Consider the following 143,868-nt stretch of genomic DNA (forward strand, 5'->3'; position numbering starts at 1 on the left):
GGCAGTCAGAGGCACACTTGTAATCAGATGCTGGAGGCCTGAATTCGGGATTGTCAATAAATTGACGAGGGCTCTTCAGTCAGTGGAAAAGGGGCTGGGGAGAGGGTTGGGGAGGGCTTCAGAAATAGCCTGTCCTCTGCAAGGATCACCTCCCCTGGGCCAGGGCTGGCCTTTGGCCGGAGGGACACAGGGTGGCCTGAAGCACACATGACAGAAATGAAGGAGGGAATAGGAAAATCTTGGGGAGTAGGGCTGGCTCTGGGTCTAGGAAAACAAACTTGGATATGGATGCAGGAAAGGGAGAATAACAATTAAGGATGATGGAAGGTATTACTGGAGTTCACCGGTTTCCAGTTCTTTTCTCCATCCTGGGTACATGGGAGACACATTCTAACCCATGATGGCAGTTAGGTAGAATCTAGTTCTGGTTGTTCTAGTCTAGGAAATGTGAGAGGACTTAGTACATGTCACTTCTAGGCTGAGGCAGTAAAAAGCACTCATACGATGCTTCAGTCCATTTATTTCTTTGCCGAGGTGATTACAGAGAAGGTCTCATGTTGAGATGCTGGAGCCTCACGATGGAAGCAGCCTGGACCACAATTTTCACAATGAAGGACAGTCATCCCAGATGGTTGCCAGCCACGGAGAAATAAATGTACATGAGAAATAAACAGAATTGTGTTAAGCCATCAAGACATGGGGCTGTTTGTTGTTGTAGCTTAACCTAGCCTAGCCTGACTAATTGCAGGTTTTTGTTCGCCTACTGTGTGCCAAGGATTGTGGTAAGTGCTTTACATCATCTCACAAAATCCTTGCAACCCCACTTCCAGGAAGGACCTATTATTAACTACATTTCACAGATGAGGAAACTGAGGCTTAGAGGGATTTAGTAACTTCCACAAGTTATCACACAGCTAGTAGGTAGCAGAGTTGGAAGGCAAGCCCAGATCTGTCTGATTCCAGAGCTGGAATTCTTAACACACAAATTCCAGAGAGGCCACCTTAGTTTTTGTACCCTTATTGGGATCTAGGCACCAGGGCTTGGTAGGACCCAGGGGAGCATTTGAAAGCTGTCTCCAGAGAGTCCCAGATATGGGTGGAGTCCCTAAATGGTCAGTCAAGGGCCACAGGCACACTGTGTTCCCATGGAGCTCACAGTCTGGTGGGAACAAGCCAAGCAAAAGTGTGGAGGTTAGAATGAGTGGTGTGTGTGTGTGTGTGTGTGTGTGCATGTGTGTGCATGCATGAGGGAGGGATGGGATGGGTTCAGTGAGGAGGCTGGACTGGCTAGGGGGACAGTGTGCTGATGGGGAGGGAGGAGATCGCATGGAATCCCCCTGGCTCCTACTGGGGTGGTGCTGGGTTTACTGGGGGCTATGAGTCTGCCCTCTACCCATCAATCCTTCCCAAGGGGACCCTGGTCTCCCTGACCTGTTGAGGAGACAGGGGACTGTATCAGTATACCTCTTCCTACTTCTCAGGTTATAGAGTGGGGCTAATGACCCCAGGAAGCAGAGAGATGAACCCATTTGTGGGTTGTGGTCCTATCTACACTCCCAGAAGGCAGTGATCAGTGATATTTGGCTCAGTTCTGGCTTTTGTAGGGTCATGAATTGAGTCCTGAGCTGGGGATAGGATGGTAGGTAGAATAGAAAGAGGCTGACAGATGTGGGTTCAAATCCAGCTTTTACCACTTGTTCCGGAGTGACCTGAACACGTCTCTTTATTTCCAAATGCCAGTATCTTCATCTGATAAATAAGAACCGTCACATTTCCCTTGAAGGCCACTTGTGAGGGCTAAACAGCACGCAGTACGTTTCTTTCCCTCCTTTCCCTCCCACCCTTTCAGAAGTGCTTCCTCCAGCAGTCCCTGGATGACAGAGGCCAGGCCACAGGTCCCCTCTGGCTGGGGAGCTCTCCTCGGACCCTTCTCTGGACCCACAGAGGAGGCCTGCCTGAGAGGGCCACCTGAGACCCACCTGTGGGTGGCCCTGCCTTCATCCAGAAAGGAAAGATCAGCTTGAACCAAAAACTCCCCAACTGCTCCCAGCAGCACGTCCCCGGAGGGAGTTTGCAGGCAGAGTAATGTATGGCTCCATTTTTAGATGTTGCCGAATTCCATTTGCCGGAGATCTGTGTTTTATTGCCATATCAGTGTTTCTAAATTGCACTATATTTTCTTAGCTTGATGGGAATTTACAGCATCTGGATTGGAGCGAAATTGGGCTCTTCCCGCAGCTTGGAAATCACGGGGTCGATTGCTATGGCTGTTGCCTCCCCCTCGGACTGTTTCTGCTAATTATTCATATTAAGAAGAATCCGAATCTGAGAAAGGACACCCAGGAGGCCCACTTGGCGAGATGTTCGCGAAGGCTGGGAGGTCTGTGGCCGCTCCCTATGGAGACCCAGGCCGCCCAGGACAAGGCGGGAGGGCTGTGGCGTGGGGCGCTGAGGCAGAGATGAATTCCAGGCTGGGGAGCACTAGACATTAGGTTGACAACCGGAGTAACGGGAGCAATAATGTTGCACTTTTGAATACCCCTTTAGTGGCCTCAAAGTACTTCCATGTCTTCCTAATTCTCCTGTGAGGAAAAGAGAACAGGGACCGTCAACCTCATTTTACAGGTGAGAAAACTGAGGACGTAGGGGACCAAAGCACAAGGTAGAGCTGAGATTAGAACCCAGGACTGTCTGGCTCCAACCTAGTGTTTCCTCCCCTCCCCCACACACTTTGTAGGGTTTGGTTCCCTCTCCATTTTCACACTGGCGACCTGGAAGGGGTGCTCTCGTTTACAGAGGCCTCGCTGTGTGACAGTCACCGAGTTGAAGATTCCCGGCATCGTCTCATTTAACCCTCCTAGAGGTGGGTATGACGTAATCCATTTTACAGAGTAGCTTCAGGATGTTAAGCCACTTTTGCAAGGTCACACCGGGACTCCTAAGTGGCAAAGCTGAGATTCAGCCCCAGGAATATCTAATTCCAAAGCCCGTTCTCAGCCACCTTGCTCCACTGTTCCCGGGGACACCAGCAAATCCAACTTCTGCTGATGCAGGAATGAGCGGCCCCAACCATGGGGTGGGAATCCTGGTGCATTCTGGGAGTCAGATGGTGCCAGTCTGGTGCTGCCATTCAGCAGGCTGCGCCTTACACAGGGAAAGCCAGGGTGCTCAGACTGCACCCTGCATTTGAAATGCACTATTTCCCCAGCTCCAGCCCCCCAGGAGGCTACAGTCCCACCCAGGGTGCTGGGCAGGGAGAGGAGGCAGTCACGAGGACCCAGCTGGGGACCGCAGGAAGTTCTGGCCTGTCCCTCTGGCAGGTCCTGGCAGTTTATCTCACTTGGCAGTGATCCTCTGTCTAAAAGCACGTCTGACGTTTTTGCAATAAAGTTAATGGACTTCTTCATCTTAGAGCAGCTGAATTCTCTTGGAGCAGATGCTGAGGGTTATGGATGTTCTAATTAGGAAGCTGCCTTTGGCACTGAGGGAAGGAGGGGAGTCTTTGTGACGTTGCCTGCCCCGTGAAGACCCCCTGCCAAACTGCTTTCCCGTAGCTTGCCAGAGCAGACCTGCTGCAGCAGAGAAGAGAGATGTTCCTCTCCGCCCCCACCTCCCACTTGCCTTCCAGCACCAACCTCACTTCCAGAAGGGACCGTGGGCTCCCAAGGTTGGGCCATGGACTCCGAAGTCTGAGCCACCACCAACAGGGTTTAGTGTTGCAATCAAATAAAACTTACACCCAAGTTAATCTGACACATTTATCGATGTGCGTAATTGTTATTGGACTGCACTGCAATTAGGCATAAATGGTAGGTCGTTCCTGTGAGTGGCTGTAATTAGTAATTTTCGTTTTTGGCCCAATCAAGTTTGGAATTTTGTTTTTTTCTATAAGCATGGAAGTTCCCCAGTGTCTGTAAACAACATTGACTATTGACTGTTTTCTGATTCACTCATTCATTTAGTCATTCACTCATTTATCAAATCTATGACATGGAGGTCCCAGCTGGAATAATTCATTCTCATGCTGATGCTGGGTAATTGTGGGTGAGTTATTCTACTTCTCTTAGCCTCAGTTTCCACATCTGTGAAATGGGGACGATAGCCCCTAGCTCACAGGGTTATGGTGAGAATTCTGTGAGATGAGGTATGCAAAGTGCTAAGCACTGTCCTAGGTCTAGAGTTGTTGCTCAAGGAGCTAGAATGTATTATTATTATTGTTATTATTATTTTATTATTAATGAGAACTTCTCCTGGAAAAGAAAGAGCACAGCACCAAGAGCTCTTAACCTTTGGTCCTCAGATGAAAGGGTGATTCTGAGTGCAGAGGGGACCTGTCCATTGGACTTTGCAGGGGACTGGAGGTCAGGGTGATGCAAGAGGTCACGGAGCCGGTGACATTTGGGTTATGGCAACTGCTGTGACCTTATTCCCTCCACACCCCCTTCAGGTGCGTAGGGCTGGGAAACTTCTGATTTTTCACATCTTTCATCTCATCACTGCCCAGCTCTGAGGAAACACGGGGGTGAGTTAGACCACCTCATAGAAGGAAGTGCCCACATAGGGCAGAGGCTCTTATTAAATGCTTGACCTGCTCCTGTCCCTGAAGATGCCTATCAGACTTGAGAGAGTTCCAGAGGCTGAATTAGGGAGAAGGAGGGGAAGCTGGCTCTCATAGTATACTAAAAGTAAAGGCTTTAGGCCAGAGGGACTGGACAGAGGACAGACATTCTCAGAGGAAAATCTCTCCACATCTAGGAGCCTTTGGACTCACTGGGGAAGACATGAGCTTCGCCAACACACCTCACTGGGAGAAAATGTGTGAGGGAGGCTCAAAGGGCCAGGAGATAGTGAGGCACGGGTGGCTCCTTGAGCCGGGGAGGCAGATAGCCCTGGAGCGTGGGCAAGTAATTTGGCTTCTCTGAGCCTCAGGCTGTTCATCTCTAAAATGGGGTCATAGCAGATGCTGTCCGTGTCTTACACGTATCTCCTGCCCTTAGCACTTCTGCACAAACCCCCCTATTTCCTACTGCCACCACCTGCATTGCTTTCCCTGAGGCTTTATCCTACCCCAGAACCCACCTTGCACCTGTGGCATGCCAGAAGCACGTGGGATTGCCATCTCCCCCTTGAATGGGAAACTGAGTTGCTTATTATATGCTGTTCCCAGAAGTCCCTGGGGGGATGGAGTCCCAGTTGCTTCCCATCTTTTCCCTTGTATCCTGCTGGATACTGGCAACTCTGTCTTCAAGGAGCTCCAGCTATTGAGGAACTGGGGACAGAGGCCTGGGCCAGGCTGAGCTGACACTTAGGTCTTTGGAAATAAAGGACCAGGGCCCTCCTATGACAGAAGCAGGACCTGGGGGCTTTGTCTGGCCGGAAGTCGTGTGTTCCAGGGCGGGGCAGCTGCTCCGGAAGCATCTCCACAGGGCCTCCTCTTCCCAGGTCCTGTCTGGAGGCTGAGGCAGACACTAAATCCCCTAGGTGGAGCTGGTCCCAGCGTAGGCCACCCTGCAGAAAGGCTTCATCAGCGGCCTCATTTGCATAAGATAATGAAACTGCAGTAAAAATAGTAAAAGAAAAAATGGCCTGGCAACTTTGTTTCCATAATGACAGATGCTTCTTAAACACTCAGCTTCTGTTTCCCAAGGAAGTGCCATCAGGGCCCCAGGGGAGCCGCGTGCCCTGGCCCAGCCTGATTCTTGGAATGGCAACCTGCAGCTCCAGGCGTGCCCCGGCCCTGACCTCCTCCTGCTCCAAGCTCACTCCAGATAGACTTGGGGTTGGGGGGAGATGAGGGAGAAGGGGAAACTGACAGAAGGGCAGAGAAGGACCCTCACAAATAGTAGTAAGCCTGATGTCTCACACTTAACTTGTGCTTTCATAGGAAGATTTTTCTTTTATTCTCACATGAGCTCCCTGAGGCAGTCAAAATGGGCATCCCCACAGCACAGGTGAGAAGCTAAGTCTTGTGAATGGTCCAAGGTCACCTGCTTAAATTAAGGGGGCAGAAGGGCCTTGAAGCTTGTCCCTGATTCTTCTTTTTTTTTTTGGAATTACTCCTTTATTTAGTGCCCTGGAGGTTTTTATACTCTGGGACTTTGCACATATTAAGATTCAGAAGAGGTGAAAAGTATACGTTTCTTTAGTAAAGATGGGGAAGGGCCCATAGTTGAAGGAGACTTCTTTTTCAGATTCTTTCTCAGGCAGTTCAGATTTAGGAAAGAATACAGATGGAAGTTTAAGATCTTCCGATGGATTCCCTTGAAACAATCATGGCTTCCTTATTCACTGAAAAATCTTCATGATTCAGGCCAGAGTTTTAAGAACATTGCTCTCTAGCATTTAGCACATTCCTGTGTTTGCTAAATACTCCAAAAGGAGTAAATGAGTGCCTATATTAATTAGAACCATGGAATGGAAGTGTTACTACTAGAATCCTTGGGTTGGTGAGTCATCGTCATCAGGGGGGGTTGGCTTAACTCAAGCGGTTACTCCGTCCCATCGGACTTCTGTTCTTGATTCTGACATGAATGATCAGAGGCCCTTGCCACAGGAGATGGCAGGAGAGAGGGCACGTCCCTGACCTGGAGGCTCGTGGGGACCTGTGGGAGGTCAAAGCCAGCTCCACGGGTCTCAGACCTCTGTGCTCTGGAAAGGGTGAGACAACCAAGGTCAAAGGGAAGGGAGCCCTTGACATTGAGGGTGTAGTTATCGGGGATGGGACTTCCCCAGACCTAGAAGCCAAAAAGGAGCCTAATCAGAATCTGCTCCAGAACCATCCTGGCCTATCAGCTCCAAGCCACCAGGGCTTCATGACTGCCTGGGGAGCAGAAATGACAACCACCACAATAATGATGATGGTGATGAATAAAACAATGGAGAAGGGGCTTGTTCCACAGCTCAGAGGGAAATCTCTAGTCTAGTCCCACTTGGTTGGAGGTGGGGAGGTGCCTTGACACACCATCACCTTCCCTCTAAGTGTTCAGGACCGAGCCCTGATTTCCTGATTCAATAAAAGAGGGCTTGGCCACGTGGGCTCTGAGCAAATTCTCAGGCTACAGATGGCTCTTCACTCTTGCAAGATGGCCAGTGGGCATCACCTGGCTGCTAAGGAAGCTGTCCTTATGGAGTCGCTGAGAAGGATGTCTAGCGGGGCGCATGTCCCCAGGTCTGTACTGGCCTCATGCAGGTAGAGAATGGGGTCCACTCCCTGGAATCGTCTGGGGCTGGTAACCTGGGGGTCCCTCCATGTCTGACTCCGTTTCTGTCTGGCAATCCCTCCCCAGTTTCCTTCCTCCAGCCTGTGGAATCTTGGGCCTAATTTGGGAAGTGGTGGAAGGAGAATGGGATCCTATGTCCTCCCAGATGTTTTGGGTCTTACACCAGAACCCAGATCTTTGAACTTAAAAACTGAGTATTCGGCCATCTTTGATTTCTCTGTGCCTTTGCCACTCTAACTCTTGGAATACTGGGGAGGGGTCCAGTTATCTGTTACTTTCCCTCCACGATAAAAGCTGCCATTGGTTGAGCTACACAGGTGCAAGGCAGCTACAATGTCATTGAATCCCTACAACAACCCTCTGAGATGGGTCTTAGCCTCTCTTTTCTGCAGGCAAGGAAACTGAAGCTTGAAGAAGACGCAGCAAGGGGCAGAGCCTAGCAAGTTCAACTCCTGCGTCCCTGATTGTACTGCTTGGCGGGGCTTGTCATCAGGCCTAGAGAGGGGCCCTGAGTGATCTGGTGTCCCCTCCAGCCTAGATATTCTAGCGCTTGATGAGAGGGAGGAAGAGGGCAGTGCAGTGGTAGGACTGAATTAATAAGCATTTCCGATGAGGCGAGTGAAGGGTTAAAAGGGGGCGGGTCCAGCTCTGTGCTGCTGTTGAATGGGGTGTATGGGCCTGGGTCTTCAGAGCTTGGAGCAGGAGGGTCCCCTGAGGCCATGCTGCACACTGCTCCCCTCTAGGGCTTGGCTACTCACTGTGCGGGCGACGGACCAGCAGCCCAGGCATCACCTGGGAGCTTGTCAGCAATGCAGACTCTCAGGCCTGTCCCAGACCCACTGAGCCAGAGCCTTAGGTTTAACAAGATCCCCGGGGCATGTGTATGCTTAAGTGTGAGAAGTGCAGGTCTAGAGCCAGTTCTCAGATACACCCCTTTGCTGAGAATGTCCCCATCCAGTGCCCTCTGCTGAAGGGGTGGCAGGTGATTTGGAATTGGGACATTTTCATACTAGGTCATTGCTGTTGGGCCCTGGAGCAGTGGGGACTTGAAACCAGATCTGGGATGGCTATTTACTGCCATGAACAAGGAAAAGGGTTGGGGGGGGGGGCAGGGAGAAAGAGAGAGAGAGAGAGAGAGGGAGAGAGAGAGAGAGAGGAGCTTGGTTGTGCTTCCACTAGACCCCATATAATGAAGTCTCTTCTTGCTCCAGTTGGAGAAGGTCTCTGTTCTTGCCACAATGATCTCTGACTGAGGAACCTTCCTGAAGGTTCTTCTCCTGGGGGCTCAGTGCATTGGAACTAGGAGCCAGTGTCCTGGTGCCTGGAGATGGAAGGAGCACGAAGGGCATTGATCAAGGAGAGGCAGAGACAGAAATAGCCCTGCTAACAGCAGCTGGGGACTGAGCCACACTAGCCACCTGGCTGCCCCCCCCCAACCCCCCGCCCCAAGGCCTGGCCTCCTGATTGCCTTCCCTTCCCTTCTTTGCCATCCCTCCTTCAGGAGGTAGCAGAGAAGGGAGGAGCTTCACATCTTGAGGGGGAATGTCCTGGGAGGAGCAGAATGGAGAGTGGAGAGGGTCAAATCGCCCCTTTTTGTATTCCAGCTCTGCATGTGGAAAGCCACACTGACTAGCTGTGTGACCTTGGGCAACTCCATGCACTTCTCTGATCCTTTGCTTCCTTAATTGTAAAATGGGATATAACAGTGTCTCCTTCAGAGGGTCGTTGTTCAGTCCGTGGGAAGTGCGTATAAAGTGCTGGCAGCGATGCTTGGCTGGTACTGAGTGCCTGGTGAAGTGGGCTCCATTTCCTTCCTTGGGGCAGGAGCAGGGAGCGCCCCCTCTGTGGGCAGAGAGGCAGCACACCCTGCTCCTCGGGGTGGGAGAGAGGCAAGGCCCAGCATCACTTCCTTATCTCCTACAGACAGAGCCGTGGAGAGAGAGAGCTCAGTGCCAGCCAAGTGGAGATGGGCCGAGAGGTAGAGGCGGGGGCTTCCCAGAGAGGCTGCCCGATCCAGAGACAGAGCAGCCCCGCTATCCCAAGAGGCCTGGCTCACCCTGGTCCAGAGCCTAGAGTGTCACAGACAGGCTTCTGGGCCAGGCTCTGTGTCCCCCGAGGAAGGAGTCTTGCCTCACTGCTCACCACTCTACCCCCAGGGAGGGCTCAGCACATAGTAGGTGCTACTTCTCCTTCTCCTCCTCCTTTTTCTTAATAAAAATTGCTGTCACTTGTTGGCTTATGATACGCGCAGTCCTATACTAAGTACTTAACTTGCTTTTTCTCATTTAACCCTTACAACCACCCCACGGGCAGGTGGTTTTCATGATCATGCATTTTATAGATGAGGAAACTGAGGCTCAGGGATGTGAAGCTGCTTGTTCAAGGTTATACACCTAGTAGGTGGTAGAGCTGGGACTCGGACACAAGTGATTTAAGTCCTCAGATGATGGAGGGTGCGTATTTTAGGAGGCCTGCCCAATCCATAGAGCTGTATTTTGGAATTTTCCAGTCTTCTCAACTCTCTTAAAGCAAAGACCCTGAGTACCATGATTGTATTATGTGACCCCCCACTCCCCCTGGCCACAGCTGATTAGACTATGATTATGATGATGTCGTACATAGGGAAGCATGGAAGTTTCTGGATGCAAATTAGTCTCTGCCAATGAAATCTGTTTGCATGAGATTTGGAAGGCAGAAGTGAGGCACAGCCCCTCTTCCTGCCCCCTTACGGGCTGTTTCAGACATGGGAACATGAGGTTTTTCCAGCGGCATCACTACCGTTTCCTGGGTGATGACAAGCAATTGTGATAGGGATAGTGGTGGCCTCAACTTCTTGATCCAGGCTTTCTGAACCCTGGATTGTAGCTCTGGTGTGTTTTGCCTCCCGGTTCTAGTACCAGCCTCAGAGGGGGCTGCTCCCCTGGTGGGTCACTTCTGTATTGTTCTGGGAGCCACTGGAGGCCCAGCATGGCCTTGCTCCCTCATCTTTCATTGGTTTTGTAAATATCCGTATCTAATCCCTTCCTGCTTAAAATGCCCTGCCCTGAACCCTTTACTATGTGTACAGTTTCCTTCTCCTGAGAGTAACTGACAGAGCGCTTTCTCATTTCCAGTTTGAAAAAGCTCAGGCAAGATCTCTGATTGGCCAAGTTTGGATAAGAGGCTCACCCAGCCTCCCCAACTGTCGCCAAAGGGACAGAGTCACATCAGGACCTGGCAGCTTCCAAGGTAGCTATGTGGATGGAGATGAGTTGGAGAGGAATGTGCCCAAAAGAAGGGAAGACAGAGGTCAGATGATGTCAATATTGATGTCCCATGTCAATATCTGAAATGGGAACCAGGAGTCTGGGCTGGAGTCACCCACCTGCTCGTCACCAGGGTCCCTTGCCCAGGACACAGTCAGCCCCGGGTGAATGGCACAACTCAACTGCCAGCACCCTCTGGTTCTAAAGAGAGAAGAGAAGCAGAAAACACATCTCAAGGGATCCCTGTTTTCTAGAAACATTTCTTTATTTAAAATTTAAAACCATATTACTTCATACAGCAAACTGTGCACTTTGATATATCACAGTGTCTTAAAAAGGAAAATAATCGGATTTGTTTGGAAATTTATTTACATCAGCCTAGAATGATTGGCAAGTAACACAGTTACTATGAAACCCAAATTATTACAAAATGTTTACAAAAAACTATATTCATAGAAATTCTGCGTGTCCACAAAGGGCATCCCCTGAATGGCCCAGAGACCAGTGTGTGGGAACCATGTTGAGTGGTATTGGGGGGGCGTCCAGGCACTCTGGTCTGGGTGGTGGGACAGTGGTCTCACACGGTGCTGTCTGGGGGCTCAGCTGAGGGGCTGGGAACCCAAGTCCCCATCGTGGGAGGCCCAGCCAGGAAGCTGGCCCAGGCAGAGGTGGGCTGGGGGCTTGGAGCACAGTGGCATGGGGGCCCCTGGAGCCTCTGATTCCTGTCCTGGAGCCAGGACAGACCCTTGCTCAGGGCGCTGGGTTCAGATGTGCTCTGGCCAGGGCCCCAGAGGCAGACCCAGAGTTAAGTGCAGACCGGTCTGATGCACGGGGCCGAAGCAGAGGGCAGGCTGCTGACCACACGCAAGCCCACTCCAGACCTTTTCTCTCTTCGTGCTCCAGAGATGCTCTGACCTGTGATGCAACAGGACCACTAGCTAAAGGATTGGAATGGGAAGAACAGACGGATCCGAGCGGGGCAGGGGTGGAGGTCTGCGGGTACTGCGGGGGTGGGAGGGGGGCGCAAGCTCCCTGCCAACTGCCCTGCAGGGGGAGGTGCAGCAGGGGAGAGAAGGCAGGCAGACGGCACTGGGCTGTGCTCGGACAGGAGTGCCTTCTTGGCTTCGCCTCTTTCACCCCATGTCACTGTTCTGCTCACATCTCTGGCTCCCCGGTCACTCCCTGACAGCTGACCTTGGGGTCAAATGGGGCTGGGGAGGTTGTCTGAGGTGGGACAAACTCTTGGCTGGAATTGCTGGATCTATAGCTGCTGGAGGCCTCAGAGTTTTGATCTGTAAAACAGAGACACACTGTGGGGTGACTTGAGGTCTGTTCTAGAAGACAGGGGAGGGGGATAAGGTCAATACCTAAGGGCACAGGGACATCAGACTGGCACGCTGGCAATGCCCAGGGGGCCATTCTCTTTAAAAAGTGTTTTCCTTAGTTGTGAGCTGTGCCTTTGCATGTGGTTGAGAACGTGAGGCAGAGGCCTTTGTCACCTAGAATACTCCAGCCTTCTAGGGTATACCAGGCAGAGCCTGACGCCTCCCTGGCGGCTGGGCAGGCAGGTATTGAGAGCTGGTCTAGGCAGTGGGCCCCTCTTTCCCAGCCCTTCAGCTCCCTGCTAACTGCCCTGGGACCAGAGCTGTCATATAGACTCAGGGGCCAAGTACTGGTGTGACGTTGCTCCCCAGACCCAGGTCCAGCTGTTCTGCCTCAGACCCTCTCAGGTGCAGCCAAGGCCCCTGGGCCACTCCTGCCCATCCCCAGGAGGCACTAGCTGTACATGGGCCATCCGCCAGCCCCTCTTCCTCAGGGTCTGCAGCTCTGGTGTACGCAGGCCCTTCCCTTCCCCCACGGGGCTCTCCGCAGCCCCTGCCCCAGGTGGCGTCCATCCCAGGCTCCGCAGCTGCATCCCCCATCTCTCACCTGGTCCCCACCCATACTGGCTGGGTTATGTACACTCTGTGTGTAGACGTGCGGGGAAGGGTGCGTATACACATGGGCTACGGGTCATATATACACTGTGCATATATATATACATACAGCATATATATATATATATATCTTTTTACATTCATATATATAATGTACAGAACATTAACCTTCTATCAAAAACAGTTTTGTGACTTTCATGTATGGCCTCAGCGCTGAACTTCTAACTCCAGGGTAAAGCCAGGACTGAAATGAAGGCTCGACTCAAACTGGCCTGGGGACAGAGGGCAGGGCCCTTCTACCGTGGCAAGCAGCTGGGCCCGCTCCAGATGTGTCCACCCGGGCTGGGGCTGTTCCAGATGTGTCTATTCCAGAGGCCCGTCTACAGAGCTGGGCTCACTCCCTGCGTCTGTCCATGGGGCCGGGCCCATCTCAGATGTTAAGTCCATATAGCTGTTTGTCCAGACCGCAAGGCCCTTCCCAGCTGGCTATCCACACAGGACCACGGACGTGGGCCAGAGTGGGTCCTATTTCCAGGTGTTTGCACAGAGAGCTGGGAAGGGCTCGGGGAGGGGTGGGCTTCACACTGAGTGATGAGGCAGCGGCGTCCAGCCCACACGCAGCAGGCCAGCAAGAAGATGGGGGGAGGGGGCTTCCCACCGTTCTGGGTGGGCGTGTGCCTGCGTCTGACTTCTGACTTCCTGGAGTTTAAGGAGGGGAGTGACTTCCAACCATTTGGAGCCTTCCCCCCCCCCCCACCCCCGCCACCCTCCTCCATCCTGGCCCAGACCTGCCCTCCGCCGGTGCCCGGGGCCTTGCGGGGAGCCCATGTGCTCAGCTCGCAGAGGCGGAGTCCTGGCTGCGGGGCGGTGGCTCCCACATTTCAGAGACTGAGTCAGCTCCTCAGCCAAGGGGGCCTTACCCCTCTTGAGAGACACTCGAAGCCACCTGAATGGTGACAAAGCTCTCAGGGTTTTCTTAACTGTCCATAGAAGAGAGACCAATACAGGTCAAGGGGAGAGAGATAAGGAGCCCTCATGGCCCCAGACCCTATGGTCTTAGCGGGGTGTGTGTGTCTTCACTGCTGCCCCTCAATGTGGCCAGTTTTTGATCAGGCTGAGGGGAGGCACTGGCATTTGGGGGTAGGGGATGGGGGTAGAAGGTAGGGGAGTCTTTTCTTCGGGGCCGGCATGCGGGGCCAGACAGGGACGGTCCAGCACCTGCTCGGGCCGGTCTCATCTCTGCTCCATCCAAACCAGTGTTGATGCCTCCTCACTCCCAGCCACTGACCTCAGTGCCTCCGTGTGCTCCCCCGGCCCACGTGCACCTGCTGCGGCTCAGATCCTCGTCCGCGGGCAGGTGGGCCTGAACTTTAACTCCACATGACCCGCCTTGCTGGGAATAGCTCCCTGGCCCCCATCCCCAAGATGCAGTGGCACCTTCAGTACCCCGGGGAGAGAGAGAGCTCACATGTGGGCAGAAACAGCCTCCGCTGCACTCTGAACGCTGGGCTGGTCTCAGAGACAAACAGGTCATCAGGCAGAGCTTGGACATTATCCACACACACGGACATAAGGCTTGAATGGGAGGCGAGATCAGGCCGCGTGTCCTCCCGTCTCTGTGTAGGACTCGAGAAATCATGTCAGTCCCTTTAGGGGGATTTCCCAATTGAATTGTGCCTCTGATTTCCAGCATTCTCTCCTCCTTTGATGAAGCCCTTCCTACCCGCTCCACCTCCTTGTCGCCCTTCCCATCGCAGTCTACATATGTGCATAGCCTCAGAAGAAATGACACATCCATGGCATGTCACACACAAAAGCACACACACGTGTGTGTGATACGAACATGGATGTGGGCACATGCTATGAAATTAGACCGGATAAAGAGAGTGGTTCATGTCTGTGGTTGGTGAGAAAAAATCGGCAAATACCTTCATCAGAATCTGGTTATCTGGCAATTGCCAAAAAAATGTCATTTTCCCTTCAAACGGGCCACTCTACCGAGAGCAAAGAAGTCACTGGCCGTGAGCCCCAGCAGTGTTTCGCCTCCGCTTGGCCAGTCTCCCCGTGCCCATGCCTATGCAATCTCGGCAAATCTTTGTGACAATGATCTCTCCACGAGAGAAGTGTTTGCAGACTCTGGTTCCCTGCCTTCCTGATTGTCTGTCTCTGCTCCTGCTGTGAGCTGGAACATATGCGTGCATTTGAAAACACATACGTGAGCCCACTCACACACACACGAACGCCAGTCCCATGTGGCTTCTCACATACAACATGCATTGCCCTGTGCTACGTGTCTGTCTGGTTCCGCCCTCCACTGCACACACACATGCACACGCACGCTCACACATGGACCCCTTGATGACATGGCTTCTCCGTTTAAACATATTTGGCAATGTTTGCAGGTGTTATTCTGTTCTCCACCCTCTGCCATTTGGTGCACAAACGCACACACACACAAGCGTACACAGTCGTTCACGCATGCATACATATGTATACTCACCAGAACCCCATTATGACATGGCTTCTCCTGTTTTTACATGTATGGGGTCCTGCTGCTGGTCCAGATATTTGTCTCCCTCACCCCCAGTTCACACACATGCACTCACACACTTCAGAACCCAAAGGACTCTCCTATTATTGCATGCCTGGACTCTGTTACCTGCCCTAGTTTGCCCTTCATGTCCAGCCCCCAAAGATGAGACAGACAAAGATACACATATATGCGCACGCACACACACAGACACACACACACTCCTACACCCAGGAGCTCACACAGCATGGCTTTTCCTATCACGACGTGTGTTGGCTACGTGGTGTGTCCAGCCCTCTTCTCCCACCTCCAGTGCACACAGCCTGTTGGAGCCACTGTGATTCTGGGAACCAGTCGGTTTGGCCCTGCAGCTCAGTTTGGAGGAGGGACGGTATTTATCACAGGAGTCCACTGTGCTCTCCTGCTTGGGGAGTCCTGAGGGGAGTCAGAGATTACCCTTCACCCCAGCTGAGAAGGTTCTTGAGACCTAAATGTAGCTCTTCCCTAACCAGGGTCCCCAAGCAGAAACAGGAGAGTGGTGGAGGGGTGTGGCTGGTATCTCCTGGGTCCCTGTCCAGAGTCTCCAGGCCCCTTTCCCTTGCTCAAAGCCTGCCCTCTGCCCTTGGCCATGGGCAGCCCTGCTGGCCCCATCGTGTTCTCTTTAAGGACACTTTGCTCCTAATCCCTCCATGTCTCATTCTTCTCCCAGAATCTTAGAGTCACAGACCTCTAGGGTATCTGTCACAGCTAGCTGGAACCCACAGATCACCTGGTCAACCCCTCACTGTACCTCATCTGCTACTACTTCTCTGCTGAATCCCCAAACCCCACAAGGTCCCAACTGCTCTGGACAACAGACCAGGGGCCATAACGGCCTTGTGTCTCTGTGTGGGGTCTTTTTGGTTAATTCTCCAGGAGGCAGCTTCTCCCTGCCCACCATGGGGGCCTCTATCAGGGAGGCTATTTTGCTCCTGAACACTTTCTTTTCCTGGGGAGTATCTTTAGGTTTGGCAAGTCCAGGAGGCCAGGTGCTCTTAAGGGCCCTTCTGGCTTTCCCCATCTACCCCAAAGTTAGCCTGTGCCATAGGACATGATCCTCTTTAGAGGAGGGGTGATGACGTTCACTTCAATCTAGGCTACTTTCCTCCTTCCACGATGACAGAAGAAGGTCAAGGTCAACTGGCCAGGAATGGGGAGCTGCTGAAGAGTAGATGGCAAGGAGCTCAAGCTCCCTAATGCCACCAGGGTTTAGAAAACAGCTTGGTCACCAGCAAAGTAAAATCTGCAGGCTCGAGGGCCTGAGGGATTTCCACATGGAATCCACTGTTCCTCCGGGCTTCAAATACTGTCTGAGTCTCTGGGCATCCTTTGCGAGAGATTCAGGGGGTCTTCTTTCCTCTGGCCGGAATGTGGGGAAGAATTTGCTCTGAGCACTCCTCCATTCCTAGAGACCTCCTAGAGGAGTAGGACCCATTGGGACATTGTCCAGAAGAATTCAAAATGGCGGTCTCTGTGTATCCTCCTCTCCCCCAGACTCCAAACTCCTCTTTTCCCCCATGGTGCTCTCTGCCTTCAACTTTACCCAAACAGGGGCTGCCATGGGTGGTGTCAAGTCCAGGAGATCAGGACCACATAAGCAGCTCCTGGGGGATGAAGTCTTCCTTCTGCCCAGGCATGTGGAGTGGCCATCTCCATCTTCAGCTCCCATTGGCAGCCAAACTATAAGATCCTTAAGGTACCCAAGGTTTGTGTCTCTGGTCTCACAGTCAAGTTCCAGGAGGCCTGGGCTCATGGGGAAGGAATGGCAATATAAGAGCTGTTTCCCATTTTCTTTGGCCCCTGCAGGGCCATGGTAGAAACTTCTGACTGTAGAAGAGAGTCGAGGGGCAGGTGAGTTTGGCCTGAGAGAGGCATGTGCTTCCTTTGGCCTTGGCTGTCTTGGCTGGCAGCTTTAGAAACCCATAGAAGAAACAAGACGAGGGTGAAGCCCAAGCAGCTGGCCTGCGGGCCTGCTGGTTTCCTGGTAGGTAAGGGCAGAGGACTCCTGGCCCAATAGGCAGGCATCAGCTCTGGTCCCCAAGCCCAGTATGGGGACTGGGGATGTTCCTTCCAGTCTCCTTTGCTTTCCTCCGCCCTGCCTGCAGGCCTGTGGTCCCCGCCCCCCCTGTGCCTAGGGGAACACGGGGGCCAACGATGTGCTGCAGGTCATGCTGTCCTTGCCCGGAAGCCGGCGATCATTGAACGTGTGCATGTTGATGACGGCGTCAGTCTTGACCATCATGGGAGGCTGTGGCTTGTGCTTGACCCGACGCTGGCAGGTAAGGGAGAAGCGGATCTCGTCGGCCATGGTACTGCAGAAGGAACGCTGGGGTGGGGGTACGGGGTGGGAGGGCAAGGGGCACATGGGTGAGGCCCAACCCTGCAACTCCAGCCACCTCCTCCCCTTCCTCCCAGAGCCTGTGCTAAGCTACCGGCCCTCCCTCACACGTTTACCCCACCTGCCTCCTGCCCCCTGTAAGGTGATTATTTTGAATAGCAGCCTACAAAACATCACGTCCTTGTTTGGAGTCTAAGGTGGTATCATCTTAGCCCCATTTTACTGATGAGCCAACTGTGGCTCTGATTGGCATGCACATTCATGTCTGAGGAATTTACCCGCCTGACTTTTCTCCACTAGCTTCTGAAGGCAGGAACCAGCCAGTTTCATCCCTATGAGCCCAGCCCCCAGCTTTAGGCCTGGCTCAGAGTCAGTGCTTAAGAAACATTTGATGAATATATGGATAACCTTGCTGGAAGGGCTTCCAACTGAGGGGAGGGGTCACCGCGCTTCCACTCAGGGAAGTTCAGTACATATTTCTCAACTGGGAGGCAGGTCCCTGTAGGGCTGTGGGTGGCAGTGGCCTCTTCTGGCCTGGGTCCCTGTGGATATCCAAGAGGGACAGCTCAAGTGCAGCACTGCCCACAGGTATCTGATGACAGTGACTCCTATGAGACCAGCTGCCAGAGGTTGTCCTGCAGCTTGTCGAGAAGGCAGTGGGGCTGTCAATGCCTCAACTTGCCCAGGGAGGCCCGGGCGTCAGCACTCAGACAGTTTGTAGGTAGGCTGTGTGGTGAAGGGGAAGGGGGACATGGCTTTGAATTCTGTCCCTGCCTCTTACCAGCTGTGTGACCTTGCCAAGTGTCCCCTTGCTTCCCCACTAAATGCAGACATCATCCCTCCTCGCCTCCCTTTCTTCATTCTGTGACTATTTACTGAGACCCACTCTGTGCCAAGCACTGTTCCAGGTATTAGACACACAGCAGTGAAAAAGACAGATAAGGTCCTAGCCCATGGTCTAGGAGCCCACGGTCTAATGATGGGACAGAAATACATAACAAACATGTGAACAAATAATTTCAGAGAGGGATAACTATTATTAAGAGAATAAAGCAGTGAAATGGGATAGAGTGGGGTGGGGAGGGGGGATAGGTGGGGAAGACTACTTGAGCTTCAGCTGAATGACCAAAAGACTCTAAGATATGGAGCTCTGGGGGAAGAGCATTTCAGGTAGATGAAACAGCATATGCAAAGGCCCTGAGGCAGAAATGTGCTTGGTTAAGGACTAAAAATGTGGCCAGTGTGTATGGAGCAGAGTAAGCGAGGGGGGACGGTGGGAAGGAGGAGGTTGGAGACGTGGGCAAGGACCAGATCTCATAGGCTTTTCGGTGGAATTTGGAGCTCATTCCAATTGTAATGTAATTCTAATGTAACCCAAAGAGTTTGATTGTTATTTTTAGATGTATCATAATTTTTTAAACCATTCCCTATTATTGGACATTTAGGTTTTTTCACATTATAGTTAACACTTCAACAAACAACCTTGTCAATAAAATTGCACATGTCCTTGGCCACTTCCATTGGGTGCATTTCTAAAAGGAGAAATTGGTCAAAATGCATGGCCACTTTTAAAGACTCTGACCATACTGCAAAGTTACCTTCCAGAAACTTACCCTCTTGGACTCCCCCCAGCAATATGGGAACATGTCCCTTTTCTTATACCCATGTGAACTTGAACACCCAGAACTATCTTTGCCCCTCCTCTTTGCTAACTCAAGCTTCCTGATTATAAAGGACTCCATTTAATTTTGGATGGATGTGTAAGTGCATCTTTTACATATGACTTAACTGCAATCTCCTTCCACAGTTGCCCTGAATCCCTTTGAACTTCGTTGTGAGAGGAGCTTCCCCGCAGCCCAGTAGCCCTCAACTCAAGCTGCACATTTGAATCACCCTGTACACTTTCTTAAGAAGCCAATTCCAGGCTCTACCACAGGCCAATTAAAACACAGTCTCTGGTAGTAAGGCCAGGGTATTAGCACTTAAAACACTTTCTCCCTGTGATTCCAATTTGCTACTGGGACCTAGAACCACTACCTAACCACACTTGATGAATTAATCAGACAGGTTGAACCTAGCAAGCTTGGGCCGGCCCTCCTAACTCTTTTTTTTTTTTTTTTTTTGGTTAAACTTTTGATTATGGAAATTTCCAAATATATGCAGAAGTGGAGAGAAGAGTATAATGAACCCCTATGTAAGCATCACAAAGCTTCCACAATTACCCTGGAGGGGTTTATGGGAGGGAATGACAGGGTTTGAGTTAAGTTTTAAGCAGGGCACTGGGTGCTGTATGGAGAGCAGCTGGTCGAGAGGAAAAGTGGAGGCAGGAAGGCCAGACTGGAGGCTGGTGCATGGTCCAGCTGGAGAGGATGGGTGTGGCCTGGTGTGGAGCTACAGTGAGAGGAAAACATGCTTGGAGTCAGTGCAGAGGTGGGGCTGGCAGGGCTTCCTGGTGGACTGGATTCAGAGTGGGCTACGGTGGGGATGGGATCAGACACCACCTTGCACCTGGCACGTAGGGGGTTTGAAACCAGCGCAGACCCCGTTCTGTCTCCTTCCCTTCCCCGCGCAGGCCCCAGCTCCTGGGGGCTTACCTGCTCTCGCTCTGCTGTCTTGCGGAGCTTGTATACAAACTCGCCCACAGCCACCAGCACAGACAGGACCAGCCCGGCGGCCAGGACGATGAAGATGCCCCCAATCTTCTGGATGCCCAGGGCGCTGGCCTCTTTGTTTTCCTCCTCGGGACACCCGCTGCCCCGCCACCACTTCTCCTTCATGATGTGCAGCTTGTCCTCCTCCTGCAGCTGCAGGATGGCGATGGTGATCTTGTCCCGGTATGGGGAGCCTGAGTGGGGGAGAGAGGAACCTGGCTGTCAGCAGCCTTTAGTCCATCTGTGTGCCCCTGTCAGTACCCTGGTGGGTGCCAGACACCATCGCTGGGCCTCTCAGTATGCTCATCCAAAGGGGGACCCTAGTGCCAGGAGGCCCCTCTTGAAATCCACCTATGGTGTCTGGGTGGAAGGGTCCCGATTTGGGGTGGAGAGTCTTTCCTACGAATCCCTGTCTCCATAGTCCTGCAGCACATCTGGGCGGCATCAGCAGGGGTGAGGTCAGGGAGAGGAGGCATGACCTCTGAATTGACCCCCCACCTTTGTGCCTGCCCAGGTCTCCTCTGCTCAGGCCAGGGCTGACCTCGCAAGGCTTGTGGCTCTACCTTTTTGTTTCTGGGCTGAGGATATGCTGCCTTTTAAGGCTCAGTGGGGTGACGTGGGAGAGGGAGCAGGAGGCCATGTGTGCGCATGAGCGGATGTGGTGGTTTCGCTCAGCCTTTGTCACCCGCCACCCTCCCTCCTGCAGCCCCGTGCTCACCCATGGGCGTGCCAATGCCGTAGCCCTTGGAGTCGATGAGGCCCCCGATCTGGGTGAGGTTGCAGTTCCTCTGGGTGACGTACTCGATGGTGGTGGACTCCATGAGCAGCGCATAGTCGGCCGTCAGCGTCCGCTGGATGCCCTCCTCATTGTTCTTCACCAGTGCCGAGGGCTTGCTGCTCATGAAGGCCCACATCTTCTCGAAAGTGGAGATCTTGGATTTCTGGGCCGCGGGGAGGGATGAGGGGCGGTGATGCACACACGGTTACTGAGCCCACAGGGATCAAGCCCAGCTCACCCCTTAGCAGGGCCCGGGCCACTGAGCTCTGTGCACAGTCCTCAGAGCGAGGGGGGGCCACCCATTGCTCAGATGTGGAAACTGAGGGCCTGGGAGGATAGGTCCCCAAACACACAGCTGCTGAGTGATAAAGCTGAGAGTCAAGCCAACCTACCCGAAAACCCTTGGCTCTTTGCCATGGCACAAGTGTTTTTCAGGCTGTTCTTTTCAAAATTAATTTTCTCTCTCTAAGATTTATTAAACAATTAAACATGTGCAGGTCCTGTTCTAAGTGCTTTGCCTGTAGTAACTCACTGATTCTTCCCAGCAATCATAGGGGGCAGGTACTGTCATTAGCCCCATTTTACAGATGAGAAAACTGAGTTTAGCTGTGCCTCAATTTGCCTAATTTACTCAGACACAAAGTGGCAAAACCAGGCTTCTAACCCAGGCCATCTGGCTCCAGAGTCCACGCTCCTAACCATAGAGCTGCACTGCCTCGCAGAAACCACTGTGAGGGTGGGGGGAGGGGCAGGGGCTGATGAGGGCAAAGCTCGGTGGATTCTGGGCCCCCCACTCCCACTGCAAGCAGGTCGCTCTATATACCATGCTCCAGGGGAAGATTTGTCTGAGGCAAGTGTTCCTGTCTGTTCTCCTTCAAAACAGTAAAAGAGAAGCAGGGTGAGAATTGCAGAGAGGGGAGGAGAGTGGGGGCAGTCAGAGCAGGTGGTCCACAGGCCCCCTCAGCCTCTTGTTCCAGAGCGCCCTGGGCAGGATGCTGCTCCAAGAATACGGAACCAGCATCGCTAAGATCAGGCCTGGTGGGTGGGCTGCTGTGCTTGCCCCGCCTGGCTGGGGAGACTCAGAGAGGGCCTGGGGCCGGGAGAGGGGGCCAAAGTTCCATGTTTCTTGCTGCCTGAGGAGACTGGGCAGACCTGGGTGCATGCACTCATGAGATTTCTTGGGAACTTAGTGCCTGCTGGCAGCAGGGATCAGCCTTGCCTCCACTGATCCCAGGGGAGCAGGCGCCTCTGCAGGCCTCCTTGTCCCTGGCTGTTTCCAAGTCTGGCTGTGCCTGTTTGTGATGTCAGCCTGTCTGACTGGCACCCGGCCCAGCTCCAGTGTGCGTGATGGCATGGGTGTGCTCACGCAGGCTGGCGCGGGGCTGCGGGCGGGGGGAGAAGCTGTGACTGCCAGGAGTGGTGGCGGGGAGGGGGCTGGGAGGAACGTGCACCTTCTACTCTCCAGGTGTTTCCTAGCTCTAAGGGCTGTCCCCTCCAAGACTGGCTCCTGGAGACCCAAGCACGCCTGCGTGGGGGAGGAGGGAGCCCCGGAGCAGCAGGCAGCACCCCACTCGAGATTCCACCTGAGCCCCGAATCTCTTGAGTGCCAGGGATGCCTCCTTTGGGCACGGGGCCTGAGGGCGCCTTCATAGACGAGCAGCCACTCCCCTCCTGTAAATTCATCTGCCCCGAAGCTGAAGGCCTGGAAGGGCTCAGATGCCCAGAGCCCTCAGTGGGTTCCATCGGAGCAGCAAGCTGTCTGCCGCCCGCTCCTGCCGTCCTCAGCCTGTCCCACTATCAGCTATTCCTGCTCCCCAGCTACTCCATCCTCCCATGGCTCCCAGATGCTCCCCGCCTCCCCACTTAGCTACTCTTGCCCTTAAGAACATTCCTGATGTCCAGCTCTTCTGACTCTCCAGACATTTCTTATTTTTCTAGATAATTTCTGATATCCAGACTGCCTTCTCCAGCTTCTCCCTTGGGTCCATTCTCACTCTGCTACTTTTCCCGCCCTGATTCTCTACAGTCGGAAGCTTTGAACTGGCTCCAGTGATCCCCATCCCTGGGATTCATGCCCTGGTGTGATCCCTTACCCTTGAGTGTGGGCTGGGCTCAGTGACCTGCTTTTAACCCCTGCCCCCAGGAGTGATGGGATGTCATGCCTGAGATTAGGTTACAAGAGACCGTGACTTCTGTCTTGCTTCTGCTCTCTCTGGCTCCTCTGGCTTGCTGCTCTGATGGAAGCTGGCTGCCATGCTGTGAGCTGCCCCATAGAGAGGCCCACGTAGCAAGGAACAGAGGGCAGCCTCCAGCCGACAGTCAGTGGAGGCGGACACCTTCTGCCCAATAGCCCAGGGGGAACTGAATACTGCCAACCACCATGTGAGTGAGCTTAGAAGCGGAGCCTGGAGATGACCACAGTGTTAGCCAGCACCCTGATCCCAGCCTGTGAGAGGCCCTGCACAGAGGACCCAGTTATGCCAAGCTGATTCCTGACCCACAGACTGTGAGGTCATAATGTTGTTGTTTTAAGACACTAAGTTTGGGGTAATTTGTTATGCAGCTATAGGTAACTGATACACTCTCTTACACACATACTGACGCAAGCTACTTTTATTCCCAAGATCATTGCTTTTTCAGATAATCAGTTCCAACTCTTCTTCTAATCAGGTTATCCAAGTCCAATCATCACTGCTTGGCAGGGACACATGGCCTCTGCTGCCTTGGTTATTGTAACTAAATACTATTCTCCAATCAGTGATTTCAGCACCTCAGCTCCTTTTCCATCCCAGTCTCTCCTGCTTTCCAAATTCTCCTTTTTCTACTAGAGGTGGGAATTAGGAGTGTATGAGGCCATCAGAGCTCCTTTTACATCTCCTAATGCATGCATGCATCCGTCCATCTATCCAGCCATCATCTACCTATCCATCCACCCACCCATCCTCTCATTCATCATGTTCATGTTCTCACCCATTCACTCACACACTATCTACACACTAATTCATTCAACTAACTATCCAACTATCCACCCAGCCTTTTACTTATCCATCCATCCATCCATCCATCCTTGCACCTCACCCATCTCACCCACTCATTCTCCGACACAACCAGCCAACAGTAACTTGAAAATGAACCACACAGGGAGCCCTGGCCCACTCCTTCTGTCTCAGAAGAGGATGAGAACTTCTCCTCTTTCTGCAAACGCCTCCCTGCATCCTCTCCCCAACACCCCGTTCCTCCTATACATAGGCCTGCCTGACATCAAAATAATATGCTCTTCCCAGTAACACCCCATCATAAATGGAGATAGAAATTTCCATTGGAGGCTGGCGAGGGAGAGGCTGGTATTGAAGCTGATGGGCTTTGAGGAGAGACACGTGAAAGCTTGAAGCAGGTGAAGGAATGGAATGGGGAAGATGGGTAAAGAAGACACCAGAGAGCTTGGGTCAGTTAAGATGAGAAGTGAAGATAAGGCAGGAAGCTGGCTGTGATGCTGATTTCAAGAGGTTCTGCTCTCCCAGCTCTAGTGTCAACTAATTCATTACCTTCATCACCTTTAGACAGATGGGTCTGAAATCTTCTTCCCTAGAAAGGCCACCCCCTGTGTTTGTCTCATATCTTGGGATCCCTATTTTCAACAAAACCCACTGATGGTTTCTGATTCCCCTTAGGTTCTGTCCTTGAGTGATTCTGTGATTCTGAGAACATCCCTGAAAAGCTTCCCTGTGGCACCTCTGAGGCAGGGAGGGATACAGCCAGGGACCCTCCTGGAATCTCAGTCCCCTCTCCTATCTTCCTGGGCCTGGTCACAAGATGCCTGAGTTCCGTCACTGGCCTGAGTTAGTTACCACCCCAGGGAATGGAGTCTCACATACCTACGGTTCCAGTGCCATCCTCCCTGTCCCAGCTCCAGTGGGAACCTTAATAAGCGTTGCTTCAGGGCCAGTCACTCAAATCAATTAATGGAATTGTTTGGAGCAGCCGATACAGGGCGACATGCCAGGACAGAGAGGATTTTTTTATCAGTGAATTTGGCAAGAAAGTAAGTTTCAGACTCACGACTTTCAATTCTAGCCTCCTCAAAGAAGTAAATTGATTTTCCCCAACTGAAGATATTTAATCTTGAGAATTTAACATTTCTGTACAAGAAAATGTATATAGGTATATATATATATGTATAAAAATATATATCAATTCCAAAGAGAGCTGAATCTCAGGGAATGTGTGTGGGGAGGCAATGTGATTCCATGTGAGACCTTGGGTATTTTCCATACTGGGAAAGAGACCTTTTTCCAGATTAACTGGTTTTCTTATCCCTGGATGTGGAGTCTTTGGCCTTATCGGATCCACGTACCCGAGCAGTTAATCATGTCTCTTGGGTTATTTTCATGGGGACCAGGAGGCTCCCTGAATCCCCTGCCTCTGCCCACCTCGCCAGGGCAGACTTGCTGATCCTCTGGCCCAGCAGCTGCCTCTGCTGTCTGCACGTGCCCCTGAGGCTTGCCTGTGCGGGGGCTGCAGGCTGGCCCCTGAAGGGAGAGTTAGGAGGTGAGGGCTGCAGGCTGACCCTGGCAGGGGGGAGTCAGGAGGCGAGGGCTACAGGCTGGCCCTGCAGGGGAGAGTGAGGAGGTGAGAGCTGCAGGCTGGGGATGGAGGTGGTGGGAGGGGTTGGCTCCACTGCATGGACTCTGGTGTCACACCTAGCTGGGTTCAAATGCCAGCTCCTTCTGTGACCACAGGCAAGTGATGTCACGTCTCTGAGCCTCACTTTCCACATGTGTAAAATGGGAATCAGCTTAGCACAGAGCCAGGGTCCTAGGAAGTGCTTGCTAAGTGGCTAGCGTCATTCTCTGTCTTTAAGCCTCCTTTATTCTCTTTAAGGCTCAGTTTTCTCATCTAGAAATTGGGGATAATAATTTCTAGAGTGCAGAGTTTCTATAGAAACTAAATGACATAGTACTCAGTGGCAGAAAATTCCAGTGCTGAGACGGGCCAGGCAGAGAACTGTAAATAAGTAAAGACCGCTGAGTGGAGTTCTGATAAGCTGGAGAGGGCCGTCGCCTCTTGGCACCTGACAGTCTCTCTTCAGGAGAGCCAGCTCAACGATGCTCCTCCATCTTTCACATTTTCGAGAAGCTGGATATGTGAATTTTTTAAATGCAAAAATCTCCCCATTTTAAAATGCTGGCCACTAATTACAAATATATAAGAAATGTGCGTCCCCTAAAATCCTATCTGTGGGCTGAACAGGGCTGTGTATCACCAAGAATAAACAATAAAAATAGTTAACATTTATTGTATGCATACTCTGTGTCAGGTATGGTTCTAAGTTTTTTATATAAATTATCCCATTTAATCATCTCAATAATCACCTCTACAAGGGGGGGGGGGGCTGTACTATTATTATACCCATTTCATAGGTGAGAAAACTGAGGCACAGAGAGGTCATCAGTAACTGAGTCGTTTTCAATAACTTCCCATCATCCCCGGGCCTCCCCTGCCCCTTCTGCTGCCTTTCTGCCTGCCTGTTCTGGGTCTCTTCTATTCTGAGGACCTCTGGGCTCCCCCTGAAGTGTTTAGCTCTGTGCAGAGGTAGACAGCCATCCTGTGATAGAGGCACCAATGTCCTCCACAAAGCCCCCAGGCCCAATCTGGAGGGACCTGGAAGAAGAGAGGTTCTCCAGGTGTCCACTGGCTGGAGCTTCTCCATGGGACTCCAGTTAAACCCTTGCCTCAGGAGGGGACTACACGGCAAAAGGAGAAAAGGGGCCAGCCGGCTTGCCCATCTTCTGGGTCAGCCAAAGAGAGGGGCATCCAGAGGAGAGTGTCTTTGCCTTAAATGTACTGTGTGCCTAGCACTGGCCTAATCACTGTATATACAGTAGCTCATTGAATCTCCTTGCTAATTGCTGCATGGTGGGAATCAGTATCCATGTCATCCAGGTGAGCAAATTGAGGCTCAGAGAAGTGAAGTGACTTATCCAAGGTCACCCAGCACAGACAACAGCCAAGACCCAAGTCCTGGTCTGTCTGACTCTGAGACTGATGCGACTTGACTGCGCCAGGCTGCACCACAATGAATTCTGCCTGGTCACTGCATTTCTGTCCTCCTATCCTGCTTCTGCTTGAAAGCAGGGCTAAGGCTCTATCAGAGAGGCCAGCAGACAGGTCAGGAGAAACTGGGAGCTGAGCTTGAGAGCACCTCCTGAGCCTTCCAGCCCAGGGAAGAGTCTGCTGAGCAGCTGGAAGGTAGGGAGATGGACTGAATGACCTCTCCAGGCACCTTCCAGGCTCAGTTGCTAGGATGGGGCAAAGCTGTGCAAGGGGTGGGGCTTGCCGGTGCCAGGGACCTGGGGAGCCTGGAACTTTGGTCCCCAGCTCTATCTCTTTCCTAAGCGGCTGTCGCTCACACACAGTCCCTCCCACGTGTGATGTGTCTCTCCCACCGCAACACCAAAGAGGGCTAAATCCTTGGAGAAGCTGTCTTCTGACATCCTCTGCCTTCAAAGCTGCCCAGCCCTCCCCGCCAAGAACACGCTTTCCCAACGTCCTCCCTTACATTTTGCCTACGTATTTTTACAGCCAAACAACACTTTCAGAGGCCTCCTTTTTCTTCTCCTAATTAATTTTTATCTTCCAAGACGGAGGGAGGACAACACAGGAGACGTTGTTTGTGATGTTTGCTTCTCCCTGACAACTCTTCAAATGAAATTTCCTTTGGAATGATGGGCTGCCACTAGCCACGCGTCTCCCCGGATACAGGGTGCGGGGGGGGGGCGAGGGATCTGGAGCCCCCCTGAGAGACCAGTGTCTCGCTTCCTGCTGTTGTCATCTTTGGATGGGAATGGGCTCTCTCCCTTGAGTGCCACTCTCAGCCAGGGGGGCTTTTTAAGACAGTTTGCAGCTTAACCAGGAAACATGCTAACTGCAGAAATGAAGTTCATTTGCCCTGTGCTCTGGAACCTTCAGGGGTGCTATCTGCTGGGTTCCTGTCCTCAGCATGGTCTCCTGTATTTGCTTTACTTGGCCTCTGCTATCTTTTAATTCCATCCTTTAATTCAACAACGGCATCCACTCAACGTGAATTATTTAAGCAACTACGATGTGCCAGGATGGTTCTAGGCTGGGGATACGGCTTCACTCTTCCCCAAGGAACTCCTGGACTGTGGCTGGCTCCTTAGAGAAACAATATGGACACGGGGACAAAGAGCACAGGCATTAGAGCCAGACTACTTGGATTCGAATCCCAGCGCTGCATTTCACCAGCTGTGTGACGTTAGGCAAGACGTAAGAACTCAGGTGACTTTCTGAGCCTTCCTTTCATCACGTGTTAAATGGAGGTGATAATAATAGTCTCAACCTTCTAGGGATGTTATGAGGATGATAGGAGTGAATACAGGTAAAGTACTTGGAACATTGCCTGGCACACAGTAAGTGCTCAATAAATGTTACTATTATTTTGACTTTGCCAATGTCTCCTAGACATCCAATGGCAACCTCTGGAGCTGATTCCTGTTCAACCCTAGTGCCAGTCTTGCCGTATACACTCACGGGCGGGAGAGAGGACCACCCCTCCAGGAGAAGACCCTGGAGCGGCTGCGGGAGAGGGCAGCGTGTGTGCAGACAAAGTATCTGACCGTACATCCGGCTCCATTGATCCTTGAGCTGCTGTTTGATCACCTGCAACTCACCCAGCCCCTCTGGACCTCTGTTTCTCTAGGTTAAACTCAGGTTTCCTTCCAGCTCTAACTTGAAAGTGACCATAAGGAGGCTACCCCCAGGCCCAGTGCAGGGGTGGGGGAGGGGACGGGCTTGGGGAGGGAGGTATGACTAAGGAGGGCGGGCTGGGGGTGGGGCAGGGAGGAAGTAAGTTTGTCCAGGGACCTTCTGGGAGGGTCTTTTCTTCTAGCTCATCATCCGAGGTGGGGTTAATGCATCCACACTCAGGTTCCTCTCTGCCTACATTACAGTCCCACCGCTGCTGCTGATGGAAGGGAGCCTAGGCAACAGGGCTTTCGTTTGAATTAAAGCAGGAGACAAGGTGGCCAGAGAGCAAGCGGAATTCATTGGTGATCAGGAGGGCAAGGAAGGGGAGTTGGTTCTGCAGGGGGATGTGGAGTTGCTGTTTCTGGCCAAAGGCCCTTGTGAGCCTGGGCCCTTAAGCCCCAGCATCCCAGCTGGGTGGCAGCATCTGTGTCCCTCCCCTGCCCTCCTCACTGCACCATTCGCAGGGAAGGTGGGTGAGGGTGGAACGGGCTGCGGGAGGTGCTGCTTGATGCCGAGGACAGAAGCTCGGTGGGGAGCAGGGACCGGGCTCTTGGAAGCCAATCTGAGCATCTTAGCATGGAGGGAGGCAAGGGCATCCAATCAGTGGCAATGAGGCTGCACTGGGCTTATTTATGCTGCTTCCCTTTGATCGGGAGCCCTGCTTAGAGACGGGCTCATCTGTAATGCATGAGGGATGCTCTGGCACAGTCAAAGGGCTGGGCCATAGCCTGCGGATAGGCGGGACCAGGCGCACGCGCGTGCACACACACACACACACACACACCCATCCCTCCACTCACACTTATCTAAGCACACCTGTTGGGACATTTAAGCAGACAGACACGCGTGCACTCTCCACCTACATATCCATGTAGACACTAGCACACACCTGTAAACAATCATAGGCACATATCCACATGCCCAGATCACAGAGACACACGCACACATATGCTGGTCAGTACATATATGCAGACACTCATGTCCAAGCATAAAGACACACAAGCACCCAGACAGGCTGACTCTTGTGCATGGGCACACGTGTGCACACATGCATACGCAAATGTGCATTCACACGTTATATACTGCTACACACGCACGTGAATGCATTCACACGCTCACACACTTGCTCGCCCTCATGAATACATACACCGGGTCCCAGAGAGCCCCTAGTGTGCTTATGACAATGGTTTACCTTCCCCACACTCTAAATACACAGTGGTCGCCTTGTAAGAAGACCGAGTTTGCCAGAAGCAACATCCCAGAGGGGAGTCCGTTTCCTCTCCCTCTGCTCTTCACTAAGCAGCTGCTTCTACCCTTAAGAAGAGGCACAGGGGAGGCCAGGGCCCGGGGGAGTGCTACTGGGGCTCCATGCCCAGGAGGCAGAAGGCTTTCCCACCCAACCCCTTCTTTCTGTCCTTACTCAGGCCCCACTAGAGGCTCAATCTATCACTCAGAGGCTTAGCCTGGAAGGAGGCAAGGGCTGGGGGATGGGGAACCAGGGCCCGGAGGAAAGCAAAACACCCCAGGCTTTCAGACTGATTGACGGCAATTGACTACTAAACAAATACATGAATGAATGGACCCATAGCCACAGAATTCCCAGATCCTGACCATTTCTGAGAAATCATGAGAGTAGTGGTTCCCAAAGGGTGGTCCCTGGTCCAGCAGTCTCAGCCTCACCCGGGAACTCATTAGAAATGTACATTCTCAGGCCCCCCAGGAGCTACTGAATCAGTAACTTCAGGGGTGGGGCCCAGCAATCTGGGGGCTCCCCAAGCCTTCCAGGTGATTTGGACACACACTCAAGTCTGAGAACCATGGCTCAGAACATGCGCTTTGGAGAAAGGCAGACCTGGGCCAGCCTTGGGCTCCTTTAGCTGTGAGTCCTTGGACAACCCGCTTAATGCACCAAGCCTTAGTTTCCACACATGTAAAGTGGAAATAATTGCAGTCCCTACTTCACGGGATTTGTCGCGAAGATTAAATGAGACCAAGCATGGAGCACCTGGCCCACTGTGAGCTCTCAGTGGTGGTCGCTATAGTTATTATTACTTTAATTTCCAGAAGAACATTTACAGCTATAGGTGGTCAGGGTCACTCAGTTTCCTAAACCCTCAGCTACTCTAGTAGAAGGTGAAAAAACATTAAGGAACTAAGCTAACGCTTTACAAAACAGGAGGGTGCAGCAAAATCATGGCCAGATCCCCATGAGAGCAGTAACCCGAGCAGCTGACAGGGGCTTTACATGGACACCAGCATTCCACGAGTGTAATAGGCTAAGGAATGCTTGTAAATGCTGGTTCAAGTTTTAAGCCTCCTTCCTTCCCTGGAGAATGTTCCCCCTGCTGCTCTCTCACTGGTGGAGAGCTCACCCCAAGCCCAGGCCAGCCTCTTGGGAGTGGAGGCTGCTGAAACGCAAAGCCAAGGGCAGGGAGCCCACTGGCCCCAGGGCCTGTTTGTGTGCCTGGGCCATGCTTCTCCTTTGCCCTTTTCCAGCCTCTTCTCTCCACCTGTCCTCCTCTGATGATTTAAGGAAACACAGCATATTCATGCTGCTTGTCCCAGGTATGGAAACTTCTAGGATTTGTGCTGGGACCCATCCAGATGGCCACATCACTACAGCTCCCCAAAGTCAACTGGTCCCACACAGGCATGGGCGGAGCCCTGGGGATTTCTGGTCCTTTGGCTCTGTGTGGTTAGGGAAGGACAGTGAAGGGAGGGAGAAGGTCTCACCTTGAAGAAGGTCATGGTGGCCCCGTCCTTGACAGCCCCATACTCGATTTTGGTTTGCTTGGCCAGGTCATCGGCAGAGTCGATGGGCGATTCCATGCGCTCCACGGTCAGAAAGGCAGCCAGGTTGGCCGTATAGGAGGAGATGATGATCAGCGTGAAGAACCACCAGATGCCACCAATGATGCGCGTGGACAGGGCTTTGGGCATCAGTTCAGACCCTGGGAGGAGGGAGGAGGAGACTGGTGGTCCCTGACAATGCTCAGACCAGGGTTGCTCTGGTCCTCTGGGGCACGGACTCCACTGACAATCTAGGAACAGCTGAGATCGCTTCCCTAGACCAGTGGTTCTCAAAGTGTAGTTCCTGGACCATCAGCATCACCTGGGAACTTGTTAGAAATGCACATTCTCAGGCCCCACCCCAGGACCTAATGAATCAGTAACTTAGTGGTGGGGCCCAGCAATCTGGGCTTTGATAAGCCCTCCAGGTGATCCTGATGCAGGCTAAAATTTAAGAACCACTGCTCGAGAAACACACACACATGCACAGCATTTCACAGGCTTGTCAGACCCTCTGATGCCTATCTGTGAACCACCTGTGTGGTCCCAGGGTCTGAACACCTGGAAGTCTTGAGTGACTCCTGCCCTTAGCCCTTAGTTCTCTGTGTGATCATGTGTCAGACAATTTCCCTCTCTGGGACTCTGTAAAGCGTCGTCTTTCCTCTGTCCCAGCCTCACGCAAATACCACAATGCTGCTGTAATGATATAATTTGAGGAGGAACTGTGTTGGAAATACAAGTGGTATACAAATATAAGATTGCTATAGGGTGCTTTGCAGGAGGAGAAGAATCAGCATTTTTTGAAGCTCTTTGCCGAAATAGATCGCTCCTCCTCCCCGACCTTGGGTGGAAGCACAATTTAGCTGAAACCTTCTAACTGAAGTAATTAACTAGGTGGCTTTCAAGAGATTTAAATAGCAAGTGACTCCTGAACTTTCCAGAATATTTGGATCTGCCGTCTGAAAAGCGTCTGCTTTGATATGGATGAATTTTTTTCTCAAAGAAATCACTCAAGGGAGAGTTTTTCAAATACATAACTATTTTTCTCCCTCCTAATCAAAACCTTGTGGGGAATACATCAGGGGCCAGTGCTTTGAATAGCAGCAGGAGGTGAAAGGGAAGCTATTACCGCATTGAGGGGCCTCCAGGTCCTTCCCAACTGTCACTGAGCAAAGATGATGAATGAAGAAGCAAGGTGAGGCTTTAGGACACTCATTAATGGTGGGGATAGAAAGAGGCACTTCCCTCTAAAGCTGCCTGTCACTTCCCAGCTGCTGGATACCACGCCCCCGCCTCCACCCCCAGCTTCATCTGCCTGGCCCTCCCCCAAGAAAGGGGGCTAGAGTTGCCCCCAAAGGGAGAATGACTTATTTTAGTTGTTTGCTTGGTGAGCTCTGCCAGGCTCTGTTGGGCCCCTGATCTGGCCTCTGTCGTGGTTGGGAGTTCGCTCAGGTCAGGGTCCTTCATTCAAGTGCCCAGCACAGGGCTTGGCATGTAGTGGGGACTCAGGAGACACTGAGATAACATCAGTCATTCATTCCTTTGGCATTTGCTGGTATATATCTACTGAGGACCAGGGTTTGTGCTGGGCCTTGAGGATACACACAGATGAGTGAGGGACAGAGACATTCTTTGCCCCTTGGATCTCCTTCCCTCCCTGGCGTGTTTGTTGCCCACTGTCCCTCCGTGGGACCCTAACTCAGGCAGAGGTAATGAGCAGAGGCAATGAGCACTTGGGTCCTGGCCATCAGGGCTTGGGGGTGGGGTTCTTCTGGGGGTCTTTCCTGGCTGGGGTTCCCTCCCCCTGTGCTTGCCCTCTAGCCCCTGGTGTTTCTGCGCTATGCTCCTTGCAGGTGCTCTGCTTTCTGAGATATTTGAGCAAGTGCAAATCTTTCCAAAAGGTGGGCTACCAGCCGGGGGTAGGTGCAGTATCCCAACCCTCCGTCAAGAGGATGTAAGAAAAAATGGCGTCCTTCTGTGTTTACCAGCTCTGATGCACTGAGGCTAATGTCCCCACCTCAGACACGCCCTTTTCGACTACCAGGCTCTCCAGAGTCCAGTTCCCGCTACATTCTGAAGTTTTCATAGTCCATCTCTGTCCTCCACCCCCATGGCCACTACCCCGGCTCAGGTGTCATCATCTCATTCCTGCAATGGCCTCCCACCCAGCCTCCCTGCCTCCAGTCTCCCCTCATCCTCAGCCCAACTTTGCTCAGCCAGATTCTGCAGTGGTGAGGCCATCGGTGGGGTTGGCCCCAGCAAACAAGATGCTGTATGTCCATCGCAGCTGGAGCAGGAGGGGCTGGGGATGAACCCTGCATGCCATGGGTGGGCGTGGCTTATATGCTTCCGCCTCAGACCGTGAGCCGGTCTGGCCGCAGTAGTGGTGGAGCTTGGGGACCTGGGAAAGGGCACAGACCTGAGCATCCAGGTGTCGCCAACCTTCTGAGGGCTTGGCAGGTCTGAGGCTGCCCTGGAGGGTGGGGCTGGCTCTGCTGACTCTGGAGAGGAGGCTGCCTGGGGAGGGCACACATACCTTGCTGCATCAAGGACCCCATTCCAAACCAGAAGCTGTTGAGCAGAGTGAAGTTATTTTCTACCACCTCGGAGCCAGGGTTGCAGGGGTGAGCATCATACCACTCATAAGGGCTGAACCTGCAGCAGAAAGAGGGGGGCAATGAGGCGAGGCTACGGGGAGACGGGAGGGAAGGAGTGTCGAAGCCACACAAGCCAGCGGTTTAGCAATCAGTGATATGCCGACAACTTTAGCATCAGTTCCCTCATTGTTCTCCTGGGAAGGCAGGGAATGGGAAACCAGGGCCATTTTGCTTCTCTTTCTTTATTGTTAGTGCCCTTTTCTGGTGATAAAAGTAATTCAGCAGTATCTCTTAAAATTAAAAGTGCACATGCCCTTCAACCTAGCAATTCTGCAACTCATTATCCATCCTAGAGAAAACACTCCCTCAGGAGCACAAAGAGAAGTGTGCGAGGGTGTTTATCAAAGCATTGTTTGTAATAGTGAAAAACTGGAAACAACCTAAATGTCCTTCAATAGAGGAAAGATTAAATAAACTACGCCACAATCATACTTTGAAATATCACGCAGCTGTTAGAAGAGATGTACCAACAGAGAAAGATCTTCAACACATATTGTTTGGTTTTCTTAAAAAAGTGATAAAAATAAGAACAATATGATCACATTTATATAAATAGATTCCTGAAGACATAGTTGCATACCTATTTATGTACGTTTGTATATAAATGCATATAGAGTCTGGAAGGATCCACATCTAAAAAAATATCACTGTTTACCTCCGGGGGGGGGTTGTTAGAATGGCAGAAGAAATTTCATGGAAGCCTGTTGCTTTGTATGTATTACATGAATTTTTGAAAAATGGGAACAGGCTTTTGAATTACTTGTATACTTTAAAAAACCTTAAAATGGAAAAATAGTAAACTACACTCTTCCTAAAATAGTCAAACAGTACAGAATACAATGAGAAAGCGAAAGTACACCATGATCCCACCCCCTGGGAGAAACAATGTGTTATATATTTTTTTCAGATTTTTCTCTCTGAATATGCAAATACATGCATGACAGGAAAAAATGTTATTGAAAACTCCCCACTGCCTTCTAAGGAAGAGAAGTCCCGACAGCTGGAGGGATCTTTGTTTACTGTGTGAATTCCAGTTGAGGAAATGTAAGCTGGAGGAAGCTGGAACACTCTGGAGAGATTGAGAGCAAGTCCCCACCAGGCTGGAGTGGCTGCAGTGACTGGGGTGACTGGAGTGGCTGGTGTGGGGTGAGATGCTGAGATGAGGGACCCGGAAGGAGAGACATGTCTGATAGAATTTTGTTTTGTTTTTTAAAGTATGATGAGCTTTAAGTGTGATGTTGTGACTTTCCATCCCCCTTCTAAAAGCTTTAGTAAATTAAACATTGAGCACCAATGCTCACACGAGAAGAATTTCGTTTTCACAAAGCAGGAAGATCCTCCAGATAGGAAATTGCAAAGTGAGGCTTCAAACCAAGATGGGGATTTTCAAAGTGAGTGACCACGAACTGGTTAGAGGCTCTAAAAATCCACAAGGAAGAGACAGAGGATGAAGAGAGTAGAGAGTAGAGAGACCGTTGTGAGAAGGGTGTTAGAGAAAGCCTTTGGAGAGCTGTGTGTTCAGGGGCCCCTGCATTGAAGTCTAGGGAGAGCAGCTTCCACAGGGCGGCTGCGGGAGCTCGGGGGTGGCTCTGGAAGGAGCGGATGTGGTGGACACCACCTGGGAAGTCTGGAGGGCAGGGGCCGGGTTGATGCGTGCTTCTTAGGTGAGGCAGGAGGGTGAGTCCTTGCTGCACGGCACTGGCCTGCAGGCCCAGACATGGCCAGGGCTAAGGACGTTTCCCTGGACCAGACGGGCCCATGGTGAAGAGAGATCCAGCCCAGATCCACCTTGACTCCTATCTGAGAAGGGCGATGGGACTCCAACAGGGAGAAGCCATGCGGCAGGGGCTGCTAGAGGACGAGGAGATGAGCGGGGGAGTGGGCCGACCAAGGAGGCACTGCCAAAGGGGGCCTACATGGGGGCGAGGGGAGAAGTCTGATCTGTGAATGAGGGTAGAAATGTTGAGGACTATACCGGACTCAGCCTTCTAACTTTTGAGTTGAAACAGTGTGTTTGTGCTTTAGAGAGAGACCTAGGGTTTCTGAGCTCTGGAAGCAAGCCAAAAGTGACAGGTCCTGGCAGAGCTTTCACTGGGGCAAAGAAATTCACCTCTGAACGCACTGGAAGGTGGGTGAGAGACAAAGTAAAGATGATTTCTGATGAGCTCTCATGAGCCCTGCTTTTTTAATGTACACACACGTATACAAAGTATATATATGATATATGTGATAATCTTTTAACACACAAAAAAATCATATCATATATCATAATACTGTCTTAGATCTTGGCTTTTCACTTAATAAGTCACCAGCCTCTTTCCAGATCAGTCCTTCCTGATCCCCTTTATTCTCTATAACTAATTAATAGGTGTTTTTTTTTAATACATTTTTTAAAATTGAAGTATAGTTAATTTACAATGTTGTGTTAGTTTCAGGTGTATAGCATAGTGATTCAATTCCATATATATTCTTTGTCAGATTCTTTTCTAAGTTATGACAAGCTACTGAGTACAGTTCCCTGTACTCTGCAGTAGGTCCTTGTTGTTTACCTATTTTATATACAGTCGTGTGTATGTGTTAACCCAAAACTCCTAATTTATCTCTCCCCCCCAGCTCCCCACCATCCCCTTTGGTAACCCTAAGTTTGTTTTCTATGTCTGTAAGTCTATTTATGTTTTGTAAATAAGGTCATTTGTATCATTTTTTTAGTCAGTAGGTGTTTTTAACCATTCCTCTTTGATGGCACGTAGGCTGGCCCTATTTTCCACTGTGGTACACTCTGCTGAAACAAACATCCTTGGTCACACTTCTGTGGGTACCTAGGCCAAAGGGCAGCCTTGTCTAGGGCTTTGCTGAGAAGGCTTTCTAGATTTGGGGGAACTGTAAAGTGGGGCTCAGTGGTGACTTTCAACAGGATAAATTCCCAGAGGTGGAATTGCTTACCATGATAAAAATAACTGGTCTCGAATGGGCCTCTTGGTTAGCAAGTACTGTTATAGACCTGGGTCCTCACTACCCCTCGAGAGGCCGACAATGCAGCAGGCGCCCACTCTACAGGTGGGGAGGTGGCTTGGAGCAGTCTAGGTGACTGCAATCTTGCGGTCAGTGGGTGGAAAGGCCCAGATTCGAACTCCAAGGCCACAGGAGGGAAGAGGAGTGGGATGGGCGCTGGAAGGTGCCACCAAAGTGAATGATGGATCTCGGATTTATGGCTTGTGGCTACAACGGGTTCTCTCAGTCTTGCAAGTAAGTTGGAGCTGGTAGAGGCTGACCTGGAGATACTCTGTGTCCCCTCAGGGGAGAAGGCTAAACTCCGGCTCCTGGGTAGAAGGGTAGACAGAGCACTGACTGTCCGGGACCATCTCTTCCCTGGGACTCTCATCTGCGCTGGATTTGGCCGGAATGTGACTCCTGGGGGCTGGACTGGCGGCTCGCCCTCGGCCCTGCCTCTGGGGTCAGGCACTTAGGATTATCTCCTCGTCATGAGTGCCAACTGTCCTTCTCACTGTGGTGAGAACCATCCTCCCTCCCTTCCTTTTTTCTCACTGAGCAGGAAGCAGAATATCTTGGTGGCAGAGAAAGGCCTTGGTCAATGCCTGGACCCCTGATGCTAGACAGGCGCAGGCCAGGCCAGTTTTTAGGATGGACAGCCCTGTGCCCTGCTGGAGCTGCCCGGAGGGGGCCTGGACACCTGCCCACACTTCGCAGACCCCATCTCTTGGGCAGCTCTGTCCAGCTCTCCGGCAGCCAGCATGGAGTGGTCCAAAGGACACAGGCCACATGGAGGGGAGGGGACAGAGGGCCACATCCACACTACAGATGTGCTGTGCTCGACCTCAACAGCATTGTAAAAAATCAAATTAGTGGCTACTTATAAAAGCCATGAGGCTTCACATGAAAATCTGAACCTCTCTCTAAAATCATGAACCCCGCAGCACTGGTCTGTATTCCTGTTTAGCACAGTCTGCTGGAGCTGAGTGGTAGTCACCCTTTTCTCCACGTGTGTGCTCAGGTTTGCCTCAGTCCCCACTACTCCCTGCCGCCTACCATCCAGCCTGCTTCACTCCCTCATGCTTCCTGTGTGTGACACCCCTGATTTAAAGTCGGGCAAGTCTTGGTTTGAAGCCTAACACTGCGAGGAAAGGCTTTCTGACTTTGGGCAAAGACTTAACCCCTGTGAGCCTCAGTTTCTGCTTCTATAGAGTGGAGATAATTGTACCGACCTCACAGGACTGCTGTAAGGATTTGACAGGATGGGTGTGAGTTGTGTTGTCATAGTGTTGCACTCTGTGACAATTGTCCCACAGTGCTATTCATGGCTCTGTGGCCAAGACCCTTGTCCCTCTCCTCTCTCTCCGGCATCCTGTGCCATTCCAGCAGCTCCAGAAATCCCATCTCTTCCAGAAAGTCTTCCCAGCCTAACCTTGGGAGGGGGGCTCCTACCTGCCTGGCCAGGAGGTAGGGGGTGGGAAGGAGGTTTGGCTGCCAGCAGCTGATGAAAGGCCAGGAATTAGAGGGGGATGGGAGGCACATCAAATGAGCAAAGCTGATGCTGGAAAAGCTCCAGCTGTTTTCAAGGGGGTGGGGAGCCAAGAGGCCGACTGGAGCTGCTAAAATTACGGTGAGAGCTCTGGAGAATGGCTCCTGGCTTTCAAAGGCTTGTTAGACCATTAGAGACAAGAGGCATAATGAAGGTCTCTCTGTGGCAGGCTGGGCTGCCGGCTGGGCGAGAAGGCAGGCAGCACCAGGCCTGCCGGTAGCAAAGAGCTTCGGAGGCAGGACAATTTCCTCTCTCACATCCTTCCCTTTGGTCTGTCTCTGTGTGGGAGGAGGGAATGAAAAGAAGCAGGGTTGGGGGAAGGCTTTCAAAGAAGACTCAGGAGAGAAAAAGGCCGAAACAGCAAGTCCTTGGATCTCAAACTGCTTCTCCGGAGAAGTCTCGCTTCACACCTTGTTAGAATTTAGAGAAAAAAGAACCAGGGCAGGGGCAGGGGCTGGGGCTGGAGCCTGGAGGCAGGAGGCAGAGGGCCCAGGGCCCAGGAGCCACCAACTTGGGGCGGGAACAGAACACAGATGTCCAGGTGGCCAGAGATGTGGGTTGCAGATAAAAACACTTGGTGACCTGAGTTCACTTGCCGGATGTGTCCCTTATGGCTAGGATGGCCCTGGCGAGTACTGAGCCTTTCTGAGTCCAGATGTCTCCCCTTCATGGGAGGCTGTGAGAATTAAATAAGATAATTGGCTGTAAAGGACAGAGCATGGTGCTTGGCACACAGACAGCGCTCAGTAAACACTGAGCTAAACCTGTTTCCTAGTGTCCTCTCCCTACCACCCACCAGTAAGGATGTGCTGTGTCTACTTCATGTGAACAACTAAATATGCAAGGGTATTGCTAGTACATGTTAGAGGCAGGTATGTGCGTGTGCCAAGTTTCTGCACGTGTGCATGCGTGTGAGTTTATGTGGCATTGTTCCCCCTGCTGCTGTGGACCGGATGGACACAGTCTGTTTGCCAAGTTTCAAGCTACCTGCTGGGCCGCCCAATGCGCCTGGGTCTGCTGTACTGGGTGCCTGGCCCAGGTGGTGCAGCCTCGGGCAGTGACTTAACCTCTCCTGCTCATAGGACCTGGGATACAACTGCTGCCTCTCAGAGTCATGGAATGATCGCTGTGGGATATGAAAGGATCTGAGCCTCACGGAGGGAGGCAGGAGCAGGTATGGCAGTGGCCTGAACCTGGGCCTTCTGTGCCAATTGCTGAGGATGGGGGGGACCTGCCAGGCTCCCTGAGCCTCTTACCCTGGGCCAGACCTCTGGTCAAGGCGTTGCCCTTACCTGGCGATGACAAAGAGGACACAGCTGACACCCAGGTAGGCGAGGAGCACGTACATCCAGATGTCTGGGGACAGGGGGTTGAGGAAGGAGAAGACACTGGGGTTGGTGCCATTGGGCTTGCGATACAGGATGCTCACACCGAGGGTCATGAAGGGCTTGGAGAAGTCGATGGCCTTCTCGCGGACGTGGGTGATGGTCAGGGGGGCCACAGCCAGATCTGCCTTCTGCAGTGAGAGACAGACAGACTATGAGCAAAGCCTAAGACTAGCAGGGGACAGAACACCCCTTCTGGAAGGGAGGAGAGACGAGGGAGTGAAGTGGACTCTGTTGCCTGAGCCCTGGATCACTTCAGCGCTCTTTAGTGTCAATATTTACTAACCCTCCTTCTGGGCCAGGCCACGCCCAGGGTGCTGGGAGACAGTAATGAATTAGACCTCACCCCTGTCCTCCAGGAGCTCACGGCCTTGAGGAAGAGGACAGTGGTATCATCATGCAGAGAATGGAACCCTATTGCAGCTGTAACCCATGTGGTCCATTCTCAAAATGGTGCCTTTCAAATATAGTTCAGCAATCTTCAAACATTTAAAAATAGCTGGTGTTCTTTCTTTGTGACTATCAAAGGTCGTGAAGAGGACACAGAATCCACAGCAACCCTTATTTATATCTGTTTTCCTCTCCTATCTACTTCTTGCACGCTTCACCCCATTTTGGATACTCTATATATCCTCAAAGCCCCAAAAACCAGTTGGGCAAAAATAATACTCTCTTTGGAGGGAAAGGGAGGGGAAGAAACTAAACAGGCAAATTCAGAGCCCTCTTTAATAGGAGAGGGGAGGGAAGAGAACAGAGCAGAGGAGGAAGGGAAGGGACTGGGGAACGCTAGGGATGTCCATAAGTTGATCAATCTTAGCCCATCACAGTTTTAACAAGGGGAATAATTAAAGGTCTGTATCTCCGGTCTGAGCTTTTTCTGACTAAAAATCTATAATCTCTCATTCCCATCTTTGCAGGCTTTCCTCACTGCTCTCCTCTGGCACAAGGCCCCACTAAACTGCTTCCTGTTTACCACATTCCCTTCTTGACCTCCATGTCTTGCACAAACTGTGCCCTGTTGAGAATGTCTCTTCCTGTTGTCTAACTCTCACCGCCTTCCATATTCCTTTACATATGCTATGTCTTCCAAGAAGCCCTCCCTGATATCCTCCAATTCTAAACTCCCATGAAGCTTGCGCTGTCCCATGGTAAGGTCCTAACCTGCTCAGTTGAAATGGCAGTACGTGCAGCCATGTGTCTTTTTGTCATATCTGCCTATTTACCTGTGAGTTGCTAAGCGCAGCTGGGACTGTGGCTGATTCACTGCTTTGTTTCTCTACTCCCAAGCCCCATCTCAGCCTTTGCAATATTTGTTAACTAATAATGTGTTCCTCTGAGAGGCTGTGCCTTGGGCTCTTGTGGATATTTACATACCAGAATGTGAACCAAGTTATCACTTCCCTTCCTCAGGTGGGGCAGGACAGAAAGGGAGGCTGAGTCCTAAAGACCAGCACTAAAGACCCTTTTGCTAAGGGCGGCAGCTGCCTCTGAGAACCCCCTTCCAAACAATAGTCTCTAGGCAATCATCCACTGACTTGGTCCAGCTTAATTAATTAATTGAGTATTTAAACAATTAATTGTTTTGTGAGATTCACTAGGCACTAGGGATACGCAGCTGAGCCAAACAGACATGGTTTCTGCCCTCCTGGGGCTTATAGTCTAGCAGGGCAGACAGACGTTAACCAAATTGTTTTCTAAGTGGTAGCTGTTAACATGTCTCTGACTTCACCGATCCTAGAATAGGAACCAGCAACCAAGTTGAAATGAAACTTCAAGACGGGGAGGACTGGTATGGGTAGAACCCCAGCTCCTAAATGACTCTGCAGGTGCTCCAGGCTGGGGGGCACTGGCACTGGCTGGGGGGCACTGCTCCAGGCTGGGGGGGCACTGGCACATAACCCTGATGTTACTCACCCCAATGTTTCTCCTTCTAATGTCAGCCCCCAAGGCTGATTATTGACACTAGGAGCCCAAGGATTCCGTGAATCTTAGAACCTGGGGAAGTCAGGGAGGAGGGGCCTATTACAAGGGATGCTTCATACTGGGACTTTCCTTTTGTAAGCTTCTGAATGTGTGAGTTGGAACTTGCCTAGCTTTGAAGGCAGAGGAAGAAGAAATAGGCAGCTGCTGCCACCCTAGCTCCCTGGAGCCCTCTCATTTCAGGGTGTGCACAAAGGAAAGCAACAAAAGGAGAGAGAACTGTCAGGGAAGGTGCAGAGGGACTAATGTGTATTTGCTCAAGACCTACTGTGCACCGGTTGGGGGTACACGGGTGAGCAAGAGACCCAGTTCTGCTCTCATGGAGCTTCTGGTGAAGGGAGCCCCTGTTGGAGGCTGTGGAAAGGACTCCAATTGGAGTGGGAGCTGGGGTGGGACATTCTGGAAGGTCCCTTTCAGTCCTGAAGTTCTAGGATCCTCTATAATGTTGGCATGACATCATTCTAGAACTTGGCCTCCCCTAGCCCTGCCCCTTCAAAGCACATCGCTTTGGTAGGCTCTGTTCTGACTCCAGAGTCATCATCACTGTTCAGAATGCATTTGGAACTGGTCACTGGGAATGGCTTCTGGGGCTTGGAGTGGATTCTTGGGAAGAACCTCAAAGTCAATGGTGGCAAATCTTCCTTCGGCTTTTGATGGCAGGTTGGATGACAGTGTTAGTAACTGAGGGGTCAGTGTGTTTGCAGCCAAAGCTTTTCCCACCAGGAGTGTTCCAGGAGCGGCGAGGAAGCCAACCACAGGGCCAGAGGCCTTCTTTCTTCCCCCAGATGGTTTCAGAACCTTCAGAATCTCCCCACCAGCCTTTCTGTTCTCGGGTTCTAATGATGTTGGAAGGCACCTGTGCCTACAGCAGCAAGACAACTGGTCAACCTGACCTTCTTCACAGGAAGTTTTGATGTGTGTTCTCCCTTGGGCTTCAGGAAGGCTGGAGTTCTCCACTTTGGTTTTGGTTTAGGCAGGAAATACTACATTTCACCGTTGATTACGATTTCCCTGAAAAAGGCATTATTTTGTCCAACTTCCCTTGAAAGAGCTGAACAGATGTCAAGCCTTTGCTGTTTCAGTTCATTACTCAGAATGAAAGGCCCAATCTTGGCAGGCTCTTCCCACTTGTGCAAGTTTTCTTTGAGGATGATTCATAAAATCATAGGCTGTCAGAGCTGGACAAGAGACCTTTAGCAACATCTATTCCAACCCATATTATTTATGGAGGGAAACTGAAGCTCACAGAAAGTCCAAGGTCTTTGCTCTCATATTTACAGTAATCATGTCCTTGAACAAACCAAACCTCTGACTTGTGCAACACATTCATTGGTCTTATGAGTGATTTGTTAGCCCCTTCTCCCTCACTGAAGACCTTTCCATACCTTTATAAAAAAAAACAAACCTCTGGACCAGGTAGGACAGCTCTTCCAGGACGCTACTTCATCCCTATAAGCAGCTTTCCACTTACCAAGAATCTGTCAGGACCCGCCTGGCTCCAGCTGTCCTACTCTCCTCCGTGCTTGCATGAGGTCAGTTGGCACCATTTGCTTTACCACGTCTCCACAACCAGAAGTGAAGGCAAGAATGACTTAACTAGCTACAGCTCCACATTTCTGCCCTTAGTATCCAGGCACTTTGGCTGCTGGTCAGATGCTAGCCTCATACCCCAGAGTGAAACCTGGCAAGCCTCAGCTTGCTACCTGTGTCGGATGGCCCAGTTGGCACCTGCCTACTTGGATTCCCAAGTATGGTCTCCACCAGATTCCCCATCTATGTGCTCTGCCTCTTGGTTGGGGATCTCCCAGGGCATCTGCTTGCTGACTGTGACCTGCTATAGTTAAAATAGTAAGAACTACCATCTTTTCATAGATGCTTCTTATACGCTAAGCATTGCTAAGTGTACTACCTATATTACCTTATGCGACCCTCCCAGTAGCCCCATGAGGCACTAAACGTGATCACTGCATTCCAGGTGAGGGTACTATGGCTCATCAGGCTAGGAGGTTTGGTCAAGCTGGTGAGTGGCCAGTGGCATTCGTGGTACAGTGATGAGCGTAGCCACCTTCCAAGCTGGTGAGTGGCTGAGCCAGTACTTGGACCCAGTTCACTGTGACCTCAAACCCTGATGTTTTACCACTCTACCATACCAGCCATGTGCAGTGTGGGATGCACTGGGCACCCCCTCCCCAAATATGTTCAAGTCCTAACCCTGTGTACCTGTGAACGTGACCTTATTTGGAAATAGGCTCCCCCGCTCACTGCCACCTAAAACAGTATTTTATTATTTCCACTGGGACTAAACAATCTTGGAGAAATTCCTGGGTAGCGTTAACTGGGGCTGTGCCTAGGGAGGACACACTTTCTCTGTCTTCAGTGGGCGTGTCCACTTCCGCATAGATCTGTTTCTCCCTGACTCCCACTGAGTGCTCCTAAATCCATCAGTGTGCAAATACCCTCTCCTGAGTGTGCAGCCTTGGGGAAGGCTCCTGGCATGAACCTGTTTTTCATTCAGACTCTCTGCGTCACTGTAGTTCCCTCATATGTCCCCTAGCAACACTCCCCAAGTGGTTTAAAATTCCCCTAATACTACTGCATACCTATCAGAAGAGCCAAAATAAAACAATATTGATAATACCAAGTGGCGGTAAGGATGCAAAGCAACTGGGTGCCTCATAGGTTGTGGGTGGATATGTAAAATGGTGCAGCCCCTCACGTTACTGGTTATTATAAGGGCATAGAACTCAGGAAGAGCTAGATGAAGAAGATACATAGGCTAAGTTATGCAGGAAAGGGTGCGGAGCTTCCATGCTTTCTCTCTTTCTCTGGGCGTGCCACTCTCCCCACATCTCCATGTGTCCACCAACCCAGAAGCTCTGGAAATTAGGTTTTTGTGGAAGTCATCAAGTTAAGATGAAGTCATACTGAATTAGGGTGAGCTCCAAATCCAATGACTAGTGTCCTTATAAGAAGAAGAGAGGACACACGGATACCCACAGAGAAGGCCACGTGATGAGAGGCAGAGACTGAAGTGATGCCACTTAGAGTCAAGGATGTCAAGGATTCCCAGCCACACTAGAAGCTAGGAGAGAGGCCTGGAACAGATGCTCCCTCCAAAGGGACCAACTCTGTGGACACCTTGACTTCTGATTTCTGGCTTCCAGAACTGAGAGAGAATAAATTTCTGTGTTTTTAAGCCCCCTAGTTTGTGGTCATTTGTTGTGGCAGCCCTAGGACACTCACACACGTGCCACCTAGGACACTGGGCAGGGTGCATGCAGCTCCCTGCACCTCCCACTGCCAGCCCTGCCCCTGCACCTGTCCTATTCTGATAGGCAGGCTTTATGGTTGGGCCCACCCTGCCCTGCCTGAGCCCATGCTGCATTCCCAGAGACCTGAACTTGACTCTGGCTTCTGACCATGACTGCCTGGGTCTCCCCAGCATACACTTCACATCACCTGGTTAGGCTTGGGAGCCCTATGGCTGCAAGAACATGCTGATTCGCCCCAACTTCTCTCCAGGTCCTTGTACTTCTACTGCCAAAGCCACCCAAGAAAACTAGTCTCACTCTTGCCACATAGGCAGGACTTGTCCCCAGGGCTCTGTCTGCTGCCCTGGGGATGGGGCCACCTCTGCGGTCCATCTGTTTCCTCCACCCCAAGCCTGCCCCGCTCCATCTGGGACTCTGTCCTGCCCCCCAGGTGAGCTCCCAGCATGCCTTGCTTTGAAGTGCCCTGTTCTAGGCTGGGAGAGCGGACTTGGGCAGAGCCTTTCCTGGCCTTGTAAACAGGGGTTGGGTCCAATGCATATAGGCCAGAACCAAGGTCTGTTCCCTGGCTGGGAGGAAGGTGGGACACAGTGAGGTAATGGTGGTGTCTTAGAGGCCAGATCTTCCCGTCACATCTGCCAGCTTACCTGGAGGCTGGGAGACCAGAGTGCACAGTCTCAAGGCCATGGCTGATGTTGGGCGACATCTTTCCAAGTCTATGTCCTCCTTCATCTGTCCCTCATGTACCATTTTCTGTTACCCGCCAGGGAGCCAGAAATGATCCAGACCCCTTGCCTGGATTTCTCTGAACGCTGATGGCCAGGAGGACAGGGAAGGCATTTCCAGAGCTATTCCCACCTCTCACAAGTCTCTAGGACCTTCCTCCAGGGGTTCCTGGGATGGATTAGCGGCAACTCCCCACTGGTTTGTGATGCGCAGGGCCTCTCAGCTCAGGCGCCCGTCTGCCAGCCAGGCAAGCTCTTTCGCCTGGCCACACTCCTCTTGCGGAATAGTTACATCTATTCATACATTCATAGATTACTGCCTGCCTGTTTCCTCCACTAGAACGTAAGATCCTGAGGCTCAGGGAAGGGATCCTGACCATTTAGTTCACACTGTATCCACAGTGCCTAGCATGGGGCTTAACTGAACAAATTGAATGAACAAGTGAATCACTTAATTAGTGGGAGCATTGCTGGATCCACCCTCTGAGGTTTAGAAGAGGTCACCCAGCGAGCCCTCCTTCAGGGCCTGGTGCACTGCAATTCTTTTGGGGGGTACCCTGAGTCACAGGTGGTGTCCACTGATGTCCCACCAGCCGGCCAGTGCCACAATTAACAATCAGCACTGTAGCCACTGATAACCTCGGAACAGCCCGTATGTATCTAAAGACATGGGACAGGTGCTAGAAAATTCCTAAGTGCTGACCGAGGGGTCGTGTACTCGTGTTTCACACATAGGCTTCCTGAGCTGATGGATGCCCGGCAGTGAGACATGAAGCCCGTGCCTTTCCCAGGCCTGGGAGAACGGCCGTCTCCTGAGTCCCCACAGGGCTGTCTTTCCGGACGGCTCAGCTGGCGTTACCCGCTTCATGGCACACTATGGGGGATGCATCACACCTCCATTCGCCTCTCTGTAAGATCCCCCCTTCCCCACTCCCTGCCTGTCTACAAGGCCGGTGTCCACCCAGGGTCTGCCCCGGCACGGTCCTACCAGCCCTGCAGGACCCCCGACGAGGGCGGAGACTTCAGCAACCTCGGCGACCCCACCCAGGTCGGTACCCCCATCTAAGCCCTGGATATCTCTTCCTCATTCTTCAAGTCTCAGCTCCAGAGTCACCTCTGCAGGGAAACCTGAGTCATTTCCCTGTTTTACACTCCCAAAGTCCCCTGTACATATTCCTCTCGCAGCACCGATCAAAATTTTGATGAAATTTAACTTGGTTGATTCATTGCTTGTTCCCAGAGGGGCAGGAACCACGTTGACCTTGGTTGCTCCTATATCTCCAGTCACCGCCCCGGGTCTGGCACGTCGCTTGTGCTTGGCTCACCCCTCTCATGCACCAGGTCAGACCCTCTGGCCATGACCAACCTCATGCAGGCACAAGCTGCCAGCATCTCACCTCCTGCCCACCTGGACACCTCTTGACCCCTTCTTTCCTGTCTCTCCTGCCCCGCTTCCCCCATAACTTCCTGTGGACGCTGCTGCAGGGCCCTGATTGGCTCCCATGCCTGCCCTGCCAAACCCAGAAATGCATGAAAGTCAGGTGCGGGTGGATAAACCTGTTCCCCCGTTTCCCCTCACCCCGAGAGGTGGTCCTGAGACACATTTTGTCAGGCTTTTCTGGGGTGCAGACTTGGATTAGTAGCACTCAGTGGTGACCAGCTCAATGCCGCGTCCTCGTGTTGGCTTTCCCTCCCCTCTGCTCCACTTCCGTGCCCCGACTCTCCCCGCCATCCCACCCCCTAACCCGCTCAGTAGTAGCGTCTGAGCCTCCTCAGCCTCCGCCCTCCAGAAGCCCAGGCTGAGATAGGGTCCCATAAAGCTTTGTGGAAAGAATGAAGGAATGATCCTCAGCGGGAGGGCCAGCTTGTTCCCGTTGCTTCCTCCACCCTTGGTTTCCCTCCAATAAGCCCCTCACCCCTGCAGCTCTGTTGCTGCCTTGCTCCTTGTCCTTTCTTGCACTGGTTATCTGGACCCTGACCTCCTCCCAGGCTCTTTCCAGGTCTTTCCCAGGTTAGTCTCTGCTTGCTGGGTCCCGGCAGCTGACAGCCCTGCAGTGAATCTCAAGGTAGGCCAAGTCCTTCCTGCATCCCTCACCTGCTTACTTGGTCGTCTTCAGGTAGATCCTAAGCTTCCCCAGAGCTCCTCAGTCATTGCTCTGGGCAACCTGGCTGCCCTGACAAGTGGCTACCTTTTCAGTCCATCTGCTTCCCTGCCCTCACCTGCCCTGTCCCATCCAGGCTTCTGACCTGCCCCAGGTGAGCTCCCAGAATGCCTTGCTTCAAAGTGCACTGGCCAGCCTGAAGGAGGTGGCTTGGCAGAGGCTTTCCTGGCCACCCAAACAGGGATTTGGGGCCCCTCCTAAGACCAACGCATGCTGGCCAGAACTAAGATCTGGTTCTTGGTTGGAAGGCAGGGGACACAGTGCGTGATGGGGTCGGTCACAGCCTTGACACCAGACCCTCTGCTCGCACACCTTGGGTGGGAAGCCCAGTAGTCATGACCCCACAGCCGTGTCTCTGGGGATGGTGTGCAAGTGCACGTGCTCATTCATACATCCTTCATTCATCAGCGCCTGGTCTGCGTGCCCAGCCCCACGCCAGGTGCGGGCAGCGCCAGCGCGGTCCAAAGGCACTGTCTGTCTGCAAGAAGAGTCAGGAGGGGAAGTGGGTCCTTGGAGCTGTGCCACCTTCTCTGCTCTGCTCTCAGTGTTACACGGCGACAGAGGGGGACACCTGGGCAGTGCTACTTCTTTCACAGGGGCAGGGAAGACACGCCAGGGCTACCCATGACCACTCCTTGTCTCAGTCATCTTGGTCCAGACGCCTCCATGAGACAGGGAAACCACCTTACGTGCTCTAGTGAGATGTAACAATTTCGAGATAAAAGAACGAATGGCTTAAGTGAGAGGGCAGCATGGACATATACACACTACCAAATGTAAACTAGATAGCTAGTGGGAAGCGGCCGCATAGCACAGGGAGATCAGCTCGGTGCTTTGTGTCCACCTAGAGGGGTGGGATAGGGAGGGTGGGAGGGAGACGCGAGAGGGAGGGGATATGGGGATGTATGTATACATATAGCTGATTCACTTTGTTATACAGCAGAAACTAACACACCATTGTAAAGCAATTATACTCCAATAAAGATGTTAAAAAAAAATTAAAAAAAAAAAAGAATGAATGGCTTCCTGTGGCCTGGAGGGCATTCACGCATCCCCTGGAGGCCAGGCCCCTGCTCCCTCTCCTCCCCGTCTCTGTTCAAAGGCCTGGGAGAGCAGCCAGGACAGGACTCCTCGGCCTCTGAAAAGAAAGCTTGCAAGAGGCCAGGCCAGGGGTGTTCAAGGAGCCCGTGTGGGGCCTGACCCTGTACCCCCAGGACATCACACTCGTGCCAACTCGTGGATGCTGTTCCATCCTCGTCTCCCTCCGCCTCCCCACCTGCTGCTTGAGACCCTGTGTCCATGCCTTCCCAGCAGCCTCTCCTCCTTTGGCCTCCATCACCCATGCTCCCTGGCCCTCCTCCCTCCTCTCTGGCCTTGCGGGCTCGGGCATCTTGTTGAGGCCTCCTTTTCATCCCCTCCTCACACTTCCATGCCATTCAGGGTCCCACCCCAGGTCCTCCTCTCTTCTCTCCCCAGCAATCCCCGCCTCTGTTTCTGTCTGTGTCCCAAGGTTCCCCCGAGGCTGTGTTCGTGACTCCAAACCTCCACCTCCAGCCCTGCCACCTCCTCTTAGTGCCCGGCCATACGGCAGCCGCCTCCTGAGACCCCAATCCCAACATGATGTCTGAACCTCTACCAAATCCTGTGGGGATGACCTCACCACCGCCCCAGCCATCCAAGCTAGAATTTCACAACTCGTCCTTGATTCCTCCCTCCCTTCGCCTTGCCTCCTTCATGCCGCCAATCACCAACCTCATCAATTCTACCTTCATGTCTCCATCCTATGCCATCTACTTTCCTCCTTTCTGACCACAACCCTCGGAGGCCACCATGCTCTCCTCCACCCAGGTCCCAATGTTGGCCTCCAGACTGGCTCCAGTTTAGCCTGGCAGCACAAGTCCCAATTTGATGTCACCCCCTTGCTCTACATCTTTCAGCTGTGCCTTGTAGCTCACAGGATTAAAACCAAATTCCTCACTTTAGCACCCAAGGCTTTTCAAGGCTTGTCTCTTGCCCCCTTCTCCAGCAGCAGTGTGCCCTCTTGGCTTCAGGCTTTCCATACTTAGGGCTCTGTCTCCATAATCCCTAGCAGGATCCCAGGCACGTGGTGCCAGAACAGAAGCTCTTGATGGTAGGTGTCAGGAAAGGCCCCCAGTGTAGAAAGGCGGTGATGCCTTGGGTGTGCCTCAATCCCCCGTGAGTCTGATCAATATGAGCCAGGTCCCTGAGGCTCTGATTTGGATTCAGAGGGGCAAGGACTAGATCCCAGGTCACTGTGGCCCACCTGGGTGACCACGGCCGAAGGGCCAACTCTCCTACTGCCATCACGGCCACTCATGTACATACTTTAGACGGGAGGAAATGGTGAGGAGCAGGATAGCTCCCGTGTGCTGAGCATTTTGTGCTGTAGCTCATTAAATCTTCCCAAGAACCCTAGGCAGAAGGCTTTTAAAATTATTCCCATTTCCTAGAGGCAGAAATAGAGGCCAGAGAGGATGAATAGCTTTCCAAATTATTCCCATTTCCTAGAGGTGGAAATAGAGGCCAGAGAGGATGAATAGCTTTCCAAATTATTCCCATTTCCTAGAGGTGGAAATAGAGGCCAGAGAGGTTGAATAGCTTTCCCACTGTCAGCTAAAATGTGCTAGACCTTGAATTTGAACCAATCTCTATTGAATTCTAAAGTCATTAAAATACAAGGGAGTAATTTAAGGCATGGACAAGAGTAGGAGACTTTCAGGGGAGGGAGAGTGAGAGAGAGCAGGCAGTAAAGATGGAGAGAGTGACGATCTGGGAGAGAGATGGGGTGATGGATGGAGAAATCACTGCTCTGTCCAATCACCTTTTTTGCTCCCATCATTGGAGGCAACTTCGGGGAAGGCAAGTATGTGAGCAGGAGAGGGACACACCCTCTAGGTACCCTATCTTCCCCATAACCCTGGCTCCTTGGAAGGCCTGTGGCATGGGACAGAGAAGAGCAGAGTGTCAGGGAAGGACTTAAGTCCTGTTGGTCAGAGGCTCCATCCAGGGCCTCCAAATGGGCCTCGGGGAGCAGATTCTTGCAAAGGTGGGCATTCATCATTTTTACATCTACGTTCAGATCCCTAATAAGGAAGTAATAATATTGCCAAGCTTTTACCACGCTTTCTATGAGCTAGTGAGAAGACTAATTATCTGACGACACTAATAAATGGTTATGATGTTATTAAAAATGGCACCAAGCTAGGATTAATAGGCTCATCAATTGTAGGGAATCGGGTTTAACAAGGTACCCGCATGTGCCGTCAGGGGCCATGGTCTTGATGGATACTGGGTTGCATGGAGGCCATGGATGAGACCTCCTCTTTTCTCCAGCTGAGGGTCAGCTTAGGAAGGTCTGGCTGCTGCTGGATTTTCTAATCCACCCCCTTGCAAATGGCTCTGCAGAGCTCTCGGGCTCCTGGGGATGCTGTGGGTGACAAGACTGGCACCAGCCTCGTTCACTTCTGCATGTGGCCTCCATGGTCCATGGGATCCCCTCTTCCTCCCCAGCCCAGCTCACCTCTGCAAGCGACAGGCTCAGAACCTACCCGGAGCCGCATGCTCCAGAGCCCCACTCATGAAGCTCGGAGGGAGGGGGGAGCTGATAAATGGAGATGCCTGTGGGGCTTGCTGACTAATTTCCATAATAATTACAGTTATTACCAATAATGGTGACAACCCCACTCCCTCCCATTTAGACTGAATTCCGCCATCTAGGAGCTGTTTCCCCACCAGTTGTCGCCTCTGACAACAAGCGGGGAAGAACACGGGGCAGGTGTCATTATTCTCACTGTTGAGTTAGGAAATGAGCTCAGGGAGAAAAAGGGACTTTCTGAAGCCCCCTCCCCAGCCTCAAAGGAATAGATGTAATGATAAAAATAAAAACAATAGAAGCAAGTACTGACACGGTGCTAACTATGTAGTACACATATGTGAACTTAGTCCTCACAACAGCCTGTGGGGGAGGGGGCTATTATCATTCCCATTTTACAGATGAGGAAACTGAGGCACAGAGAGATTAAGAAACTTGTCCAGGAGCACACAGCTAGTAAGTGGGAGAGTGGGAATCAAACCCAGCCCAAGTTCATGCTCTTTACGATTAGCCTCCGCTGCCAGCCTTCCCTGGGAGACCCACTTCCTAGGGCCGAGGAAATGACTCCACCAGTGAGGCTCTGCTTGAGCCTTCTTGCTCTGAGTTCCAGCCTCCTTCCCTTCCCAGCTCCCGTCTGACAGGCGCAGGAGGGCTAACACAAGAAGGCCCTGATGCTGTCTGCCTGCACTTGGAGAGGCGAAGTGATAATAATCCTTTTGGCTGAGGCTTTTCAGGTTGCAAAGACTTACTGTATGAACCTTCCCTGCCCTGGGTCCTGGGGTCAGATGGCTTTCTGCAGAGGTCAGAGCCCAAGGCTTCAGAAGCGGAGAGCCTCCAAAGATTCTTTGAGTCCCAGCTCCACTGCTTACTAGCTGGGAGCCTTCACCTCTCTCTGCCTCAGCTTCCTTGTCTGTTAAATGGGTGGTAATAACAGTACCTACCTCACTGGGTTGTTGTAAGGATAAATGAGAGAAGGAATATGAGGGGTCTGGTGGTACAGATCCATTGCATTCATTAACAGGTATTTGATAGAAAATGCTTCTGGAAAGTTGAAGGCCCTGAGCTGGAAGGCAGGCAATGTTTAGTCTGTGCTGGGTGAGCCTGTACCAATGGCTCCTTTGTCTCCATCTCTCCTTCCCCCAGGGCCGCTGTCTGCCAGGACGCCCCACCTTGATGTGCACAGAGGACTTGGCCAAGCCTCCTGGGAGGTCCTTGGTCCCTTGTGCTCCCGCCTCACTTACGTGGTCAATGAGCTCCTTGATCATGCCGTTCCACTGGCCCTTGTCGTCCTGTGCCCCGTATTTCCCATCCTCCACCAGCCGGATCTCGTAGGAGAAGCCCAGGATGTGGGCCAGTTCCTTGAGCAGGTCGATGCAGTAGCCCTCAAACCGGTCATTCCCGAACAGGGTCCTGTCGGACTTCCGGAACATGACAAAGGGCTCCTCCTGCGGGGACAGATGGGAGAGGGGCAGACAAAGGCTGAGTGGGTGGGGCGGGTCCAGCTGGGGCCAGAGAGCTTGGGCCAGGTCCTCTGCAAGGGTGTTCTAAGCCATCTTTAGGGGGGGCTCAGAAGAATGGCCTGCTAAGTCAGGAGAGGGAAAGCGTACTTCCTGAGAGCCAACGTTGTGCCTTGCAGATGGGCACCTACTGACGTGCACACAGCACTTAGTAGGTCCTTATTGATTTGATCGCCCAATGATCACAGAGCTAGAAACTAGTGGAACTGGGATTTGAACTCAAGACTGTGATTCTGAATCCCATGCTCTCTCTGCTGCACCGTCAACACAGGCCAGTGGTCCCCAAAGTGTGGTCCCCAGACCAGCAGCAACACCCGGGAACTTGTCAGAAATGTACATTCTCGGGCCCCACCCAGACATACTGAACCAGAAACTCTGGGGGGGGGGTGGGCTGGCAATGTGTGCTATAAGAAGCCCTCCAGGGGATTCTGATGTCTGCTCCAGCGTGAGCACACTGCTGCAGAAGGCCCTTCATCGTTTCTTCCCTGACTGCTCCCCAGCTCCTGTCTAACAGATGAGATCTCCCTGCTCCCTGACACCTTTCTCTCTTTCCAAGGATCTAGTCCCCAGCATTAGGATCTGCCAGTGAGTGATTCCTGATAACTATGATAGTTTGCATTTGTATGTGGACGTGCCAGGCGCCAGCAAATCAGCAGACGAGATGGTGCCTGTGGGGGTCCAGTGCAGAGCCCAGCAGAGCAGGAGGGCTCAGTGGACAGGATGTGACTCAAGTCGGTGTGGTCCCAGAGCAGGAGCTCTTAACCACCTCACTGTGCCAGAGGCCCTGAGTCACATGGTGCCTCTCCCTAGTGGGCAGGGGGTCCTCAGAAGGTGGCTTGTGGGTCCAGAGCATAGGTGACAGCTGTCTCACATCAGGTTCCCTCCCTCCCAGGTGATAGGGAGCCAGTGAAGGGCTTTGAAAGGGCATGACTGTCTGATTTCTCATTTAGAAATAAACCCCTGGCAACCCTGTGAAGAATAACTGGGAGTAGAGGCAGGAAAACCTTGGAAAGAAGCTACTGACCTCATCCAGTATGAGATACACAGGGTAAGGAACAGAGGAAGATGGGTTGAACTCTCAGCAAACTCAGCATTTACTGAGTTCCTACTGTGCACCAGGCATTGATTTAAACTCTTTTTCACAGAGTGAAAAAGGCTCATAAGCTTTCAAGATAGGTGACATTACTGTATGCTAACACATATATATGGAATCTAAAAAAAAAACAAAACTGGTTATGAAGAACCTAGGGGCAGGACAGGAATAAAGATGCAGACGTAGAGAATGGACTTGAGGACACGGGGAGGGGGAAGTGTAAGCTGGGACGAAGTGAGAGAGTGGCATGGACATATATACACTACCAAATGTAAAATAGATAGCTAGTGGGAAGCAGCCGCATAGCACAGGGAGATCAGCTCGGTGCTTTGTGACCACCTAAAGGGGTGGGATAGGGAGGGTGGGAGGGAGACATGGGGATATATGTAAATGTATAGCTGATTCACTATGTTATAAAGCAGAAACTAACACATCATTGTAAAGCAATTATAGTCCAATAAAGATGTTTAAAAAAAAGGTGACATTATACCCATTTGATAGATGAGAGAACTGAGGCTCAGAGAAGGTCAGTGAGTTGCCCAAGGTCACACGAAAGTTGAGTTACAGTCTGATGGAGTTCAGGTCCAGTCCTTCCTGCCTGTAGCTCCTTGGCCTCTTTCTGGGCCTTAACCTTCCCCCAAGCCACCTCGGCACCCCCTCGTGAAGGGACGCCTCAAGCCTTCAGCTGAAGGGTGACAACCATTAGCTGACAGAATCCGCCTGTGGGGGGAAGCTCGTGTCCACATGCCCATAAGGAGAGCTCACACCTCATCTGGAGGCGCATCATCATTCTCTCAAGTGCTGGGGCCATTCCTTTGACACTGTGGGCCCGAGCAGTGAAGGGCCCTCACCAGGGGTCCTCAGGCACAGAAACCCACCGGCAGCCTCTTGCCAGGCTCCTGCTGCGGAGGGCGGGCTAGATTCTCTGGCCCTGGTTCCCCGGCAACGCTACCTCTCAAAATCCCATCCCATGACTGATTCATTCCAGGTTTTCAACAGTCCTTTGGGATGCTGCAGAGAAAGGGCAAGGGAGTGTCTGAATCCCCAAGGGATTCTGAGAAATCCACCTCTCAGTCTAATTGGGTGAAAAGCTGGGTCCTTTGGCTAGACTCCATGCTAAATCTCAGTGCCTCCCATCCCTGACTCCAACCAAGAAGCTCACAAGTTTGGAGAAAAGAGTTGAGGAGGTGCCGGGGAAGGGCCTGAGACTACATGGAGGGAAGGGAACTTAGGCTATTGTGGACCCTGCCTTTGTGCAAATTAATCTCTGGGATGGTGCTGCCCTGAACCGTGGCAAAGGGCCTGGTGAGAGGGTCTGGGTGAGGTTTCAATCCCATCTTAACTGTTAGGTCAGATGCTCTTGTGCAGTGAACGAGCTGTACCACGGCACCTGGTAGCCCTGATGTTAGCTCAAGGAAAGAATTAAAGAGAAGCTACGGGCTTCCCTGGTGGCACAGTGGTTGAGAGTCTGCCTGCTAATGCAGGGGACACGGATTCGAACCCTGGTCTGGGAAGATCCCACATGCCGCGGAGCAACTAGGCCCGTGAGCCACAACTACTGAGCCTGTGCATCTGGAGCCTGTGCTCCGCAAGAAGAGAGGCCACAATAGTGAGAGGCCCGCGCACCGCGATGAAGAGTGGCCCCCACTTGCTGCAACTAGAGAAAGCCCTCGCACAGAAACAAAGACCCAACACAGCCAAAAATAAATAAATAAAAATAAATTTTAAAAAAAAACAAAAAACACAGTTCGAGTACTTTTTAAAAAAAAAAAAGACAGAAGGTACCTTCTTTGCCAGGGGAATCACCAACCACATATAGATTCCTAAGCAAAATCGACCTCCTTCTGTAAAATGAGGATAATAATAGAATCTACCTCATAGGATTGTTGTTAGGATATGATGGGTCAATCTGTGAAAAGCACTTAGTGCCTGGCAAATGTAAACTGCAATATTATTGTTATTATTATATTATTAATATCATTATCATCTTTCTGTGCACAGGGTGGCCTTTTATTGCAGTGACCTCTCTAGCCTAGAGACCATGCCCAATGTCACCAAAGATTAAAAATCATAGCTAGCAGCGGAAAGCTATTTCAGGAAAGGTCCCTGAGATAGCTCACTTCCTGACCCTCTCTCCGAGACCCTCCCAGGCCCTATCCTCTAAAATTAGCACTTCATTTGTGAAGCCACCCCAGCCCCAGAATCTATACATCTTCATATAAATATGCTGCCTTTGGAGCAGCTGTAAAATGCCATTAATTTCAGGAAGTGCTTTGCGGATGGCATACATATTTAACAGCCAAAGCCCAGAGCATTAAAATGGTGCTCGCCTTAGTAATGTGTCTCTAGACCTGCAACATTTCCTAGGGGGTAATTCTGAACTCCGCCAACTACTTATTCATGGACTATTTCACAATTTATTACTGGAAATGTCCAGACAGCCAATTCACAAGCTCTCTCGGCTGCTAATCGATTGCTCAGTGAAGGTGCCCTCAATTTCATAACTTCGCGCTCTCCTATTGCTCTGGGAGAACAGCCATAGGAATGGGGGTAATATTTCTCTGCAACAAGTCGCAGGAAACAAGGGTCCAGAAAAATAACCTTTTCCTACTTTTCATTGCTAGGGCTCTTAGTCTTGTTTCTTAGTCTAGTTTCACCAGCATGAGAGCCGAGTGACAGGACCTGTGGAGTTGGAAGAGGGTGTCTTAGGGGGGTGGGGAAAGCCAAGGATTAGCTACCTAAGAGCTCTGTTCCCAAGCCCCTTCTGGCTTAGGCCATCTCAACACACACCTGCACACGCATGCGCTGTGTATGCACACAATGCCACTGGCACCAATACACCGCATTCTCGGATGTTCTGACCTGCTCAGACACAGAAGCCAAGGACCCTGGCCCCCAGGCCTCGGCTTCTGCCAGTTAGAACCAGGACAGAGCATTAGGAGTCCGGTCCTCCCAGCAGGTGGAGCCTAGAGTGGTTCCTGGTCTGGGATGGGTCTCCCAGCCCACATCCTGGTCTCCCCAGCTTCCCCTCTCTTGTGCCAGGTGTGCAGGTCCAGCTTGCCTGCCAGTTGCGCCTAAATGGGTTACAATGTGCACATGGCACAAACACACCCAACGGTGCATGTCCAGACACCTGTGTGTAGCCAATCCCACACCTGCATAGGTACCCACACGCATGCCGACACCGCTGCTCACTTCAGCAGACCCAAGAACCCTGAACCTTCCAAAGCAGGGCCCCCCAGGAGTGAGTTGAGTGTGTTTTCTTGGTGTGTGAGCAGAGCTTTGGGCAGATGAATTTTTCACGAGCTCATGGAAGAGCAGAAGCTGGGGCCTGGCGGGGAGAGGGTGGGGAGGGCAGGCTTCCAGCCTCTTGCTGCTGCTGCTGCTTCAGCCTCTGAGGGGTCAGAGAGGGCGAGGTCTGGGCTCTGTCCATCTGTCTGTCCAGGGTAATGCGACCTTAGCACCTAACCCCGGGATTCAGGATGGAGGAGGAGAGAGGGGGCTTTGGGGGCAGCCCCCATATCTCCCTGTGTTCTCTACCACATCGAGATTCCAGGGACCAGAAGAGGAGGAGATACTCCCTCATCAGGGTCTCAGGTCCAGCCCTGTTCTCCAGGGCAAAGCTGGTTGGGCTTCCCTGGTGGCACAGTGGTTGAGAATCTGCCTGCCAGTGCAGGGGACACGGGTTCGAGCCCTGGTCTGGGAGGATCCCACATGCCACGGAGCAACTAGGCCCGTGAGCCACAATTACTGAGCCTGCGCGTCTGGAGCCTGTGCTCCGCAACAAGAGAGGCCGCGATAGTGAGAGGCCTGCGCACCACGATGAAGAGTGGCCCTCGCTTGCCACAACTAGAGAAAGCCCTCGCACAGAAACGAAGACCCATCACAGCCATAAATAAATAAATAATTAAATAATTAAAAAAACAAGAACAAAAACAAAGCTGGTGGATGTTCTTGCACCCAGGCTTGGTACCTGCCTGTCACTCAAAGCACTGTTGCCCTGACAACACAATTCCAGAGAGGCAGGGGCCAGTGCTCTCCGTGGGAGGTGCTGGCTCTGCTTTCAGGCTGCCAAGCTTGGGGTTGGGTTTTCAGCCAGAGCATCTGGGCTGGGCCGGGCTGGACACTCCCCACAACTGGTGCTGCTGTCCCCAAAAGCCCAAGCTGAGAGCACTGTACCCCGATCAACCCCGCCCAGGGCTCTGGGACATGCAGACCATGCTGAGACTTTCAGGAGACTCCGAGGACATTTTCAGCTGGACACAGAGAGTTTCTTGGAGACCAGTGTAAAGGCTGTGTGTCACATCCTCTGTCCCCGCTCTGCCTCCGGAAAAGACTGGGCTTCTCTCAGGGAAGAAGTAGACCCAACCCTCCATGATCTCTAGACAGTGGGGCTGGAGAAAGCTGGATCATGGGTCACTCCCAGACCATGCGAGTATCTGACCCTGCATAATGGGGTTAGGATGGTGGGACATCTGCTTCAAGTGGGTCAGCAGCCATGTCAGAGGTCAAGGCAAAGGAGTCCAGAGGTAGGGGATTATCACAATGTCAGGGCCAAGGGCTCAGACCTTGAGGTGGTGGTTGGGACGTGGAGATTTATGTATCAGCAGGAGATTAGAGCTATGAGGGGCTCAGGAGGTCACAAACCCTAGTGCTTGCAGGGACCAGTCAGGAAGCACCTGTATAAGAAGCAGCCAAGAGTAAGCAGTATGGAATGGTGGGGTCTGTGGTGAGCCAGGGAACGCCCACCAGGCCTTAAAGACATTCAAATCCAAGCTCAGCGTTTATAATGCACCCTGACAGAGATAAGCTCTGTGACCATGGTCAGGGGTCAATCTTCAGTGAAGTTCAGGGCCCTGGTTGTGGATGGAAGCAGAGGTTTTCTCTAGCACTCTCATTCTGCTTATTTAAAACCCGAGCTTGGGCTTCCCTGGTGGCACAGTGGTTGAGAGTCTGCCTGCCAATGCAGGGGACACGGGTTCGAGCCCTGGTCTGGGAAGATCCCACATGCCGTGGAGCGGCTGGGCCCGTGAGCCACAATTACTGAGCCTGCGCGTCTGGAGCCTGTGCTCCGCAGCAAGAGAGGCCGCGATGGTGAGAGGCCCGCGCACCGTGATGAAGAGTGGCCCCCGCTTGCCGCAACTAGAGAAAGCCCTCGCACAGAGGCGAGGACCCAACACAGCCATAAATAAATAAATATATAAATTTAAAATATAAAAAAAAAAAAAAAACCCCGAGCTTACTGGGGACTGGATTTATAATCAATAATAACAACAGCAGCCATTACTTAGACAGCACCCACTCTGTGCCATTTATTTTTATTAATCATTCATCCTCTCAACTCCATGAAGTAAGGACAATTACTATCACCTCTCTTTCGCAGATGGGGAACAGAGACACCAAACGACTAAGCAGTTTTCCAGGGTCGTACAGCTAGTGAACAGTAAAGCCAGGACTCAGACCCAAAGGTTTGAGTCTCTTAACCATCACAGTCTGGCCCCTGTGTCCTGGTCACACTTGCATGTGTCGCCAAGAGCTGCTGGGCTCCTGTTTGCCCGGATGAAGGGCAGGGGGACCGATGGAGCTGCATCCAGGATGCCAGCCAAGGGGGCTTCTCTCCTTCCTTGGGGTGCTGAGAGCCAGATGGACGATGTGGGCGGGACCCTCAGTGAGCAACTGAGTGCAGCAGGTCGGGACCTTTGCAAGAAGCTTCCAGTATTGCCCAAGAAACTGTGAGAAGAGCACAGGATATCTGCGGGATTCTACCTCTGCAGGTGTAGGTAAATCCCCTGTGGCTTTGCAGAAGGGTCTTATGCCCTTGAAACCAGGCTGCTGTCACTTTAATAAAATTTAACCCTGTGGTCACTGAAGGTGTGTGTATTTTGCATCCTTTTGGTATATTATCTTTAGCTCCCCTCTTACCGTTAGAGTATTGTTTTGTGGCTGAATCAATTCAGCTCATTTAATCATCTCTCCTAATCTCTCTGAGCACATCCGTTTTACCTTTTCTTAATCTTGTCTTCTGAAAAGTGTTTTATTTATATCTCGCATTTTATGCAGCTCTGCTTTTAATCTTTTACCACCGTTTTATTATTTTATTTTTACCCTTTTATATTTTAGCTTTGTCACACTTTTATCCTTTTGCTTTCTGACATTTTGGTTTTACATTTTTCACCTTCTCTAGCCAGAGCTGTTAATTATTTATTTTATTTTTTTGTCTCTCTTGGTAGCTTTCCTTTTAATCTCATTCCTTATTTTCATTTTTCTCTTTATTATTCTCCTTTTAACCTTTATTTTGTTCTCTTTCAACTTTCCTTTTATCTTTTCTATTTTTATCCACATTAATATTCCTTTCATTGCTCATCACACTTCATTCTAATCCCTTTGCTCTTTTCATGTCTTTTTATTTTTAATCTTTATTTTTTGCTTTATTCTTTTTCATTTATTTTTTATTATATGTTATAGGTGTACAATATAGTGATTCACAATTTTTAAAGGTTATACTCCATTTATAGTTATTATAAAATATTGGCTATATCCCCCATGTCGTATACTATATCCTTATTGCTTATTTTATTTTTCATCTTTACATTTTTTGTTTTTACAATTTTTTCCTCTGTTCCTGATGAGATCTTTTGACCTACTGGTTTTATAGCTTGACATTTATATTTTTTTAGTTAACAAAATGTCAATCAGGCAGGCAGGATGTATGGTTTTGGGGAAGATGCCAGTGGGGGTCTCACTCCCGAAAGGTGGGTGTGGGGATGTGTCTCCCCAGCCATCTCCTTCTGGCTCTGTCAGCAGCATGTTCAGAATTGCTAGGTCTCCATCAGCTTTAACGTGGATCTTCTTAATAGTCATAAGCCTGGAGACTGGGGATGACACCCATAGGCTACAGTTGCTCCCTGGAAGCTGATGGTGCCCCTGGAGTCTGCTGCCCACTGGATTCTTGGGAGGGTGGGGTTTAGCTATTACATCCCTTCTTCCTCCATGGTGTCCGCCACCCAGCCACTGAGCATATACCTGGCACTAGAGGGAGGGCATAGGACCGTCCAGCAGGGCCTGGCCAAACCAGGTTGAGCTCCCTTTTTTGGTATAGAGTGACCTCAGCACATGGTCCTGACAATCATATTTGCTTCATTATAAGGAGAAGCTGACCAGGGCCAAAATTGTCCTCGAAGGGCCTTTGGTCAGAATCCACCGGGCTGTGACCGGGCTGCCTCCCCACTACATGGCCCAGCTTGGGCCCCAAGAGCAGTGCTACATCTCTGAGAGGGTGAGTCCTGAGCCTCCGGACACCCTGGAGGCCTTCCAGGTGGGGCTGGTGCACGTGGAGTGGGCACAGCGCTGGCCAAAGGAGGTCAGCAGCCTGGGTGTCCTGATCACCCTGAGTTTCAAGACTCACAGAGCCTGGGAGACCCCAAAAGCCATTCCTTGGGTTGAAATGGTCAAAAGAAGGAAGCACTATTCAGTCCTGGGCAGTGGAGGGAGGGTGGCAGGGAGAATGGTCACAGCCGTGGCCAAGAGCACTCGGGACAGGACACTGTGGGCGGTGGCACGTGCATGGGCTCCCAGCACCCGCCAGGCTGGGGGGATCAGTGGGAAGGGCCTTTTCCCTGGGAGCTGGGGTGGAAGAGGCGGACCCCAAGTCCTGGTGCAGAAGGCAGGTTACCCCTCCTTCCTTCTACCCATCACAGCTCCTATCAGGCATCAGGGGCTCGGGGACTGGGTGGGAGTGAAATGCAAACACACAGGCCTCTGCAGCAGGGCTGGCCACGCAGGTCCCAGACAGGCAGGAGGGCTGGCCTGCTCTGCCTTTGGGAAGAGGCCGCTCACAGTCACCTCCTGGGGTCTCTGGCCTGTGGCCACGAGCAGCGTTGCTGTCTCCCAGCTACTCTCTGGGGGCTTTCTGAGGGACCCTCAATGTTTCCACCTTCCTCCCCCATCTTCCAGCCTCCCAGCAGCCTCATAAGAGATGCCTGGCCTATGCTGGGTGGGGTGATGGAAGGGTCTTTCCAGCCCCGACGGCCAGCCCGCCCCCAGCTCACAGCCCCTCCTGCAGGGCTGCAGCTCTTACCAGCACAGTGGTGACGATGAGGGACCTGTTTGTCAGAGAGTCGGTGACGTTAGGGCCTCGGCCTTTGGCAACCTCTGTGATGTTGAGCCCCTCGGCAGGACTCCACACCCCAACCTGGATGGACAGACAGATGGAGAACAGGAGGCTGAGTCTGTGGTCTCTCCATCCTTTCTCCACGCCAGCAAGCTCCTCGTCTCCTTTCCATCCTTCATGAGTATCGTCACCGCTAATGTGTTTCGAGCCAACATTTCTGGCAACCCTGCTGCCTCCCTCCTTCCCAGAGGAAGCCCCCAAGGTGTTCAGTCTCCTGAATTCTGCCACCTCCCCATTTGCTAGCAAACCCGTCACAGCTGGAAGGGAAAATGCAGAGGGAGAAAATGAACATAAAGACGGTCCAGGGAGCACAGCGGAAGCCAGCCTGGGGTGGAGAAGACGCCATGAGGAAGTCAGCTAGGGTTAGGGCCAGGTCCTGCCCTGGGACAGGGTCACCCTGAGCCTGGGGTGCCTCCCGCCTCCTGGGGAAGACCTGGGCACCCAGCTGCTCACTGGGTCTCAGCGTGTGCCAGCTCTGGGGCCAGATGCCCTCCAAAGCCCAGGACAGGGCCTGGAGTGAGGGAGATGTTTCCTAGGCATCTGTGGAAGGACAACAAGATGTGTCACGTGCAGGAAGGCAGGCGTAGCAGGACGCTGGTCTTTGCAGCTATTTTGGGGCAGAATAGAGTGGAAAACCCTCACTGGGGGCACTGGATGCTACTCGGTTAGAAGGCAGTTTGCTTTGTGGTTTTACACGTAACTAAAGGTGGCAGACACTCTGGCCGAGGTGGCATAATCTCTGTCCCCATGGTGCCCTTGTGGATACGAGGCCTGGGGCTGGAGGGAAGCAAGGGAAGATCAAGTTTACAAATCGTTCTAAAGCCCTGGGCCTCTTGAAGATCCTTTGGGACCCAACTCTGCCCAGCTCTGCGTCCATCGCAGTTCCTCTCTCTCAAGGAAGGTTCTGGCCTGCCCATTCTGTCCTTGTCCCAGTTGGGGTGGGGTACTCAGGAAACTTAATCAATTAAACAGGGAGGCCGAATGCAAACATCCCATTAAGAGAGCTATGCAAAGCAGATAGCAGAGAGACGTGTAATTATGCTTGCGTAATTCTGCCTTAATCCCTCCAAAGCCACCGGCTGGAGCTGGCTGGATCAGTTATGACCCGGCTTAGCAAACAGAAGTGATGAGAGAGAAGTGATGAGAGGCAGAGCAGCTGTGTCTGGGGGCTCAGTACCCTCTCCGGGCAGCATCTCTGTCTATGCAGACCCCGCCCCCAGAGCCAAGAGGAGAGCAGACAAGCAGACAGCGTCAAAGAGGCTCTTCTCTCAAGGGGGCTGAGCTCAGAGCCCAGCCCAGCACGAGGGACCCTAGCGGCGGGCCTGGGTGCAGGAGGCGCTCAACAGACAGCTGGCTGGCGGCCAAGTGACCAGCGGGAGCCCTCAGCCCAGCAAGATTCTATTGAGCTCCAACTGCAGGACCTGCTGGACAGCAGGTGCCGTGGGGTTGCGAGAAGAGTTAAGACTGAGGAGGACCCAGTCCTCAGAGGCTCTCTGCCCTCAATCTGGTCACCTGTGTCTAGGTATAGTAAAGAGTTTTTCTCGAGTACTAGCTGTGGTTGATTTGTGTGGTTGCCGGAGGGCTGGTGGGAGCTGCGGGTAGGCTCGGATGGCAAGAGTGCTCTGATGGGCAATTACTGATGCCTGCCACAGGCGCAGGAGTGGGAGGTGGTGGCACACCTGCCATCTAATTGCCATCCTTCGAATTTTAGGCTATCCCCAGAGATGGCGAGCGGAGAGAGCAAGACTGAGACAGCGACTTGAGTGACAACTATTGCAGTAGTCCTGCCAGAGGAGGAAGGGGGCTCCCTGGCACTGCAGGAGTTTAAATAGGAGCTGGCAGAGTGCTCGATAAGCTATAGTTTGAATAGGGTTGGACCAACGGGCCGCGATCATCTTAGCAGCAGAGGGCACAGCGCCTGTCCTTAGGGGACTGATGCTGCATGTGGCTGAAAGAGTTGCAGAAGAGTGGTTGCCCTGGCCACCCGGCCCCAGCACAGTGGCCCCATGTGTCCGTGGGAAACTCAGGATTGAATGAAGTCACCTCGGCCACAAAGTGCAACACAGGCAGAGCCAGGTCCATGCCTGTGGGGATGAGCCAAGGAAACAGGCTACTCCTGCAACTGGGGAGCTCGCAAGGGCAAAGGCCTGGAGGTGTAGGAGGGAGTGGGGATGACTGGGCCGTGGGGAGTGTTTGTGGGTGGGGCAGTGGAGACTAGGCCTGGAGGGGCAACCGGGGCATTTCCTGGAGAGCCTTCAAGGCCGGGTGAGGGACTGATACTGAATGCCTTGGCACTGGGGCGCCATGCTCAGTCCCAGGGCAGGATAGAGCTTCATCTGTGTGTACACTCAGGATTGCTGGAGGGCCCGGGAGTGGAGGCGGGAAGCCAGGTTGGGGTGTTAAAATAATCCAAGGAAGAGGCCCGGACCAGAGAGGGCAGAGGAGGAGAGGAGAGGAATCAAGGGTTCCTGAAGGATCACAGGCATCAGGGGTGGCCACTTCACTTCTGGCTTCTTTGCATTTTAGACACCCCCCTCTCCCAGGGTTGGAGAGGTGCCCCGGTGGCTCCCAGAGACCAGCCTGCTGTGCGAGAGGGTGTGTCTGAGCCCCTAGCTCCGAGGTCCCAGGGGATGCTGAGAATCAGGGGCTAATGTGAAATTCCCTTCTCAGGTCAGCAACCTGACTTTGTCAGAATATGCTGAAGGTTCCCAGGGATCAGAATCGGCCCCATTACAAACATTTCTATGGTAGCCAGATGGGAGGCCCAGCCCCGTGGGCTTGCTTTCCGCGTTGAAATTCCCCGGAATCGCAGAGGCCTTAGAAGCATACAGTGGGGAGTTCAGAATCCATATGCTTCAACCTCTCTCCAAGGGTAAGAATCACCTCCAGTCTCCCAGACAAGCAATCGTTTTGTTCCATCTTTGCTTAAATGCCTCCAGTGACAGTGAGTTCATTACTCCCCATGCAGGCATCCCCTGGTCATTAGAAAGTTTCTCTTACCTAAGGACACGTCTGTCCCTCTGCCCCATGACAGCCCTGCAGGGACTTAGTCTGTCTGCCCCTTGAGCCTCTCATCTTCTTTCCAGGGTAAGCATCTCTGATGGCCCTTGCTCACAGGGTGATGGTTTGGGTATCTGCCATGGACAGGCCACTGGGTTCTGCACCCCTCCAGTCTGAGAAGGCCTTCATGTTCTCTGATGGGCCAAGGCACTGGCCACACGGGGTCATGTTGAGTCCCAAGGGGGCAGATGGACTGGGTCTTGCCCCCTCGCTCTGGGTCTCTATCGTAGAGGGTCTATCGTAGGGGATTTAAAGAGCCTCTGCTTGTTGGCCTGCCCTCCCACTCCTGAGCCCACACACCTTCTCTAGGCCATCTTCCTTCAGGCTGATGATGTCCAGATCGAAATCCGTCCGTAAGCCACTGGTTTTGTTGAAAACAATCCTTCCCGTTAATCCTTCCCACTGAGCCTGCCGGAGGGGAGAGGGCAGAGCAGCAATTCCTCGGGCTCATAAATCATCATTCGGTACAACTGTACAATGCTTCATTTTAATTACTCTTTGCACTGATACTGTTCCCCCAAGACCATGATTAATTAATAATCACCTCCATCATTGCTAGGGCTGTGGTACGAGCCAGCGATTTCCATAAATTCTATTATGCTCTTCAGCCAGCTTTACACTTGCACCTTCTCGTGTACAACATCGATCATAGATGCGCTCAGATGAGCCCCCACCTTGAAGCCACGAGAAGGGGGAGTCCATGTTGGGTCCCCAGAGATGGGCAAGGAGGCAGGCAGGCAGGCTGCGGCAGGTAAGACCTGCCGAGGGGCAGAAAGCCAAGGGGCCAAGCCAGCTCTGGCTGTAGGGCCAGACACTTGGGATAGCCCCCAGAGAGCCGGGGGGTGACAGAGAAGGTCTCCCACCCCTGCCCCTGCTCCACCCATGTCCTGGTTAAGAACTGGGGTCAGAATACAGGGTCCAACCCCAGTTGGACCTGGGATTTCATTTCACCTCGCTGCCTCAGTTTCCTCATCTGTAAAATGGAACTAATAATATTACCCATCTTACCAAAATGCCATGAGGGCGAAATGAGTTAAGTCCCTTGAAAATGGAGAACAGTGCCTGGTACAACCCGAGACCTGAATAAATGGTAGCTTTTGCTACTTTTTCTTGCCTTTAGCATCATTAACACAGAGAGAGGCAGGCAGAGGTTCAGAGAAGGTACAGGACCCAAACTAAGAAGGGCTCCATCTTCTAAAGCAGGGGTTGGCAAACTATGGCTCGCAGTCCAAATGGGCCCATTGCCTGTTTTTGTAAACAGTTTATGAGATCACAGTCACGCCCATGGGTTTACCTATTGTCTTTGACGGCTTTTGAGCTGCAACTTTGCAGTGGAATAGTTGCAGTAGAGACTGGTCTGCAAAGTCCAAAATATTTACTACCCGACCCTTTTTATAGAAAAAGCTTGCCCCTTCTAGATAACACCTTGCCTGCAGGCCCAGAGCGTTAGTGATACAAGGTGCTTCACACTGCTTGCCTCATGAAGCCTCCACAGCAGCCTAGGCATGTGGGCCCAGTGGGTTCCTCACCCCACTGGGGTCATGACCCTTGCAGATTCTGAAGAAGGCTCCGGAGCCTCTCCGTGGCTGAAGGTTCCCCTTGCACTCACAATATGACACACAAGTTCATGGGTTCCCAGATCCCTGGAGGCCTATCTATAGATTCCACATTAAAACCCACGGGAATCTCCGAGCACTCAGGCAGCTGTCCGGCACGTATAAGGGTGTAGACAGGCATGTGTTATATTAGCTCAGACGGAGGGGCACGCCTAGGAAGGTTCCGGGAGGCTGGAAATCAAAAGGGGATGGAATGAGTGCTTTGCACAAGGCATCCAACCTCTCTGAGCTTCAGGAGGAGGAAAATGACCTATTTCACGGGCGGTAACAAAGGTGCATAAAGGGCTTAGCACAGTGCCTGGCATACACAACCCCCGGCTATTATTTTTCCTTAGTCGCTTCCTTCCATAGGGCTTCCTTGGATTAGGGCTGGCCCTTGGCTGGAGGGGGCGGGATGGTCACCTGGGCCATGGCCCGAGGCCTCAGGAGAAACCCTATCACAGAAGGCTCATCCGTGATTAGCCTCCCTGCATGAGCTCATCCACTTCACATCACTGTCCTGCCAGGTGGGGGTCATGATTGCCCCCATTTTACAGTCACGGCCACTGAGGCTCGAAGAGGGACTGAGCTCTGTGGGTCCCAAGTAATGGTGGTGCCGGGCAGATTCCCACTGTGCTCAGTGGAGCTAAAGAGCTGGGGTCATCGTGCCCAGGTTGAGTGGGGAGAGTTTATGAAGCCCAGGGAGCTGGAGATTGGGGTTGGGGATGGAGATTTAAAGATGCATCTGACTCAGAGAGCAGGTTGGTGGTTACCAGTGGGGAAGGGGGTTGGGGGATGGGCATACAGGGCGGAGGGGTCAACTGTATGGCGATGGATGGTAACTAGACCTTCAGCGGTGATCGCTTTGTAATGTATACAGATGTGGAACTATAATGTTGTACACCTGAAACTTACATAATGTTATACATTATTTTACTTCAATTAAAAAAATGCATCGGTGACGGTGAAGGCCGCTGTTTATGACTTCACAGGGAGGCTCAGCTTCCTTGAGGATGGCTCCCCAGCCCCTCTGCCTTCCCCCTCCTCTGCCTGGGACCCCTCCCCCCTCGGGCTACCTCTCAGCCCGCAGGGAAATCACAGCAGGTGCCTTCAAACCTGCACTGGAGGGAAGCCTTCCTCCCTGTCAGCTACAGAGGAATTAAATGTCAGCAGGTGCGTGGCCTGTCTGTGGGCGGCCGGGCAGGGGCAGGGCCGGGGCAGGGAGCCGCTGGCAGCTCCTCCCCGTGACATTTCCCAGCCCTCCCGCCCCTTCCAGCTGCCACGCAGGACTTGCTAAATGAAAGATGCTTCACACGCTCTGAACTCCGGCCTGGTATTTTCCAGCTCCTCTCGGAAATGCCAAGTCTTTAAAATGATTTACTGTCACGCAGGCAGATGGGGAGACAGGCAACTTGGGAATGGTCTGAGGGAAGACGGTGTACTGGGCTCAGGCAGGGTACCTGGGTTCCGGGGGGTGGCCAGCTGTAGGGCCATGAGGGAGCCCCGCAGCTGCTCTGGGCCTCGGTCTCCACTTCCCTGAAATGGAGTGGAGGCGAAGTTGTTTCTGAAAGGACTCTGTAAAGAAGAGTGAGTGGTGAGGGCTGTTCACTGGGCCGGGGCCAGGAAACAGGAGGGCCAGGTATGCCAGTGTGGGCCGGTCGGTCCCAGTGCGGAGGGGGGGTGGAGGAGGCTCCCCTTTCTGTGGCGTGACAGTGACTCATCTGCTCCCATTAGGGCTTCAGGACTGAGCCTCGAGCACTGCGGCGGGCAACGGTGAATGGGTGGGGGACGTCCCTGAAGCTCTGGGGCCTGGAGATCCTCTTTAGCTGGAAACCCACTAGGGAGCAAGAAGCCAGAGTGACGACAGTCGTGATGATAGAAATAATAGTAAGAGCAGCCAATCATCTTGGCACTTGCTCTGTGCCAGGCGCTGTCCTAAGTGCTTCACACACCACAACTCACTCACACCTACAACAAACCTGGTATTATCTCCATTGTACAGGAGGACCTGCAGCACAGAGAGGTTCAGTAGCTTGCCTAAGGCCACACAGCTAAAAAGTGGTTAAGCTTCAAAGACACTTACGTCTGGCTCCTAAGGGTCCTAGGGTTGTGGCCTCCGTCATTGAGAAACCCTTGCCAGCCTCTAGCTACTGGGTTGGAGCCTGCCGAGGAAGGAGGCTCGGGGGGCTGGAAATCAGGCTTTCGAGTTCCCGGAGAACAAGCCGATGATTGCCCAGGCCAGCCAGGCCTTGCTCAGGGCATCGGACAATCGGACTTCCTCTGCAGTTCTGAGGGGTAGGATGAGAAGGGACCCTCATGGTCCTCTTCTACCAGAACATCTGATACTGGAGCCCCTTCTAGGGGTGAGGGGACTGGTGCCAAGGACATAACTGCTCCCTCATGATGACTACTAGCTGGTGTTTGCCAGGTGAGGCAACTGACACTCGGGAATGTCCAGGAATTTATCTAAAGCCACACAGCTGGGAAGAGGCAGAGAAAAGCCCAAAGGCAGTGCATCAGACTCTAAAGCCGTATGCCTTTTAGTGTCATTCTAAAACACTGGAGATGTCACTGTCCTCGTCCCAAGCAGTCATGGTGAACTGGGACCTCCGGAGAAGCTGCCCTGTCTGCTGAGTGGTGGGTTTCTTTGCTATTTACCCTCACTGTGTTGCCTTCCTTTGCATATGGGATTACATTCATTAATGGGATGACTTGATGGACGTCTCCCTAGGCGGTGAGCTCTGTCCGTGCAGGGGCCCGTCTGTTTTAGCCCCATTGGATCCCCAGCACATGGCTCAGTGCCGGCCACCCAGCAGACCCGCAGAAATAGGTAGTGAATAAATGAATGAACTCTCAAAGCAGCCTGCTTCCTTCCCGGTCCATCGTGATGGCTACAAAGAGATGGTCTATATGGAGCCCGCCTAGAGGGCTTCCCCTAACTGCCCTTGTTGTTGCCCAGGACAGGTCACTTCCTCTGACCCAGAGTAACCCTGCCTAGATCTCATCCCCCTGAGCCTTCCTCACCTACCATTACTGGGACTTGACTCTGCCTAGCCTTGGGCTACATGCTTCGCACATAGTTTTTCACACTGTTTTTTCAACAATGCTTTGCGGCAGGAACTCTTACTATACCCATTTTACAGTTGAGGAAACTGAGGATCAAAGAGCTAATCATCTCACCCAAAGTCACGCAGCTTGTTATGATGGAGACAAGGTACAAGCCCAGGCCTGAGCATCCCCATCTGTAAAATGCGAACGATAAACTCTGCCATCCATAAGGACAACAGTGATGGAGAGTCTGAAACTAAACTTTGGCACTGTGTATTTCCATGGTCATCCTCTCAGCAGCAGGACAGGTTCTGCTCTCTGGTTCCTTTGAATCAGCTCCATGGATGGGACTTCTTCATGGTTGCCATGGTGCCAGGAGAGCCGGGTCCCAGCAGGGACCCTGGCTGGGAAGTTGGCCGATGGGCCCAAGAAGAAGAGTTAGTTGGGGGGCTGATTATTATTTACTGAGCCCCCTCTGCCCTCAGGACTAAGCACTGTCCACATGGTGCCTCATTTCGTCTTCACAGCATCCCCATGAGGCAACCAAGGCTCAGCAAGTTTCCCTAGATTGCCTGAGGTCACACAGCTGGAGGCAAAGACCCTCATCTGTTGTACTTTAAAGCCCAGGCTTTGTCCTGCTGATAATGCCGACCACCCACCGAACACGTACTATGTGCCAAAGACTCAGGCCCTCAGTCATCCTCTTAGATTGGTCCCTGTTGAGCCCATTTTCACCCGAGGCAACAGGCTCAGAGATGTGCGGCAACTGGCCCAAGTTCACGTGGATTGGAAGTCAGTGCTGTCTGACTCCCAAACTTGGGCCCTTGACTGCTCTGCGGCCCCCAGGAGATGGCCCTGGTGCCGTCCTGGTGAGTTGGGGGGCACTCACCTCCTTGATGAAGTTCATGAAGCGGCCGCCAAAGCGCCACGCCTTGTGCCGATGGCACTGCAGGGAGTTCACGGTCATCTGGGGTGCCCGCTGGTAGCACACGGACACGATGTGGACGGCGTCGTACAGTAAGGCCGCGTCAGTCTGGAGGGGAGGCCCAGGGTTGCCTGAGAGTGGCTCGGGCCCGAGAGTCCTCAGCCCACCTTGCCCTGTCTCCCTTCCCCTCCCCCACCAGAGGCAAGGGGGTTCTGGTGAGGGCAAGGCCCTGAGACCCTGGAGGTGACCGTGTCCCTGCTCCGAATGAGAAGCCAAGCTCAGCTTGTCTCTGCAGCTCTGCAGACACCGGACTCCCTCCCTCTGCAGCTTAGACCTTCTCTGCCAGGCCCCGCCACCCCGTGCCGTTGTCCCTGCTATTGCCTGCCCCTACGCACACCTTCAGCTTTCCGGCCTCCCCAGCCTCCTGCCAGCCACAGCTGAAAGTCCCCCGTGCCCAGCACCCCCTAGTCCTTATTCCTACTCTCTGTAACCATCTGGCTCCGTGCCTGCACTCCCACACTTGGGGTGGGACTCTGTCTGATCCCTTTGTGTCCCTGGCCCCTGGCCTAAGGTCTGGCAGATACAGGGCAGGTCTTAAGAAGGAAAGTGGTGGGAGGGAAAAAGAAATAGGGAAGAAGGAGAGAAGGAAGGGAGGAGGAGAGGGAGGGAGGGAGGGAAGGAGGAAGGAAGGAAGGGAGGAAGGAAGGAAGGAAAGAAGGAAGGAAGGATAGAAGGAAGGGAGGAAGGAAGGAAGAAGGGAGGAAGGAAGGAAAAGAAATGGAAAGAGGGAGGGAGGAACGGAGGGACGGAGGAAGGAATGATGGGAAGGAGGGAGGGAGGGGAGCCCCCAGGTCTGGCCCTCCCGGCTGCAGTACCATCATCACTCCATCCAACAGGCCGGACTCTGCCCGGGGAGCCGCCTGCAGCCGCTCCATGGACCACTTCTCCACGATGGCCGAGACATGGGGGTTGTCCACGTTGAGGATCCGGAATCCCGTCAGGTTCACCCCTGAGTAGCGGTAGGGCTCCAGGTCTAACGCATAAAGATCCTTGGCAGAGAGAGTTTCAGTAAACAAAGGTGTGGTCTGGCTGTGAGTTCCAGCCTCACCTCCCACACTCCCTACTGGGGCCCCAGAGCAGCCGCAGCTCCCTGCAGGGCCCTGTGGAGGTGAGGCTCAGCAGCGAGGATGGAGCACCCATGGGAGCACCGCACTTGGAGTCCACTTGACCCCAGAGGAGTCCAGCCAGCCTGCCTGGTGGCTGATCCCACTTACTCTGCTGGACCTCAGACACACTGCTCAGCCTGTTTCTTCTTCTACAGAATGGGGATCATGCCTCCTCTTGAGGCCCCAGTGAAGCAGTAGACATCAAATGCCCAGCCCGGAATAGCAAAGGAGCTTGATAATGGTCATGACCGTCATCCTCTGATGGGGGCGGTCCGCTTTGGGAAGACAACGGGCATTGGGTCTGGGCATCTCCAAGTCACCCAGCGGGAGGCTGAAGGGAGGATTTTATCGCCCCAAAGAGGGTATTTTAAAACAGTCTCTTCTGAAAACAAACTTAGGGTTACCAAAGGGAAAGGTGAAGGAGGGATAAATTAGGAGTTTGGGATTAACAGATACACACTACTATATATAAAACAGATAAACAACAAGGACCTACTGTATAGCACAGGGAACTATATTCAACATCTTGTAATAACCTACAATGGAAAAGAATCTGAAAAAGAATAGATATATAGATACATATGCATAACTGAATCACTTTGCTGTATACCTTATACAACACTGTAAATCAACTACACTTCAATAAAAGAATTAAATTAAAATAGTCTCTTCTGCCTGAGACTGAAGGAGTATAGCGGTCCTCTTCTCTACCCTTGCCCCACATCATCAGCCAGGCCCCCTCACTCCCTGCCTCCTAGGAGCAGTCAGCCTGTCTGTCTGTGGGCCAGGTCACGTCCGGTCTGGTGCAATGGCCTAAAAGCCAGGAAGACAGGCCTTAATGCACGGGGGCAGCCCAGCTTCAGCCCCTCCTGCCAGCTTTAGCTCTGGGGCAAGGTGAGCTGGTGAGGGCAGGGGGCAAAGGGGAAGAGGGGGGTTGGCTGCAGAGGGCGGAGCCAGGTGCTAGACTGAGAAGAGCTGGCACAAGGTGGGGGCTGGTGTGAGGCGCAGAGCAGAGCTCTGTCCTGTTAAGAAAAACTACCCAAACTTGGAGATAAGGCAGACGGATAGCAGCGCGTCCTTTCAATGTCACACAGAAGCATTGCTTACCAGGCCCTCCTGGGACTGTGTAATTCTCCGGGAGAATGCACCCGGGTTTGACTTCACTTTCGGCTACTGGTTAAAGGTCCAAATTCTGAGCTAATACGTAGATTTTTGCCCATAGAAAAGATAATCCCCAAGGTGGTGGTTTTATCGCCCTGTAGGATATTAATCCATTTTTGTGTCTAACTTAGCCATCTTATTTTATGTTCCCTCTACACCAAATACCTATAAATACTCAATCCTTCAAATGTTCTTTGAGCCAGCGTTGTCATCCTACTGGTTCCTTTGTTCATGACTTGAATACATCTTTCACACGTGTTCATTCTATATTTGCATAGGAGTCGTGTTACTTTTTGAAACATGTTATGTCGACAATCTAGATGGGCCTCATCCCACTAGTGGGGAAAGTGAGTCTTAAGGTCTGAGCTCCTCCTCATCCATTGTCTGTTCTTTTCCACACTCTCCTCTCATCCAGCTGCCTTCCATTCTGGCCCCCCCATGCCCGTCCTCTTTCCCGGGTCCCTCAACTCAGTCACTCCCTCCCATGCTGGGACAGAGTGGCCGGGGACGGTGTACTTGCCTCTCCATGGCTGCAGCCGTCAGGACTAACATCTGGCCCCATCACAGACCCAGCTTCAGTTAAATCAATGATGGCTCATGGAAAGATAATGAGGGATAAAACCTGGAGCCCACAGAGCAGCTCCTTCACACCGTGCTGTCTTCCTCTGGTCTCTGAGATGTTCCTAATTCGTGCTGAAATCCTCCTGTTCCTCCTGTACCTCCAACTGGCCGCCGTCTGGAATACACTGTGCTGGTTTCCTCTTTAAGGGTTTAGGGATTAGGGGAGAGGCTGGGAGCAGATTTGAGCCCAAGCAAGAAAGTCTAGTCTCAGCTTTGCCCAAACAAATAGGGCCCTGATTCAAAGCCGGGATTTGGGATGGGGGAGGGGCTGGGCGGGAGTAGATGGAGGAGGTCTCCATGGAATTGACCAGAGGGTGTCTCTGCGGCCCCAGTCTCAGTGGGGAGTGGAGGGTGGGCTGTGTGCTCAGCCCCACGCGTGGAGTGTATCATCTGATCTTCACAATCCCCTCTAAAGTAGGTATTTAATAGTATTCCCTTTTTAGAGAGGAGGAAACAGGGCCAGAGGGGTGAGGTGACTTGCCTAAGGTCATAGAGCTCATGAAGGCAGCGCAGAAACTGTAGCCAGGTCCATCTCAGTGGTGTGTTGGAGCTGGCTTGAAGTGGCTTGTAAGAGCTAAATGTCAACACTTCTTCTTGACTCTGCGCTTAGTGACGTTCATTGGTAGCTTGATATTGGCCCTGGTGGGAGTATTTACACCATGAAAACTGGCAAGCACTACATATCTGGGTTTTCCCCCTTTTTGGACAGCTGGCTGTACACATTTACTAGTACACCGTGTCGGTCCTATTTAAAAATCCCCGTGCTTTATGTCCCCAGTAGTTGTCAAGCACAAGGTATGCACCAGAATTGTTTTTGGAGCATTTTTTGGAAAGTATGGGCCATAGAGAATGTGGGGTGGGGCCTCAATCTGTGTTTTGAGAAGCCGCTAATCTAAGCTATTACTCCTAACTGGGAAACGCACAGAGAGGGGTCTGGGCTTAGACGGGGAGAACTCTTGAATCAGAGGGAGAGGGGAGAAACACACTGGAAGGAGGCCTCTCTTCCCACAGCTCCTTCCTGAGAACAGCTCACTGGGCAGCCCCAGGTGATGGTTATGAGCACAGACCATGAGGCCAGGCCATCTACTCTCCTTTCCTCAGTTGCCTCATCTGAAAAACGGGCATGATAATAGTACCTGCCATATAGGGTTGTCATGAGGAAGAAACAGGTTAATAGACGTACTTAGAACGTATCTGGTGCATGGTAGACACCACGGAACTGCTGACAAACATTCATATTCTGCCTTCTCTGGCAGCAGCTTGTGACAGCTATTGGACTCAGCCCCCAGGGACACGACTGGGTTATTGGAAGAGAGGAGCAGACCTGAGTTGCATCCTCCTGACTTACCTCTCTTGGCAATACAAAAACAATCGCAAGGAGCTAACATTTATTGAGTACCTATAAACCTCAGAACAGTTTCTGTGTGTCTTAGGTGTATTAACTCGCTTAATTCACATTTTCACCTTACAAGAAGGGTGTTATTATCACCCATTTTAGAGGAAGGAACTGAGTCACAGAGAGGTTAGGTCTTTTGCTCAAGGTTACACAGCTGGGGAGCAATGGCGTCAAACCCAGGGCACCAGCTCCCGAGCCCTCCCTCTGTCCTATGACCAGCCCTTGGTTCCCACCCCTGGATATCTCAGTCACCCACCACACAGCATTCAGAGGGGTCTTTCTGAAGAATAAACCCAACCGTGTCACTCCCCTGCTTGGCATATTTCAATGGCTCCTTCTTGCCTTTTCAGAATAAAGCACACATTCCTTAGTATAGTTTGCAAGGCTCTCCACCCCTCTGGCCTCACTTTTCTTCCCACCCCTCTCTCATTTTTTGCCCCAGGAACACCAAACTGCTTTTGTCCCCCTTCCCCATTCCTCGCTGGGCCCTGCCCCCATCATGCAGCTTCTCTAAGCCAGTGTCTTTGTGTGTGCTCTATCCCTGGGCTGGAATGCCTGTCTTCTCAATCCTCCTTGGGTGGGCTCACTCTGACATTCAGCTTGTCACCTCTTCTGGGAAGCCTCCCCTGACTACTACTCTACACCCACACACAATAGGGTGGGTCAAGGGCACTTCTGCTCTTATCTTGGGACCTCTTTGCTTTCACCCCACTGATAACAACTGTCCATGTCTGCATCTGTCTCCCCTAGGAGGCCCTGGGCTCCCATCACCCAAAGTGGAAAGAAGGGTCAGCCAGCTGGGTAGCTCTCTAGGGTACCTAAACAGCACTGGGAAGAGCCTGGAATGGAGAGGCTAGTGTTTTACAACCTCCTCTCGGGGGGAGCTTTCTATGGGGCTACAAGTTAGGAGCGGTTTGGCAAATTGCCTGAGGTGGAAGATGAGCCCTTCAAGGGTACTGCTTTAGGGACAAGAGAGCGTCCTTAAACTGCCTTTGAAGGAGGTGGGTCTGGGGAGCTGGAGGGATTTTGCTTTGTAGGGTGGTGAATGCAAGTTTGGGGCCAGAGCTGAACTGCTGGGGCCACAGAAGAGAAGCTGAGCTCTGCCTCCAGGGGGCGCCCTCCTCCCTCTACCTCTGCACAGGGCTCAGCCTCTTCTCCAATTCAGTGTTGACCTGATACCTAAGGCCTGAAAGATGCCCAACATGAGCCTGCCTAGAGCCTCCGTGACTCAGCTCACTTCCCTGAGGACTAAAGACCAGCCGGACTCAGTGAGAAGGGCAGCATCTCTGGCTTCGGTGGGGGCTCGGGTGCTGGCGTCATCAGCCCTTCCGGTTTCCAGATGCAGCACTGAGGTGGCTGACACTCACACAGTGGCTGTGGCCAATCGCAGCCTGGGAGGGGGCACGATGGGGTGTCACTGCTGGAGTCACCTTCATCCCTGTCACCCTGAGCCTGCACTCAGCTGCAAAGTGTTGTAGGGCTTGTGGCACTGAGTACCACCATCCCTGTGACATGAGGGCAGTGATAATGCGGAGCTGGAAAAGAGGCCTCTTTGTCCGGCTCCAATTTTTTGTCCAAACTGCCCTGGGCTGAGACCCCATGTGCTGTACACAGTGAACTGTGCACAACCTTGCTGCTTGGCAAAAAGTTGCTGTTCTCCATGCCAAATGTTGACACATTGAATTCAGTATCAACGAGGGACCTTTTAGAAACATTCAGCATAACATAATAGACTAATTCATTAGCACCCCATGGGTCTGACTCGGTAGAAGCTGAAGCTCGGAAAACATCGCCTTAAGGAATGACAGATGAAAATATCTTTCCCATGATATAACTGTTATTGCTGGGAAGCGGCATTAATTGTGATTGCTTATCTATTAATTTATTATAATTCTTTTTTCACCTCCAGGCTTTTACCTACACATGACATGTACCAGGGGCTCAGCTGGGGCTGATTAACGCGGGGTTATCTGGGAATGGCTCAAAGCTGGCTGGAACAGATAATGGCAGCTGGGGTAATTAAAATGTCTTCTGCATGGGAGAAGCAAGTTTGGAGAATTTTTTAGACACGAAGAATTGGTGACGTGGGTTTCCTAAAGGGAAGGAGATAAATGCCAAATGCCACTGCCCTCCCACATACAGCCACGATTGACCAATGGGCACAAAGTGGCACAATCATGAGGTAGACTCCCAAGCCAACGGGGCTGGAAGGAGGAGCTTGGAGCTGGAGCTGGAAGCAGGACATGGGGACCCAGGCGACATAGCTGATGCCCTGGCATATGGGGAGCTGCTGGGAGATACCCTGGTACCTGCTGCAGCCCAACCCTCCAACACACACACATATTCCACTGCAGAACTATTTGTATTGCAGGGACTGTGCCTCTCTGGAAGGATCGGCTCTTCCTGACCCTCAGAGAGGCATGGGGAGGAAGGGCAGTGTGCTGGAACAGAAGTCAGGAGCCAAGGCTTTTATCACTGATCTGCTGTGAGACTCTAGGCAGTTCACTCAACCTCTCTGGTCCCAGGTTTCCCCATCAATTAATGGGGAGCACAAACTGCCCTGTGAAGAGGAAAATCAGAGATGTGGAGAAAGGGCTTTGGAACCTGTGAAGTGTGGGTGCCGCTGAGATTTGTGGAGGCTTTGTTCCCCACGTTAGTGTCAATCACGTGATGCCTGGACCATCACAGCCTGTGGAATCCGAGCCGGAGCCAGTCAGAGGAAGCCAGGCGACACTGCATGCGGCTCTCGGCACAAGCTTCAGCAGAGGGCTTTGGAGCTGGATAGGTCCCGGCTGGACAAAATCCTTCCTCTTCTCCTTTTTGACTGAGTGACCTCTTTGAGCCTCAGTTTCTACTTTTCTGTAAAACTGGGAAAGTCATACCTCTCTTGGAGAGTTGTTCAGAATTTTGGATGAGATGGGGTATACTGAGCACATAAAATATATAAGCAGGAAGTATTTAATTAATCAATTTAACTCTTACATAGTACTAAATAACACTTTCCTTAGTGCTTTACTGATGTCAACATACTCGCTTAGTGCTCAGCATAACAGTCCTATGAGATGGTACTGTTCTTGTGGCCATTTTACAGATGGGGAATGAGGCACAGGGACGCGAAGTAACTTGCCCAAGGAAGTGGAAGAATCTCGATTCTAAATCAGGCGGATTGGCACCAGAGTCGGTGGACGTCACTGTTGCTATGATGAGGATGTTAATTTCACTGATTACTTTCTACTTTGTATTATATTCATTCATTCATTCAGGCATTAATGAGCACCTACTGTATTCCAGGTGCTATTTGGGCACTGGAGATATAGTGGTAAACTGGGCACCGTCCTTGATCCTTATGTGCACAAAGGAAGCCTACCAGCTGGTGAGCTTTGTGTTGGATCCATCTCTAGACACCCCCTCTCACCCAAGTGCCTAGCTTGGTACCTGGGACCTTGCGAGCATATGTATATGCCTGCTGGATAAGTGAGTATATGAATGACTGAATTAAGGAAATGTAAAAGTAAGGAAAACAGGGACTTCCCTGGTGGTTCAGTGGTTGAGACTCTGTGCTTCCCCTGCAAGGGGTACAGGTTCGATCCCTGGTTGGCAACTGAGATCCCGCATGCTGCGCGGTGTGGCAAAAAAAAAAACAAAAAAAAAAAAACCATAAAAAAGTAGGGAAAACAGACACTCTCTTGGGCTAGGATACTGCCCCAGGGTGCAAGGATACTGTCCTGCCCCTCCTTCCAAGAAGTCCAACCCTGACCCCACGCTGGCACTGGCATTAATGTGGAGAGCCACTGGCGTCACTGGGGTGGTGCCTTCTCCAGAGTCTTGTCTCGAAGGTCAGGTCGGGCCTCAGCTCCCTGAGGGGACACCCCCTCTGGCCTTGGAATGAGGGCATGAGCCAGGCAGAGATGCTTTTAATTGACTGTCTGGAGCTAGGACCGGAAGCAAAGCACAAAGAGGCCTTAACCACAGGCCCCGTGTGGACACAGTGGAGGAGGGGTCCGTACTCAGGGTGGGTGAATGAGATCTGTGGATTTTGTTCCTGCCGCTTCTGAAGGGATCTCCCAGGGCCCCAGCCCTTCTGCTTGGTGGCCATGACTTAGATTCTGTGAGCCCACTGTACTCTGTCCCCCACTGCCAGACCTCGGCTGACCAGCCAAGGAGTGGTCACCCCCCAAGGGGGGCTGCTACAATCTGGCTGATGACTCAGCCTCTAACCTGGGGACATTTGAAAATGTGTGGATGGCACTTATTTATTTGTCACCAAGCCTGGAAATCAGTGAGCAGGGACAGGGATGCTAGACATTCTAGAGTGGGCAGGACGTTCCGGAAGGATTAAATGTCCAGCCTCAAATGCCTATATGGTGCCCTGTTGCGAAGCACTGGCTCGTGCTTGGTCAGTCCGAAATTTGACCCGGGGCAGGTGGGTAACACTCAGAGAAAGAGGCGGTGAGAAGTAGCAGAGGCAGAATGGATGGTCGGTTGGGGTGTGATGATCCCAGGGCAGCTGTGATGAGCTGAAGTTGCCAGGGAACAGAGGCGGCGAGGAAGGAGCTGAGGCCGAGAGCAGGGGGAGGGAGCAATGGGCAGAGAGAGGGAAACGGAAGAGCCAGGCTGAGTCTCAGGGCAGAGGGTTGGAACCATAATCCTCGGGATGTCCAGGGTTGCTCTGCATCCAGAACCACTCTCCACATCTGCTCTTGTGGCCTGGTGGTTCATTCTTGAGTCTCTAGTGACTTGAGGTTACCTGAGTGAGCTCTGCTCCTTGAAACCAAAAGAGGCCAAATAAAGGATCTGAAGCCCAGAGGCATCACAAATTATTCCCATTTTAGAGGCAAGGAAACTGAGGCCCAGGGAAGCTAAGCAATCTGCCCATGTGCACAGTCCCTGGTGCTAAAGGGACTCTCATCCTTATCTATGCCTCCGAGGCCTGCTCTCCTGTCACTGCGCTGGAAAGTAATGTGGAGGGGGGATGGGCACAGGGGGACCACAGCCGTCCCGGGAGGTCTGCCTGCTCCTCGCTTGTATATTCCTACATGGACTCCAGGGCTTTGTTACAGCAGCTCAAAGCAGTGAGGACTCAGGGAGGCGAGCCAGCAGGATGGAAGTGTGGGAAGAATGTGCTGAGCTGGCACAGGGCTGGTGGGGACCTCTAAGGGCCCAGAGGTTGGACTCAGCACCCTAGGAGCCCAGGGCTGCCATGCCTGGAGACAGAGCCTCGGGCGCCTGGAATGTGCCCCACCCCACCTTCCCAGCCTTGCTCCTGTGCCCTGCTCCTAGCTCCATACGGAGGTGGAATATTGGGGATCTGATGACCTCATCCTCCAGCCTCCAGTGACTTTTCCAGGGGAGAAGCTAGCTTGGGTGGATAGAAATCCAGAAGGGACCAGGGCAGAAGGTACCTGGTCTCAGTCACCAGCTTCCAGCATCCCTTTCTCCCACCAAGGCTCCTGGCAGGTCCCCAGGTCTGGGCTCTGGATCAGAAGAGTGGGCAGGGTGGCCCCTGAGCTCTGCCATGGGCACGGGGTGGGGGGTGGAGAGAGGGTAACAAGCAGTTGTATGCTGGGAAATGCTTAATAACCAGCTCTCAGGGGATGGAGAGGAGGAACCTCTTATTTGTAGCATTTGCCAACTTCTGTGATGTGAATACTCCCACCTTGGCCAATCTCAAGCTACCTGCATGATGTCACTGACTGAACGTGGAGCCAGGAAGAGATGAACACAGCTGGCTCTGGCAATCAACCAGAGTGAGCCTTGAAGAGCTAACCTGCCTCCTGGCCTTTGCTTATGCTGTTCCTTCTATGTGGAATGCCCTTCCTCTCTCTCCTTGGTGTACTCCTACTGATCCTTCAAGGTCCAGTTCAAACATCTTCTTTCCTGTAAAGACTGCCTGAAATTCCCCACCTTCCACCAGCTCTGTGGCACCCAGCGTCTCCTTCTGCTGTGCCCCGTGGCCATCTGATGTGATGGCTTGTGATGGCACAAGCTGGCCGAATGAGTTACACATAGAGATGCAGACTGGGCAGGATGGGAGCTCCTTGAGGGCAGGCCTCAGTGCCAGTCGTCTTGAGATACTCAGTTGAATACAGGTGCTGGGTAAGGAGTGTTAGCTGGGTGCTGGATGAACGAAGGAACACAGCTAGAGGCTTGCAAGACTGCAGTGGCAAGTCTGACGCAGATTTCAGGAGCTTGTTTCAGCCACAGGACGTTTAGTGATGTTGTCACTTGCCCCAGATCTGGGCTGGGTAAAAGAGTCCACCCGGGACCCCAGTGACATCCAGGGCATCTGGCTCCAAGGCAGGGTGGCTGGGGATTGGTGCCCCTTTGGCACAGGGATCTCTTTATTCTGCTGATCTCAGACCACAACTAATTATCCTAATGGGTTTAAATGGCCCTAAATGTTCTCAAGGTTTGGACAGAACCCATCTGGAGCCCGCAGGTGCGCTGGCCCCGGCTGACAGTGAGTGGGCAGACCTGAGCGTGGATGCCACAGGAATCCAAAGCGGCAACTCCCGTTGCTGCGTGAGGCCTGAGGCCTGGGACCTGTGTGAGGGCGTGTGGGCTGGGGCCAAGGGTCATCATCATAACAACAGCCCTTCACAAGAGCAGGCACTGCTCTCAGCGCTTTAGTTCATGAACTCATTCAGTTCTCACAGCAATCCTAGGAGGTAGGAGCCATGATCATGCCCATTTTGCAGAGGGAGAAACTGAGGGAGGTTAAATGATTTCTGCGAGGTCTCACAGCCAGCAAGCAGAGGGGCTTGTGTTCACACTGGCAGGTTCTGGAGTCCCTGTCTTTAGTCACAACAAGATGTCACTTCTCAAAGTGGGCAGGCCACAAAGACAAATTTGTGCCCCTGCCTGGGGCCACACCTACAGCCTTAGGAAGCAAGTCCAGCCTGAATCTCCTCTAGCTGCAGCAACTGTCTCCCCACGGCTGACCTTGTTCTGAGGGAGCCCCACCCCGACCCGTGCCAGGACTCGGAGGTACATTACCAGGGTGGTGAAGATGAAGTGGTAGTACTCGGTCATCATGCCCATGGCCATGGCCTGCGGGAGAGCATAGTGTCAGCACCCTGCAGGGAACACCCGAGAAGCCCCTCCCCCTCTCCACCCTGGCAGGGGGTGATGGGGGGTGGGGAGGGAGGGGGGAGACAGCGGAGAGGACCCGGGGCAGCACAGGCTGGCGGTGGGTTGGGAGCGGCTGGCCGCTTGGAGTGGGACATCCTCTGAGACCACCTCCCGACGGAAAATGACTGGCTGGCAGACAGCAGTGGATTTCACACTGGAGCGTGCAGCAAAATCACGGGTGACACATTAAAATGCAGAATCTTAGGCCACACTCTCCAAAGATTCCTAATTCTGCAGGGCCAGGTTTGCCTTTTTAGTAAGCATCTCTGGGCCTGCCACACTTGGAGAAATGCTGATGGAATCCGCCCAACATCGCCTCCTCAAGTGCCCTGACTCTCCTCAGCTGAACTCACTGTCATGGCTCCAGAAAGACGTCTGTGGGAGCCTGGCCCCCACCAGCCCAGCCAGGCCCGACGAGGAGGGTCTGTCCTCAGTCTGAGCCTGCCCCGGAAGGGCTGACACATCCCTGCTTCTTGGGTCCTGGCTGGCCACACAGCGGGCCACATGGCTGCTGTGAATTATTATTCTATACCATCATGAAATCTATTGTATTTTATTAGAAGCCTATAATCTATAATACTAATGACCATAATGCATTTTCTACAGAGTTCTTCAGAATGAGGGCCCACAAAGTGCTCCAGGAGGAAATGTCACTGGGTCAAGTACACTTGGAAAATGCCTTACGTTCCCTCCCGGTCTTGGAGGTTCACAACCCGCATTCGCAGGTGAAAGGCTCAAGAAGTCCTCAGTACGCAGATGTGCTCACCTTGGTTTAGTTCAGTGTCAGGCTGAGCACAGAATCTTCATTTTCAATTCTAGAAGTTTTCATGTCAGCAAACTGGGGAGTGAATTCGGACTTTCGGGCTGGATGACCTCTGGCCCATTACTTTCCCCCGGAGCCTCAATCTCCCCATCTGAAACCGAGCACGATAATCGCCCCCACTTCCCAGGGTGGCGGTAAATGAGGGGCAGTGTGTGTACCCGGCACCGAGTAACTGCTCAGCGAACCCAGGCTGGGACTGTCTTTATTACTCAGTTGCACATGCCTGGAAGAGGAGGGAGGCACTGGGCGCCGCTGGCCGGGACACTGAGGGTTAAGGGATTTCTGGGGAGCATGTACTTCTTCCACGCTGAGTGTAAAGCTGTGCCGCATCCATGCTGACGGTGCCCTGGGCACTGGGATAAACTCTTTCCTCGCCTCATCTCACTGAATCCTCCAGAACCAGGGGAGGGAGGGATCATTCACTCCATCTACGGAGCAGGGGATGACTCCGGGGCCACTTGCTCTGGGGTATATAGCACCCATGGGCAGAAGCAGGATTCAAGCTCTCAAATGAGTTTTTAGCCCCCGTGTGAAGGTTCCTGGGGTGGGACTTCCTCTGGGGGAAGACAGAGGCTGCCGTTCAGCTGGGGCACCCCTTGCAGGGTGTGCGGGGCAGGCCTTGGACACATTCATGGCCAGCTCAATGCCTCTCCCCCTGCATCCCTGTGACCCTTCCCTGCCACCAGCATCTCCCGGGGTCATGTGTCAAGGCTCCGCAGAATGCCTCCTCCAATCACCAGGTTCGCTTTCTGGGACCACATAATTGCCTTTTACACAAAGCACTGGTTCGAATCAGAGTGGTTTTGTTTTCAGCCGTGGCACCCTCGGAGGGCGGCTGTGAGCGATTTCGCTGTTTGTTTCTTCGGGGGCTGGCAGAGCTCGCCCTGGTTCCCAGCACGCCACCCTGGGCTGTGTCGGGAACGGAGGCGCGGCCAAGGACCGAGAGCCATTCTCCTCCCCCTCCGTTGCTGCAGAGCTGAGCAGACGTTGCACAGAGCCTCGATAAACCTCCCAGTGGTAGGAGAGTGACACCGAGTGCCACGGGCTGCAGGGAATCAGTAGCTGGAAGAGGAACTCTGGGGGCTGTTCCCGAGACCCCCAGGCCTCTCCGTGCTTCCCGCAGTGTTCTATTCCCTCTCCGCAGCCCGCGCCTCCAGCCTGCCCCGAGGTGGCGTGGAAACCAGCATTTACTCAGCACCCTCCATGCGCCAGGCCTGGCTGGGGCAGCTCATCTATCGTCTCATCCCATCCTCACACCAACTCAGCGTGTCGAGACCACTATGTCCAATTTGCTGCTGGTGAAACTGAGGCTCACAGAGGCAAAGTGACCACCCAAGGTCATACAGCCGGAAAGAGGCAGACTAGAGGTCGAACCTGGATCTGGCTGACATCATGCCTGTGTCTGGGAAATGCGGGGGAGAGTGGGAGAAGTGGCAGGTAGATCCCAACCATCCCTCCCGCTGGCCAGGGCTCACGCACCTGCTTGAGGATCTGGGCGGCCATGGTGTGGCTGCAGTCGAAGATAATGCGAAATTCCCGGCCTCGCTTCATCTCCTTGAGCAGCGGGCGCGAGTCATCAGAGTCAAGGGGGAGCTGGCGGATCTTCAGGCGGATGTTGTACCTTGATGGGGCCATGATGAGCTCCTGCAGTCGGATGAGCCCTGAGAGGTCCCGGGGCACAAGAGACACATGTGAGCCCACGTATACCTAGCTGCAGGTATCCACAGACTCGTGTGGCCACAGGTCTACAGACACACATGGACACTGACATGAGGCCCACGGAGATAAGTTCATGGACTCAGCCACGCATGTGCAGACACAGGCACTAGCACACTGGGGCACAGACACGTGCACCCAGCTGTGCACGCTGGCACATGCCCACAGGCATGTGTGCACATACAAACACATGCTTATCATGCACAGACAGGACATACACTTGGGTTGATAAACACATGTGTACACAGGTAGGTAAAGGTGTGTACAGACCTGTACATTCAAAAGCAGGCACGGACAGGTAGCGAATCCCCACTGAGTCCACCCACCTGCCCCTCTCTAACTCAGTCGGTGTAGAGACTTATGGAGCCTGAACCAGAGGCCCCCCACTCCTCCTCCCCCTGCCCCCTGCCCCCTGCAACACTGTGAAGCATGGGACATAATCTTCCTAAACAGTCCCAGCAGCCTGCTTCCAGGATGCGGCCCAAGTGGCGGCTCCAGGCTCAGCTGTACCAACGGTTGGACCAGGTAAGGCCGGGTGGTATTTGTGCCCGGCCTCCACCCCCAAGGGCAGGCTGCCCCCGTACACCTTAACCATTCTTCCGGGCTTAGTGCAACCGCCTCCTCCATGACGACTACCTCTATTGCTCTGCCCAGACAAGGTCTCCCCACCCCACTCCCATCCTGCCCCTCTCCCCCGAAACTCAGTGGCCTCGTCGTCCTTCAGCACCAGCCTCCTCTGGCCTCATCTCACTCTCCTGGTCCTGTCACAGACCCTCAACATCAGGGACTGGGTCTCCACATGCCCTAGCACGGGGCCTGGCACTTTGGTTGTGCTCAACACAAATTTCCAGAACTGGATTGACTACTGTCTTTTTTTCTCCCCACGCTGAAATATCCTCCACCTTGGCATTTTGCAAAACCACTTAATCTGGGGACTTCCAGGGAAAACTGAATGTCACTTCTTGGAGACAAATGGCTCGCTTAGGTCTAATTAAGTCCATTTCCATCCTTAGTACAAGGTCCATTCTTGCTGACTCCTCTCTGCTTAGCCTGGAAGCAAGTTTGCTTGCCATTCTCTCTCGCCCTACCCACTGCAGGAAGAGCGGAGGAAGCACAGGCCCAGGGTCCCAAGCAGGCCGTCCCCTCCCACCTGCTGGGCTCCCCGCCCATACTCAGGGCTCGGTGTCTGCATCCTGGCTGCGTCGTCCACTCAGCCATGCTCCATTTCCCCTCTAACAGCACTCTGGTTTTCCTTTAGGGAACAACTCCTACCCCCTGCTCAGTCCATGTGACTCAAGAGTCCCCACTCCAGGGACACAGAATCTGTCCCCACTCCAGGGACACAGAATCTGGCCCCAGCCTGGTCAATCAGCACACACATTGCTCTAGGCAAAGGTATGGGCTTAGAGACGGATGTGTGACACCAGCTGGTCCTATCAGATGACTCCCAGGAATTGTGCCAGAGCAAATGGTAAGAGACAACCCTCTTTCCATTTAACTCCAAATGGGGAGGAAGCGAGTCTGGGGTCACCACTTAGAACCTGAAAAGGATTCCCACAGGGCAGAAGTTAGGAAACACAGAAAGAAAATAAGCCCTAAAGATACTCATTTGCACCTCTAAAGCTAAAATTACTCCTGAACTTTCCAGTAAATGAAACCAACAAAATCCTCCCCCACACCCTCGCCTTTTTTTTTTTTTTTTTTTTTTGCTTAAGCTAGTTTGCGATGGACTAAAGTTCGCAATCAGCTGTTGCAGTGCCCCCTATCCCGACAGAGTCCCCACACACAGACAACCCACTTCCTGAGCCTTCCAACAAAAAGTCTGGATTTCCAAAGCCATTTCTGGTACATACACCTGGGTCTGTCCAGCCTCTCATTCCCACTCCTGAGGGCTGGACATCCGGAAAGCAATCCGACTGGTATCCGTCACTCCACTCTGCTGGGGAGGACAGAGATATTTCTCTGGGACCTAAGCCTCCCAGAGAGCTCCCAAACAAGCTTTGCCATGGCTGTGGGCATCAGGAACCCCCAGCCCCCTGGGAGGTCTCAGATCCAGGTGTGTGGGCTGGGAGAGGGCTCTGGAGCCCTAGAGTGGTCTGGACCAAACAGGGGTCCCAGTGCTTTCTAATACCAGACTTGATGGGGGCAGGAAGAGGATATCAGGTGACCTTACAGAGGAAGGAGGGGTCACAAGCTCCCCCCAAACACACACACACACCCATCCTTACCCTCCCTCCTCAACTAATCCCAGAAGTTCTTACTTTGGCTGAATGATGCTGCCCGCTCACACCTGTTACCTTGCGAGGCCCTGAGTGCACGCTTTGCTCCCACTCGCTCAGTTTTCAGACCCAGGCACAGCATCAGTAGGCACATGGGCTTTGGGGACCCAGGACATGAGGACAGGGACAGTCTGGATGCTAGAGCAGAGGCCACCAGAGCTTTCTTGTCAGCCAAGTTCATTGCCCTGTGTAATACACAGTGACCCACATTCTCCAGCAGCAAATGTCAGACCTCCTTCCCATCGGTGTATTCCCAAAGGAGACCAGAGGCTCGTCTTGGCCCACCCCAGCAGAGGACTAGGCTCTTTGTTCGCCTGAGATGAGTTCTCCTTCCTGGCTGCTTCCCTAATCAATCTCTCTCAAAATATCTGCAGTGAATCATGGTTGTGGAAGTCATGCTTTTCACTTACAAAGCACTTCTGCATTCATTACCCTATTTAAACATCTCCCTGTCCTAGAAGGCATACAGAGTAGGGGCTTTTGTTCCAATGTTACAGATAAAGAAACTGAGGCCCAAAGAGGTTAAGTGAGCCTCCCAAGATTTTGCAGCATGCCAGCAATGGGATCAAAATTCAAGACCAATTCTTTTTGGCTCTTAGGCTGGGCCCTTTTTCGTTACCTCAGCATTTTCTGAGCCCCTCCCTTCCACTCTTGATATAAATCTGTCTTTGTGCACGGGTTAGGTTAGGAAGGTGGCTATGTGGCAAAGCTCATAGGGCAAACACTGCTGGTCCCTGAAATAATCACTCTTGGTATTCTATAACTGATGAATTGGCATCCTGAAATCATGGGCCAAACTAATGACCAAAGTTGTTTGTATCCTTATTATCACTGGGTTTTCCTGGGCACACAAAAATCGTATTATAAACTCTCCAACTACAAGCCCTACAATCTGTGTTTTGCTTCCTGCCCCATATGGGATGTCTGCACCTAACAAATTCCACCTATAGTGATATGTAATTAATAAAGGCTCTTGCCCGTGATTTCCCCTTGCTCCTGCCTCCTGACCAACCCTCCATGTGGCCCTGGGTGCCATGGTGTGCCCCCTTCTTCTAGGGAACTGTAAGTAACAACTCTTCTTTCTATGCCATTGGCCTTTTCATATCATCACTTGGTCGTATCTACCCTTTAGATCCCAGGTACATTTTAAAACAGTTCTCCCTGCAGTGCATTCCAGTGATGACCCCAATTCTTCACCCCTCTCTACATCCCCATCCTTTGCCATGTAATTTTGCAGTGCCCTCCAGCTGCGGGGGCAGGTGACTTGCTCTACCCACGACATTGGGCTCAACCACGTGAACTGTTTTGGCCAATGGTGTATTAGCAGGCATGACATAAGCAAACACTTGAAATGGAATTGCACACTGGGTTTGTTCTTTTCACCTCTGCCATCGTCATGACAACATGCCTGGGCTAGCCTGCTGGAGGATTGAGAGCCCAGCTACCCCACCATCTCAGCCAAGGCCAGTCTAGATCAGCCAGCCGTCAGCCGACCCCCGAGCAGGTAAGTGATCCAGCTGAGACCAGAACAACTGCCTGGCCAATCTCAGTCAGTCACTGACCCCACAGGCTTGTGAGCTAAATAAATGCTCATTATTTTAAGTCACTAAGTTTTGGGGTGATTTGTTACACAGAATTATTATAGAGATAGATAACTGATGTACCCTTTTCAAGCATACTAAGAGAACCATGATTTTGTTTGGGTGGCAACATGCCAGCCCCAAGACGTGACTCGGGATGGGTGAAAGCCCATCAGTGGCAGTCCCATTCCTATCTGAATGTGTTTAGGGTGGTAGGCGCAGACTCAGTGAGCTGTATAGTGTGGTCTGTTGGAAGGTTACGAGACAGATTTTCCTCCCTGATAAGAGGCACGAATCACATTAAGAACAATCCCTTTGGCTTCTACCTCTTTCCTTACCACTTCCTGGGGTATCATCATGTGAGGATGTGATGCTTGGAGCTGCAGCAACTTTATTGTGACTATGAGGGGGAAAGTCAAGAGAACTGCAGTGATACTACCCAGCACCTTGACTCTGCTGAACTGCTAAACCAGCCCTGGAAAGGCCCATCTCCAGACTTCTTGTCAGTGAGATAACTAAGCGGCTACTGCTCCAGTCAATCTGAGTTGGGTTGTCTGTTACTCACAGACAAAACATCCTAATGGAAACAACCCCCAAAGCAAACATAGCCAAAGTCGGCTATAAAGTGCTTCCCATTCCATGGGTTTGATGACCCACAAGCTGTCCTGTCCCCTTGAAATATCCTGATTCTGGGAGCATACTTCTTACTACTCACTATTCTTCATCAAAGTTATATAATTGTTTGACTGAATCCAACCCTGAATCCCTAGTACTAAGTTCTTTTTGACCAAACCAGCTCTATCACTGACTCCCCTAAGTTTTAAAATATTTGTTGAATTGAATTGAATTGAATATCAAGTTGAATCAAACTATAATTAAATACTACAGGAAAGAGTGTGTTGGGCACTGGAAAGGGTGAAGAAATGAAGATGTTATTTCATCTTCTTTTGAGAAGTTAATAGGGGAGTGAGTCCCCACCCAGAGGTCACTGGTCATCAGAGCTAAGAATCAAGTGATGTGTACATACAGTCAGAGCTAGACATCCTTGGGGAGAGGAGGCTCCAAGCCTCAGCATCCGCTCTGACCAGTCTCACTGGCATCCACCTTCATGCCACAGCATCTTTTCCTCTGCAAAGCCTCTCCTGCTGCCCCCATCCAGCCTGGAGGCACCAGTACTGCTGGGCCGTGGTTTATGCCAGTGTCTGTTCTGACTACTCTGTGCCCGTGACACTCCTACAAATTTTCAATATTACCTGCTCACATCCGATTCTTTTCTTCCATTCTGGCCCCAAGTTCTCTTCCAAGCAGCCCCTTTGCTCCTGCCTGGACCAACATGGCCCCCTCTGCCTCAGTCTTCCTGCTCCAGGTTCTCCCTCCACCTCTCTGTACATCGCTGTCAGTGCCACCTTCTAAAACTCTGCTTTTATTATTCTGTTTCTTTGCTCAACCAACACTCAGTGGTCCCTGGCTGCTTACAAGGTAAAGTCTGAACTCTGAAGCTAGACAGCACAGACCTTGCCCACAGCCTTATACATGCTGTTTATCTGACCTTTTCCTCCTACCCTCCATACTGGGATCCTTTTCCCTGCCAGGCTGTCCTCTTGAGGAGACCGCCAGGCACAGTCGCACCTCCTCATCTTGCTCGCACTGTTCCCCCTCCTGTAATGCCTTCGTGACTCCTCTCCTTGTCCATCCATCCTCAAGGCCAGGCTCATGTCTCTCCTCCTCTGGCAGATCAGCCCAGACTAGCCAAGGCCGTGGAGCTTCCTCTCCCCAGGCGCCTCTAGCTCTGACTGTATGTACACGTCACTTGGTTCTTAGCTCTGATGGCCTAGAAAGACCAGTGAGCTCTGGGCGTGCACTCACCCCACTTCAATATGACTAACTTCTCTAAAGAAGATGGAATAGCCACATCTTTATTTCTTCTTCCTTACCAGTGCCCAACGCACCCTTTCCTGCCATATTGAATTATAGTTTATTTCCATTTTATTTTCAGTTCAATTCAATTCGATTCAACCAAACATTTAAACGTCTGCATTGTACCAGGTGTTGTGCTAAACCCCAGAGGTACCAAAGACCCATGGTCTGGAAGCAGAAACAGGCTCAAATATAGACAATCATTCACAGTGGTATGTTAAGACAGGCAAAACTACAGGGCTGCAGCAGCACCGCCATGACTTGGAGCTGGGCAGGAGTGACTCTCAATAACTGGGGGCACTGAGCAGGGCTCGGGGTCTCTGCCGTCCAGTATCTACTGTCCGGTGCTTTGGGTGTAGCAGGAACTCAAGACATGCTTGTCGAATCCTGAGTTAACTAAATCTCTGATCGTCTTTTCTGAGGGATTCTCTCCCCACTGTCCCGACTCCCCATTAGGAGGTAATCAAGAGCTGACACTGAATCACAGGCAGCTGAGCGCTGGAGGGCTCTCTCCAAGCGGGCCGCTGTAGCTCTTGACTTGTCATGTGGGAAGAGCAGGGCCAGACGGGTTAAGTGACTTGCCAAGGTCACTCTCTTAAGAGGCAGGGCTAAGAAATGTCTTGGGACTTGAGTCTTTGGAAAGAAAGAGGAGGAGAGGGAACAGCTCCGTGCTGCCCAGTTAGTAAGCGCAGAGCCTGCGCGCACCACGTACTGTTTGGTCTGAGTCCAGAGTCTGAGCTCGTAGCCAGCGTGGAGTTGGATGCGTTTGCTGCAGAGGAGAATGTGTGAATGGAGGGTGCAGGTAGGTGTGGGCGTGGCCGTGCAGGCGTGAGTGCAGATTGGAGCATGCTGCTGGGGTGGAGGCGGGAGTGTAGGGCAGGTGTGAAGTGGGCTGGGCTGGGTGAGTGTGGCTGGCGTGTACCGGGCCGCGGGTGAGTGCAGGGCGAGCATCAGTGTGACTAGATGAGGCTTGGGTGTAAGTGTGGACTTTCTCCCCAGGGGCAGCTGAGTTGAGCGAGCAGCAAAGAGCCCGATCCTGGGGCTCTGCCGCCCTCATCTCCTGCCCTTGGCCCAGCCAGGCCTGGCTACCCACCTGTGCTGTCGTCATAGACCACAGTGGCCGACCGCCACTTGAGGTACTGGACCAGGTCGAGGATGGCATGGCTGAGAGAGGCGTAGTCCGGGTACAGGTTCACATAGAAGGTGTCTTTGTTGTCCGGTGGGTGGTGCTTCCAGCGCAGCTGGATGTGGGGCACCTCCAGCGCGTTGCAGATGGATTGCACGGCATTGGTGCAGGAGCCCTGGGATGGCCCAAAGATCGCCACCACCCCCAGTGCCAGCTGGTCACAGGCTGCAACAGAAAGAGGGAGGGAAGGCTGGTACAGGGGTCAGTGCTGTCTCATCAGGCATCTGGGCATTGGGGGCATGGGGAGCAGTCCTCTTGAAAACCCCTCTGAGGTGGGCGACTGATGAGCCCTCTGAATCTCAGTTTCCTCATCTGGAAACTGGGGTTGTAATAGCCCACACCTTAGAGAATCATAGGGAAGTTGAATGAGATAATGAGTATACACTGTTGGTGGGAATGTAAGTTGCTGCAGCCACTATGGAGAACAGTATGGAGGTTCCTTAAAAAGCTAAAAATAGACCTACCATATAATCCATCAATCCCACTCCTGGGCATATGTCCAGAGAACACTCTAATTCGAAAAGATACATACACCCTATTGTTCATTACAGCACTATTTACAATAGTCAAAACATGGACACAACCTGAATGTCCATCAACAGATGAATGGATAAAGAAGATGTGGCATACACACACACACACACACACACACACACACACACACACACACACACACAAGATGGAATATTACTCAGCCATAAAAAATGAAATAATGCCATTTGCAGCAACATGGATGGACCTAGAGATTATCATACTAAGTGAAGTAAGCTAGACAGAGAAAGATGAATATCATATGATATCGCTTATATGTGAAATCTAAAAAAATGATACAAATGAACTTATTTACAAAACAGAAATAGACCCACAGACATCGAAAACAAACTTATGGTTGCCAAAGGGGAAAGAGGGGGAGGGATAAGTTAGGAGTTTGGGATTAACAGATATACTATACTATATATGAAATAGATAAACAACAAGGACCTACTGCATAGCACAGGGAACTATACTCAATAGTTTATATGTATGTGTATATATATGTGTGTGAATGTGTGTGTATAACAGAATCACTTTGCTCTACACCTGAATCTAACACAACTATAACTTCAATTCACAAAAAAAGACACAGCATAGCACTCGTGAAATAGAAATGACGATTATTTTTATGTTACCATCTCTGTGATTAGCATCACCAGCTCTGTACCTGGTCCTGTTCTGGGGGGAAAGTTGAGAAACATATAGGAATGAAACACCTACCTGCTGGTGACTCTTAAACCTCCAGCCCCACCCGTTCCCTAGCATCCAACTTGTACATCTCACCTCTCACTCACCATCACTATTTGGATGCCTAAGTTGCATCTCAGACCTAACGTGTTCAACACGTCACCCCCTCTTCTCCTCCCAGCCTCCCCCATCCCAGTAAACAGCAGCTCCACTGTCTCAGTGCCTTATGCCCCAAACCCTGGTTTTGTCTTGACTCCTTTCCTCTCATAGCCCACATCCCAGCCCATCAGCAACTCCTGCTGCCTCTCCTTCAAAGCATACCAGAATCTGACCACTTCTCTCCACTCCCACCCCCGTCCAAGCCACCATCACCTTTTGCTTGCCTTACTGCAGAAGCCTCCTCACCAGTTCTGGCTTCCTCTGTAATCCTCCTGCCATCTTACCTTTCACAACCTAGGGTGGATGACATCACTCCTTTGCTCCAAGGGCTCCTGCTTCACTCAGTCTTGCAGCCAAAGTCCTTACAGTGGTTAATGAGGACCTACTTGTTGCAGCTCTTCCCCACCCTGTCCCCATCACCACTACCACTTTCTGGTTTCCTCTCACATCCTTCTCTCCCTTCCTCACATCACTCAAGCCCCACTGGCTTCCACGATGTTCCTCAAACATGCTTAGCACACTCATGCCTCAGGGCCTTTGCACGTGCTGTCCCCTTTGGCTGGAATGCTCTTCCCTCAGATATCCACATGACTCCTTCCTTCCCTTCCTCCAGGTCTCTGCACCTTTGTGTCTTATTAGAAACACATCACTACCCAACCTGCAATAGCAATCCCTGTCCAGCCACACTCCCGAAAACCCACACCTGCTTTGTTTCTTTATCTATTAAATGACCACTGAAGTCTTGTTCATTTGTTGACTTTCTCCTCCCACTAGAATGTGGTAAGCTCCAGAGAGGCAAGGGCTTGATCTGTGTTGTTTATTGCTGTTTCAACAGTGCTTAAATCTGGTCTGAGTAGGTGCTGAGTGAATCGACGCTGAATCCCTGCCTTCAAACAGCTCACATTCCTGGGGGAGGCCCAAGGACTCAGGCAGGTCAGACGGCAGATGCTCCTGGGAAGGGCAAGCATCAGTGGGCACAGCAGAGCACGAAATGAGCAGAAACGAGGGCAGCTGGGCCTCAAAGCGGGGCATAGGCTTACAGGGATTGTGTCTAAAAGATCCATAAAGTGGGACCTCTCAGGGGCAGTCACGGGCTCCCCAGGAGCCACTGCCTTTTCTCTGGCAACTGTCTCTAGTTTTCCTTTGGGCTCCACTGCCTTTCCCACTTCCAATCCCGGGGGGGTAGTGCGAGGGACCCAGACCCCAGCCGACTGCTCACTCACTGCCCCCAGGCCACAGACTTTGGTTTGGAGGATGGCCATGTGACCAGTTGGAGCCAACGGGATGGCAGAAGACCTCCCACTGAAAAGGGGGAACTTCCTGCTATAACTGGACCTGGGAGGAGGTAAGATGTGGAGGTGGAGTAGCCCCCTGTGCTCACAGAAAAATCACAGTGCTTGTCTGTGAACGGAGTCAGTGTGGAGGACAGAAGAGCTAAGAGAGAGAAAGAAATGTGAGCCCCATGATCAAGTGGAACCCTGGACTTTGGTTACATGGACCAATACATTCTCTTTTTGCTTAAACAAGTTAGGATTTGGCTTTCTGTCACTTGCAACCATCAATGGCACATCAGCACACCCACCAGCCTGTGGCCATGGGAATGACGCTATGTGCACACTTATGAACATATGATGCATGTAGGAGGAGGCAAAACATGGATACACAGTGGATTCAGGCACATCCTGGCTGCCTCAAGAGCCTCTGGGAATGACCTACTGGGCTCAGGCTCACCCCTAAGATTTGCAAGGCCCAGGGCCAAAGAACAAAGAGAGGCCCACACACCCAGTGGCTAAATATTTAAATGTTGTTAAGTCAAGCTAACAAACTGTTATATAAAACATGTGCTTTTCTCCTACCTTGGCAAATATGCCTTCCTAACAACCTGGAAAGTCAGGTGAGAACGGAGACTTCTCCTCCTCAGTGATGTGGGGAGAGAAGTCACCAGCCTCTACACTGCCCCCTCCTTTGACCACTGGTTCCACCCTGAACCATAAAGGGCCTTGAACTTTCCATGTGGACACCCCACTTCTTATGTCCAAGCTCTGTCCACACTCCTTGCAAACAGCTGTCTCTTGGTCACCCCTACATAGGGCCTAGGAGTGTGACTATGGGAGTGTGGTTCTCCCTCCAGAGGACAGGCCAGGGCAGAGGCTCGTGCAGGCCTAGAGATGGGCACAGAGCCAAGTGGGCAGGAAATTCAGGGTTCTAGATACTTGGAGCAAAGACTAGAAGGGCAGGGCACAGGCTCCTGGTGGGCAAGTCCCCTTGGTCTGACTGGCCCCTTGTACTCAGAGGGGACATCAACCAGGGGAGGGTAAGGGCAGCCCCTCCAAAGCACAGGCCCTGGGAGAGAGTCCCTCTTGCCTGGGCTAAGGGATCCAAAAATACAGGGTGGTTTGAATTGGTCATAATGTATGGTCTTCAGGGTATTTTTCTTCTCCACTGACATCCACCCCTCCTCCCTTACTGCCTCCTAGGAATAGGAGATATTGTATAACCTAGTTATTTCTCCTGAAATTTGTACTTCCCCCGAGAACATCAGAGAATGCCACTTATGGTCTGGGTGAAAGAGCACTCCGGGGGGTAGGCTAGTTATTGCCAGAAGTCTGCTGGGAGCACCTGGAACACGGGACAGCACAGCCATGTGTGGAAGGTAGCAGGCCCAGCACAGAGGGCATCTCCTGGGTGACCAGGATTCCTCATGGCCCATGCCAAGTGCAAGAGAGGACACAAAATAGGGCACATGGTGCCTTCCTGGTGCTCCTACAGTGGTGGGACTGGAGATCAAGTCTGGGAAGCACTGTTTCGTCCCTGCTATTGTCACCCTAGAGTGAATAAACCTCGGGCAGCACTCTGTGTGACTGTGTGTGACATAAACCCTAGAGATAATAAATGCTTCAAAAATTGGAACTCTAGGTTTGTTGGTAAATGGCCCAATTTGGGGACAGTTCTCCTCTTCAGGGCCCATGCCCCAAGGAGGCCATGTCCTGACCTATACTCTCACTGCCCATTCATGCTGTTCTTCTGCTCTCTGGGTTTACTGAATGTCTCTCTGACCACTCGTCCCCTTATAAGCAGGTGCTCCCTGAGCATTTTGTAGCCATAGAGACTGGACACCAATATGGAAGAGATGATGATAGTGAGGGACAACCATCCAGGCCTGGTCACTTCCTCTTGCCCAAACCTGAAGATGTAGGCACGCTGTGAAATCTGTAGGTTTCTCTCATGCTCTACCTCCTCTTTCTGTTTTGGACCTCCTAGCGGTCCTCTGATGTCCCTGGTTTCCAGTCTACTATCTACTGCCTCTACTCTTTTTCTTTTCCTTCTAGGACCTTCTGATTGATGACTTGGTTGAATAACTTTTGTGTCTCATTCCTTCCCGCTACCCTCTCCAAGAACCTGTCTTTTGGATTTCCTACTTTGATCCATACCCTGAAGCAGGCAGGCAAATGCTGCCCTGCCACCTCCATCCTCACCCAGCCCAGCTGCTTAGGTCATGCCCGCTGCCCAGGCCCAAGGTCTGGGGATCCTGTTTGACCGAGGCAGGGGAGAGTGGACCCACCAAAAATTATGATGATGCAGAGGATTGTAAGAGGAATCTTGAAGGAAGTGATTTTGATTTTGACGTCGATTGTGATGATGATGATAAAGGTAACTGTAATGATAGCTGTGATAGTCGTGATGGTGAAGACCATATTCTGAGGCTGTTGATGATCATGGTGATGGCACTGATGAGGGTGGAAAGGTGACGACGTTATAACAATGGTGGGATGGTGATGAGGAGACTGATGATGATAAATATGTCAATGTCACGACAGTAATGGTGATGATGCCGGTAGGAATGATGATGGTGATGTAAGTGTTGATGAGAAGGAGGTGACAATGATGTTGATGGTGATGACAGTAAGGGTGGTGATGATGTCGGTGGTGATGAGAGGTGATGATGAAGATGCTGATGCCATGACAGTGATGGTGATGTTGGCAAGGATGTGAATGGGGTTGATAACAATTTTGATGGTATTGATAAGATCGGTCACGATGATGTTAATGCCATGACTGTGACAGGGATGAGGGAAGCAGGAATGGTGGTGATGATGCTGGTACTGATGAGATTGGTGATGATGAAGAGGCTGCTGTCACTGCAGTGATTCTGATGACGATAGGAGGGGTGATGACGCTGGTGCTGATGTGAAGAGTGGAGGTGATACCATGGCTGACAGTGATAACAGTAACTGTGGTGATACTGCATTGGTTTTGATAATGGCGACGACAGTGTGATATGATCCTGATGACCACACTGGGGTTCATTCTCCCAGAGATGCAATGATTAGATCTCACTGCTGGGTGGCAGGAGGCATCAGTCCTGCCCTTCACCTATGTCTTCTCCACGGCCTCTCTCCACATCCCTTTTCCTGTCCCTTCCATGTTCCTTCCACCCTCTGAGAAGCTTCCAGCCTGGAAGGACACTGCTGCCCCAAAGGGACCAGGGTAGGGTTATAGCAGCAGCAGCCGCAGAAGCTTTATCTCCAGATGTTTCCAGGGCAGCAGCCAACTCTTGTTCTGGCAGCCCTGAGCACACACAGCGGTAATTACATTATTTGTGGCTTCAGTTTTGAATCCATTTTCTGATCATTTTATAGTAACTCAGTTGTTCACAGTCATTGCAGGAGTCCACAGCCTGAATGCAGCTCCCCCCACCCACCCACTTTGCATGGCAATTGTAGTTATAGCAAAAATTATCCCGATCAATGTGTGTCTTAAAAGGAATTGAGCAGCCCAGAGAATAAGTGGAGGCAGAGGAGCCTGGGGAGGGCTGGGTCGATTCCAGGCCCACTCCGGTCAGGCTTGGAAGAAAACACAGACGTTCTCTGGGTTGTTGGCTCAGGCACTGCCTGGAAGTCACTGATCTTTTAATTTTCCACAAAACATTTAAAACTAAAGACAATAAGTGAAAGTCCCTGTTAATGGGGAAAGGCCTCCTGGGCCTCATGTGGAGGAAAGGACTCATTCAACCAGAGCTGGCAGGGCAGGTGGTGCCAGGCTCCGTGCCTCTGCATCCCCTCAACCCACATGGCCCGAGGTGGCTGGATCCAGCCGTGATGAGAACCTCTGCCTAGGGAAAATGAATTATCACTGGGTTAATTAGAATGAGGCCCAAGTTCACCCCTCTGGAAGAGTCCTAATGATACTCCCGAGGAATACATTTTTAAAAACCAAAGATGGAAAGAAAAAATAAAGATCACAGAACATGGGGTTCCCCAAGGGATGGAGGGTCCCCAGTGGGGAGCATGATCCAACAGCAGAAATGCCTCCAGGGTCAGACAGGGGTGCTTCTAACCACAGCAGGGGTCTGTCTTAGGTATATTATCAAAAGGACATTAAGGGAGAGTGACAGTAGAGAGAAGCCACTTACATTTTTTTATTGAGATATAATGCAATTCAGTAAAATGCGTTAATTTTAAGCACAGACTTTTATGAATTTTTACGTATAACTGAACTCATGTAACTACTACTTAGATCAAAACATAGAACATTTCCAACACTTAAGAAGGTTCCGTCTTCCCTTTTCCAGTTCATATTTCTCTTCCAGAGGTGACCACTGTTCATTCACTCAACAATATGTCTGTGAGCCTCATCTGTGATGGTGTGCGTAGCAAGAGCTGGTTCTGTTTTTATTGCTGATTCAATTCCATTGTATAACTATACCCCCCACCTATCTATTCTTCTGTTGATGGACCTTTCATTTATTTCCAGCTTTTGGCTATTATCAAGAAAGTGGCTAGGAACAACCTTCCAGACATACATTTCGTTTTAGTAGATACTTCCAAACAGTTCTCCTGAGAAATTGAACCAGTTTTCACTTCCACCAGCATTGTGTAGAGAAAATAAACCTCACCTCCTACCTCCCACCCGACCCAGAAAATCAATTTGAGATAGATCATAGAGTTAACTATGAAAGATAAAACAATAGAGCTTCCAGAAGAGAACACAGGAGAATATCTTTATGACCTTAGGATAGACAAAAACAGAACACAAAAGGCATTAGCCATAATGGAAAATATTGATAAATTGGACTCCTTTAAATGAAAAACTTTGCTCCTCAAAAGATACTACCAAGAGAGTGAAAAGGCAAGCTCATCTGTAACAGATATATGCAATATGTATATCCAGCAAAGGACACGTATCCAGAATATATAAAAGACTCATACAAATCAATACGAAAATGACAAGCAACTCAATTTTCAAAAGTGGTTGAAAGCCTCCAAAAGGCACTCCAAGAAAGGGAAGCTCCAAATGATCTATTAGCATCTGAAAAGATGCTCAATATCTCTGGTCATCAGGGAAATAACAAAATAAAACCACAGTGAGACATCTGCCACATAAACCACCGAAAATAAAATGGATTTTACCACGAGTTAGCAAAGATGTGGAGCAACTACTACTGTCTTGCATTACTGGGGGGAGTGCCAACTGGTACAGCAACTTTGGAAAACTGTTAGGCTGAACATATGCACATTGGATGACCTCACATTTCCACTCCTAGGTATCCAACGAAAAACGTGCATGTTTGTGCGCCAAAAGACATCGATGAGAATTTTCATAGCAGAACTACTCTGTGGCCTTAAATGGAAACAACTCAAATGCTCAACAGTAAATCTGATTTTTAAAAACTGTGGTCTATTCATGTAATGGAACACTACACAACAATGAAGAACAAGAGACTACTGTTACGTCCAACCACATAGATGAATCTCACCGATCTACTGTAGGGTGAAAGAAGCAAGGCTCACAAAAGTACACATTGGTATTCTATTCGTGTAAAGTTCGAAAACAGGCAAAACTGGTGTATGACACCAGCAGTCAGAACCGTGATTCTACAGAACGGTAGTGAGGAGGCAAAGGGATGTGCAATCTAGCGGAAGAGATGGACGATAATCATATAATTATACCCACACACCCACACCCACACCCACACCACCAGGGGTCAGGGATGTGAAAAAAAGGTCCAGAGTGTTATAAGATGGAAGCAGGGAGACCTGACCTTGTCCAGGAACTTGTGGAGGGCTCCCCTGAGGACCAGAAGGCTGGGAGGAGAAGGAGGAGGTCTTTAGACAAAGAGGTGGGATGGGGAAAGGGAATTATAAGCAGAGGGAACAGCATGTGCAAAAGCCCTGAGGTGGGAGGAAGCATGGCACCTGAGGACGGCAGGGATGGCTAGAACCCAGAGACTGAGGGAGCCAGTGGCACAGATGTGGCTGGAGGGTCACGTCAGTGCTGGACTAGGTAGGCCCTCCAACAAACAAGGCACGTGACCTGCTATAGGATGGGGAGGGGCTGTGGCTTTGGTCACTTGGACCCATCTGGCTGGACTTCCAGAGCTGAGTGTTTCTGTCTCGGGTCTACTCCTCCGCCACCAGGCAACTCCACATAGTGTGAGACTGTGAGCCCCTGCTGGAGGAAGTGTCTCAGCAGGCTCTGAGGCTCTGTCTCGGGCTCACTGCTGGGCAAGGTCCCTGTGCTGAGTGGCATGTGCACCACTCAAGAGTCATCTATTCCTTTAGTGAATTTTAGACAAAAGAGACAGAAGACACAACCCAGCCTTTAGTGGGGTGGTGTCCACGCGGGCCTCTCTGTTCCGTCTCCGGGCATTTGTTCTGTGTCTTGACCTTTTCACTGAGCAGTTTTGATTGAGGTCAGTCATTTTCTAGCTGGACAAGGCTGGGCAGAGGGTGCCGGCGTGGACTCTCAGCAGGGAGATGGAGACCTGACCCCACAGTGATGGCCACAGTGCATGCTGGGAAAGAGCCAGGAGGATGTGGGCAGGGAGGAGCGCACGGCAGCACGGGCAGAGGAGGGATGGAGTGATGCGCGAAGGACCACTCTACAAGGCTAGCAGGGTGGGGTGCCTCTAGCTTGTGTGCAGGTTGGCCCTGACGCAGTGGCCTCTAAAATGTCAGTGACAGCTGTGTTCCATGCCAGGAAACCCCCGACCTTCTGCACACAAGGCAAGGAGAAGCAGGGCGGGCGAGACAGGGACCCGCAGTGGGAAAGCGCCTGAAGGTGTGAGGCCCCTGACCTGATGGCTCAGGGAGTGGAGAGCAAGGCAGCCAATGTAATAAGAACAAGTCCAATGGTACTTCATATGTGCCAGGCACTGTCCTAAGCGCTTCACAGAAGTGTGCCGATTTTGTAGACGAAAAAAAGCTGAGGCACTGTGTGTTTTGTGCAAGGTCACACAACTAATATCAGAATGGACAGAGTGCAGTTCCAGGATGTCTGGCTCCAAGCCCATGCTACTCTGCCTTTCTATACTGAGGTGTTGACCCGCAATGGGGTTTTGGAGGACAGAGATGGCAGCAGGCAGCACCTTGGCAGGTCTGTACCTGAGAGCCCAGGAGACCTTGATTAGCCACTGGGAACCCCTTAGAAAGACCAAGGGGATCTTGTGGATGGGCCTGTCTCCCCAAGATGCATGGATGATGCTGTCAGCTCAGCTGACAAGGATTCTGGGTAATGATGCTCAGCCTCCCAGGCCCCATTCTCCCACTACTCATTCATTGATTCATTCAATGGTCATTTCATTGAACACTTAATATATACCAGTCTTTTAGGTGCCAGGGCTATATCAGTTAAGAAGAAGGAGCCTTCCTCTCAGCTGTGTTGGAGAGGAGGAGAAAGACATTAAATACACACAATTATTTAATTACAAATTGTGATAAGGGCCTTGAAGAAGAGAAGCAAGGGGCTATGATAGCATATGATAGGAAGGATGACCCTGGGAATGAGATTCCTTAGGTCTGAGGGTTTTTTTTTAATGGAGTTCCATGGAACTCTAGGGTTCTATGGAAGTTATTTCCAGACTTTAAGTTAAATGCCAATTACACATATATATGAATGATATTTTTAAAGACAGCAACAAAAGAGCATACTGGTATCCTCAAATGTGCTATATGCCACACTGGAACCTGCTAGCTCATTCAGGTATTGACAAGTTACCTTGTTTTTTTAGTGAGGATCTTAGAATAATCTTCAGTCCTTTCTGTGCAGTCATTGGAGTTTATTGTAAACGTGTCACTAATGCGAAAGAACACAGCCCAATATTTTATTTTTGATTTCTTAAAATTCAGGTATGGGGAAAACTATTTGATTGGATTTACTACAATTATTTTTGTGAATTATGGTTTTCTTGTTATTATGCAGCCAAAAAGAAAAATATGGAAACGTACTGAATGCTGAGGCCAATGTCAGACTTCAAGTATCATCCACAGCTGGGGTCAAATTGTTGTACTCATAGCAGCAGCTGTTTTTGTTTTGAGTAAGTCTTTTTATGGCAAGTAAGTGTTGCATATTTGAACTTCTACATAATCTGTTTTATATATATTTTAAGTACTGATATACTGGGCAGGATTTCAATGAAAGAAAAACTAAGTTTGAAAGTGCTGGCTTTGGTTCAGAGGATTTGGAGACCTGGGCTGGCCTCCTTACCCATCTCAGGACCCCACCCCTCATACCCCACCCCTTCCCAAGGCCCCCTCATTCCCTCACGGCCTTTGCTTGTGGCCTGGAAACTACTGATGGACAAACTGCCGCTCCTGAGAGATGACACGACCTAAGCGGAACTGCGCCAGAGGCTGGTCCTGAAACCAGGCAGAAAAGGCTCTAGGCCCCAAACCCAACCAGAGCTTTGGCACATTTTAAGGACCTTGGACAGCAAACACAGCCTTACCCCTCCCAAGGCCAGAAAGAGAGCAGTGGGGGTGGCCCACTCACCCTTCTTGGTGGCCTCGAAGCTGTCGTGGAAGTGAATCCTCTGGATGTCGTAGGTCAAGGTTGTGTTGGGCAGCAGTGTCCTGTTCCTGTTGATGATGTTGGCAGAAAATCGAAAGGCGTGCTCCTCGGCGTTCATGATCTGGGCGTTGGGGCCGTCTGCATACTCAAAGATTCCTCCTGCGAGAGATGGGTAAAATTGTGTGTGCTGGGGAAGGAGGAGGGCTGCCAAGAAAGACGCTTGGTTCAGAAGGTTTTATGGGCAAGATTCTTCCCCCAAATGTTCAATAATATGCCAGATTATCCCCATACGTAGAAATTGTGTTGGAGCATAAGAAATATGAAAACCTCCCAGTTCATTTCACTCAGCTAGCAAATTCCTAATAACAGAGACTGACAAACAGAGCCCAAATAAAATGACCAACTTATGAATATTGCTATGAAAATTCTCAATACAGTGCTGGCAAGTAGAATCTACCAGAATATTATTACAAGGATAACATGTCATGACCACAGAGTTGTATTCCAGGAGTATAAGGGTGGTTCAGTATAAAGACATCTATGAATATCATTCCATCACATCAATAGTTCAAAGGGAAAAAGATATGATCAACTCACAAAATGCAGGAAGGCATTTGATAAAATTTGGTGGGAATGTAAATTGATACAGCCACTATGGAGAACAGTATGGAGGTTCCTTAAAAAACTAAAAATAGAACTACCATGTGACCCAGCAATCCCACTACTGGGCATATACCGTGAGAAAACCATAATTCAAAAAGAGTCATGTACCACAATGTTCATTGCAGCTCTATTTACAATAGCCAGGACATGGAAGCAACCTAAATGTCCATCGACAGATGAATGGATAAAGAAGATGTGGCACATATATACAATGGAATATCACTCAGCCATTAAAAAGAAATTAAACTGAGTTATTTGTAGTGAGGTGGATGGACCTAGAGTCTGTCATACAGAGTGAAGTAAGTCAGAAAGAGAAAAACAAATACCGTATGCTAACACATACATGTGGAATCTAAAAAAAAAAAAGGTTCTGAAGAACCTAGGGGCAGGACAGGAATACAGACGCAGACGTAGAGAATGGACTTGAGGACACGGGGAGGGGGAAGGGTAAGCTGGGATGAAGTGAGAGAGTGGCATGGAAATATATACACTACCAAATGTAAAATAGATAGCTAGTGGGAAGCAGCCGCATAGCACATGGAGATGAGCTTGGGGCTTTGTTACCACCTAGAGGGATGGGATAGGGAGGGTGGGAGGGAGATGCAAGAATGAGGGGATATGGGGATATATGTGTACGTATAGTTGATTCACTTTGTTATACAGCAGAAACTAACACAACAGTGTAAAGCAATTATACTCCAATAAAGATGTTAAAAAAAAAAAGAATGCTTAATAATCTAGCTCTAGAAGAGATACTTCCTTGAAGCATCTTCAGCTCAAATTGGCCTTTAATATCACTAATGGTGAAACACTAGAGGCATTCTCATTAAAGGAAAAAAAAAGAGGAGGTGTGTAGAGTCACACCACACCATTAACCAATGAAATAAGAAGGAAAAAGAATTTAGAGGCACATCCCTTGGAAAGAAGAAAATTCTTATTTGCCAATGATATAAAGGTCTTCCTAAAAGCTCTTAAAATAATCCCTAAACGTGAAAACTAGTAAGAACTAGTAGGAGACTCAAGTTCAATGACCAGTTAGCACAAATTAAGTGCTTCTTTAAATCAGCAACAACCAGTAAAAAGTTAATGGCAAAAGGATTTCCTTTACAATACCAACAAAATAGTAAATAACTAATCATGAACCAACTCTAATATTAAAAATGACAAAAACACCTTAAGTGAGAGACATAAAAATAGATTTAAACGAGGAGGCATGTCATGTTCCTGGGTAGGTAGGGTCAAGGATAGAGGTGTCAGTTTTTCTCCAAATTACTTTTTCAGCTTAATGTAATTCCAGTGAGAATCATAGAAGAATATATATGTGTGTGTGTATATATATATATATATTTTAACTTGACAAAATGACTCTAAAATACATCTGGAAGAGTAAACAGGAGACAGCCTAAAAAGAGATGAGAGATGACTTGCACTGCCAGATTTAAAATATATCATAAAGCCAAAATAATTAAAACCATGTCCTAATGGTATATGAGAACAGTTAGGGCAATGGAACGAGATAAAAGCCCACAGAAAAAGATTCAAGTCGAGATAAGTATTTAAGACATGATAAAGATGGCTATTTCCAATCAGAAGGTTGAAGATGAATTATTCATTAATTGTGCTGAGACAATTATTCAATTATTTGGGAGAAATTTAAGTTAGAGTCCAATCTTAAGCTATATATCAAAAAAAAAAAAATTTCCAGATGGAGCAAAGATTAAATAGCAAGAAAGTAAGGGAAGGAAGGGGGCAAATAACTCTACAAAACTACCTAAAAAGACAATATAGGTGGATATTATACAATATTGAGGTGGAGGAGGCCTTCCTAGGCATTCCAATAAAGTCAGAAACCATAGGAGAAAGATTTATAACTCCACAGAAATAATATAAAATGTGTAGATTTCAAAATGTCCATAAACAGAATTAAATAGCAAACAACAAACTTGGAAATAATATAGGTAACATATATAGCAGTATAAAGGTTGATGTTCTTATTTTATAAAAAGCACTTAAAACACTTTAAAAAGACAAATGCTCCAATAGAAAAATGTGCAAAGGGCAAGGATGGGCATTTCACAAAAGAAAAAAAAAATAATACAAAGGAGCTATTAACACATATGAAGAAATGTGCATCCACTCTAATAGTCAAATAAACTCAATTTAAACCAATAGTGAAATACCATTTTTGCCTGTCCCAGCTTTGCCGAGGGTGTTTGGAAACAAACATTTGCTTAACTGTTGGTAGAAGTGGAAACCGGTACACCCTCCTTCCTTGATGGCCATTAGAAATGTATCAAAAGCCTTAAAAATGCTCACATCTTGAGCTCATATCTTTGGTTTCTACGAATTGATTCCAACGGTGGGCACGCAGATCATGTGTGAGGAGGCGGATCTAGAGATGCTCAACACCAGAGAAACAGTAAATAAATGGCAATTTGTCATATATTCCCATATAATAGCAAACATTTAATGATTGGGAAGTATCCATGATATATTTTTAAGTGAAAAACAAAAGTCGTAAAGCAGGAGATGCAGTGTGACACCCCACGTTAGAAGAGGAAGAATAGAAGGACGATGAGGAGGGATTCATATCATTGACAAAAGAAGAGGAGCCATTTCAAAACAACACAAGTGAACAGTCCTATGTAATAGATTTCTTATTTTGTTCTTTCTGCTTATTTTCCCAAAATAAACCTCTATTCTTAAAAGAAAATCAGCTTCATTGTGGTATTATTTACATGAAGAAATTTCACAAAATTCACCGTTTTAAGTGTACAATGATTTTTAGTAAATTTACTAAACTGTGTGACCATCACCACAATCCAGCTATTGAACATTTCCATCACCCCAGTAAGATCCCTGGTGCCCACTTACAGTCAATCATTGTTTTCACCCCCTACCCTCTGGCCTCAGGCAACCACTAATTTACTTTCTGTTTCTAGAGATTTGTCTTTTCCAGGCACTTCATTTAAATGGAATCATGCAATGTGTGGTCTTCTGCATCTGGCTTCTTTCACTGAGCATAATGCTTCTGAGGCTCATCTATGTTGTAGCACGTATCAGTACATCATTTCTTTGTATTGTTAAATAGTATTACTTTCTATGGATGTACCACATTTTATTTACCCGTTCACCACCAGTTGATGAGTATCCGGGTTGTTCAATTGTTTTAAATTTTTTTAAAAAAACAGTGAATATTTTAAAAAGTAAACAAATAAATCTGCTGCTTTCCCACCCCCGTGGGTATTCCAGCAGGCTTACAGTTTGTAACACATAGTGTGCATGCATGTGAGTCTGTGTGGGGATGCAGAAACATGCTGAGCACATCCGTAAAACAAGACGAGAAGACTGCATCCCCAAACGTTAAGAGGGTGTCTCTCTGAGTGGGAAGATTACGGGTGACTTGAATTTCCTTCTTTGTGCTTTTTCTGTATTTTCAAAAAGTTCTGCAGGGAACATGTGTTATATTTCTAATCAGAAAAGCCATCATGTGATTGTGTGTATGTGTTTAAAGGAAAATAAGTGATCAAAATACCATATGATCCAGTAATTCCATTTCTATGGATACAAATTTAGAAAAAGTTAGAGTAACATAAACATTTATGTATAAGGATATTCTTAAAATAGTATCTTGAAATAATATTGAAAAAAATAGAAACAACGTGATGTTCAAAAGCAGATTACTCAATATATTAAAACCCATCCATATGGCAGAACAACTTGTAGGCATTAACAGTCAGGGTATTGGATGGCAGGATATGGTGTCCGGGATTTGCTTCAAAATAATATGGGAGGGGTGGATGTGAAGGGAATGCAGATAGGGCAGGAAAGGCCATGGGTCGCTGATTGCTGGGGCCAGGTGGTGGGTACACAGGGATTCATTATACCATTCTCCCTAAGTATATATGACAGACGTCCTCCATAATAAAATAGTCTTTAAAATCATAGTATGTAAGGCAAAAATAACAAATTGTGGTCATGCAGTCAGAGAAAAGACAAATTATTTGCAGATGCTTATTACCATTCTCTTAAAAACTCAAGAGAATCATATCAAAACCTAGTAGAAAGTAAACAGAAAGCTCATCAAGGGACCAGCATATAAAACATATATAGAAAAATGTATAGCCTTCCTATAAATCAGCAATAAACAGTGAGGAATTACAAGGGAAAAAAGAGACCCTATTCACAAAAGCAACAACAAAAAAATAAAATACTTTACAATAAATGTGCTATTCCTATATCAAGAAAACTACAAAACTTTACTGGGGGACATAAAAGAAGACTTGAATAAATGGAGAGACATAACTTTCTCCTGGAAGGGAAGGCTCAATATTGTAAAGATGTCAGCTCTCCTCAAATTAATTTACAAATTTAATGCAATTCCAATTAAAATCAAAAAGGACATACCAGAAGAGCGTACACCAAAATGTTAACAAAGGTTCTTTCTATAAAGTAAAAAGATAATGGACTGCTTTTGCTTAGTGCTTTTCCCCCGAAATGTTCTGCACGGAGCTTTGGTAATAAGGAAAAAAGCTTTTAAAAAACGCTCTTAAAACATACTTAATGATACAGGAAATGCTCATCCTGCCCACCCCCAAAGGCAACAAAATAATATTACAGTATGAAACCTATTTATCAAATAAAAAGCACATAACTATATTTATAGACAAAAGACTGGAAGGATCTATACCATGGTACCAGTGAGTTTCTCTGGGAAGAAGAGGTTTATGGATACTTTTAATCTTGCTCTTTGTAGTTTCTTGATTTTTCCAAATTATTTACAATGAATAAGTATTATTTTTAATATTTTAAAATGTAAACATCAAAAAAAAATTCTTCCAAGAAAGGCTGGGGAGAAATCTAGTCATTACAGAGCCCCATCCCAAATGAGGGTCAAAGGTCATGGGACAATGGGCCATTTCCTAGGGCTTCACACATCCTTGCTTGCCTCTCAGACCTTGGCAGGTGGGGAGGAGAGGAGAGAGGGGGTCTCAAGCCACTGAGACCCAAGCCCAGAGGATACACAATTCAGTCCCATGAATACCCACTGGTCTCTGCCCACTTGTCACTGGGTGCTGGGATGAGAGAAGTCAGTCCTGGGCCTCTGCTCTCAAGGAGGACTCAGCTGACAATAAACAGATGACCATAGATGACCGTAACCAGCATGTGCGGTAATCAGCTGTTCCCAACTCAGGTTCCAGAGACAGTCAGGCCTCAGTCCAAACCCTGGCTCTACCCACTGGAGGAAGTTACTCTCTCTGAGACTCAGTTTCTCCATCTGCAAAATGGGGTACACACTTCCAAGGGTTGATTGTTGCGAGAAAGAAAGAAAACAATGTAGCTAAATGCATGGGACATGGTGAGGACTTAGTAAAGGGCAGTTATTAAAGTAGGAGTGAAACAATGCTATTTAGAAAATCAAAACGAATTCTGAGCGTCTACATTCTAGGGCAGGGGTTCACAAACATTTTCTGTAAAGGAGCAGATAGTAAATATTTTTGGCTTTGTGGGCCAAAAGGTCTAATGAACTCTTCCAGTGTAGCATGAAAGCAGTATATGTAAACAATGGATGCAGCTATGTTTCAATAAAGTTTTATTTACAAAAACAGGGGGTGAGCTGGATTTGGCCAGTGGGCTGTAGTCTGTGCCCTCTTCCAGGGGAAGGGCAGCCTTTATCTCAGAGGGAAAAGCACCTTAGGGCCTGGATGGAGAAGATAAGACGATGATAGTACTGAATTGCTGTGCAAAAGAAACAAAGATGGGATGTTGAATTTTTGTGTGGGGAGGATTGGAGAGAAGGGCCCAAGAGTAAGGGAATAGACAGGAAGTGGGCCCAAAAAGAGAGAAAGAAGAGGACAATATATCCCAGGACCAAAGGCGGGTGAGGCCACGGCAGGAAGGGCCACATTAACACAGTGATGTCTGGTTCTTTGTGCCCAGTTAGCCTGATGTGTGTGTGTGCTGTCATCTCCTTCCTTACAGGAGCCCCATCATTTAGTAAAGTTGGTCACAGAAAACTGACCCCAGCTTGTGCTCTTTGGGGACAGTGAAGGAAGGTGGGCAGAGTCCAGCACAGGGCGAATCAGGGTAGAAAGAGGACAAGGGGTGCAGGAGGTGGGATGAGAGAGGATGGAAAATTCAGCAGAGAAGGAAGTTGGAACAAGAGGTGATTAGGAGAAACCAGAAGCCCTGGGGCAGCTCAGAGATGCTGCTGGAGAGAGGCTGTTCCCCCATCTCTATCCCCCAAACACAGGCAAGGATGGGTCATTTTACTTGAACATTAAGGGCAAGATGATCCCCCAAATTTGAATGTATTGGGACACCCAGGCAGCAAATATTTAGATACAGTGCAGAGGTTCAGAGAATGGGTTCTGGAGGTAGCAGACCTGGGTTTGAGTCTTGGTTCCATTCACAGGCTGCCCTTCTCTCTAGAGAACTATTCTCACTTCTTCCCAGGGGGCAGTGTGTAGCCAATGACTGAATGATACTGGGGCTCAAAAGGGTGGTCCCCTTGCCTCAGGGTGGGTATAACTCTGTGGTGCAGGTATGCTCCACAGCCCCTCCCAACAGCCCCACCTTGCATCGGACGAAGACCAGATCTTACCCAAGGCTGCATCTTGGTCCATCCCTGTCCCCTTCCCTATCCTGCTTTGCTCACTCCCCAACAGGGTTTTCCTAAAGAGTGCTCTTCCCTGTTATCAACCCAGGTATCTGAATCCTTGACTCAGGCTCTGCATCTGGGGGACCTGACCTAAGATAGAGGTGACGTTGCTTCAGGGAGAGTATCAACCACACTTACCTTTCAGTTCTTTTGGAGGAAGGGAAGGGTGGCACCGAACCTCATCCACTGAAAAACCTTTGAGGGTTCTTCTACCCTCTCCCTTCTGGGTCCTCTTGCCCCCTTTCTCTTTTTTGCAGGGGGCTCTATAGATCAGGGAGCTTTGGAAGCTCAGTGTCTGATGGGCTGGGGTTCTAATTCAGGCTCCGCCCCATGGAAGAAAGGCTGCTTTGGGTCTTGGCTTCTGGAAAGAGCACTCCGCCCCGCTTCAGAGCAGCTCCCCCATTCAACTGGCTCCTCTCTATTCTCTCCCTTCCCATACATTCCTCATGATCATTATTTAAAGAGGCTAATAAGTAGGTTGGCACCGTTGATTAATGCATAATCTTAATCATGATTGCATAGCGTAATTGGCATTAATTTGAAGAGCTAGTTCATTATGAAAATAATTGTCACTGCTTTCTGCTTTAATAAAATGGAGCAGAGACACCAGGGCTGCTGAGGAAATAGGATGGTGTGTGTGTGTGTGTGTGTGTGCACGCGCTGTGTGATGGGTCCCAGAAGATGTTAGCAGGGGTGGAGCACAGGTGCAGTTGGATCATTTCCTTGCAACAAAATCTTGAGTGTAAGCCCAATGGGTAAAACAAATAACAATAATAATAATAACAATAACACAACTGATTATGTGCTGGGGATGATGCTGAATGCTTTCCACCTGCTTCATTTATTACAAGAACCTCTACAGCCCCATTAGACAGAAATGATTATTGCCCCATTTTACACAAGAAAAAACGGAGGCCCAGGGAGGTTAAAGAGGTTGTGAAAACTACTATGTGGTAAATTCTCTTCTGCAACCAAAGCCAGCTTGTTAGTGCCAACTGTTAACTTTTCAGGAGTTGTGAAAGTGAGTTACTAAACCACTGGCAGCTTGAAAGCAGCCACAACGAGAATGTTTACACCACAGAAATAAGCAGGTGCTACAAATGAGGGCTTTTTTTTTTTTTTTCCCCTGGAGAGCGTGATTACCAGCACACCTCTGCCCAAGCCCATTTCCATCATCTGGACTCTTAAAGACTGGATGCCACAGTTCCTGAGAAGGCTCTGTAGCCCCCAGGGCTCCACCAGGCACAGCATGAAAACCACCGCTCAGAACTAACCTCATCTACAGACAGCGAAACGCAAGGCCGGGGGTGGAGGAGGAGCGCTCGAACTAGCTGTGCCAACCGGAACCGATTTCCTTCTTGCTCCTTCTACAGTGACATGTTGTCATATGTTTCAAGAAACATTCTGACTGCCCTAAGCATAAACACCCTTATTTTTAAGAGTGCTTCTTCTGTCTCTGGAAATGTGCCCAAACGGTGGCATTGCCCTGCCTCCCAGGTGACCTACGGTGGCCTGTGACCTCAAATACGTGGTGCTGTCCTGCCACGTCTCATCATGAAGAGCAAGGAGGCACCGCCCACAGCCCCTGCTGCCCCAACACACACTCCCTCTGGGCAAGTGGCCCTAGAGCCCCTCCAGCGCACAGGTCCCAGGGCAGATGCAAGCAGAAGACTGAGTCCGCTGATTAAGCCCATGACCTCATGACTGTCTAGGGCTGGTCTGGAGTCTTGAGATGTTCCTTTCTCTTGAACAACTTTGTGCTCTTGAATTTGGCCCTTGCGAAGGCAGCCCAGCCAGCCCAGCCCCGACTGCGGTGAGCCTGGCAGACTCCGGCCGAGCCTGCAACATGCCGCCACCTGTCTGTCTGGCAGCCGAGTCCCAGGAGACATTCACGTTCCCAGCACCAGGCCCAGGCACCGTCAGTCCTCTGGGGCCTAAGTCTGTTCTTTCTTTTCCAGTCTGCTTTGGTCTTTTTCTGAAGTTTCCAAGGTGTCGTAGAGATTGAGACGCTAATCAGTGAGATTGTTGCCAACAGCCTCTTCCCGGGCCGCCTCCCTGTCTGTTCTGATCAGGGCTCCCTCTTCTCCCTGCCGGGGCCCCTGCGGCTCTCTGTAGCCCGTGGGTTGGAAGAACCAGGCTCTGCTTTCTACTGCACCTTAGCCAGCTCTTCAGGGCCCCGGCAGTGCCTGGGGACTTGCTTCTGGGCCTCTCTGTGCCCTGATCTCAGCAGAAGGAGGAGATGGGGGGACACACTGGCTGACTTCCCCCACTGGGCAGAATAGGTGGTTTACAGAAGGTAAGCAGTGCCCAGTGGAAAAGTGCCAAGGATAGGCTTTCTGAGGTCCTGGGCAAGGGAGAGAAGACAAGGAGTCTGTGTGTCTCCCCTCCTCTGGGTTCGTTGATTCGTTCGTTCATTCATTCATTCATTCATTCCCCAAGCAGTTTATAGGCTACAACCATGAACAAGGAACCAGGCTGAACACTAGATGAGTCAGAGAGAGGTTAGGCATACTCCCAGGCCTTCAGGAGGTGGAAATGAGAGAAGGGGCACACATAAAATCACATAAAATCGCTATGGGTAAAAACTCTCCACGTGATCAGAATGTCTGGAAAGCTGGGGAGACTCGGAGAAGAGGGAGCCATGGATATCTCCGTGGATAAGGCAGCATCTGCCCTGCTCAGAGCTGAGCTGTGGAAGGAACGTGGCACTGGCGAGGGAGAGAATGGCCGTGGGTAGGTTCTTGAGGATGGGGACTTGGGCTAGGGCAGGGCCAGTGGGGAGGGAGTGAAGCAGGGGCCAGGCAGGAGGGGAGCTGCTGGGTTTGCTTCTCTAGGACTGATCTGTGATGAGATGAAGGAGGGAGGTGGGGGCCTGCTAGAGGGAGCATCAAAGAAGACCCTGGAGTCTGGACCAGAATGGGAGTGCAGTCAAGCCTGTGGACTCCACAGTCGGGCTGCCTGAATTTGAACTGACCCCGCCATTTCCCAGCTGTGCAAACTTGGGCAAGTCCCTTCCCTGCCCTGTGCCTCTGTTCGGTCGTCTGAAAACAGGCATATTAGTAGCACTTACAACATAGCTCTATTTTGAGGCTTAAATGGCATAAATCGTCTAAGGCACGTTGTAAGCCCTCATAAGGGCAAGAAGTTACAATTTTGTAGTGACAGGGAAGCTGGGGGGCTTTAAATTAAATGGGGGTATCCAGAGAAAGAACAGATCTGGGGAGAGGACTGCAATCCCGGGGGGCCCCAGGGGAGGGCTCCTGATGGAGTCCCGGGGCCTGGTGGCAGTTGTTTTAATTGATCTGATGATATGCGGAGCTTTGTCTGTACAACTCAGGGGCGCGCAAGTCAAATACTGCAGAATCCACCATGTCGGGAGGATGGCTGGAGGCTCCCATGCTGCCCAGAGACCCTGATGACCGATGGGCTGTCATCAGGTGGAAGAGCAGGAGCCAGGGCTGCTGGGAAGGGGGCTGTTGCGCAGGGGCCCAGGGGCAGTGGGCGCCCTTGCCGGAGGGGCCAAAGCAAAGAAGATCCTGAATCCCGAGTCCCCGGTGGGGCTGTCCCACCTCCTTGATGGGCAGAGCCGTCACACAGCCCACCTCCATGCACACCTGCCCACAGCAGAAAGGCCAGCCATAGGCCTGGCATTCGAGGCCCTTCCCGGGCCAGCCTGACCTCCTCCACGCAGGACACCGTCCACTCACACTGCACGTGTCACCCTCCCCTTCGTGCCTCTGTGCTTTCGAGTGTGTTCCCCTCTGCCTGGATCGCCTTTCCTTCTGTTTCCTCCTTCCAAAGCTGGCTTCCATATTTCTCTTCTGAGCCTTGTGTAGCAAACGCTGTCCTTGTGTCCTCCTCCCCCCCACCCCCGCCAGGGGCTGCCTGCAGACATGTCCTCTGCCCCCCTTGGAATACGCTGGCGACGGTGCAGCTGTGGCGAGCGAGGGAGAGAACACAAGAGCCAGGGAGCTGAGCTCAGCAGAGCCTCAGCTGAGGAGGCAGGGAGCAGGCGGATGAACCCCGGCTTCCTCGCCCCTCAAAGGTGCAATTCCGAGGCAAGATCTACCCAGTTTTTCATAGGGCCCCAGCGGGGCTGAGCCCCAGTTACCCACAGCACAAGCCACCTGCGGACGCACCTTCACTGGCTTTCCTCCTTCCCCATCTCACTTTCCTGCTCCATCGCCATACTTCCTGGAATCATCTCCCAGATAAACCACTCGCACCCTAACTTGTTGCAGGATATGCTTTGGGGAGCTCCCAACTAAGACGCCTTCCCTGAGCTCCAAATTCATCCTCTGTACCCACCCTCACCTGTGTTACGTGTCATGTCCCCCACTCCCTCCCTGTTAGGCTGTGGGCATCTGGAGGGTGGAGACACACCTTAGTGGTCCTGGCATCTCTTTCCCGCTCCAGTGTCTAACACTATCTAGCACAGAGAGGATGTTGAGACATGTTTATTAAATAAATACGTCCATAAGTACATGAGTGTGTGCCTGTATACACACACACACACACACACACACTACTTGCTTTTAAAAGCTAATTCCTGTTCAGGACTTTGATACTTAAATGACAAAGCAAAAAGCACACAAATATCCTCCAGACCACCTGCCACAAAGATGCCCAGCAGGGCGGATACCCAGGTCCTGCAGTTTTCAAGCTCCTCCGTCTCCCCATCTCTGGCCATGATCGGCTTTTACTAGAGGAGGAAGCTGAGGCTGGGCTGCCCTCAGTAGGCAACCTTCCAGGCCCCTGCCCCTTGCAGGGGTAGATAGGGTGCTATGTGCCTGGTGACATGGCTGGATGGCTGTAAAGAAAGGACCTGATTCTGGCTGGGGGTGGACCCTCCAAGCAGCCCTAACAGAAGCTCCTCTCCAAACCCGGGGCCCTGCTCCACAGTGGTGTCAGCACCTGGAAGATAGCCCTCCCTCAGCACCAGCCTGCCTGCCCACAGCCCTGCCCTGAGGAGGCCAGGAGGCCAGTCTAAGGCCACTGGGATGCGGTGTGGGCAGAGGCAAGGGGCAGGGGCAGGGGCAGGGGGAGTAGAACCTGGGAAATTAGCGGAGGAAGGAGCCAGCCTGTTCTGCATTATTAATCCCATCCTCATCTGTTTTAAATATCAATTGCCGTGCAGGTTAAATACTTATTCAGATGCCTTTTAGCTTAAAAGCAAGCTAATTGATCTCTGGAGATCCCGAATGAACAGTGAAGAAAGTGCACTAATTATAGAATCAACTTCCATTTCTCTGTTTTGTTTCTTCTCTGACAATGCTGCTGGAATGACAGAAGGGGGTCTGGTGGAGCAAAACACGCGCTGTTTTGATTAGGCCGCAACACAAAGTTGACCTGCAGGCCCTGCCCCCCACTCCCTCCCCTATGGCTCCTGACTCTGGGATGAGGTCTCCCAGGTGGGCCTCCTGGGCACACTTCTCCCAGGTGGGAACTCTTAAAGACAGGACTTCAATGGGCTTCCCTGGTGGCGCAGTGGTTGAGAATCTGCCTGCCAGTGCGTGGGACACGGGTTCGAGCCCTGGTCTGGGAAGATCCCACATGCCGCGGAGCGACTAGGCCCGTGAGCCACAACTACTGAGCCTGCGCATCTGGAGCCTGTGCTCCGCAACAAGAGAGGCCGCGACAGTGAGAGGCCCGTGCACCGCGATGTGAAGAGTGGCCCCCGCTCGCCGCAACTAGAGGAAGCCCTCGCACAGAAACGAAGACCCAACACAGCCAAAAATAATAAATAAATAAATAAATAGAAATTAGAGCACTGAATGTAAGATGAGAAAAGTTTAAAAAAAAAAAAAAAGACAGGACTTCAAGATGCTGAAAATATCAGTATGGTTGTCTGCTCTCGGCCCACCCATCCTGCAGGCCTGCCCCCCCATTAAAGAAAAAACCAACACAAATGCAGCCCAAATCTCTCGAAGTCCACTTTCTGCTCACATACGCTGACCTCCTCTGTGGTCTCAGCTTGTGATTTTGCACTGACCTCCTGGAATTAGGCAGTACAGCCCAGCTGACCTTGGCACCCCTCTGGTCCCTCCCATAGCTCCCTATTCACTAGGGACGCCCATGCTGCAGCCCCGTGGTGCCTGAACCACCCCAGTTGAGGGAGCCGGGGTTCCTCAGCCAGGAGTAGTAGATTCCTCTCTCCTGCTCCGGAGACGTGTCCTGTCGCTTTCTCTTTTCTCCCTGTCCAGGTTCCGACTCCATCTACTAAGCTGCCTTGGGTAGAACAGAGAATGGGCACCTCTGTCTTGACTGGAGGGAAAATTGTGTCATTGCTGTTTCAGCAACGCTGGGAAGCTACAGTCGACGTGTAGGGAGGGTGAAGTCTTCCATATGTTTGGGAAAGTAGAAGTTAAACAAGATTGAGGACTTCCCTGGTGGCACAGTGGTTAAGAATCTGCCTGCCAATGCAGGGGACACGGGTTCGAGCCCTGGTCTGGGAAGATCCCACATGCCGCAGAGCAACGAAGCCCGTGTGCCACAACTACCAAGCCTGCGCTCTAGAGTCCACGAGCCACAACTACTGAGCCCACGTGCCGCAACTACTGAGCCCACATGCCACAACTACTGAAGCCCGTGCGCCTAGATCCCAGGCTCCGCAACAAGAGAAGCCACCACAATGAGAAGCCCACACACCGCAACGAAAAGTAGCCCCTGCTCGCTGCAACTAGAGAAAGCCCACGTGCAGCAATGAAGACCCAACACAGCCAAAAATTAATAAAACAAACAAACAAACAAAAAAAAACCGTCCACAAGATTGAGCAGGTTCCTTTCCTGCAGAAGTTCTCTGGGCATTTGCTGTGCTCACGCGCAGCCTCTGAGAGGTGGGGAGCATAGGCAACATTCCCCAAACTTACTTGACAACCATGGAAACCTCTTTTGGCAGAGCATCTCTCTGAAAACACGCTTTGGGAATTGCTGCCTCACAGTGATTTGGGCAAAAGTTTCTTTTCCCCTTCTGAGGAATGAGCTATTTGAGGTTCAGGGCTAAAGCCTTCACATCTCAGTCTGCCCCACATAACCTGGTCCCCAGCCCTGAGCACCAGAGACACACAAAGAAAGAATGGAGAAAGTATAACAAAGTATGATGGTGAAAGTATTTGATCTACTTACCACCAGGGGGTCCATGTGACGGGTCTTGTTTTTACTGGATTGATTCTGGGACACAAGTTACAGGTTGTTTTAACGCAGCTTAGAGGCGTGATTACTCTGCTAGGCTCTCATTAGCACGTGTCTGTGTGTGTGTGTGTGTGTGTGTGTGTGTGTGTGTGTGTGTGTGCACCTGGGCAGGTGTGGGCACTCAACTCACAGGGGCGGGGGCACAGCAGGGAGGGAAGCATGGGAAGCCGATTCACCAGCCCCATACTTTGTGCCTCTCTCCCCAAGGCACTGGGTTGAAATAAGAGATTCTGACTTAATTATGATCATTAGCCAATGAGACTGCTTGCATCTTCACAAGCTCTCAGCTCCTACAAAGGAATTCCAAGTGACCTTGTCCCCCCACAGACACCACTGATAGAGCTGTTCATCTACTCAGCCCTTCCTTCGTTCTCCAAACACTCAGGAAGCACCTCCCACGTGTCACGCACCAGGCACACAGCAGATAAACAATAGGGGAGACACTTACCCCTGAAATACCCCGCTTATTTTCCAAAGCTCTTAATGTAGGTTGAAATGACCTCAAATATCTGTTACCTAGTTTATAGTCTGCCTCATCCCCCACCCTTACCACTATAATATAAGCTGTTTGAGCATAAAGAACTTGTTCATTATTTTCTCTCCAGTGCCTAGAACAATGCCTGGCACATAGTAGGCACTTAATAAGTATTTCTCGAGTATAAAGGAATATGTATGGGACGTACAAGTTTAAGCAAGCATGAAATGGCTAAACAACAAAACTTGAGGGAGGTAACACATGGATGGTGGCTTTTATGCCTTGACGTGATAAGAGGGGACACCACAAAAAGTAAGAATATAATTTGGGGCTTTAAAGTGGTGGGGGAGATTCCCTATAGGAAGCCTTGAGATCAGAAAGCTGAACACTTCTTACCAAAAGCCAGAGAGACTCATAATCCCCTCTGGTCACAGCCACTCAGAAAAGCCCAAGTTTATAACAGGCAGGACAGCAGGTGCATTCCCAGGACTGGAGCAAAATTGCACTCTTTTATTTTACTGGTTTATAATATTATATAAGTTTCACGTGTACAACATTATATTTCAACTTCTGTATACACTACAGCGTGCTCACCACCAAAAGTTTACTTTCCATCCATAACCATACAGTTGACCCTCTTCACCCGTGTTGCCCACCCTCCTTCCCCTCTGGTAACTGCTACTACGTTCTCTGTATCTATGTGTTTGTTCTTGTTTGGTTTGGCTTGTTCATTTTATTTTATTCTACACTTGAGTGAAACCATACAGTGTTTGTCTTTCTCTGTCTGACTTACCTCACTTACGTTAATACCCTCAAGGTCCACCCGTGTTGTTAACAAATGGCAAGATTTCACCTTTTTATTTTTATGGCTGAGTGGTATACCATTCTATATACAGTTGACCCTTGAACAACATGAGTTTGGACTGCAGGAGTCCACTTACATGCAGATTTTTTTTCAATAGTAGATATCATAGTACTACATGGTCCACAGTTTGTTGACTCAGCAGATGTGGAATGGCAGATACAGAGGACCCACCTATATGGAGAGTCGACTATAAGTTATACTTGGATTTTCGACTGTGCCCCTAATCCCTGCTTTGTTCAAGGGTCAACTGCATATACCACATCTTCTGTATCCATTCATCTGTTGATGGGCACTTAGGTTGTTTCCACATCTTGGCTATTGTAAAAAAACACGGTGGTGAATACTGGAGTGCATGTATCTTCCAAATTAGTGCTTTTTTTTTTTTTTTAATTAATTAATTAATTTATTTATGGCTGTGTTAGGTCTTCATTTCTGTGCGAGGGCTTTCTCTAGTTGTGGCAAGCGGGGGCCACTCTTCATCGCGGTGCACGGGCCTCTCACTATCGCGGCCTCTCTTGTTGCGGAGCACAGGCTCCAGACGCGCAGGCTCAGCAATTGCGGCTCACGGGCCCAGCCGCTCCATGGCATGTGGGATCTTCCCAGACCAGGGCCCGAACCCGTGTCCCCTGCATTGGCAGGCAGACCCCCAACCACTGCGCCACCAGGGAAGCCCTAAATTAGTGCTTTTTTTAATTCTTCAGTTAAATACCCAGAGGTGGAATTGCTGGATCATATGGTAATTCTATTCTTAATATTTTGAGGACCCTCCATACTGTTTTCCATAGTGGCTCCACCAGTTTTCATTCTCACGAACAACGCACAAGGGTTCCCTTTCTCCACAGCCTGCCTCTCCAACACTTATTTCTTGCCTTTTTGATAACAGCCATTCTAACAGGCATGTGGTGATATCTAATTGTTTCAATTCACATTTCCCTAGTGATTAGTGATGTTGAACATCTTTTCATGTTGGCAAAAATTGGCAAATCTGCCAATTTTTCAATCAAGTTGTTTGGTTTTTTTTTTGTTGAGTTATTTACATATTTTGGATATTAATCTCTTATTGGATATATGATTTGCAAATATCTTTTCCCATTAGGTAGGTGTCTTTTTGTTCTGTTGATTTCCTTTGCTGTGCAGAGCTTTTTAGTTTGATATAGCCCCATGTGTTTATTTTTGCTTTTGTTTCCCTTGCTCGAGGAAACATATCCAGAAATATTGCTAAGACTGATTCAAAGGGCGTACGGTCTATGTTTTTTCTAGGAGTTTTATGGTTTCAGGTCTCACATTCAAGTCTTTGATCCATTTTGATTTACTAGCAGAAAGAAAAATTAAGAAAACAATCCCATTTACAATTGCAACTACAAAAAAATAAAATATCTAGGAATAAATTTAACCAAGGAAGTTAAATTTATTAACCTGTACACTGAAAACTATAAGCCATTGTTGAATAAAATTGAAGAAACACCAAGAAATGGAAAGATATTTCAGGCTCATGAACTGAAAGAATTAGCATTGTTAAAATATCCATATTACCTAAAGCAATATATAGACTGAATGCAATCCCTATCAAAATCTCAATGACATTTTTCACAAAAATAGAACAAAAATTCTAAAATTTATATGGAAACACAAAAGGCCAAATAGCCAGAGCGATTCTGAGAAAAAAGAACAAAGCTGAAGGTATCACACTCCCTGATTTCAAATTATATTACAAAGTTATAGTAATTAAAATAGCATGGTATTGGCTGGAAAACAGACATGTAGATCAATGGAACAGAACTGAAATCCCAGAATTAAACCCACACATATATGGACAATTAATTTATGACAAAGAAGCAAAGAACATACAATGGAGAAAGGATAGTCTCTTCAATAAATGGTGTTGGACATTTTCTTTCATTTTATCGAAGTAGATTTGATTTACAATGTTTCAGGTATATAACAAAGTGATTCAGTTTTATATATATATATACATATATATATATATATATGTATATATATATATATTCTTTTCAGATTCTTTCCATTATAGGTTATTACAAATCTTGAATATAGTTCCCTTTACTATACTGTAGGTCCTGGTTATTTATCTATTTTATACATAGTGGTGTGTGTCTGTTAATCCCAAGCTCCTAATTTATCCCACCCCCACCTTTCCCCTTTGGTAACAATGCTTATTTTCTATGTCTGTGAGTCTGTTTCTGTGTTGTAAATAAGTTCATTTGTATCATATTTTAGATTCCACATATAAGTGATATCATATGAAAACAAATAAATGGTGTTAGAAAAACTGGACAGCCACATGCAAAAGAATAAAACTAGGCCACTATTTCACATCATATGCAAAGTCACAATCTTAAAATCTGCATAGGCTGTCAGCAGCCATGGCAAAAAGAAGTAGCTTGCATTTTTAAAATACTGGTTTAGTAAACAACCTAAACTTACACATAAAGGAAATAAAAAATGAGCAAACAAAACCCAAAGTTAATAGAAGAAATAATAAAGATCATAGCAGAAACAAATGAAATAGAGACTACAAAAATGATAGAAAAGATCAGTGAAAATAAGAGCTGGTTCTTTGAAAAGATAAATACAATTGATAAACCTTTAGCCAGACTCATCAAGGAAAAAAGAGAGAGTGCCCAAATAATTAAAATCAGAATGAAAGAGAAGTCAAAACAGAAATAGAATCATATGAGATTACTACAAACAATTATATGCCAATAAAATGGACAACCTAGAAGAAATGGATAAATTCCTGAAAATGTATAATCTCCCAATACTGAATCAGGAAGAAATACAAAATATGAACAGACCAACTACCAGTAATGATCTTGAATAAGTAATTTTAAAACTCCCTATAAACAAAAGTCCAGGACCAGACAGCTTCACAGGTTAATTTTACCAAACATTTAAAGAAGAGTTAACACTGATTCCTCTCAAATTATTCCAAAAAATTGAAGAAGAAGGAATGCTTCCAAACTCATTCTATAGGGCCAGCATCACCCTGATATGAAAACCAGAAAAAGAAACCACAAAAAAAAGAGAAAATTACTGGCCAATATCACTGATGAACATAGATGCAAAAATCCTCAATAAAACATTAGCAAATCAAATTCAACAATACATTAAAAGGATCATATACCATGATCAAGTGGGATTTATCCCAGGAATGCAAGGATGCTTCAATATCACCACAAATCAGTAAATGTGTTACACCATATTAACAAATGGAAGAATAAAAATCACATGATCATCTCAATAGATGTAGAAAAACCTTTTGACACAATTCAACATCCACTTATGATAAAAACTCTCAACAAAGTGGGTATAGAGGGAACATACCTCAACATAATAAAGGCCATATCCAACAAACGTACAGACAATATCATACTCAATGGTGAAAAGCTGAAAACATTTCCTCTAAGATCAGGAAGAAGACAAGGGTGCCCACTCTTACCACTTTTATTCAACATAGTATTGGAAGTCTTAGTCACAGAAATCAGACAAGAAAAAGAAAAAAGGAATTCAGATTGGAAAGGAAGAAGTGAAACTATCACTGTTTGCAGATGACACAACACTATATATAAAAAATCATAAAGATGCTACTAAAAAAACGATTAGAACTAAAAAATGAATTCAGTTAAGTTGCAGAATATAAAATTAATATACAGAAATCTGTTGCATTTCTAAGCACTAACAACAAAGTATCAGAAAGAGAAATTAAGAAACTAATCCCACTTACAATTGCATAAAAAAGAATAAAATACCTGGGGGTAAAACTAACTAAGGAGGCAAAAGGCCTGTAAAGGAGGTTAACTATAAAGCGCTGATGAAAGAAACTGAAGATGACACAAACAGATGGAAAGATATACTGTTCTCATGGAATGGAAGAGTTAATATTGTTAAAATAATCATACTAACCAAGGCAATTTACATTTTAAATGTAATTCCTATCAAAATACCAATGGCATTTTTTCACAGAATTATAATAAACAATTCAAAGATTTGTATGGAAACACAAAAGACCTGAATAGCCGAAACAACATGGAGAAAGAAGAACAAAGCTGGAGGTATCACGCTCCCTGGTTTCAAACTATACTACAAAGCTACAGTAATCAAAACAGTACAGTACTGACAAAAAAACAGACATATAGATCATTGGAACAGAATAGAGAGCCCAGAAATAAACCAAAAATTATATGGGCAATTAATCTACAACAAAGGATGCAAGAATATACAATATGGGGAAAGACAGCCTCTTCAATAAATGGTGCTGGGAAAACCAGACAGCCACCTGCAAAAGAATAAAACTGGACTACTTTCTCAGACCATGTACAAAAATAAACTCAAAATGGATTAAAGACTTGAATGTAAGACCTGAAACCATAAAACTCTTAGAAGAAAACATAGGCAGTACACTCTTTGACATTGGTCTTAGGAATACTTTTCTGGATATGTGTCCTCAGGCAAAGGAAACAAAAGCAAAAATAAACAAATGGGACTACACCAAACTAAAAAGCCTTTGCACAGTGTAGGAAACAATCAACAAAACGAAAACGCAGCCTACTGAATGGGAGAAGATATTTGCAGGATTAATATCCACAATATACAAAGAACTCATACAACTCAACACCAAACAAACAACTGATTAAAAAATGGGCCAACAGGCACATAAGAAGTTCAATATCACTTATCATCAAGGGAAATGCAAATCAGAACCTTAGTGAGATATCACTTCACACTTGTCAGAATGGCTGTTATCAAAAAGACAACAAATAAGTGTGGCAAGAATGTGGAGAAAAGGGAACCCTGTGCACTGTTGGTGGGAATGTAAATTGGTGCAGCCACTGTGGAAAACAGTATGGAAGTTCCTCAAAAAATAAAAAATATTAACTATCATATTGTCCAGCAATTCCACTTCTGGGTATTTTTCCAAAGAAAACAAAAGCACTAATTCAAAAAGATATATGCACCCCCAATGTTCACTGTAGCATTATTCACAATAGCCAAGATATAGAAGCAATCTAAGTGTCCACTGATAGGTGAATGGATAAAGAAGTTGTGGTGTGTGTGTGTGTGTGTGTGTGTGTGTGTGTGTGTGTATACACACACACACACACACACATATATATACACATATATATAATGGAATATTAGTCAGCCATAAAAAAGAATGAAGTCTTGCCCTTTGTGACAACATGGATAGACCTAGAGGGTATTATGCTAAGCAAAATAAGTCAGACAGAGAAAAAGAAATACTGGATGATTTCACTTATATGTGGAATCTAAAAAACAAATCAAATGAACAAACAGAACAAAAGAGAAACAGAGTCATAGACACAGAACAAATAGGTGGTTGCCAGAGGGGAGAGGGAGGGGTGGGGAGATGAGTGAAATAGGTGAAGGAAATTAAGAGGTACAAATTTCCAGTTACAAAAGTCACAGGGATGAAATGTACAGCATGGGAAATATAGTCAGTAATTCTGTAATATCTTTATTATGGTGACAAATGGTAGCTAGAGTTATCATGGTGATCATTTTGTAATGTATAGAAATATCGAATCACTATGCTGTGCATCAGCAACCAACCTAACTGTAGGTCAATTATACTTCAAAAATAAACAAACTTGTAGAAAAAGAGATCAGTTGCAGATGACATTGATACTCTATGTAGAGAACCCTAAAGACTCCACACAAAAACTATTAGAACTAACAAATGAATTCAGCAAGGCAGCAGGATACAAGATTAACATACAGAAATCTGTTGCATTTTTTTACACTAATAATGAAATATTAGAAAGAGAAAGTAAAAAAAAAAAAAAAAATACCTAGGAACAAACTTAACCAAAGAGGTTTCTAGATTATACACTGAAAACTATGAAACACTGATAAAGGAAATTGAAGATGATTCAAAGGAATAGAAAGATATCCCATGCTCTTGGATTAGAAGAATTAATACCGTTTAAATGGTCAAACTACCCAAAGCAATCTACAGACTTAATCTGATCCCTATCAAAATACTCACGACATTTTCCACAGAACTAGAACAAATAATACTAGAATTTAGATGGAACCACAAATGACCCAGAATTGCCAAAGCAATCCTGGGTAAAAAGAACAAAGCTGGAGGCATAACCCTCCCAGACTTCAGACAATACTACAAAGCTACAGTAATCAAAACAGCATGGTATTGGCACAAAAACAAAACTACAGATCAATGGAACAGAATAAAGAGCCCATAAATAAACCCGCACAGCTATGGTCAATTAATCTACAGCAAAGGAGAAAAGGATATGCAATGAAGAAAAGGCAATCTCTTCAACAAGTGGTGTTGGGAAAGCTGGAAAGCTACCTGTAAATCAATAAAATAAGAACACTCCCTCACACCAAATACAAAAATAAATGCAGAATGGTTTAAAGCCTAAATATAAGACATAACACCATAAAAATCCTAAAAGAGAACATAGGCAAAAAAATTCTCTGACATAAATCGTAGCAATATTTTCTTAGATCAGTCTCCCAAGGCAAAAGAAATAAAAGAAAAATGAACAAATGGGACCTAATCAAACTTAAAAGCCTTTTGCATGGCGAAAGAAACCATCATCAAAATGAAAAGGCAACCTATGGAATGGGAGAAAATATTTGCAAATGATGCTACCAACAAGGGGTTAATATCTAAAATATACTAACAGCTCATAAAACTCAATATAAAAAAAACAAACAGACCAATCAAAAGATGGGCAGAAGACCTAAATAGACATTTCTCAAAAGAAGGCATACAGATGACCGACAGACACATGAAAGATGCTCAACTTTGCTAATTATTAGAGAAGTGCACATCAAAACCACAATGAAGTATCACCTCACACCCGTCAGAATGGCTATCATCAAAAAGTCTACAAATAATAAATGCTGGAGAAAAGGGAACCCTCCTACACTGTTGGTGGGAATGTAGATTGGTGCAGCCACTATGGAAAACAGTATGGAGCTTCTTTAAAAAATAAACTACCATGTGATCCAGCAATCCCACTACTGGGCATATACCCTGAGAAAACCATAATTTAAAAAGAGTCATGTACCACAATGCTCATTGCAGCACTATTTACAATAGCCAGGACATGGAAGCAACCTAAGTGTCCGTCAACAGATGAATGGATAAAGAAGATGTGGCACATATATACAATGGAATTCATTACTCAGCCATAAAAAGAAACGAAATTGAGTTATTTGTAGTGAGGTGGATGGACCTAGAGTCTGTCATACAGAGTGAAGTAAGTCAGAAAGAGAAAGACAAATACAGTATGCTCACACATATATATGGAATCTAAAAAAAAAAAGGTTCTGAAGAACCTAGGGGCAGGACAGGAATAAAGGCGCAGACATAGAGAATAGACTTGAGGACACGGGGAGGGGAAGGGTAAGCTGGGATGAAGTGAGAGAGTGGCACTGACATATATACACTACCAAATGTAAAATAGATAGCTAGTGGGAAGCAGCCGCATAGCACAGGGAGATCAGCTTGGGGCTTTGTGACCACCTAGAGGGGTGGGATAGGGAGGGTGGGAGGGAGACGCAAGACTGAGGGGATATGGGGATATATGTGTACGTATAGCTGATTCACTTTGTTATACAGCAGAAACAACACAACACTGTAAAGCAATTATACTCCAATAAAGATTTTTTAAAAAATAAAATAATAAAATAAAATGAGGATAACGATTAAAAAAAAGATACCTTATATGATTTAAAAAAAGAAAAGATACATCTCTCAGGGGTGGTGGGATGAATTGGGAGATTGGAATTGACATATATACACTAATATGTATAAAATAGATTAATAAGAACCTGCTGTGTAAAATAAATAGATAAATAAAATTCAACAACAACAATAAAAGATACATACATCTCAATGTTCATAGCAGCACTATTTACAATAGCCAAGACACAGAAGCAACCCAAGTGCCCAGCAGACGATTAGTTTAAGAAGATGTGGTATATTTACACAATGGAATATCACTCAGCCATACGAAGAATGAAATATTGCCATTAGCAGCAACATAGATGGACCTAGAGAATATCATACTAAGTGACGTAAGTCAGACAGAGAAAAACAAAACAGAAATAGACTCACAGACGGAACACAAACTTATGGTTCCCAAAGGGGAGAGGGAGTGGGGGAGGGATAAATTACGAGTACGGGATTAACAGATACAAACCACTATACATAAAATAGATAAGCAACAAGGATTTACTGTCTAGCACAGGGAACAATATTCAGTATCTTGTAATAACCTATAATGGAAAATAATCTGAAAGAATAACTGGATCACTGTGCTGTACACCTGAAACTAACACAATATTGTAGACTAGCTATACTTCAATTTAAAAAGAAAGAAAGAAAGAAAAAGAGATCAGATACATGGTTACCAAGGGTGGGGGTGGGGTGGGTGGAGGAGGTAGAATTGGATGAAGGTACAAACTTACAGTTATAAGATAAATAAGTAGTAGGGATGTAATGTACAACATGATAAATATAATTAACGCTGCTGTATGATATCTATGAAAGTTCTTAAGAGAGTAAATCGTGAGTTCTCATCACAAGGAGAACTCTGTACTTTGAACAAACACAAAGACAGAATTTTCTGCATAACCATCCGGTGTGAATTAGCAGGGGAACCAAAAGCAGTGCAGAAGTCATAATAACAGTAACAAGAATCACTAATACCTACTGAGTCTGTGTTCTAAGCCTTCTCTACTCATTAGCTCATTTAATTCTCCAGAATGCGCCTGTTCATGCCTGGGTGGGCTGCCTGTCACCCTCGCCCAGGAGAGGGGTGTTCTGCACCATTCCTACCTCCATGTGGCCTTTGATGAGAGGTTGGCAGCGTCCAGGCTGTGGATAAGGAACGGGCTTTTGTCTGGGTAAGAATCTCTGTCTTCTGATCTACCTTCAAGTCCTCCATGATATCTACAATCCAACATTTCTGAAATCAAATACAGCATCTTCTCCCCAAACCTACTTTTTACCTGGGCTTCCCGTCTCAGGGAAGGGCACCAACGCCCTTCAGTGGTCCAGGCTGGAAAACTTGGTACCATCTTCACCTCCCAGCCCCATCTCCTGCATCACTCTTTGCCCCCCAGATGACTCTGCGATCTGTCTTTCCCATCTTTATCGTCACCCTCCAGCCCATGCCCTGCACTGTGGCACCAGCCCCTTCATGCTTTCATCCCTCCGCCCTCTCTTTTACCAGTCCGCCCTCCATGAATCAGCCCCAGGGACTCCCAAAGCTCAAATTCATTGGTGGCAGTACTCAGCCTCACAGCCTACCTGACTTCCTCCTGCCTTATAGGATCCTTATAGAGGATCAGGCCCCAGTTTTCTTTCTGGTTTTCAACGTCTTCATAAATCTGGCCTGCATCGACCTTTCTGACTTATCTCCCATTGAACCTCTCTGTGTACATGTCTCCCCATCAGTTCCTCAACTACTCCATTAACTGCCACATTTTTATGCCTTTGCTCATGACATTATGTTCCTTATTAATGGTGACGAAGTATTTGATACCTTCTCATGCATTAATTAGGTACTGTGCCAAATGCTATATGAGCATCATCTTGTTTAATCTTTACAATATCCCTAAATATTATATTCTCACTATATTATGTATGAGGAAACTGAAGTTTAGATAGAGTATAGTAACTTCTCCTCCATTCACACCTGGATCCCAGGTGTGTCTAGGTATGTCCTCCCCATACACTATAGTGATTGGCTCAATCTTTGGTTTGATATTTATCTGTCACTGTTTCCATGTCGGTCCCCCAACTAGACTGCAGGGCCTTCAAGGGATGTGTCACCCTGTGCCCAGCACAGTGCCCAGAAACTGAGCAGGTGAGAATAAAACCCACATCTTGGGCCCTGTGTGTCTGAACACTTAGAGCAGCCTTTTTCTAATTCGTGCATTAACTCAACAAGTATTCATTGAATACCTACTCTGTGTTAAAGGACTGTTTCCAGAATTGGGGAGAGTGTTGATTTAAGCAAACAAGCTCCCTGACTCTTTTTTTTTTTTTTTTTTTTTTTTTTTTTTTTTTTTTTTTTTTTTTTTAAAATTTATTTATGACTGTGTTGAGTCTTCGCCTCCGTGCGAGGGCCCTCTCCAGCTGCGGCAAGTGGGGACCACTCTTCATCGCGGTGCGCGGGCCCCTCACCATCGCGGCCCCTCTTGTTGCGGAGCACAGGCTCCAGACGCGCAGGCTCAGCAACTGTGGCCCACGGGCCCAGCTGCCCCGCGGCACGCGGGATCCTCCCAGACCAGGGCCCGAACCCGCGTCCCCTGCATTGGCAGGCAGACTCTCAACCACTGCGCCACCAGGGAAGCCCCAAGCTCCCTGACTCTTAGGTGCCAGCCTTCTTGTTATAAAAGCTATGAAAGGAACAAACAGACGAGATGATAGTGAGTGTCTATGAGGGACTGTATTTTTGTCACTCTCCCAAGGGAAGTTCAATGCAACAAACATTCATTGGTACCTTCTCAGTGCAGGGGAATAGAAAATTGGATGAGAGTTGCTCACAGATTGAAGGGGGAAAAAGTCAAAGAAATAATTAACAATAAGGGCGATGACTGTGCTGTTGTGATTAATGTAAAGTGTTTTAGGGAATGAAAATGGCCAGGAGAAATCCCAGAAGGCTTCTTAGAGGAGGTGATATTTAAGCAAGGCCCTGAAGAGTGAGTAGAAGCTGATCAAGCAGCATAGTAAAAGTGCTGAATGAGCAGAGGAACGGCAGGAGTGAAGCACGAAAGAGCCTAGTGATTTCAGCAAGCAGGCAGGGGCCAGGTGTGGTCATGGCCCCACCTGCCAGGCCATCTCATCTCAGGTATCAGTTTTCTCAGTCCTTGACTCAGAAAGACTTGTTGCCTCTAGGAACTGCTGCTCCTTTCTCCAGCGCTGCTGTGCTCTGCTCACAGCCAACACACTGTGACTGCATCTCCATAGCATCTCCCAGCAGGCGCTGGGGCTGCCAGTGAGGCTGGCAGTGGAGGACTGGAGAGTCTTGTGGGAAAGCACAGTGCCCAGGGCCTCCCAGGCCCCGCCTACTGCTGGCGAGCATCCTCATCTTCAGAAGAGAGGCACGTGGTGCAGGGGAAAGGATGGAACACCCCTCCTAGCTGGACAGCCAGCTTCATCCTGGCTGTCAGCAGAAGCACGCAGGCTGCAGCTGTGGATAGCTAGTGGATGCTGCTTGGCTCCCAGTTCTCAGAAGCAAGGCTTATGCCCCACCCCCAACTCAGCCCTGCCACAGACTAAGGACTGAGGACCACAGCTGAGCACGGCTGGGAGGGAATTCAGGAGCCGCAGCATACTGGCCCCTGAAGCTCATCTGTGCTGATTGTGTGTCCGGCTCTGGGAGCTCATCTTGCCCTGCCTGGCTCGCTTGTCTAATGCCTCATTTCTGCAGAAGCACCACAGGATAGTGGTCTGGAGTCAGACTGCTTTGGGGCAGTTCACGTCCAGGTTCAGCCACCAACCAGCCGTTACTCACCCCCTCTGAATGTCAGTTTTCACATCTGTGAAATGGGAATTTCACCTCCCAGTGCTGCTGGGTGGGTTAGAGGAGATGATGCACCTAAAGGTCTTGGTCCAGTGCTGGGCACAGAGTGGATGCTCCTCTGATTCTCCCCCTCCCCCCGCCCCCGCTGCTCTCTGTCTGCAGCTTGGGATAAGGGTGACTCCTGAATCTACAATTCCAGCCCCACCTCTTGCCCAGGCCTGATCCCCAGGAGCCACCATCTGCTGTTGGGGTAGATTTTGGGTCCCCCAGCCCCGTGGGTCTGTCTATCTAGCACCTGCCCCTTCTCCCCACTTCAGGTGGGTCCTGGCCTCTCCCATCCACCTGAAGTTAGCTGGGTCAAGTCTCCCGCAGGCACCAGCTCTGTGTTTCTGTCCAGTTCTCCTCCGAGGAGGCTGGGTCCAGGCTGGCTCCCAGGGCCTCCCCGCCCCTCTGAGAAGGAGCCACGGCTGCGCTAATGCCATTCCCCATACCCATGCCTGGGTTTTGCTCCAGCCAAGGCCCTCACTCTGCTTGCCTGGTAATGGTTGGGGGAGTGAGCTGATGGGCAAAAAAGAGGCTCCATTTCTCTCTGGGACCAATTTGTGAGTTTTCGAAGGCAGCCCTTGCTCTCCGTTTCTGCCTCATCTCTGCCTGCCTGCTGCTCCCCTTCATTCTACTGGCTATTAGGATTCTGAAGGAGGCCAGAGAGGTGGGAATCACCCTCTACCAGCCAGCCAGGAGGGAAAGCAAATGCCCATCCGGAGGTGGGAGGTGGGCAGTGGGGAGCAGCCTCCAGGGCACTGGGAGGGCCAGAGAGAGGGTGAGTCCTGTAGGTGGACACCTATGCAGAACACCCACTTTGGTGCCCTTTTCTCTTGAAAAGAGGCAATGATGCCTAGTGGTTAGGAGCACAGCCTGGAGTTCCATGAGGCAGGGTTTGAGGTCCAGCTCTGCCCCTGCTAGCTGATAACAGGACAGTGGAGAGGTCATCCAACACCAACTCATCCACCATCTACAGGCTGCATGACCTCAGACAAGCTTGTTGAGCTCTGTGTGTCTCAAAGGCCTTGACTATAGATTTGCGGAGTGATCTTGCTAGTATTTGAGTTTAGTCAAACACTATTTAAGTATTATTAGGATCGTCTGTGTGACCTTGTAACATTGCTTAACCTCTCTGAACTATATCTCGACTCACAGAGTTTGGGAGGATTGAGTGAGATGCTGCACGTATAGCCCTCAGCAGAGAACTCTTGATAAACTGCAGTGAGTGTTGTTTTTATGACCATATTTCATTGATTCCAAATCACACTTCTTTTGTCAACATTTTAACATCCCTGAAATGGAGATGGGTCTTGCAATAGATGATAAGAAAGCACTGTGTCATACTTTAACTGGTGGCATTTTTTTCTTTCTTAGGGAAGTACATCAAATTATGTATCTTACAGTCAGTGGTGTTTCAGCATTTATGAAATCAAAGCAGACCAAGGCAAGAAGGAGAGTTCTCACTGAGGACCTGGTCCTGCTGTATCCTGAGGGTATCCCACATGTCCTGACCCCCGCCCCTGGTTCCCTGGAACGAGTCCTGGTCACCTGGCATCCAGTGACTCCCTCCCGACCCACCCTTCTCCTGCCCCTCCATGACATCTGACTGCTCTTTCCTCTGGGAGTGAGCTCGATGTCCTTCCACAGGGACATTTGGAGTCCTTATTCAGAGAGGCAACTGCTCTGCTTTTATGTTGCTCATGAGGGCTCTGAAGAGGTGAGGGTGGGTGAGAGCTGGATGGCCCTTGATCCTCTGTGGGGCAGAGGATCAAGGGCCACCCAGTGGGTGTGCACTGGGATCCCGTCCTCACTGTGCCACTAGGTGGGAGCACAGTTTCTTTGCCACTCTCCAGTGACCCCAGGGCTGTGGGAAAACAGGACACAGACCTGAGCTAAGTGTCAGTCCCAGAGGGGAAGGTTCTGAAGTGGGATAGCTCTGGCTGCTCCATGGTTTCTATGGAAGGAGTACAAAGCTGAGAATCCCAGGAAAGGCGAGATCTAAGGGAGGTCAGGTCGTGGTTTCTGTCCTATGGCTGGCACCCACGACCTCCTCACCCAACGCAGCACCCCCAAGCCTCTGAAAGTTCTGCTGCTGCCTCAACTGCTTCAACCCCCTCCCTGGGGTCCCCCTCCCTGAATTTCCCATGATCCAGAAACTAAACAGTTAATGCCTGGCCCCAAAGGGGGTTCTGACTCGCTGCTGCCCCTCCCCTCCCAGGCTGGTAGTTACTTATACAGAATATCACACGTGACTCCCCCAAGGTAATTCCGACTTTCAGCTTCCTTGGGATCAGTGCCGACTATATGGAGCCATGAGCTTATTTAGCCTCAAGGAAGGAAACCTTCTTATCTGGGGCACCCACTCTGTGCCTGGCCCTGTGCCTGGACTTCACACAGACTTTCTCACTGAGTCCTTCCCACAAATCAAGAGGTGGAGGAGGAAACAGGCTTGGAGTGCAGCTGCTCGCCCAGGGAGAGGCTAGGATGCACTCAGAGCACGGATTTGTCTGCCGGCATCTCTTGGCTCACATAGCCCCCTCCACTCCTTAACCTTAAGCAGGGATCCAATCTCTCCTGCAACCCAGAATCCGCCCACAAAGCATGATCAAAGGCGAGGAGGTCGTGTCTGTCTGGAGCCCAGGGTAAAGGCAGGCCGTGCTGCCAGCTGCAGCCTGGGGCCCATGCCGAGCAGGGAGCTGCACCCACAGCTCTCACCCTTGGTCTGCAAAGCCATTAGATATGCAGAATCTCATCTTGTTCCCGGGCAGCGGAGGGCTCTGAGTCACAGGAGGTGACATTGCTCTCCAACAGGTAAGTTGTTCAACAGATGGGCAGTTGAGTGGCAAAGAAATACATTATTAATGCTTGTGGTTAAATTAACTGATTAAAACCACCCCAGGTAAAAATGTACATATCAGTGCTTAGCCCATAGCTAATGAGGAATTAATGGAATACGGCTGCGTCTTTGTAATGAAACACAGACAGGGGCTGTCTGGAAAGGCTCTCTCTCTTCAGCAACAGCAGCAGGGTGTAGGGGTGGGAGGCCTGACTCATCTGTTAAAGGGACCTCAACTGCTTGGCATGGGGCAAGGTGGGGAAGAGAAACCTAAGGGGGCTTTGTTGGGCCTTACTGGAGACCTGAGAAATCTGGAGTCTTTGACCCTGATTTTCTGGACCCTTGGAGGGGGCTCAAGGCAGAAGCAGTGGGCCAGTCATGAGGTGGGGTGGTGCTGGGGGTTGGGGGGAGGGGACACTGTGCAGGAAGCAGGATCATAGGTGTGGCTCTGGCTCTGCCCTTGCAGACTTTACACAAGCCAACTTCCTGGCAGGGCCTCAGTTTTCTCATCTGTAAACTGGGGAAGAGAATGAAACAATCCTCAACACTCTTCTCCCAATTCTTGCTTCTCCCGCATCATAGGCTTCTAGGATAAATGTCAGTGTTTACCTTGTCCTTACTCTTAGCAGATAACATAGTGGGAAATGAGCCCCATCTGGAGTGTATCCAGACACCCCCTTGCCCTTGCGTGACTTTTGGGAAACCCCTGGTGCGACACACAAGCTCAAAAGGGCGCTCATGTGTCTATGCTGTTGGTTACATGCACATGTGTGTACCTACATGTACACATATATGCACTGGCTGACCCATACAGGCATGCATCTGCATCCAGAGACCCACACATACAAGCAAGCCTGCACACACACACACACACACACACATACTCAGAGCTCCCACATGAATGCACACACAGCTGCATAAAAGGTGAAGCCCTGTCCTGGTCGTGCACGGGCAGGAGGGTATCAGGCACATTTCAGAGACAGCAGTGGGGTGAGGCGCAGGGAGGGCGCTGTTGGGGCAGAGGATCAAGGGCCACTTTTCTCATCAATGAAATAGAAACCTTGCTAGGGTTTCAGGAGCTCCCAGAGGCTGTGACCCAATTTAGACAAGAGTGAGGTTTTGCATAAATTAACAAGTAATCACATCCTTACTAGGGCTTCCCTTGATCCAGCGACCTGGAGCAGCTGGACTCCCACAACCCCAGTCCTGGCTGCAGCTGGACTAAAAGCAGGGGTTGATGCTTTACCGCTCTGCACTTACCCACAACGTGGGCCAGGAGCTCTCCAAGGTGCTGATTGGCTGAAGGCAGGGAGAGATTGTCTGCTAGCCCGACAGCTTCAGGCAGGGTGGGGAGTGGCAGGGGTGTGGGTTGAGTACTGAGCCCCACTGTCCCATCTCACATACTTCTGGCTGTTGGTGCCATGCTGCGGGAGCGAGAAGGAGGCGCCAGCCAGGAGCCGCCTAATGACTCCCAGCCTGCGAGGAGGCCCTAGAGGGGGTCAGCGCTAGCATCGCAGTATCATTAGCTGTTTACCCTAAGAAAGTTCACACTTCTGGAGGCTGCGCTCGAGCTGTCAGAAACATGGCACGCAGTGCTGGAAGCTCTGCCAACTGCGCTCCCCAGGGCCCAGCAAAACAAATACTTAGCAGGCGCCTGGTTCTCAAGCACACGTGCACACACCTACTCTCACGGGGCACAGCATGCCAACACACAGATACAAACATCCACGCAGACTTACTCCCCAGACACACACAGGGACCCAGTGGCACACATACCGTCAATACACAAACAGATGCACACGCAAACCCACGTGCCCTATATACTGAGCGCTTACTGTGTGCATTATTTCCAAACGATTAATATGCATCATCTAGTCCAGCTCTCCCGACAACTCTCCCATTTTTCACATGATAAAGTTGAGGCTCCAATAGGCTGACTCCACAGCTAGGGTCCTTACCATTCACTACACTGTCACACACCTGCCCACCCACACATGTACACATGTACACTCAGACGCACACACTGACATGGACAAACAAGCACATAGAGATAAACCCGGACTTGCACACATGCTCATTCACAGAAACATACTTGCACACAGACACATACACACACACACACATACACACATGCACGGCACAAGCACTTTCCTCCCAGCCCATGTACCCTCTGCCTCAGCGCCCCCAGGGCCCTGGACACACTGCCCCAGGGAGCCAGTCCATGCCCTGTGAGCACTTTCCCTGAAACCTTCCCAGGTTCTGGTCAGGCTACCTGGCTGATGTCGACAATAGTACTGGCAGCCAGTGGGAGAGAGCCGGCTTTGATGGCGAACAAGTCCAGATGGTGGCGGTAAGCCCCAGATGTTGTATGGAAACAAACAAGCCTGCTGAGATCGGGAGCTCAGCTTCAGCCAGGCCCTGCCAAGTGGCCCTCCCAGAGGCCGGGGCTCTGGTGAGGATGCAGCCAGCGTGGCCCCCACCACAAGTCAAGCCTGGCACAAGAGTCTGGCAACAGAGGGGGAGGGCTCAGCACTGGTGCCCAGACTTCTCCAGAGCCCTGGTCAGCTCAGCAAAAGGCTACTTGGGTCCTAGCAGCCCAGGAGACAGAGCGGGTTTCACTGCTGGTGTGGTAGGAGTCTGGCTAGGGAACCCTAAGCATCCCCCACATCTCAGCCCCGACTGGTCTTGCCCACTTGGGCACCTGGCCTGACCCACTGCCTCCAGGCCTCTCTGAGCGCCCTCCCTTGGGAATCTTCACTCACTGACTCACCAGATCTCTAGTCGTTGATTTCCAAGGTCACCATTTGCTGGTTCTCAAGGTCATTAAAGATTGATGCTTTAGACCAACTTCTCAGTAATTTTCAAGGTCATTGCTCACTGGCTCCCAAGGTCACTGCATGATGATTTAGGTAGTCACTGGAAAGAGATCCTTAAGACCATTTCTGGCTGACCCCTGAGATCACAGTGATTCCTAGGGCCAGTGCCAAGCATTCCGGGGGTCGCACTTCTGCTTGAGGAAGGCCTGTCTCTGTCCTCTGCCTTGGCCCTTTGGGATCCTGACAGAAAGGCAAGCCCTGAGCAGTCAAACTTCCTGACTAGATGGTTAGTACCAAAGAGCAGGGGTGGGGGAGGGGTGGAATGTGCTTCAGGTGAACTTGGTAATTTACATACAAGTTACAACACACTTGAGGCTCCTCCCTTCTTCCCTCTCTCTCCTTCTTCTCTCCTGCCACCTCCCCCGCTTTTTCAGCAGGACCTCCCAGGCCTGTTGAAAAGGAATCCACTATTGTCTCTGAGCCAAGGCCAGTCCCCGCTCCCAACCTCTTAAGTTCCCCAAGTTCTTATATTCACTCTCATTTCTTGCTCTCAAGAAAAGATCTTATTAACCCACCCTCTGACCAGGTAAGTAACTGAGTCTGCATGGGGAATTTGCCTGGAGAGTTAATAAGCCAAAGAAGTGAACCTCTAAGAGTAGAATTTCAGACACAGAGCGACAAGGAGAGGCTCCTTCCTAGAGCTGAGCAGAGACATCTCCCTTCCCCAGGTACTGCCTGAATTGCGAAGCAAGGAAAACATACACAAATAAAGTGTCATGTCCTGACATTCGATAATTTAAGCCGAACATCGAAGAGCATCTGCTTAATTACACACGGAGCTGTGTGTGAACATGAAGCGACAGGCTCCAGGGGAGGTGAAGACCCCCGTTCGAGAGCGCTAACACGCAGCCATGCAGCCCAGGATGTGCAGACAGAGAGAGCTGTCTTTTGAGGTTAAATTAAAGCCCACGTTTCATTTCTGACGCAACCCAATCCTTCTATCTACCTCGCAAAACTGGGGCCGGAAGTGGAAAAAGATGCATTGAATAGCAAATGCAATCCAACAAATATTATGACTTGCTCTTCATCACGAGGCCTAAATATTTAACAGTTTGACTTTATGGGGTTTTCATTTTGTTTTATTTTCTTTTTTGCCAGACGCGATGAATTTAGCACTAACAGGGCCCATGCCGTGGAACTGCCAGGATCCTAGTTTGCACAATGAACAAAGTGAATTTCATTCAGGTATCTGTGACCTCAGTCCACGTGGGCCACGTTGCCTTATCTCAGCTCTGCCCAGCTGGCTTTCTATAAAAAAAATAAAAGTGAGAAAGAGGGAGAGAAGGGGAAAAAGGAAGGCAAGAACCGAGAGGGTCGTAAAGCCTCCACTGGCCAATTCATTTCTGTTTAATCCATCTCCACGCTGCAGAAAGCCCCTTTGTGGTGATGAGACCAAAGGTCGGTAATAGATTTCAACAGGTTCCGAGCGGCTGTTGACTGCTTGCAGTCGAGTGGGAGGGTGTGAGGCTCCCCGAGAGGCAGGGGGAGAGAGATAATTGGAGACTCGGAGCCCTAGTTTGCCCTCTGGTTCCTGATTTCACAGATTTAAGAAAAAGAGACTGTCTAGAATTCCGCCTGCAGAATTGTGTGTGAGAGGGAAAGAGAGAAGAGGTGGAGGCGTCCGGCCTCGCCTGGATCCCCCCGGAGCTGCTGGCACATGGCCACTTCTTCTGCTCAGAGAGAGTGGGCTGGGAGGGAGGTTAAGGAGCCTCGGAGCCAGGCCTGCTGGTTGGGAGCTGCTCTGGGGAGCTGGGAGGGCCTTGCAGTCATCTGGAGGCTCCTTCAGAGCTGTCTTGATGGAGAGGTCACCCGCTCAGGGCGCTGGAAAGGGCTGGGGGAGGCAGATACTGAAGTGAATTTACCAGCTGTTCTCTGCAAAACCCCTCTGAGTACGCACTGCAGCTGCAACAAGACAAGGGACTCCTACAGCCACGGTTCAGCCCCCAGCTCCCTCCACCCCAGGGATGCAGGCCCCAGGGACTGAAGGGGTTTCCACGCCATCACTCGAACCTTTCACTGTGGCTGCCCAGGTGAACAAAGGAGGGTATTACCTGGTATGCTGGATATGTCTGAACAAATGTGGCCGTGCCATGGGGTGGTGGGAGCAAGGATGTCACCCCCTGCCGTGCAAAACCACTGGCTGCCAACACAGGGCTTAGAACAGGATTCTGCTCACGAGTGGGTGAGGACCGCCACGTGGGACGTCATTTTGATGGCAGGCTGAGCCAGGCCTGGGGGTGGAGGGCCAGCTGGCCACACCCTTCCTTGTAACCCTCCCTGGTTTCCCATCTCCTAGGGTATCTAGCCTAGACTTCAGCCTGGCAAAAAAAAAAGGCCCCAACCCTACCTCTTTATTCATCCTCTTATACTCTCTGCTTTGGTCATAGCAGGCCCCTCACTGTTCCCAGTTATGCAGCAGGAAAATGCTCTTGATGGAGGTAAGGTCATGATATTCTCAAGGAAGGAGAGAATAGGGGCACCTTAATCAGCTTGGGGGCACAGCTGCCAGAGAACAATTCCTGGAGGAGATGTGGCACCTTTGTTGAACTCTGCAGAAAGGACAACAAACATAATGAGAACAGCTCGTGTTTATTCAACACTTACTATGTGCCAGGCACATAATCAGCGCTTTACCTCTGTTATTTCACTGAATCCTAAAACCTTCCCTGTGGGATAGATACCATGATCATTAGTGCCAACTTATGGATGAGAGAACTGAATCAGAGAGGTGAAGAAACTTGCCCCAGGTCACACAGCTTGTAAGGGACAGAACTCGGCTTCAGAATCAGGCATTATGACATCTGAGCCCTCATCATAACCACTCTGCTGAACCCCACTGGACTGTGCGCCTTTGAAGATAGGGACTATATGATTCATTTCTGTACTCCTGGTACCCAGCACGGGTTCCTGCAGAGATGAGGCATCTGGGAATGTGGTTGAGTGGATGGATGAATGAATGTAGATGTATTTTGAACCCAAACAGACCTGGGGGTCAAAAGGATGAAAGATTACAGTGCATTAGTAAAAATCATACCTCGTACTTGTCCTAGAACAGTAGCTCCCAAAACATATGACATGGGGCATGAATTCCTTGAAACGTTAGGCACAAAAGGGTGTCCATAGTCATGTGAGCTTAGAGAACTCTGGGTTAAACAAAACTAAACAGGCTTCTTTATTTCAGGGCTTCTTAAGTTCTTTTGGTTGGTGAGCATCTCCTGGGACCAGAGCCCCAGCAAACAAAATTTGGGAAGCACCATCTTTGAGTCACCATTTTTGGAATATAAGGAATGGTGGGTGTATTAGTCATCGACTGCCATGTAACAAATTATCTCAAAGCGTGACAACTTAATACAAGAATAAATACTATCACACACCTTTTCTATAAGTCAGGAATTCAGAAGCAACTTAGTTGGATGACTCTGGCTAGGGGTCTTGCATGAGTTGTAGTCAGGATGAGTCTAGGCTGCAGTTATCTGAAAGCTTGACTGGGGCTTAGGATCCACTTCCAAGATGGTGCACTCACATGGTGGGCAAGTTGGTGCTAGCTGCTGGCAGGAGGCCTCATCTCTTCACCATATGGACCCTTCATAGAGTTGCTCAAGTGTCCTCACGACATGGCTTCCCAAGAATAAGTGATGCAAGAAAGCAAGGTGGAAGTGGCAATGCCTTTTATGACCTAGCACTAGGTTATAGATAAACTATTGAGCCCACCACGTTTTAGTGGCCACACAGGGCAACCTTGATACAACGTGGGAAAGGAATACATAAGAGTATGAATACCAGGAGGCAAGGATCACTCTGGGACCTTCTCGGAGGCTGGCTATCCAGATGGCCTTCTGGTGTAAGCTTCTGGAATTTGGTGATAAGTGTGTGTCTCCTCTCTTTAGGCCTGCAAGTATACACAGACTTTTATTTTGAACTGTCACAGCCATGCCCAGTGACTACTTGGTTTCTACACTGTTCTCTTTAGCTGCCTCTCTTGACCTCCTAAAACTCTTGACCTTATGGAATCATAAATCCTAAGTATCAGAGCTGGAAGCCATCTGGTCCAAGCTCTTATTTCAGATTTCCTCAGATGGGGAAGCTGAGGCCAATAAAAGCATAGAAATTGTCCAGGGTCACAGAAAAGGTTAGTAACAAGCCATGACGTGCAGTTTTTGTGTTCCTCCTCCATCACACATGCCTGACAAGATATGAATGTAAATCCACTGGCCTGAAATTCCAGGGGTACATCACATCCCTACCCAAAGCCTTGAACTTTCTGCAGACCTGACTACACTGGGTCAAGGGTATGGTGGTCTCTAGGCCAGGGATGGTGGAAGTAGAGTTCTTACTTAGTGGAGTGGAAGTGGGGTATGAGAGAAATATTATGGGATGGGCTTCTGGTAGCCCGATTTATATTTGTCTCACTTCTCTGAGTGACTGCCATTACCATCCTAGGGAACAATAGGAACTAGGAGCTTTCTCCTCAAAAGCTGAATTTGAGACCCACTCTCCTCTCCAAACATGAGCTCAGCCACCTGTACAGCAGTAGAACCAGTTGCCCCTGTAGGTGGGAGAGCTGTGTACACCCTAGATGCCTGCTGACCCTGTATCTCTGGCATAGCTTGAATTTGTACAGCACACTCCCAGGGACTATGTCGTTCTAGACACAGAGGTTGCCTTTCTGGTCACTGTCACAAGCGGCTGGTGGAGCCAGTTTTATTTAGCAGGGTCTCCTCTGCACTCAGCCGTTGGGACTCAAAGTATCTGTCACAGGTTTCCATAAGCATGTTCCTTCTCTATAAAGTAAATCTGTCAGATTATTATAGTAAACCCAAGATGACAATAACATCAAGATAAGCAGGGGAATTCAATAAGGAACAAGACTGAATAGAAATAGAAACACCTCCCTTGCCCATACTGCTGAAATAAGCTCCTTATCAGCCCCAGTCTCCCCTAAAGAGAGGCATGAGTGGGTCCTCATCATTCTGTAGCCCTCAGCTTAAACCTCACCCTCCTCAAAGAGCCTTCTCTGATCACATTTTAAAGGTTTCATCACCTTATTATTCCTCATTCTGAATCCTGTTTGTTTCCTTCATAGCACTTAATACATTCTGTACTTATCCATGTTTGTTTGCTTGTTTATTGTCTATCTCCCTTATAAGATGGCAAGTTTCATGAGGATGTGGACAATCACTGTTTGATTCCCCACTCTGTCCTCAGTGCCCAGCACAATACGGGCACTCTATAAATGATTGTTCTTGCCTTGGTAGAAGAGGGTTTTCCTTTGCCATATGCCCGAGAGTGGAGACATCTGGAAGAGAGTCCATCTTCCTAATCTGGCATCAGAACCAAATGAGAGCTTCTCCAACCCACTCCCACAGAGAGGCGTGCACGTCCCCTTCTGTCTGGGTTTCAGATGCTGTGTCTCTGGCATCTGGCAAGGAGTGCTGCCTGTTCTTCAGATGGCTGGCTGGGCTGACTTGCTGACCCCACTCTTGTCAGCCCCCATTTCTCAGGAGTGGACTGTCCATTTCTTCTTCCTCCTGTCTGGTTCTGGTTGGATCTTTGAGAGGCTTTGCATCAACCCTTTTGCCAGCCTACTTCTCACTCTCCATCCTGTCCAGCCCCTTGAGACAAGAGCCATCTTGGACCTCGATGCTTGCTAGGACAGCCTGGATTCATCGCTCTCTCCCCTTCCTGGGTGACCCCATTTTATGCCTGGGGCTTCTTTGGGAGCCAGCATCCCACATAACTATTGGCCTCTCAGCTTGTTCCTCCTTCCCTTTCCAAGGCAAAGATGAAGGACCCTTGGACTTGAATTCTGATGCTGGCAATTTCCTGATGATTGACCTTAACTCTAACTGACCGATGTTAGTTTCTACATAATCTAATTCTCATTTTAATTTTTATCATGCTCTAGATCTCCCAGGCATAGAAAGCCAACCCAGGGTTTTGGTTTGCACCCAATCTCTAGAAACTCAGTGAATGCCACTCCCAAGCAAGTGATGCCTACAGTCTGCTCTGGCCCTTGGGACTTAGATGTAGCACAGTTCCCTCTTCCACCAGAGAGGGGCATTCAGGAGACACCTGAGCACCTCCAAGGCCTTCCTTGCCTTTCTTTGCCCATGGCTACCACAGACACTTGGAGTTCTGCATACTTTCCCTTCTGGGCTCTGAAGTCGGAGGATATGGAGGTAATATTCTCCAACAGATGCTCAGCCACTATGATGACCACTTCACAGCCAGTGGTACCTCCTCCACTAAGAAGCTTCCTGGCTAAAATAAGATCCACACTCTTTTCCAAACTGTCACTTCACATCCATCCACTCCCCTTCCTAAATGAACTCTACCATTTCCTTTCATTTTGAAGAAGAGTAGAGAGGCAGTCACACCTGGTCACTCTCCCAGGTGCATCTATAGTCGGCTCTTGCCTGTCAACACCCCGAGGCCAGGTACCACGTCTGTTTGCTCACTGTTGCATCTTTAGCCCAGCACCTGGCACATACATCTATTTTGAATGAATGTCCTGGGATAATGGAGGGGAAAAAGTCACGGAGAACCCCAAATCACTGTTAACACTAAAACCCAAAACATGCCAGAGGACACATTTGATGTCAGCTGATTCTGTTACAATCACATCCAGTATGTAGAAACACATTTACCATTCATTCTGCAGTCTGTTACACTGTCTGTTTCTATCTGAGCTATCTTTTGTGTGTGAGAATTGAGAACAAAGCTTACACTAACACGGTCTGTCACCGAGCAGGCTGAGCTCTTTGCTTTCTAAACAGTCTGGCAGCCTGCCTGGGCCAAGGCGACAAAGCCCAGCAGCTTCGGGGTCTTGGTTTAGTGAGCCGCCCCTACCCCCCAACCTATGCCATCCCCCACCTCCTTGCCAGGTGACCCCACTTGGCTCAAGGTGTCAGACCTCAGTCCACGCATGTCACAGAGAGTCACTCATGGAGTCCTCACTGCTCTACTTCCATCCATGTGCTGCCCAAATGAATTGCTGATGGAGGGGGAAGTTTCCACGTTGCCAAGGGCACAGTGTGGACCTCAATGTTAAGTATGTGGTTCCACACAGTTGGCATCTTCTGAAAGAAGGATGTTGTTACTGATTGGTAATCAATTTGACTTTTTTTCACATCTGCCCCCTGACCCATTATTTTCCTTATTATTATGTGTTTTCCATGGTTTACCTGCAAGCCAGTTAATCTACCCACAGATAACTGAGTGACTCTCTCCTAATCAAAGGTAGAATATCTCCAGTTGCTTTGGTTGGCTTAAAGCAGCAGAAGTCCTTCATGTATCTTACACACTTTTCTCCAATATTACTTCCAAGTTCAGGGGCAGCAGAGTACAGTAGAAGGGGCACAAGGCTGACAGTCAGAACTCACTAGCTATGCCTTCTCCTTCATTTCCTTGATCTCCTAGATCAGGTACGGGGGAGGAGAGACTCCCTGCCCCTCTCCTCATGCTTCTGCTTCTTCCCAGAGGAAGGAGGAACTTCCCCGGGAGCTTCTTGCCCTCCTCTGCCCCCTCC

General features: G+C 50.0%; 1 protein-coding gene across 1 annotated transcript; it reads right to left on the reverse strand.

The window, feature by feature from the left end:
- Nucleotides 1–10,749: 10,749 nt before the first annotated feature.
- On the reverse strand, nucleotides 10,750–115,193 carry GRIK3 (glutamate ionotropic receptor kainate type subunit 3). Its single transcript, XM_036853278.1, has 16 exons — nucleotides 115,115–115,193; nucleotides 103,162–103,338; nucleotides 91,918–92,175; nucleotides 84,812–84,993; nucleotides 82,375–82,428; nucleotides 71,910–72,083; nucleotides 70,999–71,142; nucleotides 65,767–65,874; nucleotides 62,314–62,427; nucleotides 52,868–53,071; nucleotides 39,785–40,008; nucleotides 33,832–33,950; nucleotides 31,239–31,456; nucleotides 20,679–20,901; nucleotides 19,904–20,154; nucleotides 10,750–17,297 (listed from the first exon to the last, which is right to left on the reverse strand). The coding sequence occupies exons 1-16, from the start codon at nucleotides 115,191–115,193 to the stop codon at nucleotides 17,103–17,105; spliced, it is 2,724 nt and encodes a 907-aa protein (XP_036709173.1). The 3' UTR covers nucleotides 10,750–17,102.
- Between the last annotated feature and the right edge of the window lie 28,675 nt (nucleotides 115,194–143,868).

Source organism: Balaenoptera musculus, chromosome 1 (assembly GCF_009873245.2).
Source record: "Balaenoptera musculus isolate JJ_BM4_2016_0621 chromosome 1, mBalMus1.pri.v3, whole genome shotgun sequence".
Taxonomy (NCBI): Eukaryota; Metazoa; Chordata; class Mammalia; order Artiodactyla; family Balaenopteridae; genus Balaenoptera; species Balaenoptera musculus.

Bases quoted from the DNA above. Each gene is read 5' to 3' on its own strand.
- GRIK3 (XM_036853278.1), bottom strand. From the start codon at position 115,193: ATGGCCAGAGATGGGGAGACGGAGGAGCTTGAAAACTGCAGGACCTGG. The intron at 92,176-103,161 runs GTGAGTGGGCCA...TTTCTGTTGCAG, and splicing joins CTTCGAGGCCACCAAGAAGG to CCTGTGACCAGCTGGCACTG. The intron at 33,951-39,784 runs GTAAGGGCAACG...TTTCTGCTGCAG, and splicing joins GTCCTCTTTGTCATCGCCAG to GTTCAGCCCTTATGAGTGGT.